Raw genomic sequence first — 124,360 nt, 5'->3', positions numbered from 1 at the left:
ACTTACTGAAATTTACAAGTAGCTTGTAAAGCTTTTAATGCACGTATGGTTTTACACACAGGCTGATGATCACATGGATTATTCTCAGGCCGCTCGGGGTAACATCACGTATGCAGTTCCTACCCAATTCTAGGAGTCTCTCCAGACTTCACTACTACAGACAGGTCCAACTCCTGACTCAGCATGTACAGGGACTGCCTTCCACCAACCAAAAGCCTTCACCCCAGGGCCCTGGAGCTAACTAGCAGGGCCTCTGCCCTTCAGCTTCTTGCTCCCACGCTGTCATGTGATAGGGCACATTCCAACCTGGCTTGTTTTTAAGTGCATTTCTACCTTTGGTGATGGTCCACATTCTTCCTAAAAACTGTCTTCCCTGGAACACTGACAAAGGAAGGCAGCTTGTCCTATTGGGAGTACAGAATGTGCTGGGAGTAGGGCAGACGGGGCTTCAGAGAGCTGGAGGCGCATTTCTCCTAATTCCTGCCAATCCTCGGGTACCAGTGATGCTTAGGGTGAAGAGGGAGGACCCAGTGGGTATCCTGACACTCCTCAGATGAGCGCTGGGAAGCTCTAAAATGCTCTAGTCAAGAAAAAATGAGGGAGGAGGACAAAAAAGGAAGGAATGAAGGAAAATTCCTGTTTAAAGATTTACTTTTCTTATATGTGTGAGCACATGAATGCAGTTGCCCCTCAGACCAGAGGCATTGAATCCTCTGACTGGGATTACAGGTGGTTGTGAGCTGCCCAGGGTGGGTACTGAGAACCAAACATGGGTCCTCTTTGCCATTGAGCCATCCCTCCAGGCTCCAGGAGAAATTCTTATGTCCCAGTCCAGAAAACAAAATTAACTCCATTGTTGCCACCAAGCGTGAGCTTGTGGACAGATGTGGGCTACTCATTTAAACTTCTAGCTATTGCATGAGGTGGATCTCATTCCTATTCTACAGATAGATAATGAGGCCAAGAGGCTCCCCATCTGAACCCAGAACCTCTGTCTCCATAACCCGTGCCCTCCCGTGCCCATTCACACACTGTGCTCTGTGCTTCTGAGTAGTTAAAAACTGTGGGAAAGCAGTGCTGGGCTTGCGTGCCCAGGGGTCTCTCCTCTGTGGTGGGATGAAAGTAGTGACTCTTGACCACCAAGATCATTCCTGCATATGGAGTCTGTGAGTGTCTTGTTAGGGTTTCACTGCTGTAAACAGACACTATGGCTAAGGCAACTAAAGACAACGTTTAATTGGGGCTGGTTTACAGGTTCAGAGGCTCAGTCCATTATCATCAAGGTGGAAACATGGCAGCCTCCAGGCAGGCATGGCACAGGAGGAGCTGAGAGTTCTACATCTTCATCTGAAGGCTGCTAGCAGAATACTGGTTTCCAGGCAGCTAGGAAGAGGACTTAGAGCCCATAACACAGTGACACACTTACTCCAACAAGGCCACACCTACCCCAGCAAGGCCACACTTACTCCAACAAGGCCACACCTACCCCAGCAAGGCCACACTTACCCCAGCAAGGCCACACTTACCCCAGCAAGGCCACACCTATCCCAGCAAGGCCACACTTACCCCAGCAAGGCCACATCTTCTAATACTGCCACTCCCTGGGCCGAGCATATACAAACCACTACAATGAGGAAAGATTAGTCTTGGAGTAGCACTGATGTCTGTCCTCTGTGAAAGGAATGAGGAGAAGGAGGTAAAAACAGGAGGAAGAGTGGGATGTGAGTTTCCGACTGTAAAGAGCCTAGCCCAAGAGCAACTTTCTGGAACTGTCCACAGGTAAGGTGAGGACCACACCCCCTCCTGAAGCAGCTGGTAGCTTTCACACTGTCCTGAGTGTAGAGAGGCATTAACTAGAAGCCACGGTAGTCTCACATTCAGCCCCGGGAGGTTTAGCTTCCCTTGTGTAGAACAAGTAGACTAGGCTGGACCCTGAAGATCCAGTGAGCACATTATAGCCTCAAGCAGGAGCTGCTGTATCATGTGCAACCCTTGTCCTGGCCACCTCTGAACCCTTGGAAAAACAGACTGGCCCTGAATTTGGGATGTCTACAGGAAGGAACAGACACTTAGGACTAATTCCAGTGACAAAACTCCTCACTGCAACCAGACTGAACATGAGTTACATGTATATGCTAGCCTAGCACCTGCTCATGTCCTTTTGAAAAACACAACAATTGCATGTACCTAAGGCAGGTGTGGGTCCTTCTATCAGGTTCGTCACACTGGAAGTACCCGGGTGGAGTTCTTACCAGACAGTCAGTGCCTCCTTAGTAGCTACCCGCTGGCCACAGGGGACACTGGGTTTCCAGAAGCTGTGTCTGACCACAGCCTTCACCAGTTCTGAAAGGACCAGCAGCACCATCTGGTGGGGACATCAGGCTGCAGGCAGGGAAGCGGCCGTAGCAGGCAGATTTGAAGAATGCCTTTACAGAGCCCTGTCTGGGTGCAGTGGAGTGAGACAGTAGGCGCGTCTCCCCAGCCATGCTAATGACTGTTCAGGCGTCTGTGAAATTAATAACCTCAATAATAGACGACCAGGCCAGGAAGCTATGAGAGGGACGGGGAGAGGCAGGAAAGGACTCGCCTTCCATCTGTTTGCTGCGATGCTTCAGGAAACACCCCAGGTGGGACTTCTGGGAGCACACGAGGCCACAGGTTCTAAACAAAGCTGAAATAAAGCTCCAGGATTTGCTTCCAAGTCGTCCTAACTGTGTTTCCATGCAGAAGGTACCTAAGAAGAACGTATTCTGCGAGCCCCCCAGCCGCCTGGTCTCTTTCTGTTTGTCCTGACAAAAGCTGTTTCTTCCCACCACTGAGCCCTGACCTCAGTATGGAGTCCTCAGATCAGTCACAGATGTGCACACTTACAGAGCTCAATTGTGACATCCTAGATCAACGCTGTCCCACCTCAACACACAGGCACGCACGCATGCACGCACACACACACACGGGCACACAGTCCCCAGAGACCTGAGCAGTACAACTGTCCACCCCAGGCACTTAGCACCACCCTAATCCCTGCCTGGAACCCCTGAGCCCTCCCTGCACTTGAGCCCCACACAGGTAATAATAGCTTTCACATCCGCTTTGCCTGACATGTGGGAAGGTGCAATCATCTGAGGTATGGACATGATTTTGCAGCCCCTCTGAAGGACCATGATGTCCTCCCCAGTCCGTGTGATCCCCACCAGTCCAGTAGCTATAAGACATGCACTAGCAGTGTTCACTAGTGGGACTGACTGTGCTGTCTTCTCTTCATTTACCCCCATCTTGTCATCGTAGCAGCTGACTTATGGCATGCATCCTATATGCTAAGCTGTGAGTGTGCTGCACATCCATACAAGCAACTGAGGAGGTAGGGTGTGTTGCTCATCCTTGTTACAGAATGAGAAACTAAGCCACAGAAAGGTAAAGTCACAGCCTACCAGTTGATCGACCTGAGAACATAACCCCACCCTCTGGTAACCAGAAGCCACCTTTGATCCTGTCCTTCCTCTCCTGTCCTTTGATTTGGTGCATAGTTTGGAGCTTTCACTCCCCTGAAGCTCATGACTTGAGCTGCCTGTGACACAGGGGAAGATTAGTGTGGCAAGAGCATGGCCCAAGAGCCCCTAAAAGCTCAGCACCAGGACTCAGAACAAGCCTGCAGCCTCTCAGGCCTGGCCCTTCCTCCGTCAGACTGAAATGACACTTGCTGGGGAGGGTCGGATGACTTAGTAACCTATTCATGAGTTCTTCGGATGTTGGTTAAGTGGCCACTTAGGACATAAGTGGCAGTTTTTAAAGAAAAAAAATTGCAAAGTCAGAAAGCAAATGTCTAAATAAATTTGAATAAGTCCTGTCAAATAGGGGACTCATGGACTACATTTAAATTACTAACCTAAAACAGCTGCATCTTTATGTCATACACAGAAGATGATACCCCAAAGTGTGAGGCTTGCCAAACTCAGGGTGCGGGGCTTATAAGGTTGGTCATGGGCCCTGCACAAGGGTGGGTCTGAGTCTGGCTCCCAGCACTTACCTGCTGTGCAGCCTTCAGGCAGTGTGGGTCCTGCTGCTTGGGCTTAGGTGAACGGAGGAGAGAAAGCTTTTGCAGAAAATAGCTTCATCGTCTTGAACTCTGGTCAGAACCACCAACATGGGAATGGCTCTGTTAATGAAACTCCAGAACGCCTGGGTTACCATTTTTTACTTTTGGCAGGTCAGCTTTCCTGGCTTCTCACTCTCTCTGACGTGTATGTATGTGTGCAGACACACATATGGACAGATGCTTTGACATGGTGACTCTCCTACCCAAGGATGCTTGGGAAGGACAACCTGAGTGTCCGGGACCACACAGAATTCTATTTTGGATGACAAGGACTTGGCAGCTTTAAAAGTCCTAGAGTTAAAGGACCTCACATTATTAGCTAGAAACCCAGGCTGGGCAGGGCATTGAACACAGAGCTCCAGGCTCACAAGCTCTCAACAGTGCCTGTATGAAGGAAGGCGCTTATTTGTTGCTACTGCCATGGCTGGTTGCCCAGGCTTACCTGCCCTCTGCAGCTTGGGGGAACCGAGTATGGAAACACAGATGCCTGGCTCCGCCCAGTGGGTATTAAAGGCACCTGGTGAGGCTCTGGGGGAAACTTCACACCACAGTGAAATGCAGATGAGGGAGAGAGCATAACAAAATAAAAGAATTCGTTAGGCAAGATAAAATGGCCACAGTGCCCAGGAGTGAACAGCCTAAAACCGGATGTCCTGTAGGGGTGGGACCTGGATCTGTCACCTGGGAGAAATCTCTACTGGGTACCGCGTACCTTACTCCGTAGGGCAGGAAGTTAGGACAGTCACCATCAGAATCCTGTCCGGCCCTCTCTGTGGAGACAGCTTGTCACTTTAGCCTCTCAGAGAGATTATTACTGACAAGGGAGCTTATGAACATGAAAAAATCACATCAAGTCAACAGTAAATTTTAATGTTCATGACATGTTGGGATGGTAGCATTTTGTATATAATTAAGTAAAATATTGAAACTGATTTTACAAATTGCTATGCTAGGATTCAGGGCAATTAGGAGGATGTGATGTTAGCCTTCCTTATGTCTGCATGCCATAAGGTCACTGTGCCGCTGGGCGTTGTGGGTGTTTTATCCTGCCTTCTGCAGATACGGAGAAATGGCAGAATGTGTAAGTGTTCAACAGAAAAGTGTAGGGAGTGACGGAGGACGGACGTGTGGCTCAGTTGACCCTGTCGAGAGTTCGACATGGTCCTAGACTGGGAAACCGGTGATCTCAGTGCAGGACACTGAGCAGCTGCTCCAGGCCCAGAAGGGACAAAGCAGCGGCCAGCAATGGCCAGGAAGCACTCCCAGCTCTAATGGGAACTACTTCCTTCTGGCCCACAGTTCCTCAAAATCTTCAATAAGTGATTTTAAAGATTGGAGAGCTTGAGGCCAAGGAAGGGCAGGAGCGACAGTTGTTTCCTGACCTTCTTGCTCACAATGAAAGTTCCACACTTCCCGTTCTGAATTCCTTCGACCGGGACTACAGACCTTAGGTCACACCAACTTCTTGGCTGAGTCACAAATACCATCCCCACCAGAACAGATGAGTCCTGCTGTGGCTGCGTGGCCAGACCAGGGTTGCTGTGGCCACAGATGTCTCCCCGATCATGGTGGCAGGATTACTGTGCACGCAAAGCCCGGTGGCTCCTAGAGACCATGGTGGCACTGGGAAGTGCAAGTGTCTTGATGTGAGGTCATCGCTAGGCCTGTGGCGTGGACGTAAAGTGCAAGAGTGCGTTGTGTTTTGTTTTGAGACAGGGTTGCCTGGGACCGGGTTGGCCTGGGATGTACTGTGTGACCCAGACTGCCTCCCAACTCCAGCTTCCAATAGTTCTGCTTCAGCTTCCACAGGGCTAAGGCTGCAGAGTGCCACAGTCTCTGGCCAGAGCACACATTTTAGGACATATGGTCAGGCTGGAGAGATGGCTTAGTGGTCAAGAGCACTAATTGCTCTTCCAATTGTCCTGAGTTCAGTTCCCAGCAACCACATGGCGGCTCACAACCATCTGTAATGGGATCCAATGCCCTCTTCTGGTGTGTCTGAAGAGAGTGACAGTGTACTCACATATAAAATAAATACATCTTTAAAGAAAAAAGACATATGGTCAAAATGTATTTGAAAACCTAATCTTTGAACTTTTTACTTCATGTTTCTAGTGTTTACTAATTTTTAATATTTAATGTTAGTCCAATATAAAAATCTAATATTTACCTCTCCAGTTTGCGATGTTTACTCCCTCTCAAATTCCTTCCCATGGGATCTCCAGCTATCTGTACCCCACTGAGGCCAATAAGTGTTGAGAATGCTGTCCTCCGTTCCCTTTTCCTGCCTCTAGTCAGTTTCACATGCAGTGTTCCAGAAACACGCTCCCCCCAACCTAAGGAGCTACATTGTACAGGACACTGTCCCTGTGAGTATCCTGAGATAAGGCAGTGACTTGTCCAGTAGCAGATGCTTTTATAGAATTCAGCCATCAAGGACAATGCTGTCCTTGGGTCTCCTGTGGGTCCTCAGAACCTGTGACCATTGTGCCCCTCCCCCCAGCCTCCCTGTGATGAAAAGGTCAGGGAGATCACGTTTCCTCCTAGCCTGATTCTCACAGCTCCTGTCAGTCACAGTGCAAAGCCCTGCCTACCCATCATGCTTGATGTGTGTGTGTGTGTGTGTGTGTGTGTTTGTTTATGTGAGTGTTTGTGTAGTGTGTGTCTGTGTGTGTTTGTATAGTGTGTTTCTGTGTTTGTGTGTCTGTGTGTTTGTGTGTGTGTTTGCATGTATGTGTGTGTGTGTTTGTGTGTGTGTGTGTGTGTGTGTGTGTTTGTGTGTCTGTGTGTGTGTGTGTGTGTGTGTATGTGTATGTGTGTGTGTGTGTGTGTGTGTGTTGTGTGTGTGTGTGTGTGTGTGTGTATGTGTGTGTGGTGTGTGTGTGTGTGTGTGTGTGTGTGTGTGTGTGTGTGTGTGTGTGTGTGTGTGTGTGTTTGGGTGTGTGTGTGTGTGTGTGTCTGTGTCTGTGTCTGTGTCTGTGTGTGTCTGTGTCTGTGTGTGTCTGTGTGTGATGGGCTGGGAGTTTCAGGCTTCCTGCTCCTAGCACTCTGGTAGCGGGTGTGGAGAGATGACCTCTGCCACATATTCAAATTCTTTCTGGACTCCCTGCCAGGCTGACTTTTTTGTGCAGTTCTCCTGAGGAGTTTGCTCTGCTCTTGCCTTCAGGTGCCTTGACTCACATTAGAAAGTAAATCAAAAGCAAGAAGGATTGCAGCAGTTGGACCCTTGAGTTCACAGCCGTGCCTTAGGGAACAATGATGTGGAATTAATTATCACACTGCTCCTACTTCAGCTTGCTCCTGGGAATTTAAAAGGGCACCCAGAATGGTGACCATTTTATATTCTTTTCCAAGTGATTGAAAAATGTTGGAGTCCAGTCTATGGCCCTCAGGCTCTTGGGTCCATAGTCCACAGACCTCTTAGCCTCAAATCACCCAGACACACCCAGCAGCCCCCATTGACGGGGTCAACAGTTGAAGCAGATGGACCCTGAGAACCCCAGAGCATCTGAGTACAGTCCACTCTGTCTGCCCTCGCTTATCCTGTGTGCTCTTGGGCTGGACAAAGGAGCCAGATTCACACAGGCAGAGGCACAGTTTGGGATGCAGAAAGGGGTTAGGCTCATGACTGTCCTATTTCCTCTCTCTGACTTCTCTCACACCTTGGTTTCAGGACATCAGCTCCTCTCCTATGGACTCCTCAGTGCTGGCTGCATGTAGGAGAGATGGGCTTAGTGCCTTCCTGCAGCTCGTGCCAGAAGAAGCCAGCATGTTCTGAGACAGCACATCAGTAGCCCCTTCACTACTCGAGGGGCTTGGACTCAGCAGACTGACTCCTCTGTAGTTAAATGAATGTATACTAGAGAGACCCCAACCCACTTGGCCCCACCACAAACACTCAGCAAAGCCAAGTGATCCGAGGATGTCTCTGAGTTGTTTGGTAAGATGAGGCTTCTTCAGCTCATGGAGTGACAGAAATCACTTCAGGAATTTCACGTGCTTTTTACTAAAGTCTTCATGACGTAGCAGCGGTACACTTTCTAAATACCGAGTCCTTCACCTGCACCCACACAAAACCTAACCGTGGCTTCCTTCAACACAGACAAGTAGCAGAGCTGTAGGAGACAGGCTGGGTGCTCATGGGGTACTTCCTCAACCTCTGCCCTCCAGACCTGGCCTTAAGCATGGCCACATCCCAAGAGCCTCTTCAGCCCCATGTTCTGCCCCTGGCTTTTGGGGCTGCGGCCTTGTCTTTACCTCCCATCCCCAGTCTGCCTCTGAGTGTCTCCCAAATGCTGTCAGAACAAATCACAGTTCCTGCTTCAAATGGAATAGGAAAAAGTTTGTCCCCAGACAAACAGAAGTGAATAAGATCCAGCAGCACGAGTTCAGACCGCTTCCAGTGAATTGTTCTATAGAAGCAGCATAAGTCAGTGCACTGCAGTGGGGAACGAGGCCAGTTGTAAAGCCCTTGCCTTACAAGCGTGAAGGCCTGAGTTCCAAAACCCAGTACAGAAGCAAGATGTGGTAGAGCACGCTTGTAATCCCAGTGCTGGGGAGGTGGACACAAGCAGGTTCCATGGACTCACTAGCCAGCCAGCTGAGCCTGCTTGACAAATTCTAAGCCAGCAAGAGGCCTTGTCACAGACAGACAGACAGACAGACAGACAGACAGAGTGGTCAGTGCTTCAGCGGTGACACCCAAGGCTGTCCTCTGGCCTCTACACACACCATGCGCACACTTGAGACAATGGATCTAGCAGTTATATAAGGTAGGGGGTCACAGCAAAACACCTGTGCTGTAGGTGTCAGACATTGTTACATTCTTGGCCTCAGAGTTGGTAGAGGCTAATGGTCTTGCTTAGTTAACCTGTTCAAAAGGTTCTATCTAGTAGCCAAAAGGATGTTAAAACAGGTGCAGGGGGATAAATGAATGGCTTTTAAAATGACTGGAGAGCCCCAAATCATTTTGACTCAGAATCTCCAACACAGGCGTGGCTCTTTCAGGGAACGTTCGTTCACCGTTCCTCGCATTCTACCTCCAACTCACCCTCGTGTTTCTAAACTACACCATGCATCTGTCCAAAACAAATCCCTGCACATAACAGGACCTCAGATATGGATATGCCCAGCAAACTCCCAGCTCAGATAGCAGATTCAAAGACAGTATGACTACTTGTGTAAGAAAAAAACTAATAAGAAAAGAGTGTGAACAGACCCATAGGAAGGCGGGAGAGAGATCCACTGCAGTGGTGAGGTGGGATTACAGCAGCTGAGCGGGTCTGGGCTGGTCTCTTCTCTCCGTGAGCATGTGTTACTTTGATGCTATATTCTTCCCTCTGTACTGTTGACAAGGAGCTATATATAAGATGCTAAGAACTGACGATTACACAACGAAAGCCTATACTTAATATGTGCTAACAACAAAGTTTAAAAACCACATAATGCTGGGGCGCTGCGGATAGGTGGGTCCCTGGGGCTCACTGGCCTTGACCAGACTCATCACCAGGTTCCAGGCCAGAGAGGAGCCCTGTCTCAGAAACACGAGTGCACTGCTCCTGAGGTTGACTTTGACCTATACACACAAAAGCACAGAGAGACAACACACACACACACACACACACACACACACACACACACACACACGCACACACTTAGTTTTAAAGTTGTGAGGCAGAAGAGTTGGCTCAACAGTTAAGGACACTGGCTTCTTTTCCAGAGGACTTAGGTTCGATGCCCAGCACCAATATTGTGGCTCACATTGCAGCTCCAGTTTCAGGGTCTGACACCCTGTTCTGGTCTCTGAGGGTACCCGATCATATAGGAACATGCCCAGACACATGATTTTTCTTTTTTAGTTTTAAGTGGCAGTGGCTTCTTAAGGACTTTGCCTTTATGATACTTGGGGAACAGGGGACAGCAGGGCCAGGAGATTGCATTGCATCTGAGTCTCTCCAGTCAGAAATTTCCAGAAGCCTGCTTCTGCCCTGCTTCAGGGAAGCCCCTGTTTCCAGTCTCATAAACTCACAATCTCACTCTCAGCAGCAAAGCATTTTGGGTAATCCAGCTGCTGTTTGCTGCAGTCTATTCCCACCCTCATTCTTCCTGGACTAACCTCAGAAGTGTCCCCGAGCCCTGCATTCCCTCGAAGCCTGGTTGCTGACAAAGTAACAGAGGGGATGAGGTCAGTTCCTTGGGACACCACTGTTCATTCTGGTCTCCTCCGCGGTCACTTTGCTCCTTTCCCCCTTGTGTGAATCGTTCATTAAATCCTCGTTTCCCCTCCCTCTTTTCCAGCCCTCCTAAACCGACAGTGTACATCTCTGGTGTTATTGCCCGGGTAAGTATGTGGCCTCTGCGCATGGGCAGTGGGCAGAGGGGATGGGGTTGGGGACGCCTGCCCCTGACTTGTTCCCATAAGAGGGGACACGTGAAATACCATGCAATCTCTTCTTGCCTTTGCCTTCGGTAAGCACAAATGTCACCCATCTGGTCTGGGGCGGGTGGCCTCCCTCAGTGACCTATTCCTTCGAGGAGTGTGCTTCAGTGGGTAGGAACTCGTGACCCCCACAGCAGAGCACCTGCCTCCATGCTGCAGAATCACCAAGTCCTCACAGGCTACGGCTCTGGGCCTTAAGTGGCCTGGCCTGTGAACGTTTTCCCAACATCAGTACAGGGTGTGACACCGGAGACCTAAGTAAAAAGAAGCTGAGCGTTTGTGAGAGAAGATTTAGTATTACGCAGCCAGGCATACGCATCGGTGTCCTGTGTGGCTGCTTTTGTTTGCTGGCCCTGGGCCTATGCTCATGTTTTCTGTCACACCATGTACCTTTGAGGAGTCCTCTCCTATCAAGGTCCAAGTTCCACTGCCTGAGGAAACCAGCATTATTGGGGACAGCATGGGTAACAGAACTGTCACAGCCACTGAGACCTAGGGCCAAACTGTGGCAGGTTTGCTGTAGGCAAGCTTACTAAATACCTTCATTTAATATTCTCACTCCTTGTTACATGGTACTGTCTGCCCTTGGCTAGATCAAAACCCATTGCTGGGCAGAAGAAGCCAACTGACCCCTCCTTGGAACATAGCCCAGCCCTTTCTCTAAGCCCCGACAGGTTGCATTTCACTCAGTCTCCTGGTCCCACCCTGCCCTGAGCTTTTCTTCCCCAAGAGTACCCAGGCCTGCTCACGGCTGTGCTGGCAAACCCCACTTTGAGACTCTAGATTTGTTCTGGGTGGCTCCCAAGTCAGACGGAGCAAAAACAGATCTAGCAGGGAAAGCCTGTCCACTCCAGGTCGGGGCGGAGAAGCCACATAATAGCTGTGTCTTCTAAGGCAAACCCTGCAAGGACCATCAATGTCCATGTCTTGCAGGTTCATGCCACTGTCTGCTCCCAGGTCTGGTGGCCTGCAGGGCCTTGCTAGCCACAGGAGTAGTCCACGGCTCCAAAGCCAACTCATCCCTGACCCCTGCAGGAAACGGGTGGACCTGGGTTTGAAGGACTTTCTCTCTAGTCCATCCATTTACTATTAACCAGCTGGTATATTGCTGTCTCCCCCCAGGGTGACAAAGACTTCCCCCCAGCAGCTGCACAAGTGGCCCACCAGAAGCCACATGCCTCCATGGACAAACATGTTTCTCCAAGAACGCAGCATATCCAACAGCCTCGCAAGTGACCAGCACCCAGACCCCTGCCACCTCAGCAGCAGCAGCAGCAGCACCCGTGCCCCCTCCAGGATGCTTCCCCGACAAAATCAACTCAGACACCTTCTGCAGAGTTTACTAAATTTAGAAATCTAAGACAAAGCAAAGTGGGCCTCGGTTGTGTCAGATCCCCATGTTTAAAACTAGAAGAGGCTCAAACACCAAATTTTGTTTCTAAGAGTCCTAGTCGAGTGTCAGTAAAGGGTCATTGAACCCCTAGAAGTGCCATTAGAGAACATGGCAAGTCCTGAGTAAAAGGAACTCCTTCGCACTATAGCAGTCGCTTAAAGTCCTTACTCGTGGTCCTAAGAGGAAGAGGCCACTTTGGAAAGATTTGATAAGGTTAGGAGAAGAAAAAACAAAACACTATGGTATGGTCCGAACAGCTGTGCTCCCTTCTGCCCCCAGTCCATGGCTGCAAATCCCTGTTTTTCAGAAAAGTCAAAGAGCCAGATGTAGAGCCTTCTGGAGTGCTGCTCTTGGCGGGTCCTCCTGGCTGTCCCAGTGGCCTACAGTGGCTCCAGCTCAGTTCACGGTTGCTCTATGAGCACCATGTACGCCACCAGCCTTTCCAGGACTACTACATGGCCTGTATCATGTCGCTAAAGGAGGGATGGGCTCCTCGGATTTTATGAGCAATCCAGTATCCCAACAGTGGCCTTCACATGGAGCAGAACACAGCCCCCAAGACTGTGTTGTCAGTCTCTTCCCTTGTAATTACTAAAATGGCGGGAACCAAGGGTCGCTTTGGAGACCCAGACTTGGCTGCAGCCTACAGCCTTGCTCAGTCATATGGAACCAAATCTAGGAAGGGACCTTAGAGACAGCAACGCCAGTTCCCTGTGCAGACCTTCCCACGTGTTGCCTGCATCCGCCATCCCTTTTAGTTCAGCAACCTGAGGGGCTACCCTGTGTTCCGTGTACTCTGAGCTAGCTCCGGTGTGGGTCTGTGGACTCTGGGTCACTAAAGGTGACATGTTTGCCCGAATGAATTTCTGAATCTTTGGCGTTGAGAAGATGTTGATTCTAATAAAGCTCCTGCATTTCTGCCTCAGTGTCTCTCTTATGGTTCAGAGATTTCCCTTCCCAGCTTCCCAGGACAGTCTCAGTGGGAGTATGGGCAGACACATGTGATGGACACACACGTGATGGACATTCTCAGTGGGAGTATGGGCAGACACACGTGATGGACATTCTCAACACCGATTTCCCAGACTCGGAGTTGAGCTGTTGGACACCTGGCAACCCAAGCATAGTTGCCTGTGGAACTGTCAGGAGATGGAAAAGCTTAAATCCTGATTCACGTGTCCCGCCTGGGTCCCACAGCTCGCCCTGTGCTGGGTAGGTTCTTCAGGGGCAGACTTAAGAGAATTATTAGTGGTAAGCAGAGGGGTGATGCTGAACAGCTTTGACATGTAGGACATTTACCTGTTTCAGATCTTCCTAGACAAGAAAGTCATCCCAACTGCTAAGGGGAGAGCCCCAGTGTCGAGGCAGCTGAAGTTTTTCCTCCCACGGCTGCACAAAAGTCGGGGAGGACTTGAGAGGCTGAGAAAAAACAGTCAAGAGCTGATGGTCACCTCGTATGACAGACACTCCTGTTCTACAGCTCCTGCTGGCCCAGTCCTTCCCCACCTATTCTAGTCACCCATGGCGGCCATGGTGGCTATTCATGCATCCTGACTCATAAAGACAGCAATCTGGATCCTTACCTTGCATCCAGGGGCAGAGAGCTGTTCTTGGTCACTAAATGTGGTAAGTGGGCACCGTAACCGCCCCTCAAACAATGCAAGTTGGGGGACATGAGCCTGGTGGAAACATCTCCCATTCAAATGGTAATTTGCGTCCCCTCAAGTCCAGCACCATCTTTCCCAGTCACGTCTGATAAGACCCTGTTTGCAGTTGAGGTCACATCTACAGATCATGGAAGCGGGGCCTTGAGTATTTTTTTTCCCTTTTTAGGGTGTCAGGAGAGACAGTGTTTAGCCCAGGACATCAGCCTCAGGCTAAAAGCTAGAAGCCACCATCCACATTCATACCAAACTACTGAGTCTGTGACCTGCTATAGGTTTCATAACCAGCCCCAGAACTGACAGGCAGAGAGAGAAGACAAAGGGGACAGGAATGCAGGGGCCCTACACTGGGCTCTCTGGCCTAGGTGCAGTGGCTTATGCTATTCATGGTTCAGTCACATGCCTGCAGTCCCAGGAGTCCCAGGGGTCCACGCTCAGCTTTACACTGTGACTATCAGCGGATGTGTTCAGAGTCAAGTCTCTCGTTAGCACACGGTTCTCTGATTAGATGCACCAATGGCCAGTGAGCACAAAAAAGGCTACATGTCCTTGCTGGGCATGGTAGCACGTGCCTGTGACCACAGCACCTGAGGGGCTGAGAAAGGATCAGGAGGCGAAGGCCATCTTGTACTTCGAAGTGAGACCTTGTCAAAAAAAAAACTTAAAAAAGGAAAGGAATGTAAAATGATGTCTATGTCTTTAGTCATCAAAGAAATGGAATTTAGACCCCAAGTGAAATACTGCTGTAGAAAGACAGCTAAAGTCTATGTCAGATAGTTACACGAGCAGACACGGATGTGTGGAAAGCACTGTTCTCATCCAGTACTGTCGGGAGTGTAAGGTGGTACAGCCACTTTGGGTAAAGAACCTAGCAGTTCCTTGAACAATTCAGCATGGTGCTACCAGCCCAACAGGAATCAAGCCATGCCTCCACAAAGCTTGCACGCGATGTTTATAGCAGCATTATCCAAAAGGTAGAAATGCCTCAAATGCCTTGCCTACTGAAGAATAGACCTTATGTGGTATATCCACGTAATAGAATACAATACAATGATAAAAAGGAATGGCGTATGATGCATCGCAACACAGTGAAGCCTGAAAACACTGCCAGTCGAAGAAGCCAGTCATAAAACACGGCACCTAAGGCCATTCCTGTGCAATGTCCAGAAAGGAAATCCAGAAGAGGGGCTGTTAGGTGAGGCTGTCGCAGGAGGGACTAGGATCGTCACTGCTAGGAGCCATAGAGACAGCTCAGTGGACAGCGTTTGCTGATCTTGAAGAGGACACAAGTTCAGTTCCCAGCATACACATCAGGCAGAGCTGCCAGCTGATGCCCCTTCTTGCCTCCCCCAACACCTGCATACGTGCTTGCACACGCACAGAGAAACACACATAAATAAAATGTCTTTTTAAAAGAAAGAAAAGTAACAGAGGGCATGGGTTTCTTGTGAGGGTGTGAAGATAGTCTAAAACAATCCCCATAGGTTGAGTAAAAAGCTCAGGTTTTGTACTTTAGGTGGGTGGATGTGTACAGTGGGAATCACATCTCAATAAAGATGGTTTCTTTAAAAGTCAGCTAATGGCAAAGCGGAGGCTCACATCCACATTGTTTTCACTCCAGAGCCATCTTCTCCTCAGAGCTTTGAGCCTCTGGCCATGTGGAAGGAAAGGCTGCTGCCTGTCTGGTCAGAGTGGGAGAGGCAGAGGGCCAAGCCATTGCTGTGCTTTCAGGCTTTGTCGGCCAAGATGTTAGGAATAGTGATACGGACATGAATGGAGAGAGAACTTGGAAAGGAGAAGAGACTACCGGAGGCAGGCTCTTGCATGGCCTCCGGCAGAGCTTCTGATTAGAGATTTGACAAGTTGAAATGAAGGCTGGGAGAGATGCCAAGGCCAAGGGCAGCCTGGGGTCCATCAGCATGGAAGCTCTATCTCAGGATAGGGATTGGTGAAGGAGAGGGTGTGGGACGCTCCCCGTGGGAACTGTGCAGATGTGACTGCAGGGATGCTGGTGAGGCAGGGTGGAGAGGCATGCCAGAAGACACACATGGCAGATGAGGCAGACTGAAGGGGACCGGAAGCTAAGCAGGTGAACTTGGGTTAAGTGGGCTCCCATAAATAATCCTGGGAGCTTAGAACAGAGGAAAGCCCGGCATTGCCTCCTCCTGTCCAAGGAGAGCAAATGCCAAAAACAAGTGAGTCCAGGATTTGTTCTCAGTAAATCACGCTCCTGGCACCTGGGACAGCAGACCCCAGGGCTCAGGATAGGCCTCAATTTAAGCTCTTCCTTGGCTGCTTCTCTCCATAAGACCTTGGGCAGCTTGGTTCTCTTCTCTAAGCCTCAGTTTTATCATCATAACACAAGGAACTAGGAACTCTGCAGAACTTCCCAGAAGTTCCCTGATAACCCTTGTATGCTAAGACAGTGGGTTCTCTGATGATATCAATTTATCATCCTTCTTGTTCATAAAACCAGATCGGAGTCGTTGTGAATTCTGTCCAATTATCCAATTCCGAGAGGAAGTGGGGGAAGAGAAAGGGAAACAACCCTGGGGTGCACTCAGGAGCACAGCCACCATCTCAAGCTTAGTGGCTGCTTGAAAGGTGCACAGCACTGCCCTGCACGCCTACTCCTCGCTCCTCCACATGAGCAAGCGTGGAAGCCAGGTGAGCCGTGGTGTGCATCCAGGAGCAGAGACTCGGCTTTTGGTAGCCCTGGCCAGTGGACACTGGAATGGCCATCAGCCAAATAGAGGGCACAGCTTGGCCTAGTGCAGCCTGGAACTCAGATACCCTAGAGCTGGGGGTGGGGGCAGATATAAGCCAACCCAGCAGGTTTGTCATTAATTAATTATTTTCTAAACATCTGCCTCCACGGCCCCTGGTGTTCCTCTGTTCTGCAGGTCTCCTCGCTCCCCAGCTGCGGTGCTGGTTAAATGTTACTTTTTACTTACTCAAAAGTAATTTTTTTCCCCAAGACAGGGCATCCTGCTGGCCTCTGCCAGATCAAAACACAAACCAAACAAAAAAACTATGCCTTTCCCAAGGCTCCAGAGGGGCATCCGCAACCATATGCTCCGGAAGAGCCAGGAAGCAGCGGTAGGGAATGTTGAGCTCTTGAAATGTCTGTGTTCAAATAACTTTGTAACTGTGACCTGGGCCTGGAGTCCCCAGAGAACCAGAGCCAAAGGGCTTGACTACAGACAGTCACAACTCATATAACATTGTAGCCAATAATGGGCCTCATATATCTCACTCTATGGCCCGGGATTTTCCTGAAATGACATATGTGTCCCTAGGGACACTACGCCTGTCACGGGCCGTGTAAGCACACACGAGGTTTGAAAATGGCAAAATCGTATCATGGCTCATTTCTCAGAACAAACACCTGCTCTTAAGCGGCATCTAACTGTATGCAGACATACATGCAGAAGCACATTCATAGAAACTTGTTTGCCCTTATTTTTTTTTTTTTTTTACGGTTTCATATCTGTGTACATTGTGTTTCCTATTTTACTTTTATTTATATGTGTGTATATGTGTATGTGTCAGTGTGTATATGTATGTGCAGTCTACACCCATACCTGGTGGAGGGCTGCGTCCCTGAGCACAGGCAGAGGCCAAAGGAAGACAGCAGGTCTCCTATTCTCTCATTCTGCCCTTTCTCTTATTTTATTTATTTATTTATTTATTTATTTATTTATTATAATATAAGTACACTGTAGCTGTCTTCAGACACACAAGAAGAGGGCACCAGATCTCATTACAGATGGTTGTGAGCCACCATGTGTTTGCTGGGATTTGAACTCAGGACCTCTGGAAGAGCAGTCAGTGCTCTTAACCACTGAGTTATCTCTCCAGTCCTCTGCCCTTTCGCTTGAGACAAGGCCTCTCACTGAGCCTGTAGCAAGGCTGGCAGCCAGCAAGCCACAGTGAACCACCTCTTTCACTCTAAATAGCAAGGGAATCACATACCGTCAAGCCCGCATGTGGGGGTGATGGGGATTTGAGCTGGGGTTCTCAGTTTTATGAAGCAAGCCCTCTTGACTGCTAAAACCAGCTCCCAGCCCTACAATGTAGCTTCTGGAATTTCTTTACAGTTTCCTATACACAATGTGATTTGACCAGATTTACCTTCCTTTCCTTCTCCAGTCACTCTCACCCAAACCACGCCTTCCCAACTACTCCCTCCCCTCCTTTACATCCTTTTGTTGTGGTGGTGGCAGTGGAGGTGGCAGAGGCAGTGGGTGAAACAGACTCACTGTGTAGACCTGACTCGTCTGCAGCATGCTAGGTAGACTGTGTTGGCCATCTTCCTGCCTGTGTGTGTCTCTCTTAGTGCCTGGACAACAAGTCTAAGTCACTAGCTGTGATACACACATTTAATCCCAGCACTCCAGAGGCAGGGGCTGGCGGATCTCTGTGAGTTTGAGACCTGCCTAGTTAGAGTACATCGTAAGTTTCAAGACGACCAGGGCTATGTAGAAAGAGCCTTTCTCAAAATAAAATAAGATAAAACAAAATAAAAATTCTAAAAATGCAATCATGAACCATCTTGCTCAGTAGACCACCTGGCTCATGAAGCTATGAAGACTGGCAAATGCATTGTGTGGAGTGGGCTGGTAGGATGCAGACCTGGGAAGAGCTGAGATAACAGTGAGAGCCTAGGGCTTGTCTGTGATAGACCTCCCTGACTCTGACTCTTGGAGACCTTAGCCTCGGAGGGACAGCTTGAAGGTCAGCCACATGATGGAGGACAATCTGCTGTAGTCAACTTCTACCAATGTAAGGCATATTCAAAAATACACACACACACACACACGCACACACACACACACACACACAAACATCTAGCATAATGTTTAACCAAATATCTAGCCACAGAAAATAAACCAACATGAGTTCACCACTTGTATTCATCTAGGTCCTAAAGGATTTTGGATCTGTTTCCCTCTGACCTCACTGATATGTTTGCAAGCCTTTGCAACACTCTGTCTAGCGTTGAACGTACTCTTCCAAAGAGGCCGTCTGAAATTCAATTAAGGACACTCAGGACAAGAGAAAATACTTTTCCCTCTTCCTCTCCCTTTATCCTAAATATTATGATAAATCCAACTGCCATGCTTTAAAAAAAAAATCCAATTTGTCAACTGGAACAAAACCAGCACCATCTGATATAATGAACTCCTATAATCAGGAGGATTTGGGACTCTCCTCAGAAGCCCTAAATGAGAATTTTTATTACATTTCAACATTGTCGTTATGACTGTAGCAGGTCACTTGAAAGAGACAGGCCAACATTCTAAAGCAGAGGGCTCAGTTTTTCTTGCAAGTCACAAAAAGCCTTCATGGTCTCTTCCAGAGACATTCTTGCAATTATGTAATGTGTTTAAAGAATCAATAAGGACTCTCATTATCCCAAGAGTAGTGGCTATCACCTGGGAGTGGTAGCCTACAGGAAACATTTGGCAAAGTCTGGAGACAATTTTTTGTTGTTGAAACTGGAAAACTGGGGGCTGTGGGGGGTAGCATCTGGTGGGTAGATTTCAGGGACATAGCTGGACATTCCCTCACACAAAGAACAGCCCCACTCAAAAGGTCAACAGCGTGAAGACCATTAAAATCCTATGAGCCTGTTCTGTTCTAGAAGCTTCCAGCATATAACAATGTAACTAAACACTCAAAGGCAATTTCCCATTAACCTGGAATCTTGAAAACATATAATCCGTGTTTCTGTGATGAAGGCACGTTTAGTGGAAGCTGCTGCCATCGCCTGCACTCGTGTGCCTTCTCAGTCCCTGAAGCCCTGCAGAGCAAATTGCCATGATGCAGATTCGCTCCTGGATGCGTTAGATAGAGCAAATCTCTTTCTTCAGGGAGAGCGTGCGGCAGAGCTACAGTGTAACGGTTGTTTTCTCCGATGCTGATACAAAGAAGAACGGAGATAAACGTCCCCTGGTGGCTTCCCCAGCCAACTCACAGAGGGCAGGCAGGACAAGCTTACAGGCTTTTGGCTCAGCTATTTAAATTTTCTCTAAGAAAGGTCTAGAAACCTCTTTCCTAATGGCTGCAGCCTGTTTTCCACAGTGAACAGTACGTACTCAAGCTGATTAACCTCGGAGCTCTCAGGATTCATTGCAGAAGTATAAGTACCTAAAGAAGAAAATGGGTGTCTCTCTAGAACAGGCTTCTGGGAAAGAAACTTGAGTAGGTAGAGTGCCTTTGGGTAGAAAGGACCTTGGCCTTGGCCTGTGTCTTAGCACAGTTCCTACCTATCACAGCCCTCAACACACCCTGATTTCTATCTTAAGGAGCAGAGACTATTCATGAACTGGTTGGACTTCCCAGAGAGATATGAATGCACAGCTACCTATCCTCCTCTGAAACGGCACTGTTGACAGACCAAGGACCTGATTTCATCATCCAAGCTTGGCTTGGTAAACTATGGCTCTACTGGGCTTCCTTACAAGGGTGAGGGCTTCCTTCCAAGTGTTTGGGTGACTTGGTAGCTGCATCCCTGAAAGCCAACCCCGGCATGGGTACCACCTAAATCTCAAGCTCTAAGACTCTTTCCCCGCACTGACATAACCTGGGGAGGTTGGGCCTTAACTTTCTTCCCTGTTTGATAAGCCTCCTCTTCCCACTCCAGGAGGAGGAATCTGGTGGGAGGCACTTACTTAACCCCACATAGCCTGATGAGAAACATGGAACTGTGGTTCCATGAGCTGTTGCCCAGTTGACCAGCTTTCGGCTGCAGTTGGGTGAGTCCACACGATTGTAGAGACGCAGTTCAGGGCACTGGACAATACAAAATGTCAAAGTCTACTTCCCTCTCCCCATGTTATTCCACAGCATGATGATGCCTCCACCTTGACCTGACAAGACCAGTATCCAGTGCATCCTGAGACATGCTTCCTCTCAGAACCTCAGCAGAAAGAGGATTGCAAAACAGGAACAACCGTCAACAGCAAGGAAAAACTAGACAGTCACATGCCCATAATGTGTAATAAGGAACCCACTTTGAATGGCTTGCAGTGTCTTTCTCTACTCGGTTAACACCCCCACGGGTGTGCTAAAGCCACTGGCGACAACTGACTGTCCTTTAGAAAATGGTTGTTTTCCTGTCACAGCTGACAGCAGTTTCTCTGCTTTAAGGCTAATTGTCTTCAATGTAGCAAGTTAAATAATTTAACTGTTCTTATAGCTGTTCTTTTCACCAAGGAAAAAATCCCCTGTTATCCAAGAAGGACCAGCAAGATGGCTCCTGGAGTGAAGATGCTTGCTGAGGAAGCCTGGTTACCTGCACAAGTGGGATTCCTACGCCCCGCTCAACAGTGGAAGGAGAGAACGGACTCCACAAAGTTGTCTTCTAAACCCCACATGTGACCTGTGGCATGCATGCTCACACACACACACACACACACACACACACACACACACACACACACACACACACACACACACACACACACACACACACACACACACATCACACACACACACATCACTCACACACACACCACTCACACACACACACACACACACATCACACACGCACTCCATTTCACACACCACACACATACACATCACACTCACACACACCACACACACACATCACACACACACACACCATACACATATATCACACACACACACACGCCATACACACATCACACACACACACCATACACATATCACATACACACATACACACATACACACACACATCATACACACATCACACACACACACACCATACACACATCACACACACACACACACACACACATACACACACACACACACACACACACACACACACACACACACACACACACACACACACACACACACACACAAAACCACACAACCACACACACACACACACACAAAACCACATACACACAAAGTAAATTTTTTTTTTTAAAGTTAGCCCAGGACATGGCAACAAAACCGAAAGACTATTACCATGTTGCAGGCACAAAAGACTTAGCATATCTAGGAAGGAGAGCTGGCATTAGTTAGACAAACAAGGATTTTCTCCAAGGACATTTAGATAACCTGAGCTTAATGAGATAATGATAAATGGTGGGCACTTGTTTGCTTTGTTTAAACCGCATAAACTTAACCATGGTAACACCATATCGCATTAATCACAGAGAGATGGAACGAGACAGATATGCCCTGGAGAAAAGTCTGCAGCTAAACTACTACCACCATGATCACCCGCAGGACTGTCATTATTATTATTGCGTCATCACGAGAAGCCTCATACCACCAACACTGGCATCCCCATCTTCAGTTCCACCATCTTCAGCTCCACCATCTTCCTCAGCTTTCCACATTTATTGAACTTTCTTAGTGCCAGGCCTTCCTAACAACCCTACTTGCTACATATTATTATTTTTGCAGGCAAAAACAAAATTAGTTTGGTGAAGTAAAATAACAAGCCCGATTCCCACAGTTACCAGGTGACAAAGCTTCGGTTAATCTGACACCAAGTTCTATACTCTGGAATGCTGTTATTTTTCCATGTCTCTTAAGACGGGGCAGCATGCTAGCCTGGGCTATCCTCAAACACAAATATGGCCTCGGCTTATCTCTGTCTCACAGCTTCTTGCCTCACCCTCCCCAGTGCTGGCATTGTAAACATGTCCCACCACACCCAGCTGTGCAGCACGAAGTACGAGCTTTGAGAGCGAACACCCAGTTGTTGCATCTTAGCATCTCCTGTTTAATAACAGTCCCAAGACCCCCTAGGCACTTGTCCTCTTGGTCTCTAAGCTTGCGTAGCTGTAAGATACAAATAATAACAACAGTCACTGTGTTGCCATAGAGTAAAGTGCCTGACCTATTTATGGTAAGTGCAGAAGATACTTTGTAACTGCATTGTGGCATCTGTTACATGGAATGGAGACTAATCCTACCTGGTACAGAGGCTCACAAAGCCCGAGTTTCCTCTGGAAGAAGGAGGAGACATTGCTACCTCTTTGTTCCCTTTTGGCTTCTCTATGGAACCATGAGGAAAGCCAGTCAGAGGCTACTTGCAAGGAGGATGCTCTAGTGTGTGACCTGCTCAGACACAGGTTAAGCAGTTTCACACAAAAGATCTTCAGGGGTATGTGAGAGAGAGGAGGAGAGCATGAGGAGGAAGAAAAGGAGGTAGAAAGTTTAGGAGTCAGGAATGAGGTTGTGGGAATGATGTCTAGTGTCGTGTCTCTGGGTGATGCCTGCTGTACACAACACATCTCCATCCTCCTAAGCTGGCATCAGTCCCAAGTCACCGGATGTTAAGTGAAGCTCCCAGTTTGCCTGCTTCAGCTGTTTCCTCTGCCCTCTTCTCACATCCTGACCTTGGGGTATGACCTGGTGCCAGGGCTCTTCTGAAGAAATCAGAAAACCTCCTAGGATTTTTTCCTTCTTCAACACGAAGCCAGGTCTACAGGGGAAAACTGAGCACTGCTAAAGAACGGTCTAGCTGTATCTCTTTGCACTGGACAACCTATGTCATGCCTGATAGAGTGACTTTGTGTATGGCAAGGGCTGGCCACACAAATCTTAGGGCAGACCCCCCCCCCATATTACATATTGCAGAGCTAGAGTGGCAGTGAAGGAAAGTTCAACCACAATGTTTGGATAATGGAATTTCAGTTCACCCAGAGGCCGGGTTTCATCATGTACAGTGGGCCTGCCATGCCGAGACCATGAAACTGTCATCACAGTGCTGTAGCTGAAGCTCCGGCTAACACTGTGTCTACTGCCACACACTGGTGGTGAGAGGATAGAGAAGCCTCTAGGCGATAAAAGCTGCACATTTGAAACTCAGCCAGACTGCCTGTGAGCCTCCTTCTTTAGCTGACTTCAGCTGTTTTGTTTGCCCATGGTCGATGAGCATATTGCCTTCGCTGGTTTTTCTGGGTCCTTCTAGGAAATTGTTGAAATGGAAGATAGTTTATCCCCACAATCACCTTGTGTGCAGCTGCTATCCAAAGAGAGACCCGTTTTTAGAATGAATGAGGACACAGACCCCACTCACTAACCCTGGATATCAATGTACTTCTAATCCTTGTTCAAAACAGTGATAAGGACCTAGGCATCAGCTGGATACATGGGCCATATGGTAGATAGTTTTGTCAGCTTGACACAATCTGTAACTACCTGGGAAAAGAATCTCAATGGATTGTTTGGATCACGTTGTTTTATGCCCATAGCTGTGGGTGGTTGCCTTAATTATGTTAACTGGAGTGAAAAGATCTGTCCCATGGGTGGCACCATTCCCTAGACAGGAGTCCTGAACTGTAGAAGGGTAAACCACCTTGGGTGGCACCATTCCCTAGGCAGGGAATCCTGAACTATACAAGGGAGAAGAAAGAGAGCAGAGAAACATGAGTGCTTGTGTTCTCTCTCTGCTCTTGGCTGTAGTTGTGACCGTTCTAAGTTCCTGCTTCCTCACCTTCCCACCATGATGGACTGTAACTGGGAACTGTGATCCAAAATGAACCTTTTCTCCTCTGAGTCATGTTTGTCATAGTGTTTTATTAAAGCAACATAAACAAAATAAAGACAGGCCAACTCAGGTCCTTGAGGGACAGGAGGACCCTCTGTGCTTCCTCTATGCAGGGGTCGTGAACTGTACTTTCTCATGCACTCTTTAGTTGGAGGTGGGCACAAGAAACCAAGTGGGCTGTCTCCATACAATGTAACACATGTTTTTCCTTTTTGGTTTCCTGCAGCATCCCAGATGTCTGAATTTTCTTTAGGGAAGTAATATGAGCATTTCCTGCCTATAGACGAGGGGGGAAAGGTGCAAACTATTTGAATATTTATTTGGTCTGCTGGTTGCTTTCTGGAAGCAGTGTCTGACTCTAACCACTTCAGGATCTGGCAGGGATAGTGCGCAGGTCCAGTGGCCTATGGGGTTAGCTGGGATTCATACAGTAAAGTAGAGGCTTTCCTGTTCATAGTAGGCTATGTCTCCTCATTGCCAGACTTTGCTTCCTGTTCTAAGTAGCTGGACAGCAGAGGGCAGGCAAGAGACATGTTCCCACTGGGGGGATTGGGGGGGGGGGCAGGCTCTCCTTCCAGAAGAACCAAAGCCAGCCCTCAGGCAAGCTCCACAAGAGGCATGGGGAACATGAGAGGCTCTGCTGTCAGCCACCATTCCTGAGTTTCAAGACAATTAGAAAGATGGCAGCTCTGAGGGTTGAGATTCTGTCTCTGGTCCTGAGGATTCCGAGGATGCTAAAATTAAGGATCGTGCAGTCTGCTGGACCACGACCGCAATTGGTCCTGAGGGAAAGCCAAATCCGTATCTCTTCCTGCAGACTGAGTCCAGCGCAACTCAGTGTCTGCAGAGTTCATGCAGGTCTGAGGCTGAGTGGGTCTCAATGAGCTTTAGGAGGAATGAAATTCAGGAAGCCTCTAAAACATACATCTCTCACCTCCCTGAAGGCCATTTTTTGCTACCTCTGGGCCATCAGGAATTACTGGGCCTTTTGAGAGATATCCCTAGTGGTCTTCAGGTCTTGAAATCAGAGGAGGGTTGGGGAAGCTCTGGGGACTCTGAAGAGAATGGACAGTGGGTCTATGCTCAGCATAGCTCCCATAAGATAATTTCCAGGACTCAAGTTTCAGCTTGGCATTCATGGATTCACTAACAAAACGCAGATCACAGAGGAAAAATGTAAGCAGGACTGGACTCCAGTCTGTCTGCCTCCAAAGACTTTCCTCACACAGCTTAGAATATGCATGGTGTCATTTGGTTTAATTAAGCAAGGCAAGCATCTTCTTCCCCGTATGCCTTTCTGGGAGAGGAGCCAGGCTGGGTCTAATAAAGCTGGGTGTTTTCCACATTGTGTCTTCAACTGAGCTGACTTAGGTGGTTTCCATTGTTGTTCAACATTCTCCTAGCAAAATGTCAGTGCCCTTATCAACATGGCCCAATCTGCAATGTCCAGACAGGCATTTCAAAGGACAGTCACCACATCCATGCTAATGGAGGGCAAGCCCTTCTCTGACTTCCTGTGAGAGACTCAGAATGATGAGAATTCACCACAGGGAACGATGGGAGCTTTCTGCCGGCAATGCTAAGTGAGTGCAAGAGAGTAGCACAGAAGGAAGCAGAATGACTAAGACAGGGCAGGCCATGGAAGCCTATGCAGGGGTGGGGGGTGGGGGTGGGGAGTGGGGGGTGTCGAATGAGATCCTGGAGCTGGAGCACAGCGTCATGAGACTCTCTCTTTGCTTCTGCTCCACAGGGTGTACAGCTCTTGTCAGCAGGAGCGCTGGGCACCTTGCCTGCATTTTCTTACCGTAGTCGTCTGTCTATCAGTTTGGGCATGGAGGAGGCCTGTGGATAATGTAAGGGGGCAGATAAGGAGTCAGGATAGGGGTAGGATGCTTCGGCTCTGCCAGGACTCATAAGAGCCTGGCCACAGCTCAGGTTAGCTTCATGGTCTGCCTCCGGTTCATTCTTCTCAGCTTCTCAAAGGTCACTTCTCCACTAGCCCGTGGACAGGGGGGCTACAGTGGAACAGCTGCTACGAAGCAAACCCAAGAAGGACAAAGATGTAGCCGGCAGCTCATCGTGGGTGGAGGGGCAGGTGGTAGGGATACAGTGAGCGATAAAACTGCTGGGGTGGGGATTTAGCTCAGTGGTAGAGCGCTTCCCTAGGAAGCGCAAGGCCCTGGGTTCGGACCCCAGCTCCAAAAAAAAAGAACCAAAAAAAAAAAAAAACAAAACAAAAAAAAAAAAAAAAAACAAACTGCTGGGGCCAAAAGTCTCTCCTGGCTAAGCTAACTGTCAAAGTTGCGCCTAATGTTGGGCTTTGATTTTAGTCCTTGTTAGTTTTCTGTTGCTGTGACGAAACACCCGAGAACATGAACTTAGAGGGAGAGAGAGTTACAGCTCTATTGATTTGGGGAGCATGATGAGGAAGAACATTGAGGTAGGGCCCACGTATGGAGGGAGAGACAGCAGAGGGGCAGGAGAGGAGGAGCCAATAAGGACGGATATACTCAAGGGCATGCTCAAAGTTGCTTTTGCCACATCCTGGAGGTTCTCTCATCTATCACACCCAGTTACAGACAGGGAAACCCTCCTGAGGGCCATCTTTGCCCAGGGTTTCACTGTCCATCTCTAGTACAGGAGATGACTTCACAGATCCTTTCCCTGGTGGGTCTCAAGTTCCTTATTTTTAAAATAACACTTAAGAGACATCAAGGTGGATTTAAATTAGGTCAGTTTGATTGACTGGTCGCCAGAAGAATGTGTTAAATTTTGTTACACTTTGTGTTTTAATCGGTTTTCTTTTTAAAAGAAGAGCTCGAGCAAGCTTGGGCACAGAGCACAGCAATGCAGTGACACCGGGGAGGGGGCTGGAGGGTGGGCAGCAGTGCTGGTTGGCCCTGCCCAGGCCCCCTTCGCCTTCTGCACTGTGCTCAGGGACTAATGGTTTGGCAGGCTGATCCTGTTCCTGCTGCGGGACAGTCACCCTGCTGACTCGGTGACTAACAACTGTTAACCTACAAGAACGATTTGTATATGAGAGTTGTCAACAGTCTGAAAGCTTGTGGGCTACCTTTCCTGTACGTGTGTCCCTGTCTTTCATGTGCCTGGCTGGAAACCAGCCCCATCAAGAGAGAGAACAGGTGCGACTTGCCAGAAGCCAGTGGCTACAGGAAAGGAACTGCTCACCCATAACCGCGCTTATGCCAGCCTGTGGTGTGGCTACCCGCAGTGGAAAGGCCACTGACAGTAAGCACTTCAGAAGAACATGTGTATCCCACGGGAAGGAACTTAGTGCTTCAGCCCCTGCACTTCCGGTAGATAAGGACTTTTTTCCCAGCCACTTTCTAACCCCCAGACTGTTTATGGAGACCATGTCTTATCAATAGCTTCTGAAGCAGTATTTCAACACAATGAACACATTTGCCCTCATTGTTGGTATTCTGTCTAAGCTCCACCCCCACAGCTACCTGGGACCGGCCAGGTATGCTCCGCCCCACAGTTGCCTAGCAACAGTCAGCTGTGCCTGACTATAAAAGGGGCTGCTTGCTCCTTCCTCTCTCTCTTACTCCCCTCTTACCCTCTCTTGCTCTTTGTTCTTCGACGTTCTTGCCCCCTTCCCCCTCCCACCACGTGCCTATGGCTGACTGCCTTTCCTCTCTTCTACTCTTCTGTCATTAAACCCCTCCACGTGGAACCATGTTGTCTGGGTGTGTTCTGTCCAGTCTCGGGCAGAGATTTAAACCCTAACACTCATCAACAAAACACAAATAATTTCCAGTAATCATCCTGTCTAAGAACGAAGCATCATTTACACTTTCTTTCCTACCTACGTCCTTCCTTTAAAATACCATCTAATCGTGATTTTTTTTTTCCTTTTAAATAGACTTCAGATTTCCTCTCTTCAGAGTAAAACTTCCCCTGGGGGATGATTGTTCTCAACTCCACCTAAAGCAACCTAAATGATGAACTGAGCAACAGTTTTTTGAGCTAAAGGACTAGAAAAGACCTTCTTAAATATTCACATATAAAAATTAGTTTTGAAAGTTTTGATTGAGTAACCCCAAGCTTTCACCTAAAACAGATGTGATAAATGGGAGAGTAAAAAACCATGTGGCCTACACAGCAAATGCCTCCACACCACGAGATGCCATGAACAGTAAAACCCAAAACAATTTAAAATCAAACATCAGTAAGAACACTAAAACTGCTGTTTCATAAATGGGTGGAAACCACAAAGGCTTACAACACCATCAAGAAAGGTGCAGACGATGAGACCCAGTGTGTTAGTCACGGGATCTGCAGGCCTTGGGAAGTCTGATGGCAGAGCAAGGCCTCTCTCGCCCTCTCTTGGTGGCTGAGAGTGAGGCAGAGGAAAGGATCACAGGGCAGGCAAAGGGGGCAAAGAGGGCAATGAGAGAGGAGAACAGGGGACAGAAAAGACCGAAGTTCATTACACACTTGTATGAAACAGTCAAGAAATTTTCAAGAATGGAGAAGACCATTACAGCTACATAATTTAAAAAGAGAGAAAGTGGGTTTCCAACTACTAGAAGCCTCCTCGAATACACACATCCATGAGAGGAATTTAAATGGCCTCAGCACATAATTAGAGACACGGTGCAACAAACAAAAGCCCCAGGGCCAGGAATAGGGTGCATGTTGTTGAATTGCTGGCCGAAAGTGTCCCAAACTCTCCCAAACATCACAGGCACTGCCAAGCCTAGTGGTTACTCTCCATAACCTGGAGGTCGGGCCCTGTTACTGAAGACACAACTTCCTTTTGTCGTTGAATATAGAGAACTCGAGCAGGTATCCAACAAAAGCTTCCCCCTACTGACTAGCACTCGTGGTGCTGGAACGTGCTCCATGCATGGCCAGAGGAGAAAAATAATCATCAACATCATCCAGCTATAAACCCTGACGACAGAGACCAGCCTGCAAGATACACTGGTGGAATAGTGGCATAGGAGTTAAAGAAGCAACCAACCATTTTTTAAAAACTGGATTAACATCCACTCCATGAGATGAACCCTTACCTGACATTGCTAAAGAAGCCAAGAATCTTGAGACTACATAGGTGTGACCCAGGGAGTGACACTATGAGAAGATGTGGCCTTGTTGGAGGAACTGTGTCACTGTGGAGTTGGGCTTGGAGACCCTCTTCCTAGCTGCCTGAGGATGCTCAGTCTATTCCTGGTCCTTCAGGTGAAGATGTAGAACTCAGCTCCCCCTGCACCATGCCTGCCTGGATGCTGCCATGCTCCCACCTTGATGATAATGGACTGAACCTCTGAACCTGTAAGCCAGCCCCAATTAAATGATGTCCTTTATAAAATTTGCATTGGTCATGGTGTCCGCTCACAGCAGTAAAGCCCTAAGACAATAGGGAATAGGCCCTAAAGGAAAATCTTTGACTGTTACTCTGCTAAAGAAACATAGCAACAAAAAGAATCCCAGTGACTCACTGCTATGTCTGTAGAGCAGGGCATCACTCAACCCTCGTCACAGAAGCTTCTTATAGAAGTAGATGAGGGTTAGCAAAAAGATCAATGTGCAAAGAATGAGAAACTTTGGAGCATTTGGCCCCGAATGGGATGTCTTCACCAAACTCCTCCCCTCAAGGCTTGGCAAGGATTTATATGCAAGAGGAAGCAGATGGAGTTTAAGTCAGAGGTGATGGATGACTTCAAGGAAACAGTGCGTTGCAGACACAACAGGGCTGATACACATGACATGTGTGAACCCACAGAGACTGGGATAGCACGCAGAGCAATGCACAGGTCCAAACCAGATGAAATCCCAGCACCGAGAAGGGAAAGTGGACACAAAGTCCCACTCCTAGGCAGGAAGCTATTTGCAGTTGATACCTGCTGGGAAAACTGAAATTAGTTTCCTCTAATGGCAGAATGTCATTGAGTAGATCAACCGCACTCCAGTGTGTTTTTACTTTGTATTCATTTGGCTTGGGGTTTATCTTCCTTTTTTTATTTGTATTTTGTAAGTTTGTTCTGATTCTCAGGTTTTGGGTTTTGTTGCTTTCTTTAGTTTTTTGAGCGGGAGTAAGAACATGAAGTAGGGAGGGAGGGAAGGAGGTGGAAGGAGCTGGGGGAGGGGAGGAATATGATCAAAATATACTGTATGAAAAATTTTAATGAAAAAAAGTGAAAGGCAAAGTAAAATGGCTTATTTTCTTCCACCAAATGCCATTTCATTACTCATATATCATCTATAAATGGTAACATCCAAGAGCATTTGACAGCCCTATCAATGAGGAGTTGGTTGACCAATCCATGGTCATTACACTTGGGAATATTACACAGTAAAGAAAATGGAGGGATCTGAATTGTTCCCTGTAAACAGTTTGTTCACAAAATGAGAAGGAGCTTGTTTGTACAACAAAGGAAAACACATTAAAGGCACAGCTCTGGGGCAGGAGAGCTGCTCAGTGGCTAAGAGCGCTGGCTCTTCTTACAGAGGACCAGCATTCACATGGTGGCTCACAACTACCTGTAATTCCAGTTCCAAGGGATACCATACCATATTCTGACCTTGGAGGGCACCACGCACAAATATACACATAAAGTAAGTAAATCTTCAAGAAATTAAAAGCACAGCTCTATACAAGCCAGTGTCCACATATAAAGAGCACTTGCTCATAATGCATCCATGTACACGCATGCATGCGTGAGTGTGAGGAACAGTGAGTGAAGGACGGAGTGGGTGCTAAAGGGCGGAGTCCCAGCAAAAGCACGTGCAGATGTGAACGAGGGCAGAAAGCTAAATATTTTCTGGTTTCATGATGGATGGGTGAACTTAACTTTCTGTGCATTGAAGGACCAAGAACCGTTTGCACTTCAAAAGAATCCAACGTGTGCTACACCTCTGAGGCAATGAGTGTGGAAACTGGGCTTTAATCCCACAGACCATTCGTGAAATAGGAATTAGACATGATTAGTCACACTGATCCAACTTAGGAAAGTTATTTTTCAAAATTTGTTCTAGGGGAAGGGTTTGATAACCTGAGTTTTTCTTTTTCTTCTATTTAAAACCATGTCAGATTCCATTACGTTGTTTGACATTGTATATTACATTACAATATTATATTATGTTATTGTTATTGTATTGCTATACGTAAAATCCAGGTTTTAAAAACAAAGACGTGTGTCTGGAGAGATGGCTCAACCGTCAAGAGTACTGATGGTTCTTCTAAGGGCCTAGGTTTAAGTCCCAGCACCCACATGGTGGCTGACAGCCATCTGTTCTGGAGAATCTGAGGGCCACAGGTACACATGCGTACAAAACACTCATACACATAAAGCAAAATAAAATTTTAAGTAAAAGGTATAGCTCTAGACTTTCCCCCTATTATTGTTTTTTTTTTTTGCCATTAAAACTGATTTTTAAAATATTTTAAACCAATTGTGGTGGCACATGCAAGAAGGATATGCCTTAGAGGAGGATCACAGCTTTGAGGTCAACCTGAACTACACCTTCAGACTGGCGGGGTGACTCTGCGGGTCAAGGTGCTTGCTGCCAAGTCTGAGGACTTGAGTTTGATCCCTAGTGTGTACCTGGTGAAAGGAGAGGACCAATTTCTACAGCTGTCCTCTAATCCACCACACTAACACACCAGTATGTCACACACACACACGCACACAATATAAAAATATACTTCCAAATTATTTTTTGTTTGTTTGTTTGTTTTTTCTTTTTTCTTTTTTTTGGAGCTGGGGACCGAACCCAGGGCCTTGCGCTTGCTAGGCAAGTGCTCTACCGCTGAGCTAAATCCCCAACCCCCCAAATTATTTTTAAATCTCAAGGACATCGGGGGGGGGGGGGGGCTGAATGCTAACACATACGACATGTCACTCAGGTAAAGAGATACACAGGAAAACAGAGGTGCATTTTGTCTGAGGGGTGCTCCCCTCCTGGAAGGGGTGGAACACAACTAGATCATTGTGAGGTGTAAGGAAGCACTCATGAGAAACACATTAAAAACCCTTAGCTTTGAAAAACAAAGTGCAAGTAAAAATGTATAAAACCACTTCCACCCCAACAAATGACAGGACAATGCCATCTATTTCATAGCACTTTTAAAATAATTTTATGCACACACATTTATTTGGATATCACAATTGTATACCATGAGAATGTTTATTTTACAGTTGATCTTTAATTCTTTTACCTCTGTTTTCTTCTAGTGTCTTTTTCTAGACCTTTAAAACAAAAATTGCCAGAAGTTAAAAGAGAGAAACACATTCTTCCTGCTGAGTAATATCACATTTAAAGGTTATGTAACTTGTCTACCCAGAATTGAAGCTGCTGGGAGGGTCACACTTAGTAGTGGGTCCCAAGATAGCCCTGAGGTCTAAATAGGAAAATAGCCTATATAAACTGTAGCAAAACTCTCATCTCAAAATAAAACACTCTGGAATTTATAGTTACATCCATATTCAACAGCATTTGGACATCCAGAAACTGACAGGAGGTTTTAGAAATGACAAAGAACGTCGCTTCACATTAGAAAACAGAGCTCGAGCCAGGAGGAGGAGCCCCAACCCTGGCGGTGCCGGTCTGCTTCTGTTCCCCACTTGCTGGAGACCCTCACACCCAGCAAATGCTGGGCATGGCTCTCCTGCCGTTTACCTTCCAGAACTATATTGGAACCAAGAAGGTTCCAATCATAGTAGACTTAGCTGTCACTGAATGGAGCTCTGGGTTCTAACTCCACAGCAGGCTCCAGGATCGGGGCGGTGGGATGGGAAGATGGGACCTCTCTGGGCGTGTAATGTCCACTCACACTCTCCATCCAGTACGCTCAGAGTTAGGCCATTCTGAACCAGTTTCTAGAATTTTCTAACCGATGTTGATAGGTGCTTGACTACTCAAAGTCCACTGCTCTATATGAGATGGCCAGCTTGATTTTCCTCCTGTCTTCGTTTCCCTCTAAAACAACAGGAGCCACATCCCTGTCAAGAGAATGCTTTCAAAGCCAGCACTGGTCAGCAGCAGAACTAATACTGAGGCAGACTAGAGATTCCAATGACCCCTTAGAGTGAGATGCTGTCCTAGGGTGAGCCTGTGCCAGGACCCACCGAATCTACCCCCATCCCCAAGCCGTAGGCTGGAGGCTTTCCAGGGGGAATACTCTCAAATCTGGGCCTCCTGCCATGTCACATATCAAAGCCAGAGCTGACACTGATGCAGCCATGCTATTTGCTCTCAGCCACCTGGGTCAGCACCGTCTTCTAGTAGAACAGCCTAGGTTATGAAAACTCCAGCCATACCAGGTTTCACATTGTTTGGGGAATCTGGGTAGACCCTCTGACCCTGCAATCTGTCTAAATCGACACCATCCAAACAGGTTATAGAGATGTTCCCTGGGGTCCCTGTGAGCCACCACAGTTAGTACATCTATAAATACAGTTCTGGTCCTTCAGTTTGCATATTTAAGTGGATGGCACGCAAGGTCCCCATTAATATAACCTAGAGCTGCCAATGTTATGACAGAGGTTTCACCGTTCATTACAGTCAGCTTCAGGCTGGGGCAGAGTGTGAGAACTGTAGGAGTTGCACCTGGCATTCGACAGCAACACCTGAAAAACAGCCGAATCCAGGTAGCATTCCTGATAGCATCATTGCTCCAATAATAATAATAATAATAATAATGATGATAATAATAATAATAATACATTTCTCCCAGTCATTTCCAGCCACTTATCTAAAATGTTCAGAAATAAACATATGAGTCCAAGGGTGAAGAAAAGAGTCTCTGGTTCCAGTTACACCAATGTGCAGAACTGGCAGTGAGTGACTAAGGAGTGACTTTTTCATTCTTCGTGGTTAACTCTACCTTTGCTCTGATGGTCCCAGTTCTTCTCCTTTTGTTATCTATGTGACATTGTTGGTTTTTAAGGATCCATCATGGCCAGGTTCCTTCCTTCATTTTCCACACAGTGACCCAGTTTGAAGGGGCCAAGGACTGGCAGTGCAAACCACAACCTAGGCAGTGACCAACATTGGAGAACAGTTGGGGAGCTGCTGGAATTTCCCAGAGAGTAGAAAGAGGAGGGAGTGTACGGTAATATGCTGTCACTTGAGCAGCATGCGGGATAACTGATGATGCTTCCAGACTCCCGGGGATGGCAGGCTTTCCCTCATTTGGGGACTGAAGCCAGCCCCCTCCCCACAAGCCTCTCTCTCACCTATAACTGCCTTATCTCTGCTCCAGAGACCTGATCCCAGTTGCCAATGGGGAAGGAATGGACAGAGACCACTTGCACACTTTCTCTGAGTCTATAAACCCATTTTCTAGCCAAATCATGAGTCCTCTTTCCTGATGTGCAGGATGAGCCTCCAGAGTCAGGGAAATCCAAAGCTGAGAAGAGACCACCTTGCTGCCCTTGAGGCATCAAGTGTGGCCAGGAGCCTGGTAGGAGCTGGAAGAGTCACAAAGTCCCTCCTGTCACCTGCTGTCTTCCTCTAGCTCAGCAAACACACTGCCCATCAAGGACATGATGGACCAAGTGTGTAGAACTTTCCCCGATCCTTCCTGATGAGCTTTGTGATTTTCTGCAGAATGAGTGTGAACATTTTATTCTTGAAAGCAAGGAGAAAAGACCAGGGGAGCAGGGAACAGCTCTGGGGGTGAGGGGGCAGTTATGGAGGGTTCATCGGGGGACCCAGCTGTCTCTGCTTACCTGGAGGCAACTGTTTACACAAGAGTCACAGCCAGAAAGAAGCAAGTGCCATAGAACTCTGGCTTCATATACACAGCCCTTCCCATAGCCACGGTCCCCATAAATCTCCACGCAGAGACAAGTCCCAAGATCTCACTTAGAAACAGAAGCACGGACACTACCCTCGGAAATATTTCTGTTCAGTTTAATCCTAATTGACTCAAACATCAAAAAGATTTAAAACATACTTCAACTTTAAAGATTTAAAATACACTTTAACTTTTCCCTAACTGTATATATGTATAAATCCCTGAGAAGACACCTGTCAGCTTGGAGTTCACTATTTACAGTTCATAAACACAGTGCAAACCTAGCCCCGAGCCTGCTCCTCTGCCTTCCAGGTCGGGAGAACGGACTGGACCTTCCTTCTGAGAGCAGCGGGCAGAAGTCACAGCCCTGCCCTCCATCTACTCCTGGAGATTTAGAGGTCCCAGCCTGGTAATGCAGAGAGACTACCTCAAGAGCCTTTGTACTTCTGCCTTATTAGACCCCAAGGCATCTGGTGCAAGGATGATCGAACTGGGAAAGGAAGCAAGTGGAAGAAAAGGTGGAGGCAGGGAGCAGATGTGCCAACAAAGTCATGGGGAACTTGCTGGAGACAGCAGAGAAAGGGGCTAGCCAGGGGCTATCCATCACATATGTATCTCTGGGGTTTTCATGTAGTCAGACACCAGGGCCAACGTCATCCTAGTGCCTGGATGGGGGTGGCACACTTCCAAATACTCGGGAAACAAAGACCCCTGTGAGTCCCTTGCTGCAACATCACGGATAGTCACTCATGCTTAATTGGAAATTCTGAGAATGGATCAGGAAAAGGTAAGGATTTGGAGGAATCGAAACTGTACATCTCTAATTGGCCTGCAGCAGGGACCTGGGCTTGGCGGGTTAATATGTCATTTTTAATGCGGCATTAACACAGTGAAAACGGGATGTATGATTGGCGGTGCACTGATGCCAGACACCAAGTCATCCTCTGCAGGAGCTGCCTCAAACTGCCTATTCGTGTGACAACCAGGCAACATACAGACATGGAGCCTTTTATGGAGTTCAAGCTGGGTGCCCAGAAGTGTGTCCTGAAAGGAAATGAGGGTTACCCACAGCCCCCGCTGAGAAGCCTCAGTTTCAATACCAAGGCAGCGGTCACCTTGGTGCTTGGTCCAGTACTGGGGTGCAGCTCCCCTCTGCAGCAGGGAAATGGATGAAAACTGTTTATGTTGTATCTGTGGACAGCCAGTATGCGAAATGTGGCTTGGAAGCACTGTGGCACTGCCTTGGTTCCTAGTGGTGGGGCTTGTGACCAGCTAGGTAGTGCCAGGAGAGACAGGAAAGATAGCCCAAAAGATAAGTGAGATTGGTTGCGGTCCTCACAGCCCCCAAGGAGATGTAGCTAAACCAAAGTCCTAGGTCCCAAGGGCAAACCCAGATTATCAGTAGTTTTAGAGGAGGGTCTGAGGCCCCAGCCTCCCCTTGGTATTTTTCTAGGGTTAAAGAGAAACTTACTAAATTGAGATTTTTTTTTCTTTTTTAAACACTGAATGGTGGCACCAGTTTCAAATCTACCTGGGAGCAGCCTAAGGTCCCGTTTTAGGGCATTTTGGGGAAGGCTGGTGTGAGATAATGTTATTCACTACCTAGTGGTACCAACTAGGAAGAATAAGCTTAAGCCAGTTCGCTTACCCCCTCCTCACCCCAGTGTAAGACAGACCTCAGCAAAGGGCTTCCAAATCAGTCTGTAATATTCTGACTCTATCGCTTCCAAGCCATTTACATTAAATATTCAAACAAAGTGCACGTGTGACAGATACTCTATGGCCCAGTTGGGATTTCCCAGTGCTTTGGAGACAGAAGGGAACTTTCACAGACGTGTTGGCACCCAGGATAAATCCCATCTCTGCCCTGCCAAAGTCCCCACATGTTGGAAGTTCTACAGAGTTGGCGTGGGGATGAGCCTAACACTGGGGCCAGTCATCAAGGGGAACTCTCAGTAGAAAAACACACAAGGGGTTCTCTGGACTTGAATCTGGAGGAGACTATCAGAGTGTAGCCTACTCCAGGAAAACCTTCCCCAAACTACCCTGTCTAGTATCCAGCATGTAGCACCTGTTCCAAAAGTCACCTGTCTGCCCTTCAGCAGTTGACAGCATTCTGAATTCCCTACTCTGTGCACCTTTGACAGTTTTTTTCCTTTTTTTTTGGAGCTGGGGACCGAACCCAGGGCCTTGCACTTGCTAGGCAAGCACTCTACCACTGAGCTAAATCCCCAACCCCACCTTTGACAGTTTTAAGGATCCACATGGGCTGTTTGTAAGCACATATCACTTTGTTCCTACCACTCATTCATTAAAACCTGCCTTCATTAAATGTCCGTCTTCCTCAAATCACCTGGAAGATGGTCTATTCAAGCCCCTTGCTTGAAATGAGTTTGGCCCTAGCAGCATCGTATTTCTGCAATGTCCCACAACCCACTTTCATGAAATGACTGATTGACAGGGGCTGGGGTAGTAGGAAGGAAAGAGTGTTAAAGAATGAAAGGAAGTTAAGACTTCATCTCACTTGATCGCTTTGGATAGAAGTCGGTGCCTTTCTCAAGTAAAAACAGGCATTTGGCATCACTCAAGTTAATAAGAAAAGCCAGTGCACGGGTGTGTCCATAGGACACGAGAAGGCAGAGGCCAGAACCAAGTGGCGAGGGGCGAATCCCTTCTGTGTAACTCACACACTCATTACAAGTATTTATTGCTAGAGACAGGATTTTAAACAGAGGGTCTGCAAATACAAGTATTAAAATGGACTTAATTATAAAGAGCCTGTCACTGGTAAAATGCTGCAATCTTTCATAAGTAACAAAATACAAAAACTATGCGAAAATGCCCTTTGATAAGTTGGGGTTTTTTTTTTTTAATTCTTAATTGGGGTTCTTTAAGGGTGACTTCTAGGTAAACTGACCTCTTAGTGTACAGAATGCTCAGGGAACTGGTTTTAAACAAAATCACTTGTACTTTTCCCAGTTCTGTCTTGGGAGCAATGTGGACCGTCCTTTGTGGATCTAGATGTGAATGGCCCGGAGGCTGTGTGACGCAGCATGCACCCCGTAGCAGACAGGAGCATCCCTCTCCAAGGTGCTGTCTCCAGCACTTGCAGCCTCCCAGCAGGATCCCTGCGCTGCTTCCCCACACCAGGCACAGGCCTATGAAAGTCGTAGCCCCTTCACGTCCTTTTCCTCCAGCGTGGCGCCCGCCTTTCTTTCTGTGCCTCTGCCTGGCGCTTCTTCTCTGCCTCCTCCGCCTTCCTCTTCTCCTCCTTGGCCTCTTTGTACCGCCACTTGGGGATCTGCAGATAGATGCTGTCCTTGGTGTTGCCCTTGGACGCTGCGCGCTCTGGCTGGAAGGTGGGCGCAGGGGCCTTGCTGATGCGCACTCGGGGGACCACCACGCCCGGCCGCACGCTGCTCCTCCCTAGCAACTGCAAAGGCAGGAGGCTGGCCTTCCGAGTAACAGGAGCAGGAGTGGAACCGGAGCCGAGCGACTGGGGAGACCGGGAGCTAGCTCTGGGAGTCTCCAAAGTCTGGGATTGCAGCTGTACGTTGTTGCTGTCCTGCGCTTGGGCGTCCAGGTTGCCCCTAGCTGCTAGGATTTCCTGCACCGCCAAGCGTCGTTTCCCCACACAGGGAGGGTTCTCCGGGCACACGGTCTGACAGACTACAGCAACGGCGGGGCTGTAGAGGCTTGTGGTCATCCTGACCATGTGATCAAGGACGCCTCCATCCTCCAGGCTCTGGCCGGAGCGGGAGGTCAAAGTAGATCGCAGGAACGCGGTGAATCTCTGCAAGCAGTTTTTGGAACCTGCCTTCTTTAAGATCGCCTCAGCGGGAAGTGGCAATTCCAGCTTATACTTGTCCCCAAACTGCTCTGGGCAGGGTCGCTCCATCAGCCTCTGCATGACTCGAACAGCCTCCGCTCGGCCTGTGTATGCAGCCCACTCCTGAGGTGACAGCCCACGTCGGGGATCCCTTGCTTGAACGTCTGCCCCTGAAAAACAAAAGCACACAATGCAGCAGCCGGATGGGCAGCTAGGATGGTCTTTCACCGGCAGAATTCAGGACGGTACAGAGAACCTGGCCCAGTCCTGTCACAGTTCCTATGCTCACAAGGCACCACCCACACAGCCTTGCAAATGCCTCTTAGGTGATTCGTTCTTCCTAGATAAAAACCCGCAAGGAAACCAGGCGAGGTGTCTCATGCCTGTAACCCCAGACACTTGGGAGAGAGGGGTGAGAAAATCTCAAGTGTGAAGCTAAGCTGGGCTAAACACTGAGCTCTACACAGCTGAGGCTGCACATAGCAACACTTGCTCTCAAAAAGCCAAAATCGAGCAAACCGGTTTGTTTGCTGGCTTTTTTTTTTTTTAAAGTAAGTCTCCATGAAGCTGGTGAAATGGCTTAGTACCTGACACCACGCACGATAACCTGGATTTTAATACCAGGAACCCAACATCATCATGACTCCTACATATATGCCACAGTATTTGTGCTACCATCACACACACACACACACACACACACACACACACACACACAGCATGCACCCAATACACACACATAAATGAATGGATGCAATTTTAAAAAGAATTTTTGACAGGCCCCACCACCCCCGGAACAATAAGAGAAGAACATCCTAGCAAAGAGGGCTGCCCTAATGCCCTCTCATCTCTGTGCATAGCTACGGTAGAGGTCAGGTTCTATTGACGTGGTAATGCCCTGCTTCTCCTGTAGAGCAGACGGCTGCCTCCACAAGCCAGTGGGCACTCCAGGATGGAGGCACAGCATACTGCCTAATGTTTGCTCAGAACATCTTACCTTCTGTGAGAAGCATGCATTTAACAAAGACTCCTGATGAAATAGTGTCCCAGCAGCTGAGGCAGCCACCTGAAGCTTCAAAGCCACTGATGGAAGCCAAGTAGTCCCTGCCTTCAGTCTCCTATACTGAAATTCGTACACTTCCAACCCAAGCAACACCGTTATGCTGGCTAATTTTATATCTGCTTGGCTAGGCCATAGCACTCAGTGGTTTGATCAAGCACAAAGCTAAGCACAAGCCTGAAGAAATTTGACTCTAAGTCAAAAGGGTTAGACTTTCAAGTCACTTTCCAAATGTGGTGAGGCCACCCAATCAGGGGTAGACTCTAAGAGAAAGGCTGGGTTTCCTGGAGCACACACGCCTACACACGGTCTATGAATTTCAGACTCCTGAATCCCCACAGTTTGCCTAAGACAACCAAAATGAATCGCTTTACTTACTTGCCTTGTGGGCTGTTTTCTCTCTCTCTCTCTCTCTTTAAAACCTCATTAAAGTTTGGGAAGGAAACACACAAGGAGAGGTCTTCCCTTCTCCTCTTGTACTTTATTGGGATGTCACTAGAAGATGATCTGGTTTTCTGATTCTGCCTTTTTTTATTATTATTATTAAATTGAGCATTTCTTATTTACATTTCAAATGTTATTCCCTTTACCGGTTTCCTGTCCATTGGCCCCCTAGCTCCTCCCGCTCCCCTTCTATATGGGTGTTCCCCTCCCCATCCACTCCCCATTACTGCTCCCCAGATGTCCCTATCTTCCTTAGACAGTCACTTCCTCAAAATCTCTCTACTGTGGCCCCTTCTGCAAAACACACTGCAGACTTAAACCCCACTTCAGCTCAGATGGGCAATGCATTTCAACTTCTGTCTTTAGAAATGGCTTCTAAATTGCTGTTCAGTTCATCTTGGTCCAATCTCACCACAACATAGTTAAAAATCATTTAGGAGTTCAAGTCCCATTAGCTCTACTGGCGAAGCTTGCAAGAGAACTGGGGCAATTAGCCTGTGAGCTCCCCAGGGACCCAGCCAGCAGCCACATCTGCATTCATGTCTCACACAGACCCATGTGTCTGACACATGCTGGCTGCTCGGTTGTTCTGGGCCTAGAGTGTAGGGCTCAGTCACATCCCTGTCATGCAGGCCCATAGCAACCTCAGGGCTGGGAAGATCACCTCACTTAAGCTTACCTGCTAGCGGCCTTAGTTCTATGACACATTAAAGAATTGTTGTCTTAGAAAAGTGGCAATTATTTGGAACTGGAATTCAGGAGGAACTCATTAGCCAGAGCACAATTTATAAACTAGCAAAAATGAAAAAGGGGGCAGTAAAAATGCCACTGCAAAAATAGATGACACATTAAACCTTAATTAATTGCATGTCACGTTAAAAGGGAACAAACTGCGAAATTAAAACCGTAATGAACACTTGCATGAAAGAGACATTTTTCAAATGCTAATGAAAAATGAAAGGAATGGCTGTCCAGAGCTTAGCAGTCTGTCTACAACCTTTGAACATGATCAGAAACACACATGCTATAAATCAAGAAGATAGGCCAATCCTACCACAGCAGCCCTGGACTCCAGTCACATGCTCCAAGGTAGTGACCCACTTTCTCAAGAAACCGCTCACTGCTAAGGATAACAGGAACTGAACTGTAAGAAATGAGTACAACCGCCCCTGGCCTCCACAATGAATCGGACCCAGGATCCTCATTAGACATCAAATTCTGAGATAGTTCAGGTCCCACATATAAAATGGTACGTTTGCATAGCACCCATGAAGACCATCAGTGGTTCTCAACCTGTGGGTCACAACCCCAACACATATAAAATATTCTGCATATCAGATATTTACATTATGATTCATAACAGTAGCAAAAGTTACAGTTATGAAGTAGCATTGAAATACTTATATGGTTGGGGGAAGGGCATCACCAAAACATAAGGAACTATATAAAAGACTCACAGCATTAGGAAGGTTGAGAACCACCGCCATTTACTGATACACTGAAACATCTCCTGATTACCCATTATCCTAAGTCAATACAATCATTGTGACGCTGTTTAGGGAAAGGCAACAAAAAAGGTCCGCCCACAGGTGTGTATGTGTGTGTTCTGTCAGAGTTAGCTGTACCCATAGACATAGAATCTGAGACGTGGGGCTGGAAGAACTTGTTGCAGTGCTGGGGATTGAACCCAGGACCCTGTACATGCCCAGCAAGTGCTCTCCCATCCTGGAAGATGATTCGCACTCACATAAATACCTTTCAAGGAGAAACTACAAGAACTTCAGAAGTGCTGCTTACCATGGCTCACCAGCATCCTCAGTCCCAGCCAGCACTACCGCACCCACAAAACCAGAGACATGTGACTTGGGCTCTCACTGTTGCCGAATTGTGTGCTGTAAGCAGCCTATGCAAAATGTTCTAGTACCCTCAAAGCAACTTTATATTCAGCTCTACACAATACATGCGATTGGTTTAACCTAGGGCTTCGAGTCTTTGGCCAGTTAATCCTTAATTAGAGGGCTAGCCTGTGCACTGTGGGAATTTTAAGAACACCCCCAATCTGTAAAAGATGCCAGTCATAACCCATTTGTTGTGACAGTCAAATTCTTGGCCATGTCAAATACCATCTAGGAGAAAACAAACTCCATCTTAGAATCACTGGTCTAACCTAAGGACTACAGCCTTGTTCCCCAGCCAGCCAGCCAGCCAGCCAGCCTCCTGTGGCCAAGGAGCCAGCCCTGCTTAGTGAACCCTAATGAGTTGTTTGCCTCCTGCTGCTGCTGCTGCTGCTGATTCCTATTGAAACACACGTCGCAGGCCCAGATGTCTAGTGATTGCCACAGAATCCACCGGTGTCAGTGTGGGCCTCATGATCATTAGGACCTGAGTTTGGACTCCCGGGCCATGTAGAAAGCCAGGCACTGGGCACGATAGAGTTCCCCTGCAATCCCAGTGCTGAGGAGGCAGAGACAGGAGGGCCTGGAGCTCACTGGTCATACATTGTAGCTGAGTCAGAAAGCTCTGGGTTCAGCATGAGCCCTGTCTCAGAACACAATATGGAAAGCAAGAGAAGAGATCCAACATCAACCTCTGGCCTCCACACATATGCATGTTCACATGCATGCACATGTGCACACACACATACACAAGTCTATGAACATACATACAGACATATACACAGAGAGAGAAAAAGAGAGGGAAGGGGGAGGAAGGAATGGAGAGAGGGATAGAGGGAGGGGGAAAGAGAGAGGAGGGAATGAACTGGTAAAAAGGAAGCAGGGTCTATGATGTCATGGAACCAAGGTCAGATCTGGGTGGTATCTGTTGACTTCATGACATCTAATGACACACGAGAAATAGATGTCTGTCTTTTATCTATTTATTTATTTACTTTATATATGAGTACACTGTCGCTATTTTCAGACACACCAGAAGAGGGCATCAGATCCCATTACAGATGGTTGTGAGCCACCATGTGGTTGCTGGGAGTTGAACTCAAGACCTCCGAAAGAGCAGTCAGTGCTCCTAACCGCTGAGCCATCTCTCCAGCCCAGATGTCTACCTTCTTTAAATCATCCCCAGGATGGGATTTTTGTTACTTGAAACAGAAAGCATCACAAACAAGTGCTGGAGAGAACACTCAGTCTCAGGACCGCTCTCCTCTAGTCGGCATAAAGACCCAGGCTCGGCATTCCTGGGATATCATAGCTTACCTAGGTCGTCAGCCGGCATTCCTGGGGTGTCTAAGTCTCATAGGGGCTGGGCTGCAGCCCAGTGGCCCACAACACAGTCCCTGTCACCTCCCTCCATCTGCGCCTCTCGCTAAGGTCACATTCTACAGAGTCCTTTCAGTGCAGAGACCCTGCAGGCATCCTTCTGGCTCCTAACTAGGACAGGAAATTCCTGTCCTGCATATAAAATGAAAGCAGCTATGTGCTGACACAAGTCACCTGGCTTTTGAGAAGCATGCCATGCGGCCTCGTCTGAGATGACAGCAAACATACAAGGGACAGTGTCTGCAGTGTGTGCCTCACTTCCCTCCCAGGCCATTTTCTTCCCAAGAACTACAGGAGAATGGAAGCTAAACTTCAGCTTCGTGCTCTTCCTCCCGGAGGCTGCAGCAATTACATCACACTTCAGGAATAAAGCAGGCTCTGTTGAGCAAGTCTGGAACCTGGCAAACTCCATGAAAAATAAAAAAAAAAAAATCACATCGTTGACACAACTCCTCAGAGCCACTTACGGAAATAGACCTGTCACTTTGGTGCATTAATATTCCACTGGGTTGACAAGGTGCTGCATGTCCCTTTCGATTCTTATCAGAATGGCTGACATTATCAGGAAACCTAATCCAAACAGCCACCAGGTTGGCTCGCAGCGTCGGCTGCATTTGTCATTACATTTGGCTTTCCGATAATTCTAACGTTATTTTATTCTATCTGACAATGCAGATAAGGGCTGACGTGTGCCTGTGTGTTAGACTCTGGGAAAATCTAAAGGGTTTAGATGGTCAGCCAATTCAATCATTCATCATTTCTAGGTGAAGTGGCTCCAATGGAATGTAATAAAATTGCAAGTCAGAAACAAACGTCTGGTGTCAAAAGCACCCAGGAACTGAAGCATACTGAATTCTAACAACAAAATAATATCGGAATGAGATGCATGTGCCCTATTGGCACTATGCAGTATTGTGGGTGCCCCTTGCTTTTATAACAATTACAGGAAGATCATTCTGCAGTCTGCTACTGAATCACTGCCCTCCACCATACATAAACACACTCTGTGCTGAGGGGCCAACTTAAAGAAAGGCACAGGCAACTGGTACCTATGAATACCTCCAGTTGCTCAATACTGGTATGTGTAAATGGAAATTAGAATCAAAGCAGGGATGCAAACTTTTAAGATGTGTCAACAAGCATCCTTGCTGATGCCTGACAAACCTGGGGAGGCTATTCACTCACACACTGGTTTCTCTTCAAATATACACAGTTACACCAAAAGGAAAGTAAACTTCAGATTCCTGAAAAGAATTGTAAGCTAACGACACAGATGTGTGCGACAATGTTCCTGAGGTTAAGTCAAGAACAGTCAAGGTGTGATGGTCTGCATATGCTTGGCCCAGGGAGTGGCACTATTAGAAGGTGTGGCCTTGTTGGAGGAGGTGTGTCACTGTGGGGGTGGGCTTGGAGACCCTCCTCCCAGCTGCCTGTGGATGATCAGGCTGTTCCTGGCTTCCTTCGGGTGAAGATGTAGAACTCAGCTTCTCCTGCACCATGCCTGCCTGGATGCTACCATGCTCCAGCCTTGATGATAATGGATTAAACCTCTGAACCTATAAGCCAGCCCCAATTAAATGTTGTCCTTTATAAAACTTGCATTGGTCATGGTGTCTGTTCATAGCAATAAGACCCTAATTAAGACACAAGACTTCTGGGGGAGCTCAAATGCACCCTAAAGGAGCTACCATGCCAGTGTGGTCTGGAACAGAACAGGCCGGGAAGGAGGATTGTGTCTGAGGATACAGATCTCTTCTTACTTTTTAAAATCCTATCCCACTTTAATTAGTTGCATCTGTGACCCTTGATGGGAAACAACAACATATATAGAGGTCATCAGGTAATATCTGCAGGCGTTTTGGGGTGTCCCAACTGGAGGGTGCTCCAGTTTTATCTGCTAAGTGGAAGCCACAGATGCTGCTAACATCCCACATTGGCAGAAAGGCTCCGTAAGGATTGAGCAAACCCCACATGCCACAGTGGCAAGAAATTATGTGCTTATTAACACAAATATCTCACCACAAGGGTAACTTTTAAAAAGAAAAATGCACTCTATTTTTCATTCATTCGCAAATAACTCCTGATGGCATAAACAGATCAACAGTGAAAGCTGAGAATAACCAGCTTTTACCGACAGCTCCCTCCAAGGTGGGTACCTTGGCCTTACATTAACAAAATCCCACCTGTGACTTCCTGCGATGACATTGTCATCAGCCCAGAGAGGCATGTGACACACAGGAAGCTGCCCTCCTGACTTGGGGGCATTTCTGCTGTATTCTAAAGAACACAGCAGACAGGAACCTGAACGCCTGAGGATTATTCTAGACTTCAGCAGAGGGGAGGCACTCACAGTGTTGTGGGGGTCAACAGAGAAGAGTGAGTTCAGAGGCTGCATGTCAAATCTGTAAGCAGGGGCAGAAGGAGCAGCAGCAAAGTCACCACCATGCCCAAGCTGCCGCAGCCTTCCCTGGGCTGTGGAAGGCATTTCTGAGAAACTTTAGATGCGATAGATGATGCCTGAAACCCCAGGAGACCTAAGAAAAACATGACAGGAGGACTCATTTCCCCCTGCCGAAAAAGAGTTGATAGTTCAAATTAATTAACTGTGGAAAACTCACTTGAATGATTGACACACTCACTTTTGGGTTGAAGAACAGAAATCATTAAAAGATCTATATTCAGTTAGAACTAGATCCTGACACGGTAAAAACGGATGAAGATTTTTACCCAACACCAAGCTTCAGATAATCACCATTTAATTATTTTTCATCGAAATGGGACAGGAGGGCCTTACCTCTGCTGAAACTGATTAACTTCTAAAAGTTAAATTCAGTTGAATTGAACGTACAATCGGTGGAACTAATTCCAAAATAATCTTTACACACATGTATTGATTGAATGTGTGTATACACACATGCCACCACTTGTGTGTGAAGGTCAGAGGACAAATTGCAGAAATCAGTTCTCTTCCTAAGGTCTAGGCAGACCCAGGAGTCTATTTTAATTACACACACACACACACACACACACACACCCCATCCTCTAAGATGTGTAGATTAAAGCAGGAGGAAAGCAAACCCAAGGCTGTAATCCCCTAAGTCCAGACTAATCACAAGGACAAGGTTAAAAGATGCTGTACAATGTACAGCGCCAAGTCACAGACAATCAGTAAAGACAGAGCGACTGTCAGGGGTCAGAGGGGATGGGGCACACGTGGGAACTGCACGTGGAGCCCGCTGGGATGATAGAACACAGATAGGCCACTCATGGAAGGACCAACGTCTAGAACAACGTTGCCACCCCTGGGTAACTAGGATGGGAGGGGGCCTGTGCTCTGACCTTGGTGTCCTCAAAACCTCATCTGCTGGAGTTTTGTACCCACTGTGATGACATGTTCTGTCCCGAGAGCGAGGCCCCACAAAGGGCCCCTTGTGTCCTATATGAAGACACAAGGAAGCTTGACTCCTCATCAGACATCAACTCTGCTGATGCATTGATGAGGGGCTTCCCGTGCCCTAGAACTGAGGACAGCGCACAGATACTGATTATAAGCACAAGCTCCTCAGGATTGGCCGCACCCCATGCCAAGAACAACGATAACTTTAAAGAACCACATTTAGCAACAGCAACACCCTCTGAGGTGTCGGACGCTAACTCTGAACCCGGTGTTATGTGCAGGTTACATTTGTTTTCTCAATTAATTCCTGAAGACACTGCTCAGGTTACCCTAGCAATGATCTTTTCAGTTTTGTGTCAGGAAAAGAACAAGAGATCAGTCACAGGGACCTTCACGTGCTGTGGGACCGTGAAAGGTAGCCCAATTCCCAGCTGAGCTAAGTCCTGAAACCCCGGATACCCTGAAGGGTCAGTAGATGCTTCACCTGTTCCCAAGCAGTCACTAGCATAAGTCTACCATAGGTTTGTGGCCATCAGTCACATAAGGGCTACACCCCAAGCCCCACTACATGCAAAGGATGTGACCTGTAGTCACATAGGCTCGAGACCAATCTCCATTTTGATGAGGTACCTAGAGGCCTGAAGAGCTTAACCAATAGGCTTTTCTTCCCAGACACTCCTCCCTGCAAAAGGTATTTAGTTGGGCTGGAGGGATGGCTCAGTGGTTAAGAGCAACAACTGCTCTTCCAGAGGTCCTAAGTTCAAATCCCAACAACCACATGGTGGCTCACAACCATCTGTAATGAGATCTGATGCCCTCTTCTGAAGACAGCTATGGTGTACTTCTTAAATCTTTAAAAGAAAAAAATAAAGTATTTAATCTCGGGCCCACCCTGAGAAGGGAGGTATGGTTTTACTCATCTCCTTTCTGCCATGACAATAAATGCCTTAAAACCATGGACTGCCTCTTTTTCCTGGGGATCCACCATGAGGAGCCATGGAGAAGGCCTTCACCTACAGAGCCGCTGTCTAATCTCCCATAGAAAGCCTCTCTGTGCTCCCAGCCATGCTATGACCAAGCCAAGCTCCAGCCCATTGCAGTCAAGCCAAGAACTCTCCTCACAGGACCAGCTGGACGCCCCCAGCCCCCGAGCGCCCCAGGCTAGATCCAGCCTTCGAGCCCCCACTCTGTTCTCAGCTCTCCTGCAGCATCCGGTGGCACCTGGGTGTCCGAGAGCCTGAGAACCAGATAGTCCTAACCTCATCCTCACTGGAGGCCTGGGGACTCCCTGAGCCAGCTCCAGCTGTCCCCTCCAGACTGCACTTCCCCACCCCCAGAGCTGTGTCCTGTGGCTCAACACCTGCCCCAGTGCCTGGTGACAGCATGGGGTAAGTGGAGTCAACTCCCTCATCCTGCCTGCAGTGGGTACCTGCCCTGTGGTGAGCAGATACAGGAACCTCACAATCCTACAACATGGGATTCATCAACATTGTAGCAAAGTCATAGCATATTCATCCTCAGTGGGGAGGGAGAGAAAGAAAAGAACAGGGAAGGATTTCTCCAGATGGAGAACCTATGGAGTAAGTGCATAGTCCTGTTGATCCAACTTCAACCTAGGGATATCCCCCATGGAGACCCTGCTGGAACAGCCCAGCTCAGCCTCATCCCTGTCAACTTCAACACTTCTGTCCTCAGGACAGAGGCAAGGCCAGGAAGCACACTTCCTTTGTTGCATATTATGTGTTCAGGTGCATATGCCATTCACCCAGGGGCCATGCACATGAATGCCCAAAGCCAATCTGGAATCTTCCTTGATCCCCTTAGTTCATTCAGTGAGCCTAACTAGCCAGCTTGTTCTTGAAAACCCCTTTCTGTCCTCATCTTCCAAGTGCAGAATACCCACTGAGCATTTATGTGGCTTCTAGAAATCCAATTCCCATCTCAGGCATGTGGGGTAAAGCTCTACCCACTGAGCAGTATGCCCAGCCCCCAAAATACACACTCTTGATGAAGCCAGCTAGAGAGTCAACAGACAGAGAGGTAAAGGGAGATTGCAGCAGGGAGCAATGGGGCTTTCAGGGAATGGTCGGTGCTATGATCAATCCTTAGCCAGCCCCGGAGTCACTTACTTTGGGCTTCCCCTTCCCTCAGACATAGACAAGAATACTGGAGTCTCCTGTATTCCAGGCTGGCCTTAGACTTGCTATGTGACTCAGGATGCCTTTGAACTCCTTATCCTCATGTCTTTGCATCTTGAGGGCTGGGATTACAGACGTGCATCACCACACGCAGTTTATGTTGTGCTAGGATTGAGCTTTGGGGCTCTGTACACTAGGAAAGCATTCTGCTGTCCGAGTCATATATATCCTTGCTTGCTTTTAAATAAAACTCAAATGATGACAACCGTACAGCTCAACAACAACAACAACAACAACAACCAATCTATTCCTTACTGCCACTGTTTCTGTGAGAGGCCTGGGTCTAAGGCCTAAAGACTGTGCAGGACAGGAGGGCTTACCTGCTAGCATCAGGGCTCGCACACATTCTGTTCTACCCTGCATGGCTGCTTTCATGAGAGCTGTGAAACCGAATATGTTCCTCCTTTCTAGGTCCAGACCGGGGAAATAATTCAGCAAGTAGTTGGTGATGGTGGCATGCCCTGAAAGAGAATTATACATTTATGAAGGTCCGGTACCCACAGAGGAGGTCACTTCTATGTGGCAGAAAAAGAGACAGACACTGATCATCATCAGTCACCTGTGTGTGGCTCTGGGAGCAGTGGGATGTGGGAGACACTGCTCCAGCCACACAGGCAGCTCACTGTGGCCCATCAGTCTCCCTCCCAGGAGGCAGAGGCAGAGGGGCACGCTGTGCTGCCACATGGGAAGGGACTTCACTTCCCCAAAGGCAGGATACAGTCAACTCCCAGCAGGAGTCACCAGGGCAAACAGATGCCAGGCTGCAAAGGAGCCTGGGAAACACTTCCAAGTATGGAGGGAGCCTCCGTGGAGAAATTCATTAGAGCAAGGGTATGCCTTAATTCACATGGGGCACCTCTGGTTACCATTCAAAATATTGTATTTCTCCCTCCCTTTTCTCCCTGCTCCCACTCCACCACACACACACACACACACACACACACACACTCTCACACACACGGCTATAAAATCTAAGCAGGTGAAGACCTGCATTTGAGAACACAGTTCTTCCTTTTCTCACCTTGTTCCTCCCAAACAGAATCTGGTTTACACTCGTTCCTGGGGCTTTGAAATGTCAGGCGCTCACCCTGGGGGCCTCTCTGGCAAGGATCATGAAAAAGGCAGGAAAACAGCTACCTGCAGAGCAGAAATGGCTGCTGGATCTACTGCCCCAGCCACTGGAGGCCAACAGTTTGCCTTTCTAGCCCTGAGATTTATTCCTCCCCAGCCACCCTCAGTGGTCAAAATCAGGACCCTGGATAACCATTCTAAGACTGACTACAATCTGGGTAGCAGGACTCTTGACCTGTAGCCCTAAAACAAGAGCAAGCAAACACTGGTCCTCCCTAGCCCTTGACAACCAAGAGAGTATCTAAACATGGCCTCATGCTCCCTGAAGGGGCTACGGTTCTATTTCATGACCATCCACATCAGACAAGAAGACAGCTTCCTTTGCTCATCATCCTGTGCTCATGTGCACCCCTCCCCTTAGCTTCCGTCTTCATCCTGACCCTGTAGAAGATGGCCAACAAGCCTTAGGCAATGAGAGACTGCAGAAGTCCCCCTTCCTGTGCCCCAGGGGGAGCTTCTGGGTGCCTAGGTCAGGAGACCAGAATCTCCCTGCACAACCTAACTCTACCCATGCTCCTTTCAACTCCACTATCAGACCCACAGGAACAGGGCCTCAGGTGCATTCCCACGCACTCTATACTTGACCCAGTCCCTTTTCATGTGGGGAAGTCAGGCCTCTGTGTTTAAGCCCTGTTCTGAGCAGGATTCCAGGGCGTGTTACATGAAACCTAGAACCAGGAGGCACTTTGGGGGCTCTCCTGTTTGCCTGCAGACGGAGAAGACCGAAGCTGGTGGCAGCTCTGTTTCTCTGCTGTGGCTGAGCTTCCAGTAGAGTGGGTTTCAGGATGAAGTAGAAGCTGGGGAGGGGGGTTAAGAGGGAGTGCACATGTCTCTGGTCTTCAGCCCCCTCCACAGTCTTTCCACTGTGTGAGAACAATATTAAATCTGCCTAATACACTGAGCAGCTTCAGTCAGCCAAGCCACACCCAAGTGACACAGATATCCAGGTTGGAGCCCCAGTGATCCCTTCTGAAGGACACTGTATACGTCAGGCTTCTGCCCACACCCTCCAAATTCAATCCTCGGGATTGGCCTCTCACCAATTTATAGGTTAGGAATAAACAAGTCACATAAACTGGAGTTCGGATTCTGAAGAAGCTGGGTTACAGCTTACCACTGAGCTCAGCCACGTGAAAAAGATGGTTCAGCACCTTGCTGATGTCAGCTCCTTGCTGAGGGTTCCAACGCTAACAAAACCAAGCTGGAGCTGGCCAAGTAACACACAGATTCCAGTTTGTGAGGGTGCTGCTTGGTCTTGTTGGCCTCTTGACCTCCTCTGTGTGATGGGCTAGGATGAAGCTGGGGGTCAGAAGCCCATGATAGCTCAGTAGCTCTAAAGCCAGTGGGGTAGAAGAAGACCTTTGATCTAAAGTTAGCTAGTATCTGCTTGAACAGTTGCCACGCCAGTCAGATGTAGACTGGGTCTCCATGAAATGAACTGCTATTTGTTTCCATCTTTTTCTTTAAAAATGTTGACGCTGCATGTCAGTCACAATTTGCAGCAGGTATTTGCAGTGTCACACACACACACACACACACACACACACACACACACACACACACAGAGTAGCTACCCTAGTCTCCACTTGCCCTGACTTTTAAGGAGAACAGTTAATGTTTACACAGTGTTAGAAGCGTCGGGTTCATCTTTAATTTCTATTGAAAACAGTCTGCATGGTAAAGCTGCTGCTCTCCCTTCTGGAAAAAGCCTGGGGATAGGGAAGGTCTCTTAGGTCACCAGATCTCCAGCCTACAATCAGGACACAGGCTCCCTATGCTGGATTTTCTGACTTCAACATCATTTATATAAAATATATGTATAATGGGCAGTTTGCTTTATAGATTTCTCTGTTTTCTTCTCTCTGCCCATTCAACTTGCCAAGTGTGTGTTGTGCATTTATACTAAATACATAATCTTTTTAGTGCAAAGGTACCCAGATACTCAAGTGAGTCTAACTCAACTTACACATTGCAGGAGTTGGTTCTATTTTAAGGGCAGTCTCACCACAGAGACTCCCTACCTTCCCACAGTGAGACTTATCCTGCCCAAGGAAAGGGCAAAAGTGGTGCCCAACGTAACCAAGAGGTCACCCACTATACTTTAGAGAGCTTACTCTAAAAATATACAGTCCAGGGCTGGAGAAATGGCTCAGTGGTTAAGAGCACCAACTGCTCTTCCAGAGGTCCTGAGTTCAATTCCCATCAACCACATGGTGGCTTAGAACCATCTGTAATGGGATTCGATGCCCTCTTCTGGTGTATCTGAAGACAGCTACAGTGTACTCATATAAATAAAATAAATATATCAAAAATATATATATATATATATATATATATATATATATATATACAGTCCAATTCCCAGACCTGCCCCTCAAAAATCTGAGGTACTCTTGAGAAAGGGACCAAGTTTTCTATGTCTGTAAAATGGAGAGATAATATCATTGCACAGTTTCAGAAGGCACAGCAGAGAAAGTGTGCAGCAAAAAAGTTCCCAAAAAAAAAAAAAAAAAAAAAAAAAAAGAATCAAAAAAAAAGACATATAGAAAAGTCCTGGCCACACCTCTACCCCCAGCGTGTGGGAGGCGGAGGCAAGATGATCAAGCTCATCTGAGCTGCGTATCAGGCCTGGAGCTAGTCTGGAATGCGAAGGATTCTGCCTCAAAAAAGCAAACCACACATAGAAACTGAAGAGCTTGAACAGGGGACAACTCCACCATCACCAGTGGAAAATGACTCCTTACTCCTGACTGGAAGGCTGAGCCTGGAGACCTCTCTCCAGAGCATATAGAACACAGGAGAGGGGGTGTGGAGCTCAACTTCACAGTGGAGAAACTGGCCACCACTACAGAGCCAGGGGACCAAAGCTGTGTTTGTAGCACGTGCCCTTCTCTGAAGCAATGATAAGGGGCCCTGTGTTGTGTGGCTCCAAAGAATTCCTACCTCCAATTCCAAGGCATAGCTCAAATAAGGGACATCCTACAATACAGCACATCCTGTATGCAAACCTTAAGACCATCAAACACAAAGGCTGTCTGAGAAAGTCGCATAGCCACCAGGAGCCTAGAGACACAGACATGCAACACAGAATCATGAATGGGAATCTGATATGAAAAAGGACATGAGAGGCCAAATGTGGTAGCACCTGCATGTTATCCCAGCACTGAAGTGGCAGAGGCAGGAGGATTGCTGCAAGTTCTAGTCTAACCTAGTCTATATAGCGAGCATCAGGACAGCCAGATTTACATAGCAAAACACTGCCTTGGAAAGAGGGAAGGGGAAATGATACTGGGGAACACGCAAGGAAATCTAAATAAAGAAAGGTTTTATGTTAATCTGACACAGACTTGAGAAGGCAAGAAGGCAACACCGAGTCTCTTCCCCAATCATCTACACCTTAGTCCTTGAGACAGGGTCTCTTCAGAACCTGGCAACTGTCAGTTTAGCTAGACAAATTGGCCAACCTCCTGTCTCCAAGTCCCCAGAACTAGGGTTGCAGACATGCACTGCCATACCTGGAATTTTTTTTTTTACATGGGTTCTGGGGATCTAAATGCAGGTCCTCACACTTGTGTGGCAAGCACTTTGCAGACTGAGTATCTCTAGAGTTCAAAACCATTAACTGTTAAAGCACCTGCCTTAGAGCAAATTGCTGTCAGAAGACGATTCACCTCCCACCTCACAGGGGACAAGAACCACAAACAGGGAACTCCTCCATCCTCCCACATCACCCCCACAACATCACCACATTCACAAGGAGTCCCTGCTCCCTCTCTCCCATTGAAAACCTAGGAGACCCTGCACCCATTAAAGTTATCAGTCCGCCAACACTTCAATAATAGTAACAATAATATTTTCTCTTGTATGTATTTGTGCATGGTGCATGTGTATATGCAGATATGTATATGGTGGTGTGGTGGTGTGGATATGCAGATGTGTGCATGTGTGGGCATACATGTAGACAGCCAAGGTTGACACTGGAAGTCCCCCTCCATCACTCTCTACCTTATTTCTGGAGACAGGATTTCTCAGTTGATCTAAAGCTCACTGGTCCTGTTAGCTCTAGGGACTCCATCCTCTGCCTTCTGAGTGGGATTCACAGGTGGATCCCCATATCTACTCACCATTTACATGCACTTTGGGGATTCGAACTCTTACTCAAGGATGCCAACTCCTGGCTCTATAGTAGTTAACGGCTGCAGCAACACCCATAACATCATAAGCAAAGGTACCAGTCCGCCACCTTGCACCTCCTGGCTTGAGAGCCATTCTGTGCCTGCTTACCTGGAATAGCCACCGTTTGCCTCTGCTCACCAGTCTCGGCATCCTTGCAGACACACCCCCACTAGATCACATGAAAGGCCCATAGCTCCTCAGCCTGCCCCTTGCTATGTGACATCATGGTTCTGTCACAGGGAACCCTTTCCCAAGGAATATCTGCAGGTAGGAAACCAGCAGAGGTTCAAATGTACTAATGCAGACTCTCCACTCTCCCCATCCTGGGGCCCCAGCAGGCTCATTACTCCCAAAAGGAGCATGACAAGAAGTGCTAGCAAAACAGCTGCCCTAGATAAAGTGCCTAAGAACAGGGTCCACAGTTTAATCCTGAATGAAAGCAATAAAATTACAACCTCAGCCTGTCCACAGGAGCATGGGCATTAGTAATGTCGGAAAGTCTGCAGAGGCAGGGAGTCACCCAGCAGTAGCTAGCCAGCATGCACATCTAAGCCTCTCATCTTTCTCAGTCAGAGGGGTTGGGGTGGGGATGGGGGGTTGGCTGAGCTGTAAAGAGTGAGTACTGTTCTTACAGAAGACCTGATTTCAGTTCTGGGTACCTAAGTCAAGTGGCTCACAACCTCTTGTAACTCCTGTTCTACAGGATCTAGTGCCCTCTCCTGGCCTCCTCAGGTACCCACACTCATGTACACAAATAAAAAACATAATTATAAACAGAAAGCATGTATTTCCAACACTAACCCTGTGGGTCTGCCTTCACACACACAGCCACCTGGCTACCACTAGTCATTCCACTCCTTTTAGTCCTGTGCTCACTGGCTACTGCCTCTTGTCCAGCTGTGACTGAACAGCCTCCCCCCAGCACTGACCACGTTCTCCTCCCTCATTCACAGAACTGTCTTCCCATGAGTACTCCAGAAACTCACTCTTCTGACCCTCCACCTCTCTGCTTTTCTTGTTCCTGGGAAGCTGCTACTCCTTGGTTGATGGAAAAGCCCTCTCTCCTCATCCCACATATCTCCCTTCCATAACCCCACGTGCTCCATGTATTCAATTATTACCTCTAAGTCTCCAACTAGCCACAGCTACTTCTGTCTTTTCATTTCTCATCTACATGTCTACTGTGTGCTTATCCTGGGAGTCCCACAACTAAGCTAAACCCATTGCATCAAACCTCAGACTTCTACCCCTTAGGCCTGTTCCTCTCCCTCAGTACTTTTTTAGTGATGGATACCACCAGACATCTGTGCTCCATCCCAAACCCTCTCCCCATCTCCTGCATGTCATGAGACAGCAAATTCTGCCAATCTCAAATTCCAGGAGCCGTCTAGGAGAAGCTACAAACTAGTAGGTTCTCTTCTTAAAGGATTCCGCCACGACTGTCAAGGTTAATGACAGGATGGCTTCTCTAGGCAAGGCCAAGAAGAATCTCATTTTAGGAAAGATTCTTGCTATTCCTGGTGTGTGTGTGTGTGTGTGTGTGTGTGTGTGTGTGTGTGTGTGTGTGTGTTAGCCCTCCCTTTTGAGAAGATGTCTGCAGAACAACGAAGACATACTGTCTTGTAGTGATGCTATATAGACAAATAGGTGATTTCCTTAATTCTTAATGCTGATTCTATAAGAATTCCTAAAATTATATTCGTAATTATTAAGCTCTTTTATAATATGACTGCTATTAAGTCCTTTCTGGTGTCAAAACTGTAAGGCTGACAGTCTTCAAGTGTCACCAGTTAATTGCTTCTGAGGTAGTAAGCAAGCATCTGCAACCTAGAGCACATTCCAAGAGGTTGTAAAACCATTAACCAAAGGTGATTAAAAAAGGGAACTAATGATTTACTCTAGGTGCAAAGACAGAAGATAAAATATTGACTGGGTTTATGTATATAAAACTTCACTAATAACTTAGTCACAAAAGCTATGGTCTTTAACTCTCCATGAACCTATAGAGCTAGTGACAGATGATGAATGTTTAGTCAGATAATTATTCTTAATGGATATGCATGTAAGCATTATCTGTTGTAAACTTCTTCGATTTATGATTGAACTTATGTTTAAACTTCTAGTGAACTTTAAAAAAAAAAAAGGAATGCTTGGGAAATCATGTGATCTATTCTCCGAGAAAAGGTTCAAAAGAATAGGAAAGAAACATTGGCAGGCATAACATTGGAGAGAGAGCATTATGAACATAGAATTGGGAGTAAGGCATTGTTACATCAGAGCAGGAGAAGAGAGCAAGATTAGTAGGAGAATGCAGAGTGAAAAAACTTAGAAATTATAAGGCAACGTAAAAAAAATTAAGAGAGCAATATGCAAAATGCTCTGTCCCCCAACCAGAACCTTTCTCCTTCACCTGGTGAGCTCACAGCTCTCCTTTGTATTATGGTTTGCTTTGGGGGGTTTCTTCAACCTTTTACACATACACACACACACACATACACACACAAGCACACTCATACACATATACACACACTCACACATATACACACTCATACAAACATACTCTCACACACACTCACATACATTCACACTCATACACACTCACACAAACACTCTCACATACACATGTATTCATACACTCATACACTCACACACATTCACACAATTGCACTCATACACACTCACACTCAATACACACACTCACACAGTCTCCCACATTCACACATACACACTCTCACATATATACACACACATTCATACACTCACACACACATTCACACATACACACTCTCATACACTCTCACATATATACACACACATTCATACACTCACAACACACACATTCACACATTCACACTCACACTCACACACACTCACACTCACTCACACACAGCACACTGAGCACACTCTCCCTCATGCCTGCACTCTTCTTCACCCACCCATCCCCATTTGTCCCTGTTGTTCCCTAGACCAGAGCTTCTCAACCTTCCCGATGCTACAATCCTTTCATGCACTTCCTCATGTTGTGGTGACCCAGACCATACGTTTATTTCGTTGCTACTTCATAACTATAATTTTGCTTATGAATCATAATATAAACATATAATAGACAGGATATCTGATATGCTACCCCTATGAAAGGCTCATGTGATCCCTGTGGAGTCACAAGGCACGGGTTAAGGCGGCAGTTGCCTTAGGCAGTTTTACTTCTGATTGGGGTTGTATTTGTGTGATCATGTAGTTGTATAGAATAAGGAACCATGAAAAAAAGACCTAGAATATTGGTCTTTCAGAAAACTGTGGTCTCCAGTCATATCCACTTTCCTGTAAGTAATGTAACCTACTTCCTTCTTTATGGCTGAACAAAAATCCCTTATGCACATGCACCATGTGTTCTCATACATTCTAGCTGCTGGGCACCTAGGTTTGTTCTATAACTTACGTGTTGTGGGTAATGACACCATCAACACTGATACATAAGTAACTCTGTGGTGTCTACAGCTCCTCTGTTAACCTGTGGCCCCTGTCCACACCCTACCCAGAACATGTAAGCCTCCCTCCGATACTTATCTCCTGGTTTTTACAACAATATTCGAACCCTGACCCACAACACAGTGTCTGACTGGCCGCAGACTCCAGGCTCAGTGAATACCTATCTAATAAAAAGATCAAAAGACGCTGCCTCCAGAGAAGCTCCCTTATCAGATACTTAATAATCATAAAGCATGACCCCATCATTTAAACTTAAATAGCCACCACAGTAATCAATCACTGACTTGTTCCACATCGCCACAAGCACAGATTAAGGCTAAGAGTCCTCCTGTCACTAAAAACAGGGACAGATGAAAAATGTCCTCCTTCACTTGTGCAAATTTAGAAATAGAAATAGAAACTGTTGGAGTAGTATTCTCAACCTCTGGGTCTCAACCCTTTCACAAGTATCCCATATCAGACATCCTGCATACCACATTATGGTTCATAACAGTAGCAAAATCACAGTTATGAAGTAGCAACAAAAATAATTGCATGGTTGTGGGTCACTGCGACATGAGGAACTATGTAAAAGGGTTTCAGCATTAAGAAGGTTGAGAAGCACTGTGTTAGAGAATTTGGTTTTCCACAGTCTGGTCTGGTTTGACTCCGTGTAGTTCTCCAAATCAGGCCAGTAGAGGGAACTGTTGGCTTTGGAACTGCAGAGCCCCAGGCGGTGTGCTGGGGTGTCCAGGGAATCCTACTAGAAAAGGGGGAAAAGCCAGCGTTGGAGCAGCAGAGCTGAAGGAGGGGTGGGGAGGGGTGGGGAGGGCAGGGCAGCGCAGTGGCTGGGGCCACTCTGCCTGACTGCTCTGCTCTGAAGCTCTGAAAGCTGGGATTACTGGAAGAGCAGGCAGAGTTAGGAAACCAAAGGCTTGCCAAATTCTAATCTTTGCTTTAAAACAATAGAAGAGGAAGGAGGAGGGAGAAGGAGGGAGGGTGGGGAGAAAAACAAACCCCTCAGAGGACTCAAAGTCAAACAAGATCCTGATGACTGGAGGTGATAAGAAGATTGGTTTAAAAATGAAGGGCTTGGGTTGTACTCACATGTGCGTGAACACACACACACACACACACACACACACAGCATTTTAAAATAACAAAAGGAGTCTTTTTTAAATAGGGCTGGAGAGGTGACTGGATGGCTGAGACTGTACTACTCTCATAGAGGACCCAGGTTTAGTTCCAAGCACCTATATAAAGTGGCTCTCAACCCCCATAACTCTAGAGCCAGGGTAATCTGATGTCTCTGGCCTCCATGGGCACCACATACCCCACCACCCCAATATCCCTATGCACACACAAAAAACATAGTGAAAATAATTCTGTATTACAAATGAAGGACTGGGCACAGTGGAAGAAGCTGGTAATCGTGGTTGCCCAGGAAGTCTTCACAGGAGAGTGTTAGGGCCCTGCCTCAAAAGAAGAGCCAAAGGGCTGTGGAATGGCTTGGTGGCCTGGCCACTCCTCAGTCTCCACCTCTTAAAGGGCTGAGAGCGGGAGGGGGAAAGGGGTACAGGGGATGGGGATGAGGAGCTGCAGGGGAGGAGAAGGGAAGGGGGAGGGGATGGGAGGGGAAAGGGAGGGAGCGATGGCTCACTGTTAAGAGCACTCTCCTCTCTTCCAGAGAACCTAAGTTTGGTTCCCAGCATCTGCTGCCCTCACAGTGGGTCCCCACATCAGGGAGTTCACAGCAGCCATGACCCTAACCTGTTTTAGTTCCATTTCTTTTGCTGTAATAAAATGCCCTGGGAAAAGTTAATTTAGAGGAGAAAGGGTTTATTCAGCTTAGAATTCTGGGTCACAGTCCCTCACTGAGTGTTAGGACTGCCCATGAGGCAGGAGTTAAACCAGCTAGTCACACCACATTCACAGTCAAGAAGAGAGAATGGATACACACTGGTTACTCAACTCACCTTCTCTATACCAGGAAGCTGGACTCAGGGCTGGGGGTTGGGGAGTAATGGTGCCACCCACAGTGGACAGGGTCTTCCTGTATCAGTGTACCCCCGCCCCAGACATGCTCAAAGTCAGGCTAATCTAGATAATCCTTCATTGAGACTCTCATCTCAGGTGATTGGAGACTGTGTAAAGTTGACAATTAAAACTAGCCACTGCACCAGCTCCACACTGGACATCTAGGTGGGAGACAGAAGAGAGCCCAGAGGCTATGAGGGCCAGGCAGAGTCGCAAGAGTCTCACAATAAGAGCTTCTAGCCAGGTCAAGGGGGAAAAAAGATTAAAACCACAACCCCAACAGCATTATCCTAGCCATTTATGATAGTTCGAATGAGAACAGCCGCTTCCATTGGCTCATGTATTTGAATGCCAGACTCCAGTTAGTAGACCTGTTTGGGAAGGATTGGGAGGCGTGGCCTTGCTGGAGGAGGCGTGGCCTTGCTGGAGGAGGTGTGGCCTTGCTGGAGAAGACCTGTCACTGGGAACAGGCTTTGAGATTACAAAGGACAGAGAATAAAGAATGGTAGTGTAAAGCCTGACATTGGGTGGCATGGTTACCATGGTTACTTGGGGACCTGCTGAGTGCAGATTAGTAAAACAGCCTTAAAGGAGGGAAGACTTTCACACACAAACTGTAGTGACTTTACTGCAAGCAGCAATTTCTAGACAATGGTCGAAATTAAGAAATCAAGCTGAGAAGAGGTCTGTGGCCTCCCTGGAAAACCAACAACGTCCCTCTCCTGTTTAACACGTGAACTCACAGTGCCTTTGTGCCCCTCTAAAGGCACCTCATGCAGGTCAGCGGTGCTACTGCTCCTGAGAGGCTCTCCCATGACATCTGCGTGGAGAACCTGAGACCCAGGTCCTCACAGTGGGTCTCCTAATCGGCACACTAGCTTCCGACACTTGGTGACAGGCCCAGACTGTTAGAACACAAAGTCCTAGCATAAGGACGGGCGCTCAGTGCTTTAAGCAGCTCTGTGGGTGGATTAGACAGGACAGGTTCTACAGATGCAGGAGCCAGGCTGTGAATGCAACTCCCTAAGGTTGCCTCTGGCATTTCCAAACAAAGTAGGAAAAGACCTTCATCAGGCTGAGACCATTAAGACAAAAAGGGGGGTGCTGGGGGTGCCAGAAGTAGAGGGCTTGTGTGGTAAGTACATAAGAGAGGCCCTAGGATTGCTCCCAAGCACCAAGGAAAAGCTTCTCAATTTATGTTTTAACAGCTGTGCACACCTCCTCCCTACTGCATCCTAAGCAATCTGCAGAAGCAGAAGCCTGGGCAGGCAGAATCAGGTTGAAGCCTGGGCTGCTGGCTGTGGGCAGGGGTGAGGGGGGCACAAACAACCCAGCCAAACACAGGGTGGCTGGGCAAAGTGGCAAACAGGGGGCATTAACAGAAGCCAGGGGACGAGGAAAAACAACGTTAGAACAAAAGGTTAAGAACAGAAAATAGATTTTCTCTTTTAATCCAAGAAACCCTTATGCAGACATCAGGCACTAATTATGGTTGCCTCTGCAGGGCTGTGTAACAAACCACCAACCACCGGCCATATGTGGCCAAGAACAGCTGCCAATGCGGCCCAACCCAAAACTGTAGCTGTACTGAAAACCTTATGAGGGTTTCCTCGTTGCTTTGTGTGGTTTTGTTTGTTTTCTTGGTGTTTGGTTAGTTTGTTTCTGGTTTTTCTTGGGTTTTTTGTTGGTAACTGAATCAATTAGTGCCAGGTCCCCTCCGGTGACAATGTAGACTCAGCTGAGGCTGCCCTCCCACCAGGTAAACACTCAGCGCTCCTCAGAAACTGTGTAGAGTGGGTTTGTTTGCCAGGAGAAGCCTCAGGAGAGGGCACCTAGTTCTCTATTAACTCCAACAGATCAGAGCCCCATGCTAATGCTAGCTCCCAGGCTGTTCCAGCTGACCTGCCCTCCCCCCTCCGCAGCACACCCCCTTATACCTGGTAGGACTCTCTCCCTCACTTTTGCTGTCCTCTCTGCTCCCATTGCCCTCGCAATTGCCAGTCTGCTCTCTCCCAGCTCCCTTCTCTCTGATCCTCTTAGTCCCTGAAATTAAGCCATGGCGATGCTGCCCCCCACTCCCACCCCGTGCCTTATTCTCTATTTTACCTATAATAAAAACCTTCCCCTCTAATTATGGAGTGGCCATTTCCATGCAGTATTTTGGTCTGTTTGTTCTTAGCTACCTGCCTTGCACACATCCAGTCTCAAGCGTGAATGTGAACCCTGTAGACAACAGATTCCTGTAGCAATGTCAGAAGGTTGGGCACTCCTGGGAAGGGGAAGCTGGGAGAGGAGAAAGTCTTTGCTCCTATTCACCCCTTGTTTGCTTGCAGTTCTTTCCAAACACTGGGTACCACACTTAACACAAGCAGCACACAAGAAAAGCAACCAGGCCTTGTGTTGGGGCCTTGTACAGCCAAGTTCACCACCCTCCAACTGCTCGACCCAGGCAGGGTCAGTGGATGTGACCATGCCACCCCACAACCCTTTAGTGCATGGCAGCCACTCTAGCTCACTGACAAATAAACCCAGGGCTGTCTGAAGCGAGCCCCCAGTTCCCTGGGCCAGCAGACACCAACCACCCCAGGCAAAGTGTCGGCTCAACTTTAGCCCTCACGAACTCCACACCATAGAGTTGGGGCATTGGGGGAGCAAAAGAAGAAAGAATACAGCCCCAGGCCACTGAGAAAGTCCCATAACATCCACTGACCCTGGACCCAGAGCACAGCTCCAGAGTCTCCGGCTCAGGATCCAGGTCACCAGGAAACTAGACCAACTATAGGAAAAAGATATCCCTATATAAAGAGAAGCAATCCCCGTGTGGGCAGGAAGACAGTGGAACTCAAAACACAGAGGACTGCGTGACAGAACCTCAGCAATGTCCCCAGGACCTAAGGGTGTGCACAGCTGCAGCAGAAGAATCTGGACATTCCTCTGGCCACCACAGGTCTCCTTCAGGACCTCAAGCAGATGGGGTGTGACACCTCACTGATGTCACGTGGTTTAAAGAGCAGCCAAACTATTAGGGATATAGCTCTTGCAGAGCCCTCACCTATAAGGATGTGGTGGGAACAGTGAGGACTTTTCATCTCAGTTTGAGGCTACATAATCTGTGTCTATGATATATTTCCTGTGTACAGCACTGACAGGTTGTTATGTGCCCATCTTGGAGATGTAGCTGTAGTGTGCAGGGGCCGAGGGGTGGGTGATTGACCTTCAGATGGTATGACAGCTAATCTCTGCTGTCACCTTTACAGAACTTAGATTAACAGGAGACACACCTGACGTGGAAATTTCTGGTTTCTTTGGTGACTCAGTTGTGCCATGTCTTTTTTGGAAACTGTCTTATGAGAGGATGTTTTGCTGAAGCAGACACATGGTGTTTTTCTGGAAGCTGCCTACAGAAAGGGCATGTGATATTTTGCTGGAGTGGATGCTTGCGATGACACCTGATGTTTGGAAGTATAACCCAGCAGACAGTGGACGATGCTGTGGTATTGGCTTGCCTTGCTCTTTGCTGGTTTTCCTTAGGTTTTGCTAATGCTGTTCTTTGCTGATGACGCTGTGGCATGGGTTGGCCTTGCCCTCTTCACTGATCATCATATGTTGTGACATCATAGAGAGAAATGCACCAAAGAACTTCTCATGGTATTCTGAGGACTTGGGCTGATTGGCAGAGCCTTGTGGTTTCTTTTGGATCAAACTGCTGTTGCTGATTTGGGAATGGTGTTTGCAAGTGGATCGAGCTACTGCTGCCTATTTGTGTAAACTGAACTGCTGATATCCTGACAAGGAAAAATCAAAATCGCCCAAAAGAACTATTTCTAAACAGGTCCACTTCCCCCATTGTTCTATTAACCTTTCCTTTCCGTCACCTCTGGTAGGTGGTGGGCTAGAAGGTAGGTTAAAGCATTGAAGAACTCTTATTAAAGTCAGTTTTGAAAAATCTAAAACTATACAAACCCCCGGCTATGTTGTATGGTTGCTTCCAGAGAATTTAACTGGAAAGAAAAGACCCACCAGTATGTGGGCAGCCTCATACCATTCAGACCCCAACTGAACAAAGAGTGAGCTGAACATCAGTGTTCATGGCTCTGTGCTTCCTGACTGGGGTGCTTCAAGTCTCTGCCCTCACCTCCAGGATGGACTGTATCCCCAGACCCCACAGACCAAATAAACCCTCTGTTCCTTAAATTGTTTTAGTCAAGTACTCTGTGACAGTGGTGAGAAGAATAATTAATCTGAGCAGCCAGCACACACACAAGCGAACAGGTGAAGTCACCAGTTGCCACCTGGTCCTCGCTACTTTTCTTTGAACTCTTGTGGATTTCTCACAATAAAGCTTTGGGGAGAACTCATTGCCCAGCACAGAGCTCTACTCAAAGCTGTGGGGGAGGGCTTAATAGTGAAGGATTCGGGTACGTGAGGCATTTTCCAGCTCGGAAGACAGGGCTGCTCCACCCCATGAGTGAGAATCGATGCTGGGAGGCTGAGAACAAAACAGGCAGATGGGAATTCTAGGAGCAACTGAAAATTGTTTCCCGAAGGAAACGCACACTGGAGAGGAGCCCAAACAAGCACAGAGGAGCGGAGATGTGACAGCTAGCTTCTGTGGGTTTTTAAAGAAGACTGATTTATCACTTTCATTTTATGTGTGTTTTGACTCTGTGTGTGTGTGTGTGTGTGTGTGTGTGTGTGTGTGTGTGTTGCCTACAAAGGCCAGAAGAGGCGCCAGATGAACAATTATTAAGTTACAAATGGCACATAGGTGCTGGGAACTGTCTTTGTTTCCACTGTCAAGCATGAAATATAGATGACATTTTCAGGTACCAACAAAATGCAGGGGCTGGAGAGATGGCTCAGTGCTTAAGAGCACTGACTGATCTTCCAGAGGTTCTGAGTTCAATTCCCAGCAACCACATGGTGGCTCACAACCATCTGTAATGGGATCTGATGCCTTCTTCTGGTATGTCTGAAGACAGCTACAGTGTGTTCTTATAAATAAAAATAAATAAATCTTTGAAAAATATTTTAAAAATGCAAAAAGCAGGTGGGACTCCAATAACTCCCCCCAATACCAGGGAGGGAAGAAAGCAGAAAGAAGGGAGAGGGTGAAGGAGGGGCAGTGAGGGAGGGGAAAGCAAAGGGGAGGAGGATGGGCGGGTAAGGCACCCAGTTATTATTTATTATACTCAGTCAAGTTGTTGTTCAGAAGCATTTCAAATAGGCAAGCATTCAGACAGCACCCTACAGCATCAAACGCTAATGAGCAAATCAATCAGAAAAGAGATCTCTCCTCTGCATTCTCCCACTGATCATGATCTTGCCGGTGTTCATGGCCCTCACTTTTGCTAATTCCATGTTTCTGGTTCTGTGCCTTTCATTAGCCACTGGGACCTCCTCACTGATGTCTCCCATCATTTAGAATAGAAGCAATGATTCTGCAACTCCCTGCTTCTTAATTTTCAACTTTTCACAGTCAGTACTGTTCCCTGACCAGACACTCAGCAGCCTAGACTCCTATGTCAGCACCTATGACAGCAGCACCACTGACAACTATCTTCCTGACACACAGCTCTCAGCCCTTCTTCTGTCCACCCTCCCTACATCATGTCACTTGGAAACCCTGCAGGACACTGGCCCAGCCCCTATCTCCATCATCGAACTCTCCTCATCTAGATATTGACTAATACCACACAGCATACACCATCCCTACAGCTCCATCCAAGGCCCAGGCTTTGAGACACATTAGCTAAGAAACATGGCTCTGAGTTCTCTGTCCTTGGTGTTCTGAGCCCTAGGCAGATGAAATGTTCCTATTGCATACATCAGGGCACCCTCCCCCAATGCCTGAGCCAGGAGCACTGGGTCCTGTGTCTGTTTCTGTGTCCTGTGAGCTGGAAAAAGACTCAAGACAGGATGGGCCATCAATTCTTGGGCCCTTGATCCCTGACAGCGCTGGGACTACAGGATATCCTATATAATGGTTGTGGTCACCAAACACCTACCACTGCTGTGATGGATAGATGTCGGAAAGTTTAATCATCACCTTGACACAATCTGTAACTTCCCCAGGGAAGAAGTTGCAATGAGGGATTGTCTTGATCAGGCTGACCTGGGGGCAAGTCTGTGGGGGATGTTTTGATTTTGTTAATTGACATAGGAAGACCCAGTCCACTGCAGCTGGTGCTATTCCCTGAATGAGGGTCCCAGGTTGAATAAGGGGAGAAAAACAGAACCGAGCAGCATACAAGCAGGCATCGTTCTATCTGCTCTTGACTGTGGCCATTATGGACTATTTTAAGTTCTTGTGTCCTTGACTTCCTCAATATGATGGACGTAACCTGGAACTATGAATTAAAGCAAAGTCTTTCTCACCTAAGCTGCCCCTTTTAGGGGGCATTTATCACAGCAACAGAAATTAAACTATGGCAGAGATGCTGTCATATACCCACTGCTGGTGGCTGAGATCTGGGCTTCCAAAATCTGGGATCCTACAACAGAGATGAAATCCCCACTCTAGAACTGGAGGAGGGAAGGGGCGTGTGCTGACACAGTGACTTAGGGAAACTCTCCAGCAAGAACATCGGGACTGGCCTGTGGGGTGCAAAGACTACCTCTTGCTAAGGAAGAGGACATAGATGCTGGTGTTTCTCCTCCCCTGTGTCACCTGATGAGATCTACCCAGAGTGCCCTTGACATGGAGCCTAGTAAGCCAGAGGGAGAGTAGAGGTCTCTTCTGTTTGGGGCAGCTGCAGACACTTCTACCAGTATCACCCACCACACTCGTGCACTTTCTACAGCTTCGTGCACTTGCGCCCAGTTCCCACCTGAGTGGGAGAGTCTTAAATCAACTACATAGCTAAAGTCATCTGAGAGAAGGTCATCCCAATTAAGAAAATGTTCCCATGAGATCAGCGGCAGGCAAGTCCGGGGGCATTTTCTTAACTATTGATTGATGTGGGGAGAGCCCAGCCCATTGTGGGTGGTACCATCCCTGGGCTGGTGGTCCTGGGTTCTATAAGAAAGCAGACCAAGCAAGCCATGAGGAGCAAGCCAGTAAGCAGCATCCTTCCATGGCCTCTGCATCAGATCCTACCTTCAGGTTCCTGCCCTGTTTGAGTTCCTGTCCTGACTTGCTTCAATGATGTGGAAATGTAAGCCAAATAAACCTTTTCCTCCCCCCAATTTGTTTTGGTCATGGTGTTTCATTGCAGCAATAGAAACCCTAAGCAAGACACCACACAAGCTGTCCACAGTCCTTCAGGACACAAAGGCCTCTTCTCCCTGACACAGCCATGGGCAGCCGTACAAGTTACGCACAAGAACCTGACTGGTGAACTACACTGTCATCCTTGGTATCTTTGGGTACAGGTTCCCTTGTAGGTACCAGAACCCTGAGGTTCTCAAGTATCTTATATAAAATGATACAGTGGGGCTAGAGAGATGTTTCAGAGGTTAAGGGCACGTACTGCTCTTACTAAGAACCAGGGATTGTTAACAGCATCACATGGTGGCTCACCACCATCAGGTCACTGCAGCTCCAAGGGATCCAACATCCTCTTCTAGCCTCCCTGGGAATGGCGTGTGTGTGGTGCACAGATATAGAAGCAGGCAAAACATCCATAAAGTAAAATGATTTTTAATTTTTTAAAATGGTGTAGTATTGGCATATAACCTACACACATCGTATTTTGTGCTTAGACGATCTCTAGATTATGTACAGTAACGAATGCAGGGTAGATATAATATGTATTATGCTGTATTTTAAGCAAATACTGGTGAGGGAAAATGCATATGCTTTAGTGCTGACACACTCGTCCTTTGAGTGCCTGCTGTTGATATTTGTTTCACTCAAGATCAAATCTGGGGCCTCACCACTGAGCTGTCTACGGCTCCTCTTCCATATCCGATTACAACGGCGTATTTTTTTTAATCCATGTTGAATCTGCAGATGGGGAGTCTCAGGATACAAAGGGCTGACTGATGTATAAGGGAAGGATCAGTTATTTAAAACTGTTTGAAAAAAGTGTCAGCATTTATGTTAAACCGACTCATTACAATGTTTCTTTGTTTGCTGGCCTCTAACTCCGGTTGGGTGGTCTTATGATTTGAGCTTCTGGCTCTGCTGCATGCAATCCACCTCCTGAGTGCTGACGTCACGGGTGAGCAGAGACCACGCCTCTTGCACAGTGAACCCAGGGCATTAAGCATCCTAGGTGAGCACTCTATGGACTGAGCTACATCCCAGCACTCTGAATGGACTGCCAACCCCTGGGCACCCATATGCACTTGGTAATGGCAGAGTATATATTCACCTCCAGAGGTGACTTGACCTGTACTTGGATCCACTTTCACAGGGCTCTTACTAATTTAGTCTCGCTCGGTTACATGAATTCTCTGAAGCTCACAGAGAGCTGTCCCCAGCATTTCTTTATAGGTAAAAAGCAAGGTCACCTTCTCAGTGGATCTAATTACATAACTGTCAGTATGGCTTGTGACTGTGGCTCCGGCCCACCAGTACCATGCCGCCCAGTCTCAGGGGATGTCAGTGTTCTGAGAGGCAGGCAAGCCTGCCTTCCTGAGGCAGCTCTACGAGAAGACACTGGCTGGTGGCAGTGATTCCTGACCGAATGGGTAAACGTGCTGCTCCAAGAGCACAGAGAGAAATGTGAACTCTCTCCTGCATGCCAGTCAGTCCCCTCCTGGCCCATCTCTGTAGGATGCATTCAGAAGTCACTGTCCAGCAGCAGTGCCCCAGAGGGAGAATGAATGCCAGCTCTTACCTGCTTGTGCAGCAGTGATCAGGGCTGTGTTCCCTTCGCTGTCCTGCCAGTTGACGTCGATGTGGGGACACTCTGCTAAGGCCACCACGGTATCCACAAAGCCATGGTAGCACGCAATAATAAGGCCAGTCTGGAAATGAAGAAGGGAAGTGGGTCAGAGGCACACACCCAAAGCGTCATCAGTGAGCTCTGGGGGCCCTGAGGGGACATCTGTCTTCCAGGAGGCTAAACCAGAGGCAACAGGGACTATGATGGTTTGTAAATGCACAGCCCAGGGAGTGGCACTATTAGAAGGTGTGGTCCTGTTGGAGTAGGTTTGTCACCGTGGGTGTGGGCTTTAAGAACTCCATCGTACCCTGGAAGCCAGTCTTCCACCAGCAGCCTTCAGATGAAGATGCAGAACTCTTAGCTCCTCCTGCACCATGCCTGCCTGGATGCTGCCATGTTCCCACCTTGGTGATAATGGACTGAACCTCTGAACCTGTAAGCCAGCCCCACTTAATGTTGTCCTTATAAGAGTTGCCTTGGTCATGGTGTCTGTTCTTAGCAGTAAAACCCTAAGACAGGGGACCCCAGGTCCCCAGCTTCAACCTTTTCAATTCTTAAGCCAATCAAGTATTTATCTGCTGATAATCAGAGTCCATCCCATGAGGTACAACGTGTAAGGACATCAAAGAATGATTAGATGTCTCAGGGCTGTTTCCTCCTGATGGGAGAGAAAGCAAGTGTGCACATACATGCATGCACACACACACACACACACACACACACACACACACACTGCCAGTATCATGTCTAGTATTCAGCAGTGTGGGCCAAGACAGGATGTGAGTGAATGACAGCAGACAGGGTTAGAGCCAACTCAAAAGGAATGTTTGGACCCTGATTCTAAAGAGGCAAGAAAACACAAGCCAGGGGAGCAAGGACGGGAAACAGCTCAGGCAGAAAAAGCCAGCAGAAGCAAAGCCAGACCTGGGCTTGTCTGTCAGGGGATTCCCAGAATTCTCAAACTGGGGCAGAGTGACCTGAGAGAGTGGAGCGGTACCCAAGCCCACAGAAGCCGCGACGAACCCCAGAGCACTTTGAACAGTTGGTGATCAATATTCTGCATTAATTCTGTCTGCGGGGCAGAACTGGGCTCCAGGAGATCAGAGAGGCATGTGCTGTGGAAGCTGATCGGGTGACAGTGGCCCAGTGGAGCCTTGGATAGCAGATATGTGTGGATTCTGGTATCATCTCAGGAAGATGCTTTTCTATTAGGATGGACCTGGGGTACGTGAGAAGAACAGAAAAACGGAGAAGACCCCAAAGTCGCACCCTAAGAAACTGAGTGGGTTTGTCCACCATCATAGAAGGGGGATGCTCTGGGAAGAGCAGGTATTTTACAACGTAGCTATGCAGACCAGAGCACACTGCACCTGAGAGGAGGGTGCTCTGTGACAGCAGGGAGAGGTCCACGCAGGGGGATGGCCGATTTTGGAGATTACTAACTAATCAAATACCTGCCCAATTATCACATGCATACAAGGTGGATGGTCATAGCGCATATGTATAATCCCAGCCCTCCAGAGGCAGCTGGAGGTGGATCTCTGACATTGTAGACAAGCCTGGTCTACAGGCAAGTTCCAGGACATCCAGGGTTACACAAAGAAGCCGTCTTGAAAAACAAAAACAAACAGAAAAACAGCAACAAAAGAATACACAATAGTAACAACCTTCTCCATTGCCAGTGGGGATGTAAACTAGTACAGCCACTATGAACGTGGTGCAGAAGTTCCTCACAAAAACTAAAAGCTGAAATAGCATCTGACCCAGCTGTACTGAGACATGCCCAAAGGATTCAAAGACAGTACATGACAAAAGTATCTGCATGTCCTGCCATTCAGTGTTAGTCACAGTAACCAAGACAAGTACCTAGTTCACGTATGCATCAACCCACGAATGGACGAGAAAATGTGGTCCAGGGGCCAGAGAGATGGCTGAGTAGTTTTTGTTTTTTAGCACACTTATCGGAGCCAGAGGAGGAGGGGAAAGAGGAGGAGAAAATGTTAAAACCCAACAATGAGTTCCTCATAATGTGCCAGAGAGGCAGACAAGGCCTTTGTAGATGTGTCTAGTCAGGATTAAGTCAAATCCACTGTGGTAGATGGCCTTATAGGCAGAGGAAGGAGACAGCGGGGAGAGGATCATATGAAAACACAGGCAAACTGGAGTGATGGGTCTTCCAACCAAGAACACCGTGGACTCCTCGGAGCCACGAGGACTGGAAGAGACAGGAAGGACTCAAAGAGTAGAGCTTCAACCTACAGAGTATCAGAGTACTCAGTCATCCAGAATGCTCTTCCTCTCAGAATGCTCTCCCTCCCAGAGTGCTCTCCCTCCCAGAGTGCTCTCCCTCCCAGAGTGCTCTCCCTCCCAGAGTGTGCTATCACCCAGAGTGCTGTGCCCCCAAACTGCAGGACAATATCTCCCTGTTGCTTGAAGCTAATATAAGGCCAAAATTAAACCGGGAAAGACGAGGTGTACCTCAGTAATCGCTCTCTTCTAGGGCTGTGGTAGTGACCACCATGATGTAGGAGAATGTCCACCTCTGAGTGGCTTTGATCACTTCGTCACAGGAAAAATTTGGACAAGAGTTTTAGTAGGGATGCTTGCAGCCTCCAGAACTTGTCCTTTCAAGTCTACTTAGCACACTTATTCTCCAGGGAATTAATGTACCTGGCCACCCCTATGCATTTCCATAGGAGTAAGCTGTTCCCGATCTCTGGCTTCTAAGCTAATCACCTCGCACAGATGCAGTGATTAGTTCCAGAAAAGTCATGTGACCTAACAGGCCCAGTGAGAAACAGGAGAGGTTGAGAAGATGCTGCATGAAGACTGCTTTTGGCTTGGGCTAGTGGTGGCATTAGGAGAGCCAGGGTCTAACCAGCCATTGTGAGCTGTGGAGGGGAAAGGCTGTTGCTGAAGCCTGAGGAGGCAGCTTCCACCAAGAAAGGTGAAGACACAGAGCCCAAGCTGTGCATCCAGCCCCGCTGACCAGTTGTGGTGGATCTGGACTTTCCACTTTAGTTGTTTCTAGGATTCGTTGTTGCTGCTGCTTATGGAAGCAATGGCTAATGTGAATTCAATGTGGGCTTTGTGGCAGTTACAAAGAAAGGTCTTTCACTTGTTCATATACTTGTTCCTCCACTGGACCACCAGGATTCTAGTCACCATCAAGTCTATGCTAAGCCCTGCAGACCTGTGAGTCCCAAGAAGACTCCTTTTGGGGACTGAGTGATACTCTCTCGTGTGTCTGAGGAATTACAAAACCGAGGCCTGATAGATTAGGTCAGAAATAGAAGAGAGTGGGAATTCTATGCTGTTCACTGGAAATGCACAAGTGAAACATCCAGGCATGACATCCTAATACACACACACACACACACACACACACACACACACACACACACACACACCCCACCATGTATTAATTAAGTACATGACACTAAACACAAACATGAGATCCAAGGCAAGAAGTCACCTTTTTGTCCCCAGAGGCTTTACTGGGAGGACCTGCTGCTATAGACAGATTTCTGTGTACTCCTGCAAGTCACCCTTGGACTCCTGACCCACTGAGTGCTGTCATTAGAAGGTGGGACCTTTGAGAGGTGACATATCATGAGGCTGAAACTACCATGAATGAGATTGGTGCCTACAGAATAGAGACCTCAGATAACTTTCCAGATCCCTTCCCAGCATTCAAAGACAGAGAGAGACACAGTGGCCATCTGAAACCTGAAGAGGACCTCAATAGGACCAAGCACCACTAGAACCCTGACCTCTGACTTCCATAGGTTACAAAACTGCAAGAAAGAAACTCCCCTTGTTCATAAGCCACACAGTCCACAGGGTTTGGTAACCCAGCAACTTCAGCTGGCCAAAGCACTTAATATAGCCAAGGGTATGTCAGGGTTACCTTCTCTGACACACACATCAAGGAGATGTTAATGGTCTGCTAACACGGGCTCTTGAGAGCAGGATTTGATGAGTAAGCCTCTTTCAGCACAGCCAGTACATGCTCTGCTACACGGAGGGTGCCAAGTTTAAATTCAGAGTACTCCCACCGTGGCCCAACCAGAGTTTCAATGAAAGTGTCACTTATGAGTTGGGCATGGTGGCATATGGCTGTAATCTCAGCACTCAGGGGGCGGAGGCAGCAGGATCTCAAACACAAAGCCATCTTGAACTACAGGACAAAACTGACTCAAAGGTACAGAAAAAGAATGATTTTTCCATATGGCACCTTTCCTCTTACCATAATTAATAGCCCTGCCAAAAGAATACGTGTTGAGGCTTTGTCTTTTCCTGTGTATTATAATTCTAATGCTGGCCTTCAAGATCTGGTTGTCACAGGGACAAGCGAATCCTTGTGTACACCAAATGATGCTTTGTGACTTTGCTCCTTAATTTGAAACTAAATAAAGATGCTGACAGCCTATAGCTGGGCAGAAGAGAGGTTGGTGGGGTTTCAGTTCTCAGGCTTGGGGTTGAAGGACCACATGGGAGAGAAGAGTGGGGGTGGAGAGAGGAGAAGACACCATGGGGTAACCGATCCTGAGAACTGGCCATGAGGACTGGCCAGCCGGAGCAAGAACATGGCAGACAGAACATGGCAAGTCGTATCTCAGGGTTATTGGTAGGGAAAGAGATATGCTAGCCTAGATGGTAGATATCTGCCCAGGTCTAAGGCTTTACTATAAATAAAAAAAGTTCTGTGTCTTTTATCTGAGAACTGAATGATCTAAGGTAGGGTAGAACCCGCTGACTGAGATTAATCATTACCACAACAAATACTAGATCATGTGCCCACGTGATCACTAAGGAATGATATCGGTGTTTTAAACTGACATCTACAAGACAGCACAATCAGCTCCATAAAGGCTGCCTTGTACTCTCCAGCTGATGGGGTTTTTGAAAAAGGTCATCCATATATAAGGTAAAGCTTTTTTCAGTTCTTGAATTTTAAGGGGAAAGAGCACAGAGCAGTTGTTGGAAGGATAGATCAGCAGGCTGCTGGAATTGGCAGTTTTTCTGCTGACCTGGTCACTGCAACAACTTCTCCATCCTCCCGGCTCAACTGTCAGCTCACGGTTGCACAAACAAGACAGAATGCTCTCAGCTCGTTTCGAGAGCACCCAAACTCCTCCTGAACATCACTGGGTGGAAGCCTTGCTCTAACATTTGACTGAACACATTGTAACATCCCCTTGTGTGATTACAGGCATTAACGCTCGGGCATACACATGCATGCACACGGTGTTTCTTACATCAGCAAAAGTACCTCTGAAAGCGACTCTTAGATCTTGAGGAGTCGCTCACAGTCACCAAACAAAGCCCTTCTGTTCCTCTCTTAGCAGTGTATAAAGCCTAGGGGCCTAAGGCTTGCTGCACTTGGGTCCTGATGCTCTTGGGAGATGCAGCATGTCTGGATTTAAGAACAAATAGAGACTGAAAATGTACACACAGCCCTTGGCAGAAGTCCTAGGCAGTAGCTACAGTTGCCACTCGACAGGACCCTCCTCCTATAAATATTCCAGTTCCACAGGCGGTTATATGACTCTTGGGGTCCCTGGGACTTGACCAGCCCTTCTCTTGGGACCACCCGCACTGCGATCCTGCTCCCTACTACTGAGGAGGTCTGTCCCGCCCACCACCTGACGAAGAGTTCCCAGAACAGGAACCAGGCTTCAGATGACGGCACCCTGTTGGCGTAAGCAAGACATCTGGTCAGAAATGAAGACTGCAAGAGAGAAAAAGATGACTAAACCTGGGGACTCTGGATGAGACAGCAGGAGACAGGAAGCAGTGATGCTCGCTCATTGGTGGCCCCCCCCTCCCCCAGCCCCCGCCCCCAGGGGCCTTGGTGACTTTGCAAAATCAAGTCCCCCTATCTTCCTGAGGATTAGTCCAAATGAGCAGCAGATCCACATTTACGTTCTAGTCCACGTTTCCAGAATGGAGAGTTGCTCACGAGCTTCCTCATCAGCTGAGGAGCTACTTACAGTTGAAGGCTGGGGGAGATTCGGGTTTCTCCAAGGATGTGGGCCTTACACGGGCTGCCTATGCCCTATAGATGGCCCCACATCCCAGCACATGAGGCAGCTCAGTGGGTTACATGAAAGAAGAGGACAGGAAGTTGGGATGGGCGTAGAGCAGGGAAGGTGGGAGGAACTACAGGGGTGGGTACAATAATATACATTGTAAACATGTCTGAAATTCTCAAAGAATAAAAAGAATTTAAAAAAGAATCATCTTTAACTGATTTAGATCCTGTCTTGGCTGAAGGGACTCGGGGCTCCCATGTTACTGTGACTTTAGTTGCAATGCCTCAGTTGAGAGGAAGTTTGACCATCATCGCTGTTCATCAACCGTCTACATTTCCGCTCTAATAAACAGTGTATTTATATCCCTGTCCATTTCCTTCTGGCGTCTTGGCCTTTTCCTCATCGATCAGACTAAGTTCTTTGTGTATTCAAAGTCAGCACTGTCCAAGAGATATAGAATGGGTGTCATGAATGGACATCATAGAAAATGTTCTAATGGCCCTGTTAACAAAAGCAACTCTCCTAACAGTGTCTTTTATTATTTAACCCAACAAACCCAAAATATTTCCAATTCAACAGCAATTAGTGTGGCAGGAGGGGAGATATCCTACTTTCCTTCCTTCCTACTTTCTATTTTGCCATCAAATTTTTCATTTTGATATAACGAAATAATTAATGCTTTCTGTTATGGTAATGTTTTCTTGTGAAATCCTGCATGGGTTGGAGAAATGGATCAGGGAGTAAAAGCACTTGCCATGAAAGCCCGCCGACCTGAGTTTGATCCTCAGAACCCACACACAGGTGGAAGGAGAGAACTGACTCCACAATGTTGTCCCGACTGCCACATATGTGCCATGTCACTTATGCACCACACACACACACACACACACACACACACACACACACACACACGTATGCATACGCAAGAATAATAACTTTTTTCAACACAAAAATGAGAAATCCCTTCCGGGTAAGCATGGTGTTATTTTCCTCGAATTCTAGTACTCAGAAGGGAGAAGTAGGAGAATCAGAGGTTCAAGGTCAGCCTCAGTTCTATGAGAACCTAACAGAAAATAAAATTAAAACACATCAGGTCAGGGCTAGAGAGATGGCTCAGCAGTTAAAAGCATTGGCTACTCTTCCAGAGGTCCTGAGTTCAATTCCCAGAAGCCGCATGCTGGCTCGTGACCATCATCTATTAAGGGATCTGATGCCCTCTTCTGGCTTGCAGACGTACAGAGCACTCATGCATTTAAGAAAAGACATAAACAAACAAACAAACGAATCACCTCTTTCTTTTAAAGCATCACGAAGATACTCATATTTTATCTGGGAAGTTTCCTGGTTTCCCTTTTCATTGTTAGGTCTTTAATTCACTATTGCCTTAATTTCTATAGCTGGTGGATACTTTGCAGAGGTCTAGTTTTTCCATTTTCCACATGGTAAGCCAACTTTGTTACCACAACTTGCGGACAAATTCTATCTCCACTGGTCAGAAACACTGCACTCAGACATATCAGAGCGCCCTTTGGAGCTTGGTCCCAGGATGATCCTGACTTCACACTGTAGCATTCAATCTCCTTGCTCTTACACTACTACAGAACTGCTACTGCGAGTGTGCTAAGGTTTGGCCATGTTGGAAAGTTAATGTCCAAAGTGGCGGCGTGCAGTGAGTCACCCTCATGTGTGGATTAACGCTAGTATATAAAGAGCCTTAGACAGCAAGACCCGTTTGGAACGGGAATGCTTACCCTGTACCTTTGCATCCTGGATATACGTGAATGAGTCACTTCTCTTTTCACTGTAACTAAATACCTGACAATAATCAACTTCAGAGGAAAGCTTTATTTCCCCTTATAGTTGAATAAGGGGTACAATCAGCTCTGCCGGGGGAATTCCTGATGTCGGCAAGAGACATCTGGTCACTTTGTACCTTCAGTAAGAAAGCAGAAAGAAGACAGGAAGTAGAACAAAGCTCTAAAACCTCAAAGCCTGCCCCCAGAAACCCATTTCTTCCAGCAAGGCCATACCTTAAGGTACCATAGAGTGACCCTGAGCTAAAACAAGAGCCTACAAACCAAACACACCTTTCACCCCAACACTCAGGAGACAGAGTTCCAGGTTAGCCTGGTCTACATAGTGAGTCCCAGGCCAGTCAGAACTACATAGTAAGACTCCATCTCAAACAAAGAGCCTATAGCAGCAATTCTTAACCTGTGGGTCATGACCCCTTTGTGTGAGACAGGGGGTGTTGGGGGAAATTGGGGGAGTGGGGGGGGTGAAATGACTCTTTCACAGGGATTGCCTAGGACCACAGAAAACCAGATATTTACAGTGCGATTCATAACAGTAGGAAAAATTACGGTTATGAAATAGCAATGAAAATAATTTTTTGGTTGGGGGATCAGGAAAACATGAGGAACTGTATTAAAGGGTCACAGTGTTAGGAAGGTTGGGAACCAGTGGCCTATGGAGACATTTCCCACTGTAAACATAGCTCATTCTTGATGTTTACTTGCGGTGACAGCTAAGAGACTACTTTGAGTCTTTGGGATGACTTTGAACTTTGAGTTTTGGACAAGTTAGGACACTAGGATTGTGGGGACTCTAGAGATAGACTAATTCACACTTTACTGGGATCAACAGAAGAGTCTGGAGCTCTAGGGTTGATGGTTATGACTTGAGGTGACTGATGTACTTAGGTGTCAAGGTGACCAAAGGTAGAGTTGTGATGATTAACGTTTATTGTCAACCTGACTGGATTAAGAAATGACTAGGGCGGTGGTTCTCAACTGTCCAATGCTGCTATCCTTTAACACAATTCCTCATGTTGTGGTGATTCCCAACCATAAAATTCTTTCCATTGGCTCTTCATAACTGTAATTTGCAACTGTTACTGTCATAATGTAAATATCTGTGTTTTTCCAACAGATTTAGGAGACCCCTGTGAAAGAGTCCTTCAATCCCTCAAAAGGAATACTGACCCCAGGTTGAGAACCACTGGCCTACGGCATTAATAGCATCTACTTTGGGGTTTTGTATGTGAGGATGTTTCCAGGGAGGTTTAACTGAGAGTGAAGGTCTACCCTAAGTGGTACCCTCCCATGAACTAGGGTTCTAGGCTGAATAAGAAAGGAAAAATCCAGCTGAACTCCAGCAATCCCTTCTCTGATTCTTCATCTGCCCAGATGTGAACGAGCAGCCCCCAATACTAGGCATGACTCGGTCAGCCCATCCCTGACTAGATGGGTGGTGTCTCCCGAACTATGAACCAAAAGTCTTTCACCTTAAGTTGCTTCTTGTTGGATACTTGGTAGCACTAAAAAGAAAAGGTAATCAACATAATGAAATACAGAATGATTGTTGTCATATCAATAATCATGAAAAGTTACTGCATGTAACATTAATTGTGTCTAAATACATATACTTAATGCCACTTATCAGCTCAGATAGGCTTCAACCAGGATTTGTTATATGCTTAGAAGACATGAGATCAATGCTGGTCCCAAACCCTTCTCAAAAAAACTTCTTCTTTTGAAATTGGAACAAAGAGTTAAAGAATAATTTTTCTATTGTATGATCTCATTAAATATTTAAAATTATATATATGAAGAAATTTAATCATGAGGAAAGTAGTAAATAGTAAGATAAAGTAAAAACAAGTAAACTTTTTAGAAAAACAACTGAAAAATTAACTATTAACAATACAAGGGGAGGGAGCTGAAGAGATGGCTCAGTGGTTAAGAGCACTGACTGCTCTTCCAGAGGTCCTGAGTTCAAATCCCAGCAACCACATGGTGGCTCGCAACCATCTGTAATGATCTGATGCCCTCTTCTGGTGTGTCTGAAGACAGCTACAGTGTACTTATAAGAAATAAATAAATCTTTAAAAAAAAATACAAGGGGAAAAAAACACCAGGATTTTAGCATGACTGGTCTAAATGATAGCTTTTTTCTTCAATAGTAGTAAGCCTCATTCTTATGTAATGAATGGTTTGTCCAATTTAATAATCAAAAATTTAATTTTTTTAAAAAATAAAAACTTCAGTAAAGCCTCTAATCTCATGCCTTTAACAAGTTCACAGGCAAGGTCATGGGTTGTGAAGACACACTACAGGGGAGAAAAAGCAGAGGGAGCGACCCATGAGCTTACCATACCAGCCATCGACCAATAAAGGAACAACAAACTGAACCTCTCAAGGGCTATAGCTTATCATCAAACTTTACAGATTTCTTAAGAAAAAAATCTCCATAAAACTCAATATAGGAACCTAAATTGCCCACTAGTGTCAGACTCAAAAGAATTAAACCCCTTTGAACATACAGAACACATTAGGTTATCTGCAAACATTTCCCATTTCTTTAACTGCAGGCTCTCAGACCTCAACCCGGTCTCCTTAGTGTGTCTATGTATGGTTGTCTCCATGTGTACAGTGGTTCATGAGTCTATGTGTGTACACAAGATGTACACACACACACGTATGTACATGTGGAGACTAGAGACTGATGTCACATGTCTAATTCGGCCTCTCTTCAACTTGTTTTAAGTACCGTGCCTTTCCACTGCAACAAGCACTCACTGATTAGCTAAACCATCTCATCGGTAAACCCCTGGGCCAATTTGTTACTTGCCCCATACTCCTGAGCTTCTGACATTTTGAGGCGAGTGCTGGAGAGCCTACCTCAGGTCCTCATGCTTGCCCGGCAAGCACCTTATACCTTAAGCCATCTCCCAGTCTCCCTACTCCCCACAGCTTTTTTTTTTTTTTTAAAGATTTATTTATTTATTATATGTGAGTAGTACACTGTTGCTGTCTTCAGACACACCAGAAGAGGGAGTCAGATCTCATTACAGATGGTTGTGAGCCACCATGTGGTTGCTGGGATTTGAACTCAGGACCTCTGGAAGAGCAGTCGGTGCTCTTAACCACTGAGCCATCTCTCCAGCCCTCCCCACAGCTTTTTAAAGACAATATTTTCACAAATACTGAGCTGGCTGTACCAAGGCTAGTTTATAGCATGTTAAGGGTGGCAGGATTCAACACCACCAATGCAAAGGGTGGAGAATGAACAAGATGGCTGAGGATTCCCTCAAACAGACCTGGTTGGATTCACCGTCTACCCCAGCCACTCCAGGGAGGTCTCTGGACCGATAGCATCAGTGTTGCCAGGAGCTGGAGAGAAATGCACACCTCAGGCCCCAGCCCCGGCCCCCCGAGTCAGAGCCTACATTTCTTAATAAGTTCCCAAGTGGCCTGTGAGACATGAGGCAGGAAGATGTGGGGCAAGGCTGTGGAGTGAAGGAGACTCTCAGCTGAGCGGTGGAGATGCTCACGCTGCTCGGAACCCGAATCCATACACCTCTTCTCCTTCAGCAGGGCCAGGCACGGTCTTGCCTGGTCCCATCTTTTTCATGGTATATCCTAATAAACTCTTACCTATCCCCAGCCTACATACCCAGAGTCACTCCCACACGGTACTACCAGCAGGCTGCCTCACTGAGAACAACTGATAGCCTTGTGACCAGCCTGGCTGCCAAGATCATGAAGAAAGGCAGGAAATGGCGACTTGTATTTTGTCTTCTAGATTTAAGATATATAGGCATAGTTATATCTGCTAGGAATGGGTAACTAGACAAATATCCACAGAAAGTCAGATCCCAAGAGGGGAGTCATTGCCTCTAGATCCGTCTCCACCCACTGCCTGGAGCACTGGTAGCCGGCGAGGGCCTGGCAGGGTGTAGAAATAGGAAGAGGAACCAAGAAGATGAGTTCATAAGGTCCTTCCTCTGGGGAAACTTGGTCTAGGGAAGGAGCCCAGGAAGTAAACAATGCAATGTGACCTGACCCAGGGGACGGCGGGTGGCACACAGCAGGTGGAAACTGGCCCAAGCTATAGAGCGGTTGGCACAGTGCAGGCAGAGACTTCTTAGTCAGCCGCCAAAGGAGCCTGGGAAGACAGGACCATGTCACAAATGCAGAGAAGCCTCCAGATCAAGGTGATTCACAATCAGGGCTGAGGCTAAGTTAGAACCACAGCAGGGGCTTCCCAACACGGAGTACAATCAGACCCCCACCCCCACCCCACCCCACCCCTGAAAGCCTGGCTCTCCAGTAGGAGGTGAGGAGGAAAGACGGCCTTCCATTTTCTTTCCTTTTTAAGATAGTCTTTGAGTGCATGCCCCACTCTGCTTTTCTGCTTTTTTAAAACCAGGCTGCTGCCTCATTTGTGATTTCAGACGTAACTGAAACTGACATCTGTCTATCTGACTCATAGCTGTTAAGGCAGATGACTTCAACAGGACATTCTGGGCTTTGGAATGTCTGTGCTTACAGGTGTTCGTTAATGTCTCCTAATGCGATCTCTTTATGTAAAAGGATTTAAATTATAACCTTTCCCAAATGTGAAGGTGCTCGATATCATTAGTCACCAGGGAAATGCAAATCGAACCCACAAAGAGACAGCACCACACACCCACTGGAGCGGCTAAAATTAAAAAGACTGACAATACCAAATGTTGGCGAGGGTGTGGAGCGCGAGTGTTCCCAGCAGATGGGGGCTGTGAACACCACTGGGGAGCCAGTCTCTGTTAAAGCTTAGCATGTGTCTGCCTCATGACACAGCAGTGCCACTCACAGACACGCTCCAGAGAAAGAATATCTGTTCCCAAATTAAGACCAATACAAGAACATCGGGAGCCTGATTCATAACACACAGCCCCAAATGGCAAACACTGTAGCTGTCCATCATCAAGGAACCTAATGAAACTGAGGGTGGCAGCTCGAGCTCTCTCCCCTATTTCTAAGGCTGGGGGAGGGGGAGGAAGAAAAGTGAAAGGGGATTGAGTGGGTAAACCTGGAAATACACAAATGCAGGAAACACCCTTAACAATAAAAAAAGAAAGTCTTGCTTCATGCAACAACACGGACAAATCTCAAATATTCCACCAAACCAAACAGTCAGACCCCCCAGGGAGTGCTTGCTGCCACCAAACTTAGTAATTCCAGTCCAAGGCACTCATCCGAGGAGGTCCAAAGCAAGGATTCCAGGAGAGACCTGTGCACCCATGCTCACAGCTGCATTGCTCAAATAACTAAAACACCCAAGGCAACGTGGATAAGCCACGTGTGGTGTACACGCACAAGACTATTTCTCTGCTCTATGGGGAAATGGAATTCCAATACATGCCACAGCATACATGAACCTGGAAAATAACCCAAGTAACGTAACGGTGCAAGTCACGGAAGCCAGACACAAAGGGGCTCATATATCCCCACATGTAGTCATTATTTTTCACTGCTGGGATAAAATAACTGGGGATCAAAAAACAAAGCAAGACAAAAACCCAAGCCAAGAAACAAAACAGCAGCAACAAAAACTCACAAAGTTGGGATTTCTGTTGGTTTATGGTTCCAAAGAGGAAGTCCATAATGGCCGGACAAACATGACACTGGGCACCAGGTGCAAGATGGCTGGTCACGTTTTGTCACACAGGAAGCTTGGGAGAGCTAACTACAAACTGGGTGAGCTATAAACCCTCAAAGCTCACCCTCCAGCAAAACTGCACATCCTAACAGTCGGGTGACCTCTTCAAACAGCATTATCAACTAGTGACAAGTGTTCAAACTCCTGACCCGAGGCACATGGTAGGGTTGCTCATTCAAACCACTACAGTCTGCCTATGTGAAACACGGAGTAGGCTAGAGAGCATGGACACCAGGAAGACAGACCTGGCGAAGACTTCACAGTTATGTGTGTGTGTGTGTGTGTGTGTGTGTGCGTGTGTGTGTGCGTGTGTGTGTGTGTGTGTGTGTGTGTGTACGCATTGCTAAAGCTTTGGAAACATCGGTAATAGTTACATAGCATTGTGAAAGTCATCAGTGTCACTAAACTGCACTCTTGCAACAGAGGTTAAAGGAGACAGTTTTGTTACATACATTTACCACAATGTTTAAAAACAATGAGATATGAAGCACACACACATACAGAGAGAGCTATTTCTTTCAAACAGGGGAACTAACAGGTAAACCACTTCTTCCTGCAGCTGTTAAAAAAGAAAAGGGCTGGCGAAGTGGACCAGTAGACTGGAACTATTGCTTTTGCAAGGACGGAAGCTGAGTTCCTAGTACCCATGTCAGGTACAGCACAGCTGCCTCCAACAGATTCCCTTCTCTGGACTTGGTGGGCTCCTGCACTCAGACAAGTACAGATACACATACATACATACATACATACATACATACATACATACATACGTATACATACATACATACATACATACATACACACACACACACACACCCCTTAAAAAGTAATAAAATAAATGCAAAAAAAAGACAACCTAAGAGGTACGAGGTACACAGAACACAGATAAATCTCAAAACCCTTTACAATGAATGAAAAAACCAGGCCTGGGGCGAGGCTGTGTGAGTCCACTGAGGCTCTGCCTTGGTTCTACTGATTCATGGATTTAAAGCAACCTGCATAGTGGCCATCTCAGATGGATGGGGGCTCACTAGAAAGGGGGCAAAAGGAAGCACACTGGAGATGGAGACCTGAATCTTGGAGTGGGAGATGACCACACAGGTGCAGATAGAGCCACATGCCATGCATGGCATCTGGTTGATACTGTGCCACACGTGTCAGATGACCATGGAACTCCCTGCTGCCCACAGACCTCACAGCCATCATGATGTCCTATGGAGGATGACTTGCTCAGGAGTGATTTACTATGCTGACAGTCACGTGAGAGCACAGCACATACGTGATGTTCAGCCCAGTGAATCTGATAATAACATGTGAGTATGTATGCTCCTAGGTTATGCACTTCCTATCTTACACCTTTCATAATTTTTATTTTTGTATACAGGTACATATGAGTACACATGTGCATGTTCATGTATGTGAAACTGCACGTATACAGGTGTCCAGCCACATATTGTGCAGGCTTATAGTGGACCGGTAGCAACCTCAGGGTTATTCCTCAGACACCAACGACCCTGTCTTTTGAGACAGGGTCTCTCATCGGCCTGTAATTCGCTGAGTAGACGATGTTGAGTGGCTGATGTTTGAGAACCAGAGAACTATCCATCTCTAACCCACAATGCCAGGATTACAAGTGCCCTCTACCACCCCTGGCTTTTCTTAATGTGGGTTCTGGAGATCGAACTCAGAGACACGGCTACCTCTAAAGCTCTATCCACTGTTTTTTATATATTGTTTTACTAGCAAAAAGAACCTTAAAGTACAACAGGATGTTCTGTTATGGTCAGAACAACCTCATGTCCCCCATTGAGCTTGTGTTTACTACACCACAAGGCCACCAAGGGCCTGGCCCAGCTCGGCTTTCAGGAGCACAATCTATGACTTCAGTACCCCTCCTGACAACTCATTTTCAGAGGGCGTACTCGGAGTGGACTGCTGAACCTGTTGAAAAGCATCCAGCTGCTAGAACACACATGCTCTGCGGTATGTAAGTAACACCTCCTCAGTAAGGCACTGTTAATATAACACAGGGTAAGAAAGGCCAAGCACTGCGTGCTAGAGGGCAGGGCCACAAGCAGGAGCTAACAGCACTGTAGCCACTGCATGAGAAAGCAGCATCTCCTTAGGGTGGAGAGAAAGCCAACTACAGGAAGAGAAGCATGGGAGAGTGAGCAAAGCAGAGGAGAGGCAGAGAGATCTACCTCTGACTGGGCGCCTGAAGAAGGAAACATTGGAGGGAGGGGCAGTCTAGGACTCTCTGTAAATATAGCAAGATGCAGAAATCCAAAACCACTTAGAACACCACCCATGTACACACCCAACATATGTCAGTTTGAAGTATAGGTTCCTATCAGCACCAAGCAGAACTACGGGTTCATAATCGTTAAGTGTAATCATTTGCAAAGGATGCTGGGATTACAACTGCACTCATAACAAAGGCACCCTATTGCTTTGGTGTGTTTTCTTCCTTGCCTGGAACAGATTGTCCAGCTATTCCAGGAACAATAGATGCCACAGGGACAACCAGGCCGGAGCCACCAACTGCTGACTCCTGAGCCCGCCACAGCAGCTCTACCATGCCCTGGATTTAATTCTCTAAGAAAGCACTTCCCCCTCCGAGAAGGTAACCCCTCCCCGCCTCTCAGTTATTCAGCTTCAGACTGGCATCATTCATTCAAGAGGACTTCCAGAGTCAGAATCATCCAGAAGGCTATGACCAGAAAAGATAGGGAAGCATCAGGGTGGGGACTCACAAGCAACGGCCCATCCTCGGGAAAGCATGCAGATCCCTGAGGGGTGCGCAGCACCCCTGCCACACAGGATTCTGAGCCTTGCTTCCGTCTCCTTAGATTACTACTGTCTGAAACAGACTGCACTGCACACCCCAGAAAGACATGTGCATTGGGATGTAATGGCACAAATGGTGGTCTTAGGCCTGGAGAAGCAAATGCGGGAGGATTCCAAGTTTAATACTAACATGAGCTTCCTGATGAGATGCCATTTCAACATATAGATTCATAAAGGCTGGAGGTTCATCTCAATTCTTGGTTTATATGAATGTGATCTGATTTGGAAACAGTACCTTTGTGGATAAGAATCTGAAGATCTTAGGGGGTCGTCCAGGAGACAGGGAAGAGTACATGAAAATGAGGGTGATGTTTAGAGCAATACCACTATACACTATAGCCAGGAGTGCCTGGCTAGGCAACGGAAAGACAAGGTACAAAGGCTCTGTTGTCTGCTGGATACCTGACTTCCAGACTTCAGAACTGTGGCAGTGGGGCCCATCCAGTCTGAGGTCAACCAGCACCCCTCCCCCACCCAGCACGAGGTCAGTACTGCCTTCGTACTTCTTCCCCTGACTCCCATCATGCTCAGGGCTATCACCCTTGCCCCATTTCCCACCTCGGAGCCCCCCCCCCATTCCATTCTGCTGCTGGGTCCCAGAACTCCACTGTAGCTGACACCTCCTCTATAGCCCCTCTCATTCAAGGCCTGGGACTTGGGTCTCAGGAAACTGACTCACTGGCAATGAGCAGCTCTCACGTGGTTCACTGGGGTCACAGCTGGGTGATGACGACAGTTAATTTGTCTAGAAGTCCCCTCTAAGAATAAAACTGTCAGCCCAAATGGTGAGCGAGTGACTGCCTCAGAACTATGGAGGGTTTCCTTCTCACTGGGGGCAGTAGTTCCCTGTGGCCTGCAAACTCTCTTTCTCATGCCTCTGTGAGGGAGGGCATGTCTAAAGACAGCAGCTTTTAAAAGCGTTCTCAATCCTCTGCTTATTAGTCCTCGCAGTGAAGGAACTCATCACCGTGCGCTCTGGAAGACCACAAGGGATGTGGGGGCTCCTGAAGTCCCTAGAGATGGTTCTTCTATTGAGCAGCATAAGACAGGAAGCTAAGAAGAACGACTTCTTGGCAGAAAGGGAGGAGACGGGAAAGGAGTTCACACAGACAGATGCCAGGAACCCAGAGCTGCTAAGACTGGGTGAGATCAGCAGAGGGAGGACACAGAGTGGGCACAGAGAGAGGGTGGAAAGGCGGCTTCATAGGGTGGGTGGCACAACTGCAGGTGTTCTCTCAGGGTCAGGTATGTGCCAGGCTAGAGGGAGTCTGAGCTGGAGAAAAGGGAGTGAGAGGCTGACCCAGAGAGAAGCAGGATTCCTGGGATCCCTGGATTTTATTCTTAACACCAGAAAATTTATCGTAGAGATGAATATGGTTATGAGACAAAGAGGAAGTAGAAAGGGGAAAGAGAAGTTGGCTGGTTGTCTTATAAACTTTAGCATTTTAAGAGGCAAGAAGAAATCTAAGTTGGGGCCAGTCTGGGCTAAACAGTGGGTCCTACATATTCCTCAAAGAAACACAGAAACTGTGCCTGCAGGCACAACTCTTTCAAGGGCGTTAACGGACTGGCCACACCTCCTCTTCCAGGAAGTCTGCAGCTGTGTATCCTGGGTGCCTTGACAGCTCTCAGGGAGTAACTGACTCTCCTGCCTGCACACCAGAGGGCAGGTGCGTTTGCTTTGTTCCGCTCGCTCACCTGGCTGCCTCTGACAGCTGCTTTTGCTCTTTCTTTGCAGCAATATGCAGAACCCAAGCTTTGTACAAGAGCTTGTGAGAAAGAAAGTGATTTAGACACCCAAAACATTGTACCCTATTCCTTTAATCAAAGACATTTTTTCCTTCGTGGGTAACATAACCCACTTAGATATAAATTAAACCCAAGTAGATATAAATTAATCAGCTCAGATATATAGAAAGATATCAGTTATACATAAAATAAACCTAAAAAGATGAAAACAGTTATTAAAAAAACAAAAACAAAAACAAAAACAGCAATTTACTTGAGAGGTACAAAGAAAGGGGACATCTCTGGGCTCCCAGCCTGGTGGGAAGTAGGGTCCTGTCAGCCTCAGTTGCACCCTGACAGTGGCACCTGTTGTAAAAGCAGGCATTTGTTTGGCCCATTTGCAAAAAATAAAATAAAGTCTGACCATCCCATGCAGCCGGGTACTCAGAACCCTGGTCATTTGCGTACCTTTTCTTCTTCCAGGGACTGACCGGAAGGCTGGGTGGGCTCCTACCAAGAGGGACAATGCAGCTGAGTGAGCTGAGCACAGAGCAAACACTTTGCAAATGTTTGCTGCCGCTTTAAAAAAAAACGACCAAAGGAAAATGGAGAGGAGGCCATCAGGGCAACCCTCACCGACAGGGATTCCAGGGTTCAGCAGCTTAAAGTGCTTGCTGCCAAATCTGCCAAATCTGATGACCTGAGTTGTCCTCTGACCTTCACCCATGCGCGCGCGCGCACACACACACACACACACACACACACACACACACACGTAAACAAACAAATCTTTAAAGAGACACCACCAGATCAGGAAGAAGCCCTGCCAGAGCTTATCATTCTAGGAGATGTAGCTCTCTGGGGCTCAGAAGTTCCAGGCCAGTCCTTTAATGTAAGATCCTCACTAGGTAGAGAATTGTATGCAAGCAACCCTTTACCCACAAGCAGACAGTAGAAGGATGATTGCTGCCTGTGACTCACTGGGGGACCCTAGTCACTTCTGGCTGCTCAAAGTCACCATGGCTGCAGCTGTAACACTTTAGTGCATGTGCCCCTTGGATCACTCTGGACTCAGGTGCAGGGAGGTTGATCACATGCCTCAGATACTTGCTCTCTAATACCTGGAGCAGTGCCTAAAGGAAGTTGCCGGGATGGAAGTATGAAACACCAGTTTTGCTTTATATTTTGTAAAGAATAATGGGTTAATAGCTAAGGCTTCACCCCCCAAAAGGAAAAAGACCGAGTAAAAGATAAGCCAAGGTAGCTTGAAACTTACCACACCAAAAAGGAGAGGTAACCCTGTCTCACCAGGTGACACTTCACCAAAGCAATGCTGTATTACAACAATACAAATTTTACTTGTTTCCAGTTTGTGAAATCAAACTAGAAAGTTGATGTCATGGCACAGTTACAAAGTCAAGAAAATGCCATTAATCTTGGCTGCAGAAAGGTACTGAAGACAGAAAAAGCAGACATGGAAGGGTGTGGGGCAATTCCTTTATCTACCAGAGAAGCTAGAAGTTAAGGGTGTGGTGCTGACGTCAAAATAAAACAGGTTAAGGTTGGGCTTGGTGGTAGATATCTACATCTATGATCCCAATAGCCTGCAGGCCAAGGACAGAAGGAGCTCAAGTTTGAGGCCACCCTGGGCTACAGAGTCAAAACCTGTTCTAAATACATGCACGCACGAACGCACGCGCGAACGCATGAACTAACGAACGCACGCACGCACCCATCCACGCACACACGTAGCAACCCACCCACGCACACACGTAGCAACCCACCCACGCATGCACGCACGCATGCACGCAAGCCCGCCCTACAATAATACATACGAAATGATGCAGATGGCTGGCCCAGTCTGACTCAAGAGGGGGAAAATGAGGGGTAGGAACAAAAAACTCCATCTGCCACAACAGCGAGTCGTGAACGCCACCCTGAACTGATAAATCAAGACTCATCATGAGTGAGCAGGTTCCCTGCCAGAAATGCGGCCAGTCCCGACCAGATGGAATGAAAGTGGAAGCGAATATGGTGGAAAGAGATCCATCACTCTGGGCAGCAGCCAGGCAAGCGGTCTGGGGGGGAAAACCGCCACAATTCGCTGCAAGCTCAGGGACTTCTAAATAAGTTTTCTAAATGTGTGTCTGATACTTCAGCAAAAGAAGAGAGAGGAAAATAAAACACAGGAGTGAGAATACAAAGTGATGGGGGTATGGGTAGAGCAGACGGCCCAGAAACAGCCCTTTGTCTGTAAAGGTTAAATGTTAGGGAAATACTTGGACGATGGAAAAAAATACACAACTTTGTTTGAGCAAGTTAATAACTCAACAATAAAAACACATGCCTAAAGCCAGGTGTGGTGCCACATGCCTGCGATCCCACAACTCAAAAGGAAGCAGCAGGATTGCGAGCTCCAGGGTAGCCTGAGACTAAACTGACAACGTGTCTCAACACGCCCACTCACCACACACACACACACACACACACACACACACACACACACACACACACACACCACTGAGCATGAGAACACATGCCTCAAATCCTAATATTTGACAGGCTGTACTATGCTTTAAAGACCAGGCTGGCTACACAGTAATTTCTGAACCAGCAGGGACTACAGAGTTAAAAATCCTTGTCCCAGAACACAAAGTGGGAGGGAGGGGGGAGGTTCCTCAAAGAGAGTTTTTGCTGCTGTCCACTTAAGTTCTTCGTGATAGGAAAAATAGAATGGAGTCCCTACACATTGTCTTCTGATCTACACAAACACACATACCATGGCATGCATCCCGGCCCTTCCCACAAAAACAAACAAATGACACTTTAGCCCTAAAACGGATCAGTAGGCATACGGCCATAAAGACCCTGGGAAGAAACTCAGATGACTCCCTCTATAAACTTGACTTAGAAAGGGTGGCTTGAAGCTCAATGGCAAACCACAAACCATAAGCAAATGGGTTGGCTCTGGCTGTGTGAAAATGTAATACTCCTTAGCAAAACTATGTGGTGGCGGGGGAGGGGGACAGAGACTGCCAGTTTCGATGGCAAGACAGGGCACCCTGCACACCTTCTCCTCCTGAAATCAATAAAATCACTAAATATTTCCTAAACTTTACACAGTTGAGTATGGTAGCCAATTGAGAGGAGGATGTAGGCACATCAGCCCGGTCTACACAGGGAGTTCCAGGCCAGCCAGTGCTACATCGTGAAATGCTGCCTCAACAGAACAAAAATCTAGTGGACACAACCCCCTTCCAGCCAAGCAGGCATGGCAAGCCCAGTCCCCAGAAAGGTGAAAGCTCTGAAACCAGCTTCAGCTCCCCGGTGACAGTGCAGCCAGGCTGCAGAGAACCAAGCTGGCAGCAAGCAAAGGAGGAACTCGCAAAGCAGTTACAACAGGGAGTTAATGGTTGGGAAGACATGAGGACACAGCCAGCCAATGACAGCAAGCCTGTGACGCATGTCATTACTATAAGGACACCCAGAGCTAGCCCTAAGGGAAAGGTAATCCAGAAGAATGGACTTGCACTGACCACAAGCCATCCTGCAACAGTCTGCCCTGTGCCTGTGGCAACTCTCCAGAGGGAGGTGAGCCATCCGGGGCTACTTAATTGTCATTCAACAACACAGAAAAAAAGTGACCAGACATACCAGAAGACAAGACCAAGAGAAACGTCTCTAGGAGACCCAAATATCGAAACTCTCAGTCTTCAACATAACCTCTTCAAATGGAGAAAAGCATTTTTCTAGCAAAGACTCAAAGTGAAGGAAAGAAAGAAAAAAAGAACAAAAAGAACAGAAAGAACAGAAAAGAAGAAGAGAAGAACCAAATAAGGGCTAGGAAGACACCTTAACGTTGAGGGCTTATCAGCATGCACAAGGTTCTAGAAGGTTCAGTACCCAGTACCAGGAGAAGGGGAAATAAAGGAAGAAGACAAGGAAGAAGAGAACTATTTCTAAACAGGTCCACATCCTCCTTTGCCCTATTAACCTTTCCTTTCCACTACCTCTGATCGGTGTTGGGCTAGAAGGGAGGTTAAAGCATTTCACAACGTTAAGCCTATTAAAGTAGGTTTTGAAAAATATAAGCCTATAAAGAGGCAATGGAGGAAGATGCTATAAATGAAACATTAAGTGAGGGTCAGAATTTCAGAGCAGGTGGGAGGGCTGGGGAGAAGTGGGTCAGTGGGTCAGTGGGTCCTGAGATAGCAGGAACAAGCAGTTCAGGGCCTGTTGCTCAATGGGCTGACTACAGCTACTGTCAGGTACTGTGCACTCTGAAAAGCCGGAAGAAAATAACTTGACAGTATTTGTCATAAAAGGTGTGACATCTACTTGAGGAGACATTAACTTATCCAGTCTTGAACGTCACACATCACGCACTACATACGGGTATCAAAACATGCCTTTTAGTATGTATAATTTGGATGTTTCCTGTATCAGTCAAAAACAAGTTTTAAAAGGAGAATTTAAAAACCAATAGAAGGCTAGGCCAAGGGGAAAAGTAGCAAAAGGCTGATTGGCTAAATAAAAAAATTGTCAGATAAGAAAAAAATTAAGTAGAAACAGGAGCTAAGAGACACTCAGAGTACTTTGTGATCCAGTAAGTAAAATCTTGAACAAATTTGATGCAATTAGGAGAGGGAATGGAAGGAATTCCAGCTGGGACGTTGGGCAGCCTCACAGACCCTGAGGGTGGCACTTCCTTGCAGAGTCAATGAGGAGGAAGGAGCCACCCTAGAAAAAAAAACTCATGTAACATTCCAAGCAATCTGGGACCTAGAGTGTTACTAGATGGTTTGCCTGAACTGAGCTGGATCATTTGGGGCAAGCACAAGGCAAATCTTGGACTCTGTGGCTGTACGCGGGCTCGCCAGGTTTAAAGATGGTGGTGTGGACAGGTGGATGAGAGGACAGGGCTTTCTGTTTCTACAACATGAAAATAGGAGTTTAGTAGACATAGCTTTGAAGTATGTTGGTCAAGGTAATGAGGCAAGAACAGGAGAAAAGGCAGACACCGAGGCAGCCATGAGAGTCGTCATGACACTAAGCAGTAAGTCCTGATAAGCATGGTGATCCCTTTTCCTGGGCGGCTGTTTGTCACGTGTACTGTCCTGGTCATGCTAGGTGGCGATAAGCCAGCCCCAGGCCCAATGGCTTGGGCAGGCATCTCCTTGTTCACACTCCAGGCCCACTACTTCTTTCCTGTGCTGCTTTCTCTAAGGTTCAGGGTGGTAGGATAGGCTCTGCCTGAAACTGCAGGCCTCCTTGAAGAGGGAAAAGAGGGATAATCTAGAAGGCACTCCCACCAGACCCTGGTAAGGCCTCAGCGGCAGAGGAGCATGGGATTGGTAGGAAGTTCATGTATTCTGCACTTTGAGGGGAGGGAGAAAGACTACAGGCAAAAGGTAGGGATAATTTTCAATGAAGCTCAGGTGTGAGTCATGACTGGGACCCCAAAAGATCCCTCAGGAGTCATACCCTGAAGAACCTGTAGCACACTAGAAGGTCTTTCAAGTCGTTGAAACCAGAAGCATTTTCTTGCAAACGAAGACTTCACATAACCCCAAATGCATGTGAGCAAGGAAAAGTGTTTCCCAGCTCTAGAGAAGGACACACTGATGGTGAGTTAAAAGCAGTCAACCACATGAATAATGTCCTGGTGCATGTAAATGTATGGGGAAAGCACACATTTGCACTGAGAAGTCAAACACCAGGAAATATGAATAACGTCCTGGTGATGTAAATGTATCGGGAAATGCCCATATTTGCCCAGAAAAGATCGACATTTGAATCTGGCTCTGACTACAGGATATGGATAGCAACTTTCTAAATTATGCATTACAGTGCCTCACAGCAAAACTTGTTCAGCACTAAAAGGCTGATGAGCACAGTTTGTTGATCTAAATGTCATCTTATGGAGTGTTTGGAATATTAAGAGAGCACACACACACACACACACACACACACGGTGTGATGGAAGCCCTAGGCACACTGTATTTCAATACTGTGTCAAAACCAAACAGCAGTTCTTAAGGATGTAGGGGTCACTGGCTGATGTACCAATGCCATCCTTCTCCTTTCTTTCCCACATGCAGCCATGTTATTCCACTTTGTCACCTGACAGCAAAAACAGAGGAAGCAACCAGCAATGGACACAGATGACAGAAATACCAACATGAATATATCCACATTAACAAAGAGCCCAAGGTCTTCACAGGGACTGGCCAGGAGGAAGACTGATACCTTGTCTTAGTCAGGGTTTCTATTCCTGCACAAACATCATGACTAAGAAGATAGTTGGGGAGGAAAGGGTTTATTCAGCTTACACTTCCACATTGCTGTTCATCACCAAAGGAAGTCAGGACTGGAACTCAAGCAGGCCAGGAAGCAGGAGCTGATGCAGAGGCCATGGAGGGATGCTGCTTGCTGGTTTGCTTACTCTGGCTTGCTCAGCCTGCTTTTTTTTCCCCCTTTATTAACTTGAGTATTTCTTATTGTAACATTTCAATTGTTATTCCCTTTCCGGGTTTCTGGGCCAACCTTCCCCTAACCCCTCCCCCTCCCCTATTATATGAGTATTCCCCTCCCCATCCTCCCCCCATTACCGCCCTCCCCCCAACAATCACGTTCACTGGGGGTTCAGTCTTGGCAGGAGCAAGGGCTTCCCCTTCCACTGGTGCTCTTACTAGGATATTCATTGCTACCTATGAGGTCAGAGTCCAGGGTCAGTCCATGTATAGTCTTTGGGTAGTGGCTTAGTTCCTGGAAGCTCTGGTTGGTTGGCATTGTTGTTCATATGGGGTCTCGAGACCCTTCAAGCTCTTTCAGTCCTTTCTCTGATTCCTTCAACGGGGGTCCCATTCTCAGTTCAGTGGATTGCTGCTGGCATTTGCCTATATATTTGCCGTATTCTGGGTGTGTCTCTCAGGAAAGATCTACATCCGGTTCCTGTCGGCCTGCACTTCTTTGCTTCATCCATCTTATCTGATTGGGTGGCTGTATATGTATGGGCCACATGTGGGGCAGGCTCTGAATGGGTGTTCCTTCTGCCTCTGTTCTAAATTTTGCCTCTCTATTCCCTGCCAAGGGTATTCTTGTTCCCCTTTTAAAGAAGGAGAGAAGCATTCGCATTCTGGTCATCCTTCTTGAGTTTCATGTGTTCTGTGCATCTAGGGTATTTCAAGCATTTGGGCTAATAGCTCAGCTTGCTTTCTTATGGAACCCACCACCACCAGTCCAGGGATGGCACCACCCACAATGGGCCCTCCCACCCTTGATCACTAATGGAGAAAATGCCTTGCAGCTGGATCTCATGGAGGCATTTCCTCAAGGGAGGCTCCTTTCTCTGTGATAACTCCAGCGTGTGTCAAGTTAACACACAAAAACATGCCCTGTCTGCTTCAAGGAAGGATGGAGGCAGGGGGACTACACACGGAGGCCACAAGTACAGCTCTGTTTTCTGCTTCCTGGGCCCCAGTGGTCACCTACTGCATACCCGGTCACTCATCACAGGCCACAGCTCAGAGTCACTTTGGGAGGACCCAGGACGTTAGTCATCAAACATGCCTGGTGCATTGGGCAGGCAGGTGGGTCTTGGGCAGCAGGCTGTATGTAGAGGTCATGGCACCCATGAAGAGCCCTTTTGTCTCAGGCTTCCACCTGATAAGAGAAACCTACACACACATACACACACACACACACACACACACACACACACACACACACACACACACACAGTCACACCCTGAACCCTCATATGTTCCACGGCAGTGGTCAAATAGGCTGATACTGTCACTGCTCAACAGTCACAACTTAAAAGCCATAGTTGAATGTCACCCCTGCCTCTATTCCAGCCACTGCCCTCTCTGCTCTGCCCCAGAGCCTCTGACTTCCTTATCACTTTAGCACAGTCCAAGCCCTCCTGCCAATTCCTCTTGCCTCAATGTTCTTTCCCTAGACTTGCAAACAGCTCAGGGAGGTCCTTCCATTCCAGTCTTTAATCCACTTCCTCAGCAAAGAGAGAAGTTTCGACAGGAACCAAACACTGCAAGACCCATCACTGCCTGCTTAGCCTTCTTCCTCTGAGCACTCACTGCCCTCTCCCCCAGGATACGGTTCTCACACTTAGGCATCTCTGCAGTCACTCCTCTCCCAACAGCACCCCAACCTCACCCCTGCTCAGCATTCTATCGCCAGAACCGCCCAACACAGGTTTACTTGTTTGAAAAGTAAGTAAATACGTTAAACCCAAAAGGCAACTTTACGAAGACTCTAGCGTATGTGTGCGTGTCCTTTTTGTCTTGGAGTACTGTTCGTTACTAAAAATCCCTTAGAAAAAGTCAAAAGTGAATGTGTGCCAGGAAGGTGGTACAGGCCTGGAGTCCCAACAGTCAGAAGATGGGGAAGAGAAATGGCAAGTAGGAAGGTGGTTTGGGTTACATGGTGAGCCTCTCTCTCCCCTTCTCCCCCTTCCCCACTCTCCCCACCTCACCCCTCCCCCACTTTCCCCACCTCACCCCTCCCCCACTCGCACACACGTGCACACCAGGGTTGCAGCTTTCTTGGTAAAACAGACAGCACAGTCACAGTAGGATGAAGCAGGCCATCTCCGGCTCCTGGCTAGCTCCATTGTGTCCTCACTGAGCACATGCTGGCTGCCTCCACTTGTCCTCTCAGGGTCCCTCACTGCAAGCACTGGATAAGGTAGGGCGCAGGGCGACAAGGAAATTCAGACGAATTCACAGGAGTAGAGGTTTGGCCTGATGGGGCTAAGCGCCTCAGTTTGGAGTTTTGCAAATTCATTTATTCTATTACAATCCTAGAGGAAGATATAGCATAGCATCAATATTCAAACAATAAAACCTCCAAATAAAAAGCTGCCATGTGCCACATGTGGTAGCACGCATCTTTAATCCCAGAACTTGGGAGGCAGAGAAAGGCAGATCTCTCTACGTGTTTGAGGGCAGCCTGATCTTCATAGAGTTCTGGGCCATCCAGGGCTACATGGTGAGGCCTTGTTTGCTTGTTTGCTGGTTTGCTTTAAAAAGAAAAGAAGAAAAGGCAGGCATGTTTATGGGACAAGGAACCCTGATTACAGGACACTGTTCTGAAGGAGCCAGTAGGCAGTTTTCTTCAAAGACATTTACATCCTTCAAATTTCAAAAGAGTGGCCTCTCAGGGCCACCCTGGGCTACACACAACCATGTATTAAGGAACAAAGCACACCAAGGAGAATGTCAGAAAAAGAATGGCTGTGTAACTGAGAGCCATCTGACCAGACCGGTGATAAGGAAGAGGCTGAGGAGAGCAAACAACTCCCGTCCAGATGGAGCACATCCTCCAGCAGTTCCACTGCCACCTGCCCTGGCTTAGGGACTTTGACCTCAGGGTAACTATGTCCCAAGAGAGCACATGACAGTGTCCAGACAGTTTTGTCACCACTGTGGAGAGAGTTTATCCTCTCATCTAATAAAGGAACTTCGGGACACTTTCTAAACATCCTCTACCATGCCAAGGACAGTCTTCACACAAAAGTTGTGGGACCAAACACAGCAGGAGTGCCAAGCCTGGGAAATCTTATTCTATTGTTAAACAATGACAGCCTGTGACTTACAATGATATGTCTCAGATTTCTGAAGTCCTGGTGATACTGAAGTAATATATGGGCAGAAGAAAGTGCTCTGGGATTTGAGTTTGTCTTTTCCCGGGCTAGTACCATCTTCCTGTTCCAAGTGGGGCAGTCCCAGCTGCAGCAGTGGCAGCCTTGAAGGAAGAGGCTGCAAATCCAGTCTGGTTAGCCCGGGGAGTACATGTGGAGGTGAATCCAGATGTGGAGGAAGGTACGGCCAAGCAGCAGAGAAAGAGCACGTATGTAATGAAGCCAAAGAACACCGGGAGCCCAGAGCTGAAATCACTTTGAGGAACATGAGGGAAGGTGGGCTATCTTGAGGGATACATCCAGGAACAGGGGCATAAGCAGGGTTGGATGCAAATTTGCTCTCTGGAGCAAACCCCACCAGGCATGGTGGTATATGAGATGCTGAAACAGAAAGATCATGAGTTTGGGGTCAACCTGGACTACACAGTGGAGGTCGGTCTCTAACAAAGAAAGAAGGGGGAAAGGGAAAGGAGGAAAAAGAGGAAGAGGAGGGGGAGGGGAGAGGGAAGAAGATGAAGAGGAAGAAGAGAGATAAGACAGAGGAGGGAGGAAGAAAAGGAAGGGGAGGAGGGGGAGGAGGAGAAAGAAAAAGAAGAGGGGGAAGAGAAGGAGGAGGAAGCAGCAAGGCTATAAGAGCACAGTATTGGCTCAGGGGTCCTGGTAAATCCAGGCCTAGGTCTGCTCAGGCCACACCCAGAAACAGGGGGAGCAGGAGAAGCTGGGAGGAAACTGTCAGAAGGAATCCGGCTCATATGTCAGTACAAACCCAGGACAGCAACCAGGCAGCTTCCAGAGGCTAGGCTCGGCTCAGCAGAGCATACTAAGGCAGAATCAATGTGGGTTCTCCAGGGACACAGAACCGATAGGGGGCTCAGACATGGAGATTTATTTTAAGGAACTGGCTCACATGATTGTGAGACAGGCCAAGTCTAAAGTCCACAGGGCTGTCCTAAAGGCTTAAGATGGGCAGGGGTTCACGCTGTGATGTGGTTGGGTTTCTGTTTGTTTACTCTCTGTTGTGCTAGGGGTGGTTTGTGTGCACACTCCCGTAGGAGTGTGTGAGTGCGTATAAGAGTATGCGTGGGTGTGTGAGAACATGCAGGTGGAGGTCAGAGGTCGATATAAGGGTTCCTCTCTCAGTGAACATGTGCTCACTGATTTTGACAGGTCAGCTGGTCAGCTCGGTTCAGGGAGTTGCCGGGGTACCGACACACACTTGCCATGGCTGGCATTTCCACAGGTGCTGGGACCTCAAGTCACTTTACTCGCTGAACAATCAGTCTCCTAAGCAGTTCTTGGTTCTGTGTTTGAGACAAGGTCTCACTCTAACACAAGCTGACCCACAGCTCAGTATGAACTTGCCACCATGGTGTGTCCTTACGGAACTATCTTAGAGAATCTTCTTCTTTCCCTGGACACCTCAGGAGCTGGAAGCCCTAACTCCCCTTCCCCCAACTCTATCCAGGGCTCTCTACCTCCCAAAAGACACCCCCTGCCCAGAAGACAGCTCTGCTCTGTGTCCCCCCAGCTGCATGATGGCTAAGTCATGAGTACAGTGTAGGGCTGGAGGGTATCTCAGGAGAACCTGAGTCTGGATGCCCGCACTCAGGTATAAAAGTCAGGAGCTGTGTGTGTACATCTATAACCACAGTGCTAAGAGGTGAAGGAGCTTCTCAGAGGCAGGCAGAAGATCTGGGCTCACTGGCTGGCCTGTTTAGCTGAAATGGGAGCTTCTACTTCAGTGAGAGACCCTGCCTCAAAACCTAAGGTGGAGAGTGGTGAAGGACAGCCTCCCAATAACAACCTCTAGTCTCCACATGTACTTAACACAGTAAGTGTACACTCAAACTCACACAGACACACATACACACATATACATACACACATACACACACATACATACACACACATACACATATACATACACACTCACACACACACACATACACACACATACACATACACACATACACATACACACACACACATACACACACACTAACCAGTGTGACTAGAACACCCACCCCATCCAGCTGGTGCCTTGTAAGTGATCTCACCACCATCTCAATCGATATGGTCTGGCCCAGGCTACCATTGAGGAGAGGACACACAGATGACAAACTGAAGTAGAGTCTCTGCTTCCCCTGTTCCACAGTGCCCACAGGTGGCCTTGGGAACTTCTGGAAACAAATACCCATGCTTAGGTATTTGTACTCCAGAGAAAAGAAGGTCACCACAAGTCAGTAAGCTGGGTTCAATTATTAACTGGATGAGTGAGTTGACTTCTCCACACCTGGAATTTGCTTCCTAGAAACCCACCCTTGTTCTCACACCAAGGGGGAAGGGGGAACGAGCACCACCAGCCAAAGCGGAGAAAGAGCCAGGTCGTTACCCACTATTTTTAGTAGATGACTCTTGTCCCATGAATTGTCAGACACTGAAGGTTTAGACGGAAGTAGAATGGGAAGGTAGGGTCCTTCAGAGTTGGCTCTGTGCCCGCACTGAAGTTAAAGGAACCTTCTGAAATAAATCTCAGCGGATTGACCCCAGCATCAGACCCATGGAGGGCCAGCACCACTGACTCCAATGCCAGAATCTTTGCTCTGACTTGTATCCAAGAAAGATGAAAGACTATGGCTACCACTGACAGGACAGCTGCAGTCCCTCCAGGCCCCTCTGCCGCTCCTTCTGCTATCCACAGCAGCACCTCAGTCCCTACTCACTCAGACGCCTCATCTCCCGGCAGCTGGCCTTTCTACCAGGATGAGAGTCCTTGACATGTGGGCATATATAATCAAGGGTGACCTTGGACTTTCAATTCCGGCTTCTCCCATCTCTCCTTCCAAACAAAGTGCTGGGACTAAAACACAGGCCACCACACCCATAACACCCACAACATCCACAACACGTACCACAACACCGCACTTTTTTTTCCTTTGTTTTATTTTATTTTATTTTTGAGACAAGGTCTCAAACTATATAGCCTTCAGACTCACAGCAAACAATCCTCCTGTCTCAGCCTCTTGAATTGGAATTACAGATGTAAACCACCACACCCACCTCCATTTCCTTAATCCGCTGCTCTTTGCTTTAAACATTTGCTTCACTTGCGCCTTTTTCCACAGTTAAAATGCAGCCAGCAGCACTGAGAAATGACCTTGGTACGACTCCCTCACAGAAACAATAGCTGCCGAATGAACGTCTGCCACTGGACAAGTGCTTCCTATTTAAGGAGTTTATGTATTCCCCAGGGAAACATGGGAGGGTGGTGCTAAATTCACGGACCTTTCCATTTCAGACCTACAGGAAACACGATGACCAAATGATCAGGCGCTCGGTGGGCAAAGGCACTTGTTGCAGAGTCCGGCCCCAGTTCAAACTCTGGATCTCACAGAACAGGAGAGAATCAACTCCTGCATGCAGTGCTCAGACCCCCACATAGACGCCCTGGTACACATGTGCCCACACACACACAAGGAAAACAAATAAGTATAAAAATTACTGTTATGGGCCGGGGAGTTGGCTAAAGGCATGTGTCGCTCTTACTTAGGACTGGGCTCATCTCTCAGCGCACTCATGGTGGCTTACGACTCCAAAGCCCTCTTCTGACCTTGCACATGGTACACAAACATGCATGCAGGCAAAACACTCACATTCACAAAATAGTGAAATAAACAAATCTTTAAAATTCAGTTTAAAAGAGCAGACGGCTTGTGGAGGGTCATGTGACTACCTGACTCAGTGTCTACTCCAAGAAGTTCTCCAGAGCTCCTGCCCTTAAGGGCTCATGAGGCTCACCCAGAGGCCTTCCAACAGACAGGGAAGAGAGGCCTGAGACCCTGCACATGGGAAAGCTTCAGGATCGACAATGCTGCTGGCTCAGATCCCCTTCCTACACAGCCACTAGCTCTGCTCTCATTTCCAAAACCAGATCTAACTGTGGCACAAGACCAAAAATAAACGCATGCCTCTTTCACCATTTAAAAAAAAATAGCAAATGGATTTAAGAGCTAAATCACCCACTATGGAGCTGCCTGACCAGATCATTCACTAGAGATCATTCATTAATCTATGCATTAATTTTAATTACTATGAGATAACAAACGTGTAACAAGCACCATGGCAGCTGCTGGTCCGTGAAGCCTGTATGGACCTGAGCTGCTACAAAACTCTCCAGTTATTCCACTACAGTAGAAATCCCAAAGAGAGAGGAGGAACTAAGAGTCATGTTTACTAATCTAATACTACAACTGTCTCTGGGCAATGCCTCCCACAAGCAGCCAGAAGGAAGATCTGGAGAGGGGTATGGGAAAGACACCTTGGAAAGATGAAGATGCATGCTCAACTGTGGCTTCACTCCTGCTCTGACCTGGCATAGCGTGTAGCAAAGATACAGTCACTGGAGCTGGCACCCAGAGGTAGAGGGCACCTGAAGCAGCACCATCAGCTGTTCCAGCATCCAGCAGTAGGGGCTAGAGTGACCCTCAGCACCCAGGACACAGCTTCCTGGATCAGCAACCTCAGGAGGCCTGAGACCCCGCACTTGGGAAGGCTCCTGCTACCCACACTCTTTATAACACACTAATGGGTTTAGCTGTCACAGTGCTGAGCCAGGTTCATTCCAACCACATCACCAAAGGTAAATTCAAGCAGAAAGCGGGGGTGACATCACAGGGGAACCCCATTAACCACTTGAAACAGTTAAGTAGCCCACAGGAAGTTAAGTGGCCCACATTTGTTCTTGACACCACTCCCCTGAAAATGGCATAACAGCAATGCCAGAAACTTAACACTGCTGCAAACTACAGATGCATTCAGATGTCACCTGACAGGCAAGTATGTGTGTGTGAGGGTGAGTGCATGTGTGCTCAAGGGTGTATGTATGCATTTGCAGTGTGCATGTGTATGTGTATATACATGCATGTAAAGGTGTCTATACATATATGTACTGGAGTATGTTCATTAATGTATGTGAGATGTATGTATGTAATAATATGAGCTTGCACTGTGGGAGGATGGTTGTGCATACATGTATATAAGGGTTGTGCTTGCATGTATGTGAAGGGTGTGTACATACATGTGTGAAAGTATGCATACACGTGTGAGAGTCTTACATACATATGTGAGTGTGTACATGAATGTGAGTGAGGGCATATGCATGCCTGTGTTTAGTTCCGTGTATATTTTGCCCATGTATGTCTTCCCATGGCCACTACAAGCAAGGAGCAGAACCGCTCCCATCCAGGGCTCCTCCATTATCTTCCTGTAGCAGCCCTGACTTCCCCACGCCTGAGCCTCTTTCCATCTCCACAGCCACAGATTCAAGAGTGCTACCATCTTGAACGGACTCTTTTTCACTCAGTGTAACTTCTTTGTCTTCCTCCCGACTCCCAGAACTGGATACTGAACCCGGGGACCCCATCATGCGACGTGAGCTCTTACTGCTGAACTACATCCTTCTTTTTACTTCCTGTTTGAGATAGGGTCTCAGTAAGTTACCCAGGCTGGCCGTGAACTTTTGATCCTCCTGTCCTCTCCTTCTCAGAAACTGAGATTACAGGCTTGCACTATGAAGCCCAACTTCTTTATTCTAACCAACTTCATGGAAGGACATTTTTCCTAGCATGTGGGAGGCCCTAGGCTCCGTCTTCAGCATCACTAACTAAACAAACACAACAAATACATACTGTTGAAGAATGTAGTATGAAACATGTGACACCCTTAAATTCCTACTTCCCACAAGCACAAGGAAAGGACCCTCTCCATCCATCCCTCATCCGCACACCCGTCTATGCCTCTCTCGGCTGAGCCATCCCAGGGCAGGTGTGATCTCCAACTGAAGAGCCAGCTGAAGCTGGACAGAAATGCTGGTTCCCCGCTTGTCTAGTGCCTGCTTTGGGCACGAGCTTATCTGGCTCTGACATGAATATGTCTTTGAAAATCCGGGTTGATTTTTCTTACTTGGAAATTGCTCTAAAATCCCACCACTCTAATGCAATTTCCCACAAAGTCAACTGTCACATGGGCATTGGATCCTCCAAAGTCAGGGTTATAGGCATTTGTTATCTATCTGATGTGGGTACTGGGAACCAAACTTAGGTCCTGTGGAAGGGTAGGAAGTGCTCTTGATCTCAAGCTATCTCTCCAACCCCAAATTCCTAGTATATTACCTCATCTAAATACAAGCTCCTGAGAGCTACAAGGAGGCTGAGGCCATATTCACAATCCACCTCTTCCCATGTTACCCATGTCTCTGTGGCTTCCGTCCACCACCCTCCCCACCCAGCTCTTTCTCTTACTATTGCTAAGTAACCAGTTAGGTATCAGCAGACATGATAGGGTCTGAGTAAGGTCCCCTCCCTCATAATCAATACCTTGATAAAAACCAAGAATGGGAGCAGTAGGATTCAAATGATCAGTCAGAAGAATGGGAACTATCTCTGGCCAGGGGAGGAGACATGACATTCTGGACTTCCTGAAAGGTTACCAGTTGATCAGTATCTAGCCCTGGGTCCAGGAATCCTGACTCCTCCAAGATGGCTATCTAACAGGAGACCTTACATATTGTTGCTCCCTCCCATAACCGTCAATCCAAGCATGCCTGCCAATCATCTAGCCAGAAAATGACCATTGGGAAAACTATTCCATAGACTTTTGAAATAGCATAAAACCTCCCTGAAATCTAAGTTGAGGAAATGGCCCCTCTAGGTACTCTTTATGTTCATCCATGGAGAGTTGCCTACCCAGCAGTCTCTCAAGCCATTGTCTGTGCTCACCTATGGAGAGCACTCTGCTCTGCAAAGGTCTCTCTGGCCACTGGGCAACCTCACTCACTAGGAATGATGCAATCTACTCAGTAATAAGCTCTACTTATTCTCTACACCATACTCTGTGTGTCTCATCTGAATCCTTTCCACCAAGATAAGGAAGGGTCAGAATGGCATGATTACACATGTTCATGCACGTTCATGTGTGTATGCACATGCATGCACTTGTGTACGCACTCATACACGTACTCGTACACACACACACACACACACACATGCTCACGAGCATACACACACACGCGCATACACACACATACCCCAGACCACCTACATGAATTACTTCCCAAACTTTATGAAAGAAAAATATTGCCTTCACTCAATTCAACAACTTCGGTTTTCTTATTCTTTTTAATAAAATAATTACTTAACCTTTTTTGAATAAGGGATTGTTTTGACTTCTATCTGCCCCACGGCAATGATATAGAACTACTACCCCAATAAGCTGAACCACTGGTCCACAAGAAATCAAACAGGAGGGCTAAGAACAATCCAAAGCAAAAGGACTAAGGCCTCAGCACACCTGTTATACCATAGTTATAGTAATAAAAACACCGCGGTATTAGCACACAAACAGACATGTAGAGACTTAGAAGACCCAGATTTAATTCTACACAACTATGGCCGCCTGATCCTCTACAAAGATGTATGCCGAAGATAACAACTGCAATAAGTGGTGTGGGAACACTGGACGTTCACATGTAGCAGAAAGAAACTAGACCCTCAGCTCTCACTGCACAAGAAACAACTTCAAATGAATCAAAAGGCCTTGACGTAGAACCTGAAACAGCTTGAAGAGATGGTGGGGAGTGCGCACTAGAGCACACAAGCACAGGTAAGGATTTCTAAATAGGAATCCAATTACTCAGGAAATGAGGCCGACAATTACAGGACCGCAGGAAACTCAAACTTCTGTAGAACAAGTCGACCAAGTGGAAAAGCAGCCTACGGAATGAGAAAAGACCTTTGCCTGCTAGCCAGCCAACAGAGGGTTAATAGCTAGCATTCTCGTGTGCTGGCCCAGAGTTTCTATGTGGAAGTTAGAGGACAGCTAGCTATAAAATGAGAGGACTCTATACATTATCTTCTCATAAAATGGACATTGAAGGTTCCCCTCTATGCATTGAAGACTTGGTCCTAGCTTGTATCATCACCAGGATGTGATATAATCAGGGAGGTATAATAAATAGGTCCCCAGCCCTTTTCTCTTCGCTTGCTGACTGCTATGAAGTAAGTAGCCTCCCACTGTATGCTCCTACCATGCTGTATTGTGTGTGCAGCCACAGGCCCAATACAACAGGCCTGAATGACTGCGGACTGAAACCTTTGAAACCGTGAGCCAGAATAAACCCTTTACAGGCGCACATGCCACAACATGCATAACATGCATGGAAGGATCAGAGGACAATGTTTCCCAGTGAGCTCTCTCCTTCCTGGATTGTGTAGCAAGCGCCTTTACTTGCTGAGCTAGCTTGTTGGGTCCCCTGGCCTGTTCTGAAACAACCACTCCCTCATCATAGCCTCCTCGGAGCTGACTTCTGAGTCAAAGGCTGTTTCAGTGGCCTGGAAGTCCCAGGAATCTTGCTGACATAGTGGCTGATTGTGCATCCTTAAAACAACAGAGAGCAGCTCCAGCCAGCTCAACTCCAATGATCAAGGAGGGTCACCCTCAGATGGTGACCTCTTTAGACCCCAAGCATTTTCCCATGAACTCAAACAGATAAGTGCACGTACACATATACACACATATCACTGCTAATAGCTACACATACAAAAGTTTATATTAGTCATTGTCCTAGACTCACTCATCTTCCCCCTGGTAGACTGGCATAGCAAGAAGAGATCCCCCCAACCCCCTTCATCCCCCACTTCACAGCTCCTCCACTGAGAAGAAAGTCTATTTTCACCACATGAACCTGGGCTTAATCTGTGACTTGCTTCAGCAGAAGTAGAATTAAACCTGGGCCAAAATGGCCCTTCTGGAACCTGCCATACATAGAAAGCCAGCCGGACCAGCTTGCTGGAAGATGAGAGCAGTCGCAAGGAGCAGAGGCGTCATCAGCAGAGGCATCCTGGTCTACCAGCTGGGTGCAGACAGACAGAAAGGCTAGGCTCTCCTCAGCAGAGAGGTTACTATTGAACCTCTGGGGTTCCCTAGGTGTGAGTTACCTGGTGGTCTGATTTGCATAATGTCCTCAAAAGCCCCTGGGTTAAAAGCTTGGTTCCCAAAGTGGTACTCCTAAGAAACTATCAAACTAGTAGAAGGTGGAGACCTGCGTGAGGTTCTTCGACCACCGAGGTGCGTGTCCTTGAAGGAGCCCTGTAAGACTGAAGGGCCCATCTGCTTTGATGTGAGCGGCTTTCCGTACCCTGGGCTTGAAGCCACTGCCATCTGGCACCCAGCGGCCCAAATAGCCCTGTTCAGCCTGAGCTGGAAGTTGTACAAGTAGGAACCCAAACAAATATCTTCTTATAAATAAATTATTACTGCTGGATGGTGGTAGCACACACATTTGATCCCAGAGCTCAGGAGACAGAAGCAGGCAGATCTCTGTGAGGTTAAGGCCAACCTGGTCTACAGAGCTAGTTCCAGGACATCCAAGGCTGCCCAAAGAAACCCTATCTCAAAAAAACCAAATAAAGAATAAATCTTACAGGTATTTTTGCTGTGGACACACAGAGCTGACTAACATACACAACACTATGTAGATAGCTGATAGACCTCCTTAGACCTAGTACACAAGCCCCTCTCCACTGACGTTAGCCTGGACACACCCACGTCAGATAAGAGGAAGAGCCTGCTGCTGCTTGCACAAGCCCAGTGTTCCCAGACCCACTTGAGCAGACCCACTTTCAGGGTGGTCCTTCTCTCCTTCCCCACACTGGAGGATGAAAGTAAAAACAGGCCCAGGGAGATGCCTCAGTGGGTAAAGCATTTGCCACACAAGCGTGAGGACCTGGGTTTGAATCCCTAGGTCCCACATCAAGCCAGGTGCTGTATTGTGGGCCTGTATCCCAGTCCAGGGGTCCCCGTGTTCCTACTGCACAGTAGAAGGCAGACATAGGAAAACCTTGGTATATATCACCCTGACATATGCAGAAGCAACACAAGAGATCCTGACTCAAAGGTGTAAGGAGAGGACAAGACACCCAAGGCTGTCCTCTGACATCCACACCAGCACTGTGTGAGAATACACACACACGCGCGCGCGCGCGCGCACACGCACACACACACACACACACACACACACACACACAGGGCTGGGAGGCAGGGAGGGGATGAAGGACAAAGGAAAAATGAGATTAAGGAGGAGAAAAACACATGAGGGAACATATTGTCCCAAATTGCAAAGCAAACCTCTCCCTGTGTACTCTAACCCTTGGCAAGCCTTGGAGGGTCAAGGCCAGAACCCATTGTGCAGAGTAACTAGCAAAAACCTGCGAGTTCAGCTTCTCTGTGAGTCAGCCTAATTCCATGCTCACATAGGCTCCACATACCGAGGCCTGGGAGGACAGACGGTTGGACATGTCTTCCAACACTGTGACCCTTGCTCTAGGAAGTCAAGATTTCTACATTCATAAATCTTTCATTTAAAAAATGTGCGGCGAATGCCTCAATTGTATTTCAAGCAAAGTGTTCACACCCCAATATCTGTAAAAATTGAGATGGAAGCCTTCCAAGGAGGGGGAAGGTACCCCATGGTAGGGGGCTCTGCTGTGCCCATAAAATGAATGAACAGTGACTTTGGAAAATTCCCTGAGATTTCAGTACACAGAGGCACTTCGGCTTTACCAGGTGTCAGACATGCAAACTGCCCTTCCATGACAAATTTAGATGCCACAAATGTATCTTCTATTTCACTGTTGACTATGGGAGAGCCACCAGGGCTGCAGGAGTAAACCTGACATGCAAAGAAAAGAATTAGGAAGAGAGTTGCTGGAGGAACCATCCTTCAATGAGCGGAACCAACCCACCTGCATCCAAAAACACAGGGAGAGCATGTGTGGAGAGTTACAGGAAAATGATGTAACAAATATTTAAATGTTGCACAGTAAATCCTGACATCCTTCCAGAACAATGTTCCAGAAGCAAAGACCTGTGGGTCCGCTGCTTACCTACTAAGAATTGAGCAATTCAGCATAGCAGCAACATTCCAAAGCCTTTAGATCAGTGGTCTTCAACTTTCCTAATGCTGCAACCCTTCATGTTATGGTGTTCCCCACCATAAAAAATTATTTTATTGCTACTTCATAACTGCAACTTTGCTGCTGTTATGAATCTTAATACCAAATATCTGATATGCAGGATATCTGATATGTGACCCCTATGAAAGGATGTCCAACACCCACCTTCCAACGGGGTCACGGCCCTTTGTACTTTGGCCTCTCTGCCTAAAGACTCTTCCCTGTGCTCTAAGGATGCCTGCTTGCAAATGACCATGCTACTGACAGTCTCAGCCTCCACCCAACCGCCCTCCCTTTCCCAAGTCTCGACAGTCTTAGCCAGCTCTGGGCTTAGATGGGAGATGGTAGAAAGGCCTTCAAGAGAAAGTATCCTTAAAACAGAAACCTCCAGGTGGTGAGAAAGCCAGTCCCGTAACTAACCATCAGAAGAGTACTGGTCACTGGCTAGCTTACAGTCCTTTACTCCCAATTCTCAATATGCTGAGCCAACTAAAGACAGCTGGGTCCTCTTCACCTGGTGTGAGTAGGCCTCTCTAGCCTTAGCTCCTCCGGCCCCTCCTCTCCACACTCGGCTGTGACCAAATCATTCTGCACCTGCCACTGTCCCTTGGTTCCCCACCTGCCTGACCAGAATGTCTTCTGCCACAAACCACCTCACTCCTTAAATCTCTTGCAGTCTCCCCTCAGAGTAGAACAAAGGCCTGGTCCTCTGACCCAGAGATAAAAACCGAGGCCGGACTCTTTTTCTCAGGCACATCTAATGGATACAAATGGATGGAAGACTCAAAGCAGAACAACAAAGGCCCTTCAGTCTCTATCTTCAAAATCAAAGGAAGAGAAAAGCACCAAAAGAACACTTGGGCACAAGACTGGACCATGTTCTCTTCAGAAGAGAGAAACTAGGGTGAAAGATGGTGAGCAATGGCCGCGTGTGTGGGACTTCTCTGGACTGTGGGCAGGATGGCACTTCAGGATCACAAACCACACAGAAGGACTGTGGCTGCCACCGGTGAGCTACACAGGAGACAAACAAGAGCTGAGGAAAGCTGCTACAGGTCCTCTCCTGCCTCAGGGCCTGGGAGGGGCTCTCCAGGGGTTCTGGAATTCAGTCCTGTCAGTCTCAAGCCTTCTGTGCAGGGTTTAACTCATTCTCAATTTCCTTTGCTGTTTTCAAACTTTGTTTGGAATTTTTTGCCTCTCTCCAGAAAACATGATAAAGCTGAGAGGCCAGTGACCACTCACAGGTGAAAACTTCCAAGCAAAGACCACCCCCAAGCCGCCTCTATGCTTGTTCAGGAAGGGAAGGTTTCTAACGCCAACACCTGACCCGGAAAACTCGCTTACTTAATCTGAAAGTGGAGCAGAGCAACAGTCCCCTGAGCCTCTCTCCCGCTGTTTGCCAGCTGGAAGAGTCACCACAGACACCAGAGTGGTGCTGACCTCATCAGACCCGTCTCCTGTCATATCACAAGCACAAACCATTCCTCCAAGTTCAAGGTTGTCGGGTTATCAAAAGCAGAAAGGGACACGCTGGCTTCACACTTGCCTAAGCCTGACCCAGACTGCAGTCAGGCACAAAACATTGCGCATATACAGCCCCAGGATAAGCCAAAGGCACCCGGTCTCCAGGTCCCTATATTAAAGCGCAAATTTCCTGTCAGCTGGCGACTCCCAAGCAGAAACACAGGCGTCCCTAATTTGTGCAAGGCTGAGTCTGCAAAAACCACGGGGCCTCTGGGAACATGGAAATCAGGTGAGGTTGTTTGTCCACCCAGCAGAGACTAATGGGGACACGGCCACAGCGGTCACTTTCCCAGCTAGTGTTCAGTGGGAACATCTCTCCCAACTTTTTTTCTTTTCTCAAACTTTCTTGCTATCTCTGAGTCTCGGCGTAATCAATAGAGACCGCCTCCTGCTTTCCTGCGTGCCGACCCTGGTGTGTGAGCTACTGAGCTGAGCAGCACCTGTCCTGCCTGAAGCGTGGCTGTGGTAGGCTTCGACCCGCAGCAGTGACCTCACATAGAGCTGGCTAGTCGCCGCGCGGGTCACTAGGGAAAGCAAGGAAAAGGGGTGGCTTAGGTAATGAAAGGAACTGTAGCTTCCGAATCCTAATTCGAGCACCAACGTGTTAGACAAGGACAACCAACAGGAGAGGCCGGGTGGACAAATGGGGCTGGAGGTAGGAAAATGTCCCCTGAAAGTGAGTAGAGACCATCACCTACCCGGGCCTGGGGAAACGTAGCAGTCAGGGAGGCACTGAGTGGAAGGGACACCCCCACCCCTAAAGATGTCAACACATTTCCAGCATAGAGAATTATCCCCCTAGTGAGAATTCGGGGATCCTCGGGGCGGTAAAGGGGAATCTGGATGGAGTAGGAAGCCGGGCAGGACTATCATCCGCCCGCTCCGCAAATGGGGTCCCAATAACGCCTCACGCCACACAGGAAGGAAGCCGTGCCCTGAGCGGCAGTAGATCTAGGATTGGGATGACACGGAAATGCGGGCGAGGGAGGAGAGCGGAGGGGACCCAAACCCTGTCGGGACTTACCCGGCCGTTGCGGTCAGTCTCCCGTGCCTCCTCGGAACTAGGTCCGCGCCGCACTAGCGCCCGCAGCAGCCCCACGTCGTTGGCGCAGGCGGCGCGCAGGAGGGTCGCCGACTCAGGGACGCCCTCCGGGACGCTCTCCGCGCACACCGAGCCGCACTCCTCCTCGCCTCCCGGAGGGTAGAAGGAATCGTCCGATGCGATGCTGCGGGTGTCCGGCAGACTCGAGAAGTCTTCGTACTCCTCGTAGTCCGCTGGGTCGTCCCCTGTCTGTACGCTCCGGGGTGGCGTCGGCGACTGTGGGGACAAGCAGCGTGTCCCGCCGCCCTCCGGCCCGGGCCCAGCCAGCAGCACCATGCTGGAGGCCAAGGCGCGGGCCGGGGGCTAAGACTCGGGTTAGAGGGACAAGTACACGAGGCGCGCCCCGGGGTCACCGACCCTTGCCCGCTGCGTTCACAGAAGAGCAGGAGTCCCACACGCTCCAGCCCGGCGGAAAGCGGCTCCAAGCGGCTGCGCTCCTGGAGCAAAGTCACTGGCGACTGGAGAAAAGCCCCTTGGGTGGGAGGAGCCGCGGGGGCTTTCCCTGCCCCGCCGGGCGGGGTGAAAGCAAGGCCGAGGGCGGGGCGCCTTCCCCGCTGGAGTCCCGGGCGCAGCGGAGGTCCTCTCCAGACCGCGCCACCGCCCCCCCGTCCCCCCCTCCCGCCCGCTTCGTCCCGAGCAGGGGAAAGCAGGAGCGGGAGATCCAGAAGCTGTAACTCCAGAGGCTGAGAGCCAGCCTGAGGGACAGCCCCGCCCCTCCAAGGGCCGCTCCCTGGGGACCGAAGCGGAGATGGGGTCCCGAGACACCAAAGGCTAAGCAAGTTTCCAGCGTCGGAAAGTACCCGCACCTGGAGACCCGCCCCTTTCCCACTCCCCACTGAGGACGGTAATCAGCCCCGGGGGCCGAAGGAGGGGCAGCCGCAGGACCTGTCACCTCCCAGGCACTCGAGTTCTGGGCCAGTTGTACTTCTGAGACGCCCTGGAAACTTAACTCTCTTGGAAAGGCGTCCACTCTTGGACGGGGGGTGGAGCTGTCCACTCTGGAGGAAATTCCACCTTGGGGAGAACCTGTCCTTTCGACCCTGATCCAAATAAGGAGCGGGGGCTGATTTGGGGGACTAACCCGAAAGAGGCAGGGTCTGCAGAGTCTCTAAGTCACCCAAGCTGGCTGTGGCTGGGAGGTTGAAAGGAAAGAAATCTTGGGGAGATGGAAGGGTGATAGGAACCTCACGGGAGGACATCTGGGTGAAGAGGGACAGCACCTGGCCAGAGTCGTGAGGGGGCTCCACTCTCCCCCACCTCTGGTCATTTTCAATGACGGGGAGGGGGTGGGGAGAAGGTAACGCGTCGTGGCAGATGAACCAGAAATGGCCAGAGACCGACCGGCTTTGATCCAGGGCCAGAAACAAAAACTTCAAAAACTGAGATTATTGACCATGGAACTGCCTGCTGGGACGTGTGTGGAAGGATTTCTCACCTGTAGCCCCTCACTTTAAAGAGGAGGAGGTGGTGTGACCCTGTTCTAGAGGAAAACCTGTACATCCTAGTTGTGTGTCTCATGAGCCAGCAAAAAGCCACTCACTTCTCTCTCACCCCACTGCCTCCTCTTCATTTCCACCCATCCTGACAGCATGCCCACCAGGCACGCCAGCCCGTGGGAGGCCCCAAGGGGAACACGACTGAGCTCCTGGAGACAAGACACAAGGAGCCTGGATGTGGGTGGGCAAGTCAAAGGGCGCAGGGCATGCTCATGCCTGCAATGTACTCCAAACAGGCACTGTAGGCTGAAAAACATTCTAGAGTCCTAGAGTGCCTGATGCCCCGCGCTGGGCCAGTCATACTGAGGTTGTCAGAGGAGCTGGGGTGCTGGGGCTTTCTTTCTGAAAACCAAAATCCCCCACTCCCAACCACTGGTCAACTTCTCACTGTCTGTAACTCTCTACAGCTGCATAAATTCCCGCAGGGAATTTCCCCTTTCCCGATCAACTTCTGTTACAGGGACTCGGGGGATTTACAAGGGGCAGTTGCCCGGCTAAACCCTGTGTGCTACAGTGAAGTTGGTGCACGGGGTTGCTGGCCTCTCTCCTCCCAGTTAGGCAGAGGGTTGCTTTAAATTCTGAATCCACCACCATCATCCCCAACCCCATGGGACAGGTTCGCGGACAGAGCTATTTCTGAGGATGGGGGAGGAACGTCCTGGAGCCAGCTGGAGCTTATCAACACTGATGAGAGGAGAACGGTTACTTATCAACTTCCTCTTTCTCAGAAGTTTAGGTCCAACTAGCGCTGAGAATCATTTGCCATTTAAAGATAAACAGGAACAGAACTGGTGTATAACTCAGCGGCATGCCTAGGATAGAGGTTTGGTCCCCAGCACTTGAAGGATGGGAGGGATAAATAAATAGGGGTTGTCTGTCTGTCTGTCTGTCTGCCTGCCCCGCCCCCCCACCCTACCCCATCTTTAAAAGCATATTTTTCTTCAGCCTGGCAGACACTATGCCTGTTATCCCAGTACTGAGGCACTGAAGAGGGAACATTTTGAGGTAATGTTCAGCTACACAGCAAATTTGAAGCCAGCCTGGGCTACATAAGACTCAACTTAAAAATAATTATGTGTCTGTGCATGACATCCACACACTCCTTTCCCACGATGGCAATAGATCCCTCGCCTTTGAGAAGGTGAAGAAAGTAAACAGAGATCAAAATGAGCCATATGTATATACATAGAGGGAAAGAAAGATGTTATTCCTTTTTATTTTTTGCGGAGCCGCCATTTACATATGTGAACAAAATCTCTGTGACAAAGAGGAACAGCTTATCAAAGCTTCATAAGGACAGAGACTCATTCTTAAATCAGTAACAGCATTGTGAGAAGTTGTGTTTATTCAATGAATTGTCTATGAGTTTTAAAGGTATGTCTATAATATATACAAGTATGTGTATATATTATACATAGATCGCTTTGTCCTCATAATTTAATAATTTGCCTTTACAGTATTAAAGTATTTTCAGCACTACCTTAGGTACTGTTCTGTATCAGGCTTTTCTGAGTTTTAGGGCTAGGCTGGTGGGACGACTCTAAGCCTAACAACCTGGGCTTAATTCCTGGAACACACATGGCAGAAGAAAATAACCAACTCCAGAAAGTTGTCCTCTGAGCTCTACATAAGTACATGGGTACACACACACACACACACACACACACACACACACACGTAAACAAATGCAAAAATAAAGTGTAAAGCCAGGAACACCCATGCCTATCGGATTGCTGCAAGTTCAAACTGAAATGGGGGGCGCGTGAGGGTTGGGGGGACGACTGGAGAGATGGGTCAGTGGCTCAGCAGTTAAGAGCATGCACTTCTCTAGCAGAGGACCCAAGTTTGGTTCTCCATACCAATACTGAGCAGATCATGATGGTTCGTAACTTCAGTTCCAAAGGATGTGACACCTTCCCTCTGAGGACATTGTTCTCAAACTCACACACACACACACACACACACACACACACACTTCAAAATAAAAAGAAATCTTTGGGGCCGAGACATGCCCACCGGTTAGGTGCACTTGCTGCTCTTGCAGAGGACTGGGGTTTGGTTCCTAGTGCCCACATGGTGGTTCACGGTCACCCTGTAATTCAGCTGTGAATGCGGTGTCCTCTTCTCAGGCACCAGGCACACACATGCTGCATACATGCACATATGTATAAAATAAATCTTTTTAAAAGTAAAAGTAAATCTTTAAAACCGGCCGTGTGTTTATCTTTGAGGATGTTGAGCATGTATATCCATCCTTCTATACTGCCCTTCTCTTCCTTGTTGGACAGGGTGGGTTAGGAAACCCTAACAGTAGAGCAAACGCAAGCCCATCCCAGTGTTCCTGAAATAACATCCTACTGGTTGGCCATGGTGGCACACTTGGGAGACTGAGGTAGAAGGATTACACCAACTTAGGCTACAGACTAAGATTCTGCCTCTGAAAATCAAAATGGAAAAATAATGCCCACTTACCACCTGTGAGGGCTGACTTTCCGATCTTCAAACTCTGTTCCTGGTCTGGAATTGAGAATTACCTTCGAGGTTAACTTTGCTATTGTGAACATTAAGATCCATCCTCCGTGATGGCATAAGTCACTCTGCAAAAGCCTTCTCTAAGTTCCTTAGTTCATTTAACAGGAAAACCACCCGCTTGAGACAATAGATATATTTTTATCTATGGAAGGCAACGTGGCTGGGGCCAAAAGCACATTATGCCGTCAGACGACCTGGCTCCTAAGTGACACCGACCACTGCTAAGCCTGTGGTAACTGGTCTGGATTCCGTATGTCCGGTACAGTAAGTTCACAGTGTTTGTTTGGCTAAATCTCCTGTTCATTTTCTTGGGGTCTCCGGTAGCTCTGGCTGACCTTGAGGTCAGCTCCTGACCCTCTGCCTTTATTTCTGAAGGACTGGGTGTACAGGTAAGGATCCCCATCCTACTCCTGATGTTGAAGGTTTGTTTGGGTTTCATTGCTTTCTTTAATTACTTCTTTCAGAATTTTACACAATGTTACTTTGATTATATTCACCAACTCCTCCCAGATCCATTCCCTACTTTCCTATCTGCCCAACTGTGTCTCCTTCTTGTCGTTATCATTGTTGTTGTTTTTGTTGTTGTTGTCTCCTCGTCCATCACACCCAGTTTGTGAAGCTCACGTAGTCCTGGCTGCGTGATGTTCCACTGGACCACACTCATTTTAGGATGAGCTAAAGGATGAAAGAAAACCGACTCTTCCTCCCCCAGCAGCTATCAGTTAACCAATAGCTTCTCAGCTAGGGGTGGGACTTCCTGTCTGCCTCTCCTCCTGGGGCTTGTTTTGTGCAAGTTTGCGCCGATCTCATGCGTGCTGTCATTACTGCCGTGAATTCGTATATGCAGCTAGCTGCCCTGCCCCATCCTGAGGACACCATTCCCTTGAACTCATTCACTGCCTCTGGCCCGTTCAGCCTCCATGTTCTGTTCCAAAATGTCCCCAGAGCCTTGGGAGGAGAGAGTGCAGTAGAAATGTTCCATTTATGGCTGAGCATTCTGAAGACTTTTATTCTCCATTCCTTGGCTGGTTGTGGGTTTCCATGTCACTCATCTACTGCAAATAAAAGCTTCCCTGATGAGGACTGAGAGAGGCATACTCTATACAGGTATAATAATAAGTCATTGGCAGTCCATTTAATCTTATGCCAATTAGCAGAATAATAGTCATAGGCTTTCTTCTGGGGCAGTGGTTCACAACTTCCCTGTTACTGAGACCCTTTAATTCAGTTCCTCATGTTAGGGTAATCCCCACACACACCATAAAATTATTTCCATTGCTACTTCCCAACTGTAATTTTGCTACTGTTATAAATTATAAGGTAACAACTGTGTTTTCCCATGGTCTTAGGTGACCCCTGTGAAAGGGTCAGTTGACCCCTACAAGGGGTTGTGATCTGCAGGCTGAGAACCACTGTCCCAGAGTCTCCAACCTGTTACCTACAGATTCAATGCCCAACAATAATGTCAAGTATGGGTCCCATTTCATGAAGCATGACTTAAATCCAAAAAGAAAGCGGTTATCTGTTTCTTTTTGAGATCAAATCTCGCTTTGTAGCCTGGACCTGCCTTGAATTCTTAGCAATCCTCCTGCCTCAGCCTCAGGAACACTGGAATTGCAGACATGCACCACCGAGCCTAGCTTTACCTCTCGTATTTTGCTACATTCAAAATGGCAAGTCAGTGACTAGGGTATTGGGAAGGCTCGGGGGCTGTAAACGTCATCACTGCCTTACACTGTTCTAAAGTGATGTAACCAAATTCCAGGGGAGACTCCCTGAGGAAGCGTGACAAAATGAATCCTAAGCAGATCTCCCAAGATAGTGCACGGCTGACATGCTCCTTCGTTGTTAAGTTTTACAGGGTTGAGTTGCTTTTCCATTGCTAGCCATTTTAATGGGATTTTAAAAAAAAAAAAAAAAGCAATAGTTGGGAAGACATTCCTTGCGCTGTGTTAGCTGGAGATGGTCCAGATGCAGGGGAATGGTTTGTGGATCAAGATAAAGCTGAACGTGTTTATTCATTCTATTAACCCTGACATCTCCAGGTAAGTGGGGATTAAACGAAAAGGACCAAGCCTAGGAGGATCACGCATAACAGAATCATCCCAGATTCTGATCTGGGAGTCTGACACAGGAGGATTGCCATGAGTTCAGGCCCAGCTTGGTGTATAATAATGAGTTATCATGAAGGAGAGGGGATAGGGGAGCTGGGAAGTTGGCTCAGGAGTTAAGAGCACTTGCTGCTCTTGTACAGGACTGGAGTTTGGCTCCTAGCACCCACAAAACACATCATCTAGCTCACAACCAACTGTAATTCCAGCTCCAGGGAACTTGATAGCCTCTTTTAGCCTCTGTAAGTACCCACATCCATATTGGTGCGCATGTGCATGCAAACACACACACACACACACACACACACACACACACACACACAAATAAAAGTAATTTTTGAGTTAATAACTGAATTTTAATGACATGAAGAAGACCTTTGGAGGCTGATAGCTAAGCATGCAGAGAGGGCTACCCTGCTCTTAGAGGAACTAACTGAGGAGTGGTCTAAGTTAAAAGAAAGGGAAAGGAGACAGTCTATGAATTGGGGCCTCAAAAGAAACTGAGGACTTCTCTGAGGAGGGGACCTGGAGCCAGGTTTCAGAGGGGTGGCTCTCTTAGGGTTTTACTTCTGTAAACAGACACCATGACCAAGGCAACTTTTACAAAGGACAGCATTAAATTGGGGCTGGCTTACAGGTGCAGAGGTTTAGTCCATTGGAAAAATACATAAGAAGAACAATCACAGAGCTTGTACAGAGACTCTGGAGGAGCTGAGAGTTCTACGTCTCGTCTCGTTCTGAGGCAAACTGGAGAAGACTAGCTTCCAAGCTGCTAAGAGAAGGGTCTTAAACCACCCCCACAGTGACACACTTCCTCCTACAAGGCCACACCTCCTAACAGAGCCACTCCCTGGCCTACCACTGAGGCCATCCAGTTTCTCACACTCCCCTTCCTCTCAGCTTAAGAAGATGAGACTGGAGTTTCCCCACATCCCCTGCAGGGGTTTCCCTGCACTGTCCCCAGGTGCCATAATCTTCCCAGCTCTGGCTGCTGGCAAAGAAGCAACAAGGCAGGGGCAGGGCACCTCAGTCACCCATGGTTTAACTGGAGAACCCACTTGCTTTTGAGACAGATGATTTGGTCCCTATCTGAATCAAAAGGATGGATTTTAAAAATGAGTTTAGGCTGAGGAGCAAAGTGGAACCCTGTTAAAATCAGCAGGGGACTCTCCATGACCCATTTCCTCCAAGAACAGGGATGGGGGGGGGGCATCCATCCTTCCCTATGCTAGCGTCTCCGTACAAGCTCTGTGACTGTTCTTTTTATGTATGTTTTCCAATGGTTTTGTGCAGATCTATCTTCTCCCTTGTAAGTGAGTACAGTGGCCAGGTCTGTTCTCTTAATTTCATTATTCAGAGAGAAGGCTCACCATCTTGATGGATAATCAACAACCCAATTGAGTAACAAGATGACGCCCCCTGAATTCCCTCACTTCCTGCCCTGCATCTCATCTAGTGACCTATGGAGTCTCGTAGCATGCAGCGCAGAGCAGCTGATTAGGAGGGAACCCAGCCTTTCTTTGTCCATTTATATCTCAAAGTCAGGAATATTTTTGAAACCTAATTCATAATTAGGAAGAGGGGGTGCCCTGGGGTTACCCCAGATTGTGGGACTAGTTCTAAAATTCAGCAGTTCCCTATAAAGCCAGGTTTATATCTTGCCAGTGTCTGTAGCTTACTAGAGACACAAACCAAAAGGCTTTGGGCATCACCCAGTACTGATGCTGACACCGAAGAGGGAAGAGACCCAAAATCGCCCCCTGTTTTTTCTCCTAACAGAGTCAGTAATCAAAGTCAGGCTGTGTCAGGACTAGACAGTCAACTGCACTACTGTCTTGCACAACTAATCACCGTCAACTGCAATTTGGCTCCTTCTTTCTTGATATGTTTCCAATCAAAATGTTTCTATGGAGACAAAACTCAAGGTGGGAGAAATCTGGCTGAGTGTGCAGTGCATGTTGGGAAGGCTGCAGTCTCCATTCCTAACCTTTCAAAGACCTCTCCATGACCTAAATGTGTGCTGTCTAGAATAAATTAAATACAATTTAAATTCTCTGCAGTATTCTCTGCCTAGGATTTCCCTAATGAAACACCACACACTTGGTACCTTAAACTACAGATATTCACAGAGTCTCAAAGCTCAAAGTTAGGGTATCCCCAGTTTGTTCCTTCTGAGGACTTTGAGGGTGACTCTGTACCATATCTCTTCACAGCAGTTTACTGGCCACCTATAGTGCTCCTTGGCTGCGTGGGAACATTACCCAAATTTCTCCCTTCTTTTGCATGTGGCCTCTGGTGTGTCAGTGTCCAATATCCCCTTTCTATAGGGACACATTCAGACTGATGGGCCCACTCCGATGATCCTATTTCCCAGTAAAACCTCAGTATATATCCTCAGCTATAACAGGCGGAACCCCAGGGCCTCAGAACGTTGGGTATAATGTGACTTTGAGACGTTTACAGTTGAACCCACAGCACCTGCTTTTGGAATCCTCTGTTCCATTGGTTTTTAATGGAGAAACTGAGAGTCCCTTTCATATTCTTGGCCTTATTAAGAAGAATTTAGGGGGCTAGAGAGATGGCTCAGTGGTTAAAAGTACTGAATGTTCTTCTAGAATCTGGGTTCTATTTCCAGAACCCATATAGCACTCACAATTGTCTGTAACTCCAGTTCCAGGGGATCCAATGCCCTCATCTGGCCTCTGTGGGCCCTGAGCACACACAAGATGCATAGACATACATGCAAGCAAAATAACCATAAACATAAAAGTGTTTTAAAGACTTATTTATTTATTTATTTATTTATTTATTTAAGTACACTGTAGCTGGTCTTCAGACACACCACAAGAGGGTATCAGATCTCATTACAGATGGTTGTGTAGTTGCTGGGATTTGATCTCAGGACCACTGGAAGAGCAGTTGGTGCTCTTAACCATTGAGCCATCTCTCCAGCCCACAAAAAATTTTTAGAGTTAAAAAAAAAAGAAATAGAAAGAAGGTTGAGGCCAAATTTATTAGAATTCTAGAGAAAAAAACAACAGTATAAGTGAACTGAAAATTCTGGCAGCCTCTATGAAGAGGGAGATGGAAAGTTCTACTTTGTAGTTAGTTGTGGACACCAGAGAAACAGTGAGGAGGCCCATGGTGTCAGGGAAAGCATGTTTGGCACCAAACCAGAACAAAGGAAACAGCAATGAGAGAGAAAGGAAGGAAAAACACCCCCAAGATGGGCACACACTAATGAGCTAGCGTTGAGTCCAAAGCTCTCTGGCCACTCAGGGAATAGCCCCTTATAGGACCCCAGGAGTCCTTGCCTTCTCCATTTGTATGTTCTGTTCATTAGATGAAGCTCAGGTAAGAAAAGGCTTCCAGTCTTCCTCAGCAAATCAGTTTCTTCGAAATGTTAATTTTTTAAAAGATAATATTTGTGTGTGTTTGTATTGTTGTTGTTGTTCTTGTTGTTGTGTAACAGTTTCCTCTGAGAGTGAAACATTCCATCCTGCAGGGAAATTCCTTAAGCAGGAAGGTAAACAAATCACAACACCTTCAGGAAGTCCCTGAAACCGACCAGATTCACTAGGCCCTGCCCTGCCCTGCCCTGCCAGAGTAAGCACTATAAACTGAGCTTCAAGAAGACTACTAGACCAGATCATTTGCATTCTAGGAGCAACAGAAACCAGCAGAGCAGACTGGAAGAGGTTTAGACCAACTGAGGTACCTGGAAAGGACACTCTTCAACCTGTTGAACTGCCTGCAAGCTGTGTAGGTTGTTCCAAGTTCCCAGCTTTTGAGAGCTGTCACCCATGCTGTGGTGGGCCTTGCTGATAACAGCTGTCTTTGAGTCATGTCTGCTCCTGTAAAAACTCCAGTAAAACTCATTGTTTCACCACGTTGGACTTTGGTGGGATTGGAATGTTGTTCTATCATGGGTGCCCTATCAAGGGTGAGTTCACATGTGAGTTTTGTCTCCCCAGGAAGTTTTGTCACACAACATGTGTGTTTTACATATATATGTGCACACATGTACACTGCTACCCCCTGAAGCACAAAGAGAAAGCATCTGATTCCCAGGAGTTGGAGTTACAGTCTGTTGTGAGTCACATGATGGGGGTGGTGGAAATCAGGGTCCTCTGATAAGTAGCAAACTCTCTTAACCACTGAGCCATCCCTCCAGACCCCAGTTTGTTAATATTGCTATTTCCATTCAGTCCCTATCTCCTGCCACATTGGTGAGATCTGTAAGTAAAAATATATTAATCATTGTTGGTTTTTGAGCCAGAGCCTAGTTTGATGCCTCATACTAGTGAAAGATGAGGGAGAAACGTAGAAGAAAGGCGGGCCTGCAGGGTTTAATCAAAAAGGACCTCTGCAGTTCCCTCTGGCCAGGATGGGGACTTAAAATGAGCATTTGAGGCAGCTAGGCATGGTGTTATAGGCCTTTAATCCCAGAACTCGGGGAGCTGAGGTCAGATCTCTGAGTCTGAGGCCAGCATGGTCTCATTCCAGCTAGAGTGAGTTCCAAGATAGCCAGGGCTATACAGAGAAACTGTATCTCAAACAAATAACAAACACACACACACACACCCCAAAATCAACATTTGGTTGTTGTTGCCTTTTCTTTGGGTGGGTTGGCTTTTGGCTATTGGCTTTAAGTACATTCTTAAAGTATGTTTCGAATGACCATGGCTCAGGTCATATGTAAATATAAACTTGATCTTCTCTGGTTAATGTACATGGAGAACACTGGTTGTGTGTTGGCTCTGGTGGATGTACACAGACTCAAGGAAGACTGGGAAATGTTTCCAATAAGGAGGAAGAACCAGGCAGTAAAAAAAAGCAAAGGCCAAGAGAGGCTGACATGACACTGAGTCTGAGCGGTTGGCATGGTTGGTATTTCAGTGCCGAGTTCATCGATAGGCTGAGTTCATGGTAAACCTGGTCTTCTGGTCCCACCAGGAGGTAGACACAACATTTTCTTTTGTGTCTATTACCATGGCTGCCTACAAAGGAGGTGGCCTTGCTCCTAACTCCAGTCAGTTGGAATACACAGTATGTTGAGTAGTGCCACATGCCAAAGGACAAATTGAGCTTCAAAAGAAAGCACGAGGGTCCATGGCAATGTTTTACATGAGAAAGGCAGGGAAGGTCCCATGAGAAGATCGTGATCTAGAATGACGACCCTATGGATGTGAGGAGCAAGGCATGCTGGTCCAGGAGCTCCAGCCCATCTCCATTCTGTCTTCATGTCCATCTTTGGAAGTGGGAAGAGTTGTTCCAGATCAGTCACTCTCTAGCCCCAGGGCCTGTTGGCCTCCTCCCCAGATGACCTCAGCTCCTGTGGTGCAGGTTTCCACACCCTGTCCTCACTGCTAGCCCCCAAGGTGGCCTTCCCACCCCTTCCACCTAAGTCTTCCTCCTTTCTCCGTAGAGAGGGTAGAGGCTGACCTGGAGCATCTGGAGTTGCCTCAGGCCTACCACAGTCCCCTGAAGCTCTGCCCTTTGTCCCTTCTTGGACTCCAAACCTGAAGCCCTCAGTCTGGATGGCTTCACTCACCCGCTCCTCAGGGTCCTTTCACCTCAGCCACTCACTGAGAGTGAGACAGACTCTACTTCCCCTTCCTGCCCACCCCGTATATTTCTCAGAGTGAAATATAAACAAGCCTGAGATTCTGTCTCCCTAATCTTGTTTATCCGTGAGGACAGAATGCGTAGACCTGAAGGCTCTCTTCAGATAGGCTAGCTGAAACTGGTTGGGTCTTGGGTGCCTTGCCAGTGTGATACCAGACAGACTCTGAACTTCATAACAATCCCATCTGCATGCTAAACGACCTGTGCCAAGAGAGTAGACAATGGCCAAGAGAGCAGACAAAATTAAAAGAAGAAAGAAGCAGAGCCTTAATCCCTGGAAATCCCTGTATTCCCAGAAAAGACAAGAGTATTCCTCACTTTTATTAGCCTACCCCTTCCCTAGACTAGCCTCCTAACTCATGGCAGTCCTCCTGCCTCAGCCCACCCAAGTGTTGAGATTGCCAGACTGAGCCACCATGTCTGGTTCCCCTCATCTCTTTTTTCACCCTGTATCTGTAACCACTACCATTTCCTATGCCTGCTCCTCCTCTTCCCTTTCCTCCTCTTCCTCCTCCCTGACTCTTCAGTTGGTGCTCCACTTCATTATCGGTTCTGAGAAGAGAAAAAAGGTCCAGCTTGAAGGCAAAAACTGATAGCAGACGTGCACATCTGCCCCACAAGCTACACCCCTTCCTTTCGTTTACTTACTTTAAAATATATTTGTAAATTACAAAAGGACTCCATGCTTCTAGGGGACCCTAGTAGGCACCATGGTCTGGAGAAAAAGAAAACAGTCTCCCCTGGCTGTTTGCGTCTGCTGCTCTTTCTCTCCCTGCTTCTCTCTCCCCCTCTGCGGCTCCCCCAAGGAAGCCTAAAACTGCATCTTCTGGTCAGTTCTGTAAGTTCTGTGCACGTTTCCAGCTCTGAGCCTTGTGGACGCTGACCCTGCCCCCTTGTCTGTCTAAGCAGTGAGGAAATGCAGACTCAGTCACCTGGACACACTCTGAAGACTCCATACTGTGGTCACCCAGGTCTGCTGGGGACTCCCATAGTCCTGTTGCCAGAAGAGAAGGGGATTAGTCCAGTTCCTTCCCATGGGGCAGCAGGAGAGCACAGCTGCCCACGTTAGACTGTGACTCCCCAGATTCCTAAGTATCTACATCTCTGTGGCCCCGACTTGGGAACCAACGAACGAGAAATGAAGGGACAGCCGAGCAGTCCCAGCCTCCTCAAGCAACCTGCTCTCCTACCCACCAGGCCCTCGGAACCTGGACAGAGCTCTCAGGAACCAGTGCCCTAGCCTGAGACAGCCCGGCTGACAGACAGTTACAACTCCAGCTTGTTCCTTCATACAGTTGCTTCTCATTTTATGCCTATAACATCTCCCGGACAACTCACCAGAACATTTCGGCATTTTATTTTCAGTACCAAAAATATCCCTTCAATGAAGATAAATATGCCCACGTTCTATATGCTTCCATCTCCGACTCCGTAAGCACTCAGTCAAGCAAGCGCTCCGAGCACAGCAGATGCACACTCCTCTCTCTCAGGCACATTCCATAGCTGATTTCCCCACTCTCCCTCCCTCAGTGACTCATGCCACATTCCCTGCAGGCAGCTGGCTCCCTGGCCCTCCAGCCCTCAGGGTGCCCCAGGGGCTGGTTCCCCTTGAGACCTGGCTCTCCTTTGCTTAGACCTTTCTCACTCCTTTTGCTCCCATGCAGTCACCTCCTGACTGTGATTAATTACGCACTGATTTACTGCTTACGTATTTCTTCCAGTGTCCACGGCAGGCAGGGAAGGACAGAGGAAGGTCCCAGTATGGCTGTGCTTGCAGATGCACGGGATGAAAGCTATCTGAGCCTGCAGCCTTCTCCCAGGGTATGTAGCTAGAATCCGGAGAAGCACCAGCTGAGGTGCTTCATAGCCCTACGATTGGAAACGCTGACAGATATTCCTCAAGAGAGAGAATACTCCTGAAAAGAGCAGGGCCTCGGCAGAGCCCTGGCTGGAGAGAGCTGGTGTTGCTGAGATCTATAGATCCAGACAAGCCAGGCAGGGAGGGACTTTATGACTCCAGCAGTGGGTGTGGTAGATGGACAGTGGCTGACTGTAGCTGACTGGTTTGATCGGCCAACATCAGAACCAGAAGAACACATACAAGTCAATCCTGTGCCTTCTTATCTCAGGGTTTCACTGCTGTGAACAGACACCATGAGCAAGGCAACTCTTATACCGACACTTAATTGGGGCTGGCTTATAGGTTCAGAGGTTCAGTCCATTATCATCAAGGTGGGAGCATGGCAGCAGCATCCAGGCAGGCATGGTGCAGGAGGAGCTGAGAGTTCTACAGCTTCATCTGAAGGTGGCTAGGAGAAGACTGGCTCCCATGTGATTAGCAGGAGGGTCTCATGGCCCACCCCTCCCCCACAGTGACACACCCACTCCAACAAGGCCACACCTCCTAAAAGTCACTCCATGAGCCAACCACACTCAAACCACCATACCCCCCTGCCTTCACTGAGGCCTAACATACTGCT

General features: G+C 47.6%; 1 protein-coding gene and 1 long non-coding RNA gene across 2 annotated transcripts; one reads left to right on the top strand and one right to left on the bottom strand.

Moving 5' to 3' along the window:
• Nucleotides 1–10,382: 10,382 nt before the first annotated feature.
• LOC116897052 lies at nt 10,383–12,850 on the top strand. Its single transcript, XR_004387392.1, has 2 exons — nt 10,383–10,433; nt 11,655–12,850. It is a non-coding gene; the product is annotated as an uncharacterized LOC116897052 (long non-coding RNA).
• Nucleotides 12,851–37,708: 24,858 nt separating this feature from the next.
• On the bottom strand, nt 37,709–110,578 carry Ankrd33b (ankyrin repeat domain 33B). The gene is made up of 4 exons (XM_032898674.1): nt 110,036–110,578; nt 68,669–68,798; nt 49,391–49,531; nt 37,709–38,866 (listed from the first exon to the last, which is right to left on the bottom strand). Exons 1-4 carry the CDS (start codon nt 110,387–110,389, stop codon nt 38,046–38,048), a joined length of 1,446 nt encoding a protein of 481 aa, XP_032754565.1. The 5' UTR covers nt 110,390–110,578; the 3' UTR covers nt 37,709–38,045.
• Nucleotides 110,579–124,360: the final 13,782 nt, after the last annotated feature.

The sequence above is a fragment of the Rattus rattus genome, chromosome 3 (genome assembly GCF_011064425.1).
Source record: "Rattus rattus isolate New Zealand chromosome 3, Rrattus_CSIRO_v1, whole genome shotgun sequence".
Taxonomy (NCBI): domain Eukaryota; kingdom Metazoa; phylum Chordata; class Mammalia; order Rodentia; family Muridae; genus Rattus; species Rattus rattus.
The sequence above is the reverse complement of the archived record's forward strand: the minus strand, read 5'-3'. Positions and strand labels throughout refer to the sequence as shown.

Bases quoted from the DNA above. Each gene is read 5' to 3' on its own strand.
- Ankrd33b (XM_032898674.1), bottom strand. From the start codon at position 110,389: ATGGTGCTGCTGGCTGGGCCCGGGCCGGAGGGCGGCGGGACACGCTGC. The intron at 68,799-110,035 runs GTAAGTCCCGAC...CTTCATTTCCAG, and splicing joins AGACTGACCGCAACGGCCGG to ACTGGCCTTATTATTGCGTG. The intron at 38,867-49,390 runs GTAAGCCCTCCT...TTTGTTTTTCAG, and splicing joins GCGAGCCCTGATGCTAGCAG to GGGCAGACGTTCAAGCAAGG.